The sequence below is a fragment of the Carcharodon carcharias genome, chromosome 5 (assembly GCF_017639515.1).
Source record: "Carcharodon carcharias isolate sCarCar2 chromosome 5, sCarCar2.pri, whole genome shotgun sequence".
NCBI classification, from domain to species: domain Eukaryota; kingdom Metazoa; phylum Chordata; class Chondrichthyes; order Lamniformes; family Lamnidae; genus Carcharodon; species Carcharodon carcharias.
The window spans coordinates 171,662,502-171,806,680 of record NC_054471.1 but is presented as its reverse complement, the minus strand read 5'-3'; the positions used below and the strand labels follow the sequence as shown (position 1 = coordinate 171,806,680).

At 42.0% G+C, this 144,179-nt stretch overlaps 1 protein-coding gene and 1 long non-coding RNA gene across 7 annotated transcripts; one reads left to right on the top strand and one right to left on the bottom strand.

The window, feature by feature from the left end:
• Window positions 1-45,052: 45,052 nt before the first annotated feature.
• LOC121278293 (hippocalcin-like protein 1) lies at window positions 45,053-115,019 on the bottom strand. 5 transcript variants are annotated; one of them, XM_041188572.1, is made up of 6 exons: window positions 114,729-115,019; window positions 108,001-108,180; window positions 54,884-55,282; window positions 52,513-52,618; window positions 50,038-50,102; window positions 45,053-46,154 (listed from the first exon to the last, which is right to left on the bottom strand). In XM_041188572.1, the coding sequence occupies exons 3-6, from the start codon at window positions 55,259-55,261 to the stop codon at window positions 46,128-46,130; spliced, it is 576 nt and encodes a 191-aa protein (XP_041044506.1). In that variant the 5' UTR covers window positions 55,262-55,282; window positions 108,001-108,180; window positions 114,729-115,019; the 3' UTR covers window positions 45,053-46,127. The 5 variants fall into 5 exon arrangements, with proteins under 5 accessions (XP_041044506.1, XP_041044501.1, XP_041044504.1 ...); XM_041188567.1 differs by lacking the exon at window positions 50,038-50,102 and having other exon boundaries at window positions 114,729-115,014; XM_041188570.1 differs by lacking the exons at window positions 50,038-50,102; window positions 108,001-108,180 and adding an exon at window positions 90,013-90,162 and having other exon boundaries at window positions 114,729-115,014.
• A 229-nt stretch (window positions 115,020-115,248) lies between these two features.
• On the top strand, window positions 115,249-137,443 carry LOC121278294. Of its 2 annotated transcripts, XR_005943093.1 has the most exons (3): window positions 115,249-115,703; window positions 115,909-116,277; window positions 136,340-137,443. It is a non-coding gene; the product is annotated as an uncharacterized LOC121278294 (long non-coding RNA). The 2 variants fall into 2 exon arrangements; XR_005943092.1 differs by lacking the exon at window positions 136,340-137,443 and having other exon boundaries at window positions 115,909-117,679.
• Window positions 137,444-144,179: the final 6,736 nt, after the last annotated feature.

Genomic DNA, 144,179 nt, shown 5'->3' with positions numbered 1-144,179 from the left:
AGCTATTGATCCAAAGCCTTTCAGCTTGGTAGGCAGACTTATTCTTCTTAATTCCCAGATTGATGTTTGAAGCCTGCTGAAGCATACACTTGCAATGTAGCATGGATTTGTTCTCCAATGCATGAAACAACTGTGGTCTTACGATCGGTATGATAAAAACTGAAGTAATATAGCAGCTCCAAGAAATTCCTATCTCAAGCCCAATGTTTCAGTCCATGAACATAACCTGTCAGCAGTGGATACTTTCACTGATCCCATCAGCAAACTCTCTTGAGCCATCTATATTGACAACAAAAATTGCCAAAGCAAGTGTAGCCTTCAGCAGACTTCAAACACCAGCCTGGAAATGAAGTGGGGTAAGTCTGCCTACCAATATGAAAGGTTTTGAATCAATTGTCCTCCCCACTCTGCTCTACGCATCTAAGACTTGGACTGTGTACCAGCATCATGCCAAGAAGCTCAACTATTTTCACTTGAGCTGCCTTTGGAAGTTTCTGAAGATCAGGTGACAAGGCAAAAATACCAGGCACTGAGGTGCTCACCCGAGCTAGCATGCCAACCATCAACACCATATTGAGACAGTCACAACTGAGTTGGGCTGGTCATGTAACCAGGATGCTTGACACTCACTGACCAAAGCGAATCTTCGCTGGAGAGCTTGAGTCTGGGGTGTGCCCTTATGGCAGTCAAAGGAAGCGCTCAAGGACACTCTGAAGGCTTCTCTTAGGAATTTTGATATCAACTGAGTCCTGAAGCTCGCTTAGGATCACTGCAACTAAATAGAAAATGATGTGGCATCTTTCGAAAGCAAGTGCATATCTGAAGCAGACAGAAAACACAAGGAGAGGAAATCATGAGCCAGCAACTCATTCATCTGTGATATCCTGTCCTATTTGCAGCAGAACATTCCAGGCATAGATCAGCCTTAGCAGTCAGTTACATACCCAACAGAACCCAACAAAACACCCCAGATGATGAACATGGTTATTTTTGGCTCCAACGATGAATAAGGGAAGAGACTTAAGCACTGAACCTTCCAAGTCAGAGGCAAGAGTGCTGCCAACTAAACCACAGCTGATACTCCAAGATAGGATTGAAATTTGAACGGTGGAGTCTATTAAAACAGTTGGCCTTATACCACATTTTGGGAAGGAGGTGAAGCCATTGGAGAGAGTGCAGAAAAGATTCATGAGATGAGGTTCCAGGGATGAGAAACTTCAGTTATGAAGATTGATTGGAGAAATTGGGCCTGTTTTCCTTGGAGGAAAGAAGGCTGAGAGGAGATTTGATAGAGGTATTCAAAACCATGAGGCATCTGAACAGAGTAGCTGGGAGAAACTGTTCCAAATCATGAAAGGATTAAGAACGAAAGGGTACAGGTTTAAAGTAATTGGCAAAAGAAGCAAAAGCGATATGAGAGAAAACATTTTCATGTAGTGAGTGGGTAATGTCTGGAATGCACTGCCCGAGGGTATGGTGGAGCCAGGTTCAATCAAAGCATTCAAAAGGATATTGGACTGTTATTTGAAAGGAAAGAATGTGCAGAGTTTCAGGGAAAAAGCGGGAAAATGGCACTTAGTAAATTGTTCATTCGGGGAGCTGGTGCAGACATGAAGAGCCATGTGGCTTCCTCCTGTGCTGTAACAATTCTGTGATTCTATGAGTCGAAAGAAGCTAGAGTATGAGAGGGATCTAGCTAGAAATATAAAAATGAGTGTCTACAGGTATTTAAAAAGGAAAAGAATAAGTAGAGTGTTGTTCCTCTAGTGAGTGACAATAGTAATAGTAGATAATAAGGAGATGGCAGATGAAATGAACAAATATTTTGCTTTTGTCTTCACTAAAGAGGATACAAAAACATTCCGGTAATAGCTGTAAATCAGGAAGTGGAAGGGAGAGAGGAACTTGGTGAAATTACAATTACTAGGGAAGGGGCACTAAGCAAACTGATGGAGCTGCGAGCTCACAAGTCTTCTGATCCTGATGGAATACATCCTAGGGTCTTAAAAGGGTGGCAAGAGAGGTTGTAAATGTGTTGGTGTTAAGTTTCGAAAATTTACTAGGTTCTGGAATGGTTCCAACAGACTGGAAAGTAGCAAATATAACCCCTCAATTCAAGAAGAGAGGGAGGCAGAAAACTGGAAATTATAGGCCAGTTAGCTTGACATCTGTCATGGGAGGTTTTAGAATTGATCATTATGGAGTTTATAGCTGAGCACTTAGAAAAACTCATGGTAATCAGGAAGAGTCAACATGGCTTTATGAAAGTGAAATCATGTTTAATCAGTTTATTAGAGTACTCTGAAGGAGTAACCTGTGCTGTAGATAAAGGGGAGTCTGTAGATGTACTGGACTTGGATTTCCAGAAGGCATCTGATAAGGTGCCACATAAAAGGTTATTGTGGAAAATAAAAGCTCATGGTGCAGGGGGTAATGTATTAGCATGGATAGAAGATTGTCTGGCAGGCTAAAAGCAGAGAGTATGCATAAATGGGTCTTTTTCTAATTTGGTAGGATAAGATGAATGGAGTCCTTTACAATTTATACCAATGACATGGATGAGGAGAGCAATTGCATGGTAGCTAAATTTGCAGATGACACAAAGATAGGTAGGAAAGTATGTTGTGAAGAGGGCAGAAGGAGGTTGCAGATAGGTTGAGTGAATGGACAAAAATCTGGCAGATAGAGGGCAGAATCATCCGTGCCGGCTGGTACCAGGCGTGTCCGGTGGTGTGATTAGACAATAGGGCGAGAAGGCCAAAAATTGGTTTCAGGATGTCGTGAAACCAATTTGCGGTCGTCCGCTCAGCCTATTGATGGTGGGCCACATTTCCCACTGCCGGATGTTGGGAACCTCATTGTAATACATCAGCATATCATTGTAAGGCTATCCCGTCAGACTCATGCTCCCCCTGCTGGATTGTCTGCCCATGTCGGCGGGAAAACACACCGGAGCACAATACATCTTGATAAGTGTGATGTGCAGAAGTCGGGACTGCCAGGGCCTTGCTCACATTGCGGACATCCAAGGAGCAGAAGATGCTGGAGCTGGACAGCAGCAGGATCCTGGAGGAACATTCATGGCATGCCAGGTGGATTCTCATGGACATGGCTCCGCCATGAAGAAACTCACAGCTCACAACGGATGATGGCCAAGGGGGTGGGAGAGGAAGGATTAGGATCGACTGGGAGAGGACGAGGTGTCAGGGGTGGTGAGGTTGGGAGGGGGAAATGAAGTTGTTAGGGGGGTGCGGTTGGGAGGGGGGAATGAAGGTGTCGGAGGTGAGTAGGAGAGGGGGGAGGGAGTACGATGAGGAGGGGATCACGGGGCAGAAGATGGCAACTGGGGAGATAGGTGAATGGGGGTATGGAAGGTGTGGGGGAAGAAGTTCGGAGGGGGGAAGGAGTGCGGAGAGAAGAGGGATTCCAGGGGAGGAAGGAGTGTGGAGAGGGGAGGGATTCCAGGGGGAGGAAGGAGTGTGGAGAGGGGAGGGAGTCAGCGGGAAGGTTGGAATGCAGCGGGGAGGGTTTCCCAGGAGAGGAAGGAGTGTGGAGAGGGGAGGGAAGTAAGAGTGGAGGAAGGAATCGGGAAGGGGGAAGGAATAAAGCTGGAGGAAGAAATGAGGGTGTCTGAGAGAGTCAGGAAGGGGGAAGGAGTAAGGCTGGAGGAAGAAACTAGACTGGAGGAAGAGACAAGGCAGAAAGAAGGGGACGGAATTAGGGAAGGGCTAAGGGTAGCGGAAGAAGTGAGGATGTCTGAGGGAGTCAGGAAAGGGGAGGGAGTAAGCGAGGAAGGAGTCCGGGGGTGGGAGGATTAACGGGGGAAGTGGGGGGGGGGGTGCTTCCAGTGGGTAAGGGGTTCTGGGGGGGGAAGGGGTTCAGAGGGGGGAAAAGGGATTCTGGGGGGGAGGGGGAATGTCCAGGAGAATGTGCAAGGGGTGAGGACACAAGCTCGATATGAGCCAGATGGAGATGTGAGGGTGTGTGTGAGGATTAGTCCTTGAGGTGTGAGATCCCTGTGGATGTGTGATGGGTTTATGAGGATGTGAGTTGAGAGTGATGAGAAGAGTGACATACCCTGGTGGAACAGATGAGACCATTCATCCTTTTTTGGCACTGGGTGGGCTCCTCTTTTGCAGGACATTGGCACTGACCACCACTGCCCCTGCCTCCCAAGCTGGATTAGTGAGACTGCTGCCCATCCTGTGGCCAGAGCGGCGGTAGAGGGCATCACGGCGAACCTCCACTGCATCCAAAAGGCGCTGGAGGGACGCATCATTGAACCTGGGGGCTGCAGTCTTTTTGCCTTTCAGGGCCATCCTGTCTTCTTTGTAGCAGTCATGGGCTGAAAGCGCTGGTGGGAAGGTCCACTGGACTTTAAATATGGCGCCAGGTGTGATGATGTGGCGAGGTGATGGCCTGGCGGGCGAGTGAGAATCCAATAGAAACTGCACGTTTTCCGGGAATGCATAATCAGTGTGACGGATTTGGGACAATACAGAGTGAAAAGCCACCATTGCGGTCGGCGGGTAAAATGTCATTTTACCCATCCGCTGCCGCACTTACTGCAAATCTGGGGCGATTCAGCCCAGAGTATAAGGTGAGAAAATGTGAAGCTGTTCACTTTGACAGGATGAATAAAAAAAAGAGTTTTACTTAAACTGAGCACGGCTGCAGAATTCCGAGGTGCACAGGGATCTAGGTGTTCTCCGGTATGAGTCACAAAATGTTAGTCTGCAGGTACAACGAGCAATCAAGAAGGCTAATAGAATGCTCTGCTTCATTAGGAGAGGAGTTGAACATAAAAGTAAGAGTGCTATGCTTCAGTTATACAGAACATTGTTGAGACCACATCTCGAATACTGTGTGCAGTTTTGGTCTCCTACTTTAAGGAAGGATGTAAATGCGTTAGAGGCAGTTCAGAGCAGATTAACTAGATTGATATCTGGAATGATCAAGTTATCTTATGAGGAAAGGTTAGATAGGCTGGGCTTAGAAGAGTTTAGAAGAGTGAGGGGTGACTTGAATGATATATAAGATCCTGAATGGTCTCGACAAGGTAGATGTGGAAAGGATGTTTCCTCTTGTGGGTGAATCCAGAACTAGATTGCACTGTTTTAAAATTAGGGGTCACCCTTTTAGAACAGAGATGAGGCAAATTTTTTTCTCTCAGATGGTCGTGCGACTTTGGAATTCTCTGCCTCAGAAGGCGGTAGAGGCAGGATCATTGAATACTTTGAAGGTGGAGGTACATAAATTCTTCTTAGGCAAGGGAATCAAAGGTTATTGGAATAGATGGGAATATGGAATTCGAAACACAAACAGATCAGACATAATCTTATTGAATGGCAGAATAGGCTTGAGGGACCAAATGGCCTACTCTGCTCCTATTTTGTATGTTCATATGTTCATGCAGGGAAACGATAAATTTCCCAACATAAGAATGTAAAGGTAAATAAAGACAAACAATTCAGGAATTCTCGTAATTGTTATGTTTCATGTTTTCATTCATCCAATTACCCATAAAGCACTGTGGGTGTACCTACACCACATGGACTGCAACGGTTCAAGAAGGCAGCTCACCACCACATTCTCAAGGGCAATTAGGGATGGGCAATAAAGGTTGGCCTAGCCAGCGACACCCACATCCCATAAATGAATTAAAAAATAGGTGTCAGGACCTTCAACCCCATGAGGTAACGGCAGGGCAAACAAATCCTTGCAGGCATTTCACTTTCACTGGAAATGGATGCATTTAGATGGTTGGTGACCACCATGGCAATGGTAACATCTAAATAACTGATTCTGTAACTGGGAACTTGGCTGTTGTGGCCTGGATCCTGCTGAAATCCAGTGGACCATCCCTATTGGTTCTGGAAAAGAATTCCTTTGCAATTTGCAACTATCCCTTTCTGCCATTTCCATGGCTGTGACCTCATTGGAGGCCTCCTTCTACATTAGCTTATTGCCTTTGCTCAAGAGCTTGGCCTGGATTTTATTGTTTTTAGGCCTCCTACAAACGTATCTCTAAGGTTGATTTCTAGGTTCACGCCATGCCCACACTGACGAGAGAGTTTCTTTAATTCAAGAATGTCATCTGCAACAGTCTCACTTGGCAACAACTTCTTTTCGCAGAATGCAACTCTCAGTGCAATCGCATTTTGAGTCATGTCAGAAATTGAGCCCAGAGTCTCATTAATTTTGGAATAGTCACCGCGCGTCATTTGGATTTTCAGTTTGGCTGCGCGCCTGCTGAACAGTCAAAGCCCTATTAAGGCTATTTAGCTAGCAATTAAAATAATTAACAGAGCTGCCCGCCCAACCTTAAGGTTGGCGGGCAGGCAAAGAGCCCAGGCAGCCTTCGTATTTTTCATGGAACCTCATCCACAAGCGGGATGAGATTTCATGAATGATTTAAAATTTTCTCTAAAATTTTTATTGAAATTAATGCATATGTCCCAGCTCATGTGACAGTTTCACATGAGGGGAAATGTCATAAAAAATTTTTCAACACTTTGTTGAACTGTTAAAACTTAAAAAACTCATCTCCCTGAGGCACACAGGTGCCTCAGGGAGATTTCTGCACTCATTAGCGCGCATGCATGAAAGACACACTCTGGACTCAGGGAACCCCTCCCACAACCTGCACAGGGAGCGCACAGTGCTTCTGGGTGCACATCACGCTGGGTGGGCCTTAATTGGCCCGCCCACCTAAAATGGCAGTGTGGACCCTATCAGGGGCGCCAATCGGGTCCGCACCCACCCCCGCACAGCCCCCCTCGACGGTGGGAAAATTCGACCCATAGATTTAACAGACCCTAGCAAAGCACACACCCTGTTCAGTGAAATTCAAAGTGAGTTTTTCCTCAGCTTCGGTTCCTTGTAGGCACCAACTTGAGGCTTTCCACACTTGTGTTAGATCCTAAAAATGTCATCCCTAGCACACAGCCTTCTCTCCTTTATATATATTTTCCCTTTTGAATGTAAATTTCAATTGTTTCACTATGGTCAGAATTTTCCCATCAGTGATTTGGGACCTGGGCCCGCTCGCCGACGGGAAAATGACGCGGAATGACGTAGGGAGGAACCCCCAACTTCATCCCGATTGATTTAAATATTGAGGAAGGTGGGTGGATAGCAAAATCAGCTGTCCGCCCACCAACCTGTCAATGGCCAATTAAGGCTAATTAAGATTATTAAAGACCTGCCTGTCCAACCTTAAGGCTGGTGGGCAGGCCAGGAGCCCCAGCGGGCTTCTGATAATACATGAAACCTCATCCACTGGCGGGATGAGGTTTCATGTCCATTTTTAAAAAGTTTAATAAAGTTTATGCCCTTTTTATTAACGTGTCCCATTTCATGTGACATTGTCACATGAGGGGGACATGTTAATAATTTTTATATTTTTCTATTTTTAATGTCTTTTACGCTGTCAGTGATCTTCCTGAGACATCACTTAGTCTCAGGGTGCATGCGCGAAAGAATGCACTTTGACAGATGGGGAATCCCTCCACCCCCTGCATAGGAAATGCATAGCGCTTCCTATCGGGCAGGCCGCTATTAATTGGCCTGCCCACTCAAAATGGCAGCAGGCCCCGTTTCGGTGGCGTAGTTCGGCTGCCCACCCGCCACAGAGCCGGTGGGGCCCACCCGCCCATCAAGGTAAGAATTCTGGCCTCTGTCTTTGGACTTTGCCTCTCGAATAACAAATATCTATCTTGGTACCAATTTTACCAGTAATCCTTGAGAAAAATAAACACACAGTTTCTTAACTTCTCCTGGCTAGGTGAAACATTTCAGCCCCTTTTTTGAATTCAAGCTACGTTCGTTTATTTAAAAATGCAAATGTTCCTTTTACACTTCACATTCTAAAACTTCACCCATGTTTACCTATTTAGCATCTCAAACTTAGTTTCTCTTCTTACATCAAAGCCTTAAGACCAACGGTCTTTGATTCAATAAAGTCCCATACACAGACACACACAGATACATAGACACAGAACCCACTATTACTCTACTTTACAATAAATTCCAAATAACATTATGAAAATTATTATATCTTTCTGACAAGAATCGTGAATGGTGCTGAACATTGTGCAATCATCAGCGAACATCCACATTTCTGACCTTATAATAGAAGGAAGGTCATCGATGAAGGAGCTAAAGATAGTTGCGCATAAGACACTACCCTGAGGAGCTCCTGCAGTGATGTCCTGGGACTGAGATCATTGACCTCCAACAACCACAACCGTCTTCCTTAGTGCTCTGTATGACTCCAACCAGTGGAGAGTTTTTCCCCTGATTCCCATTGACTCCAGTTTTGCTAGGGCTCCTTGATGCCACACTCGGTCAAATGCGGCCTTGATGCCAAGGGCAGTCACTCTCACTTCACCTCGGGAGTTCAGCTTTTTTGTCCATGTTTGAACCAAGACTGTAATGAGATCAAGAGCTGAGTGGCCTTGGTGGAACTCAAACTGAGCATCAGTGAGAGTTTTTTGCTAAGCAAGTGCTGCTTGATAGCACTGTTGACGAGCAATTCCATTACTTTACTGATGATCAAGGGTAAATCGATAGGGCAGCTCCATCACTGTCATTGGGTCAAAGTCCTGGAACTCCCCTCCTAACAGCACTGTGGGTGTATACCACATGGACTGCAGCGGTTCAAGAAGGCAGCTCAGCACCACCTTCTCAAGGACAACTAGGGATGGGCAATAAATGCTGGCCCAGCCAGCGAAGCCCACATCCTGTAAGTGAATAAAAAAAATTGGCCAGGTTAGATTTGTCCTGCTTTTTGTATACAGGACATACCGGGGCAATTTTCCACATAGCCCGGTAGATGCCAGCGTTGTAGCTGTACTAGAACAGCTTGGCTAGTGGTGCAGCAAGTTCTGGAGCACAAGTCTTCAGTCCTATTGCTGGAATATTGTCAGGGGCCATAGCCTTTGCAATATCCAGTGTCTTCAGCAATTTCTTGATATTAGGTGGAGTGAATTGAATTGGCTGAAAACTGGCATCTGTGATGCTGGGGACCTCTGGAGGAGGCTGAGATGGATCATCCACTCGGCACTTCTGGCTGAAGGTTGCTGCGAATGCTTCAGCCTTGCCTTTTGCACTGATGTGCTGAGTTCCTCCATCATTGAGGATGGGAATATTTGTGGAGCCACATCCTCCAGTGAGTTGTTTAATTGTCCACCGCCATTCACAACTGGATGTGGTAGGACTACAGAGCTTAGATCTGATCCGTTGGTTGTGGAATCCCTTAGCCCTGTCTATCACTTTGCTGCTTATGCTGTTTGGCATGCAAGTAGTCCTGTGTTATAGCTTCACCAGGTTAACACCTCATTTTTAGATATGCCTGGTGCTGCTTCTGGCATGCCCTCCTGCACTCTTCATTGAATCACGGTTGACCCCTTGGCTTGATGGTAATGGTAGAGTGGGAGGTATGCCAGGCCATGAGGTTACAGATTGTGTTCGAGTACAATTTTGCTGCTGCTGATGGCCCACAGCGCCTCATGAAGCCCAGTCTTGACTTGCTAGGTCTGTTCGAAATCTATTCCATCTAGCATGGTGGTAGTGCCACACAACATGATGGAGGGTATGCTCAATGTGAAGACAGGACTTTGGCTCCATAAGGACTGTACGGTGGTCACTCCTGATACTGTCATGGACAGATGCATTTACGGCAGGCAGGTTAGTGAGGATGAGGTCAAGTATGTTTTTCCCTCTTGTTGGTTCCCTCATTACCTGCTACAGACCCAGTCTAGCAGCTGTCATTTAATATTCGGCCAGCTCGGTCAGTAGTGGTACTACCATTACTTGGTGACGGACATTGTAATCCTCCACCCAGAGAACATTCTGCACCCTTGCCACCCTCAGCACTTCCTCCAAGCAGTGTTCAACATGAAGGAGCACTGATTCATCAGCTGAGGGAGAGTGGTATGTGGTACTCAGCAGGAGGTTTCCTTGCCCATGTTTGACCTGATGCCATGAAACTTCATGGGGTCCGGAGTCCGGTCTCGACTGCATGCCACTGTGCCATCACATCTGCTGGGTCTGTTCTGCAAGTGGGACAGGGCATACCCAAGGATGATGAGGGTGGTGTCTGGGACATTTTAAGGTATGACTCCGTGAGGATGACTCTATCAGGCTGTTGCTCGACTAGTTTGTGAGACAGCTCTCCCAATTTTGGCACAAACCCCCAGATGTTAGTAAGGAGGACTTCACAGAATTAACAGGGCTGGGCTTGCCGTTGTCATTATCAGTGCCTAGGCCGATGGTCCATCCGTTTTCATTCCTTTTTATTGACTTTGTAGTGGTTTGATACAATTGAGTGGTTTGCTAGGCCCTTTCAGAGGGCAGTTAAGAGTCAACCACCTTACTGCGGACCTGGAGTCACATGTAGGCCAGACCAAGGCAGATTTCCTTCTCCAAAGGGCATTAATTAACCAGATGGGTTTTTACGATAATTGACAATGGTTTCATGGTCATCATCAGACTTAACTCCAGATTTTTATTGAATTCAAATTCCGCCATCTGCCGTGGTGGGATTCAAACCCAGGTCCCCAGAGCATTACCCTGGGGCTCTGGATTATCAGTCCAGTGACAATGCCACTATGTCACCGCCTAGGCATTCACATGCTGCAGGTCATTTGTAGCATTAAGTTCTGCTTCACCATGGTGCCCAAAAGAACTAAACACTCATCCCATGGTTCAGCAAGGCCTCCCTGGGGATTCTCCTCCATGCTGTCTCGGAAAGGTGGGAGGTCCTCTTTCTCAGGGAGGGGAGCAGGAAGTCTTCCCACCTGACCACACTGGCCTGGGAGGAGGTCACCAGGGAGGTCATTTCCCATGGCACACAAAAAGGGAGCGCCTTGCAGTGTAGGAAAAGAATGAATGATCTGATGTGCTCTGCCAGGGTAAGTGAAACTTCTCCTCACTCCAAACTCACACTCGCATAAGGGCATCAGGCAGTCTAAGGGTTAGAGCCCAAAGCGATGTCACACACGACCAGCAGATGGGACATCAGCACTGAATGTCTGCCAGTCACTTTAAGCTCACCATCTCATGTAAGTTCCTGCACAAATGGCTTAATCTCTTACTGAGGAGGGCTCAGCAGACACAACAGACATGCATGCTTCTGAGCTGTTCTTTCATCTATACTGCTCACAGTCAATCCATCTGTCTTCATGTGGGGTAAAATCTCCTACAACAGAAGTGAAGATGGGCGGGGGGGACCCCAAAGCTGAGGACTCTCTCCTCCCTCAAGGAGCAGGCGGCAGAGCTGGCTGGAGAGGATGGGGATTGTTCCTGTGCAGAAGGCAAGCTTGGCCTCCCCAAAAAGCCAGTGAGGGTGCATCCAGTATACATTGACAACATGCAGACAATGACCGTGAATGACGTATAATGTTGGAGTCCGTCTAGTCAATAACTAATTCTCTCTTCTCTCTATCCCAGCTGCTAGCAAGAAAAGGCAAAGGAAGATGTCCAGCAAGTACCTCAACCCCAGGCCCCAGACCAGCTCAGATCTGCAGGCAGAGCAACCATCAGATGAAAACCCATCACCGCGTTTAGATTCACAACCTGGTGAACACCTCATGAGCACATGTCCACAGCAGACAGAGGCAGTGACAGCGAGCTCTCTGACACTCTGAGGCCCCTGCTGAGACGGAGTATGATGATGAGCCTCTGCAATCAGCCCTGAGCGAAATATTGAAGATGCAGGAACAGGCAGGGGAACATCAGGCAGAGTTGTCAGACATCATCAGCAGACTGGAATGAAGAATGGAGGAGTCCGTCCGCGTTCTGTCTGATGTTGCCTCTGGCATGTGAGTACATCGAAGGCACCATGGAGAGGGTGATGGCTGCCTTGGAGACCCAGCTCCAGCGGTTTCTGCCAGATTTGCTCTTGGACATACACACCATCACTCTTTCATAAATGAGATCAAAAATTGTGCTGCTGACTTATGTCCTTGAGACCAGCTTCCAACCTCCTCTATCACCCACCAAGTTCCCCCATCCTCCTCCATACACACCTCCTCCTAATTCCAACTTCTCCTGTCATTATCCAGCCTCCCCCATTACCCTTAACCCCATCATTATCCATGTGGATTTTCCTGTTCTCCCCTGAACCCTTTAATCTTGATGTCCCCATGCCCTTTTTTGATCTGACACCTCCACTTCTTGAGGCCACATGCAGCCTTACTTTTCGGGACTGTCCCCCCCCACCCCACCCCCTGCACCCGACCCATGAAACCATCTTATACCTGCTCATGACTTTTCAACCACCAACTTACGTGATCCAGATGTCTACCTGACCATTACTGTGCCCTTTGCTTCACAATACCATGCCTCAAACCCCCAGGACCAAATGCTTTAGGTGACTGGCCAAGCCCTGCACACCATGCTGTGTATAACCCTCACTGCCCGGAGAGGCCTTTCCCCACCAAGACTGGGACCAAGACATACATGCTATGCAGAGCCTCCTGACATGGCCGGGACAGTCTCTTTATTATGCCCCCGACTGCGTGGCCTGAGCACCAGCACAATCTCTTCAATATGCCCCTGGCAGTGCGGCCTCAGCTCAAGGACAGAATCTAACTCTTCCTTGGACATTCTTATAACTTTTGCCCCAGGACAGCCTTTCACTACTCCACTCTGTTCCTTGACTACACCATATTTCTGCCTCTGTCTCCCTTTTCTGCTTTCATGTTCTACACAGCCCACCCAATACTGCCTCCCTCTCCCCCCCTCCCCTCTCGTGTTCCACACACACCTCCCACATTCCTCCCTTTGCCTCACCCCTCCCTGCTGGTCTTGCCTCCCATGCCCAGGCTTGGCACAGCTTGTGATACAGGCAACCAATATCTAGCCACAATGTTCTTAAAGGTAAGGGAAAGCAGTATCTACAGATCTTTGATTTGTGAATGAAGTGAAGCTCGCCAGCTATGCACCACTTATATACATTCGGAAAACAGACCATTCTAATTTTCCGCTGGCAGGGCAGTTAATTTAGAGGGGAAGCATAATTTTCGGTGAGTTGGTTTGTTAACGAACATTCATGAGATGCAAGTGAATGCAAATGTAGTTCCCAACATAGATCAGCAGAAAATTCGACCCACCTCTAACCCGCCATCACAGTCAGGAGAATAAAATTCCAAATGAATTTCCCGCTGGTGAGAAATGCAGGAATAGAGGCACCAGTAATACCGAAGGTTTGCAGAAAAGCCTATGGTTGCAGCAGTGCAACAGGTCGAGGTCATGGCAGATCTAAAACTAGTTCAGGATCCTGAAAGTCTTTGAATGCGCACATAATAGATAGGGGAACATCAGTTGATATTGGTGAGTAGGAAGATCAAGAATTGTACTCAATCAGAAATCAAGAAAAACAACACATGGAAGATGAAAGTAAAAGGTCTGAATGTAAAAGCACCCACAGTAATAATAAAAGTCGTAGATTCCCAACTTTCATCGTTGCTACAGCTGCAGCAGTGTCTGTTATCTCAGGAGGAGAGTCCAAGGAATCCCAAAGTCACATTCACTTACACAAAACTGGTGTGAAACTGATTAGTTATTCCAATAACATTATTCCATTCTTAGGTGAAAGTATTGTTAGGGTGGAATACAATGATGCATCCTATTACTTGCCTTTTGGTAGTAGGAGGAGAGAACAAAATCTCCCAGATGGGAAGAAATTGGCTTAAGAAGATACATAAATACATTAAACTGGACTGAGTTACTTACAGTAGAGCTCAGTAAGAGTAACTCTGACACTACCACCTTCTCAAGGACAACTAGGGAAGGACAATAAATGCTGGCCTGGCCAGCAAAGCCCACATCAGTTCATTTCTAGGTGTGAGAATACCACTGCAATTTCTCATCATCAAACTCTTTTTTCCAGCCCTTCATAACATAATTGAGCACTTTATTAAGCACCAGATCCTTGCAAGTTTCTTCATTACTCTTCCTGGCAGACACTGGCATGTCATTTTGTAAGTAAAGTAATTCACAAGTAACTCAGTGGCTGGAAATGAATCAGTCTTCATGGGAATGAATGAATAAAAAAAGAAGTGCTGCTTCAAGGTGTCAACAGTAACATACCTGTGTCATCAAATAGATGGTGAAGGTGCCCACTCAGTGCAGGAGAAGGTTGAGGGGGTTTTGAAAGCAAAGATTTCAGAGAACAAAGAAGAACTTACAACATTCATAGGGATTGTTATGTATTATTCTAAGTTCATCCCCAACTTAGCTAACATATTTGCTCCATTGCATCAACTGCTCAAAGATAGAGTAAATTGGGAGTGTCTGTGGAGTGTCAGAAAGCATTTGAAGAAGTAAAGTAAGTACTGATTAGTGATTCTTTTTGACCCACTATGACCCCAAGAAGCTATTGGTTTAGCGGGCAATGCTTCACCACAGGGGTTAGATGTGGTGTTATTTCACATAATGTAAGATGGTGTGGAGAAGCCCGTAGCACATGCTTCATGTACTTTAATGAAGTCAGAGCAAAACTACTCACAAGCTGAGAAAGAGGCATTAATAATCACATATGGTGTTACTAAGTTCCACTTGTACGGAAGGAAGTTCACTTTGTTACCACCAAGCCCTTACAATCATATTTGGTTCAAAGAAGGGAGTGCCATTCCTAGCAGCAGCACGATTACAGAGATGGGCATTGATTTTGATGGCCCCATCAATACAATATTAAATATTGCACGTCAGCAGATCATGCAAGATCTTTCAAGATTTCCCATGAAGACTGATTCATTTCCGGCCACTGAGTTACTTGTGAATTATTTTACTTACAAAATGACATGCCAGTGTCTGCCAGGAAGATTAGTGAAGAAACTTGCAAGGATCTGGTGCTTAATAAAGTGCTCAATTATGTTATGAAGGGCTGGAAAAAAAGTGTGATGATGAGAAATTGCAGTGGTATTCTCACACCTAGAAATGAACTGAGTATTGATCAAGACTGTCTCCTGTGGAATTTAAGAGTCATTATTCCACCAAGGTTTAAAGCGAGTTTATTAGTGGAATTTCATCAAGAGCACACAGGGATGGTTAGTATGAAAGCAGTAGCAAGAAGCTATTTTTGGTAACCAAACTGGTAAATAGAAATATTGAAATATTGAAGAGTCGGTTAAAAGTTGTGTACTCTGCCTCAGTTGAGAAATGATCCAACCAAGGTTCCTTTCATTCCATGGTCAAACACAAGAAAATCATGGGAACAAGTACATGTTGATTTATTTGAAGTAGGAGGGAAAATGTACATTGTTTTGGTCGATCGTCACAGCAAGTGGAAGACAGTGGAATAGTGGTAATGTAATCCAGATGCCCAGGCTAAATCTCTGGGGACACGTGTTCAAACCCCACCATGGCAACCGGTAGAATTTAAGTCCAATTAATAAATCTGGAATATAAAAATAACTTCAGTAATGGTGACCATGGCAATTATCATTAATTGTTGTAAAAAGCCTCCTGGTTCACTAATGCCCTTTGGAAAGGAAATCTTCCATCCTTACCTGGTCTGGTCTACATGTGACTCCAGACCCACAGCAACGTGTTGCCCTCTGCAATGGCCTAGCAAGCCATTTAGTTCAAGAGCAGTTAGGGATGGACAACAAATGCTGGTCTTGCCAGTAACGCCCACATTCCATGAAACAATTAAGAAAGAACAAGTGGTACATGTTGAGTCTATGCCCAATTCAACAAGAGCCAAAATCAATAGAAGTTTTGAGAAGCTGGTTTGCAATTTTTGGGTTGCCAGAGGTGTTGGGGTCAGATAATGGTCCAGAGGTTACACCAGAAGAGTTTGGAATATTTCTGAGTAAGAATGGAGTCCAGTGCTCTAATGCCACCATATCACCCAGCATTGAATGGTGCTGCAGAAAGAAGTGTACAGATTGTGATGAAGTCTTTGTAGAAATATCTGCTAGGTGACAAGCTAGGCAGTAATTTCCATGTTTCTCTTCAACACAGGCTGGACAATTTTCTGTTCTCTTACAGAATAACCATACAGCCTACAACAGAATGCTCACCTTATTAGTTAATGTTTAAACACACTCACAGGACAAGATTGAATTTGCTTAAGCCTGATGTGAATAGCAAAGCAAAAGAAAAGCAAGACAAAGTGAAGATGAGTCATGATACAAGAGGCATGAAACCTAATTCAGTACTGGTCAGAAGACCATGGTGAAAAACCACTGAGGTGATGCTTTCATGAAGATGTAATGTCTATAATGTTATTGGAAGTTATTTTAAAATAGAATTTAGTGGTGTTTGTGCCAATGTGTGCATGTATGTATATGTAATTGGATTAAAACTAGCTTGTTTAGAGGCTTTGCTGTATAGAAGAGAAGTAGGCTTGAAATGGTAATTAGATAAACATAGGGAAATAGATGGTGAGGTGTAAAGGGGGCAATTTGCATTTTTAAATAGACCATTCAGAAGAGCGGGTGAAATATTATACCTAACCAGGCGAGGCACAGAAACAATGCGCGGAATTTTCCCAGAATTGCACTAAGTGCGGTATTGGTGGGTAAAATGGGGTCCTCCTTGCCGACGAAAATGGCGGGGTTTCATGTTGTATCGTCCTGAGCTTGCCTCATTATTTATTCATTCCCGGGAAACATGCCGTATCCATGGCGGGCGAAGTCTCATTTGCCCACTCAACATCACCCTGCTGTTGCATCATGCCGGCTGCCATCTTTAAAAGGCAGCTGCCAGCAAAGTGCTCATCGGCACTAGTTCACCACCGCTGCCCAGGAATGTTTCCTGTGTCGGCCAGCAAAGGAAAAAAGACTGCAACACCCCACTTCAACGATGGGTCCCTCAAGTGACTGCTGGATGTGGTGGAGGCCCACCGGGGTGTGCTGTACCCCCCACTCTGGCTACAGGATGGGCAGCAAAGCCACAACCCGGCTTGGGAAGGGGTGGCAGCGGTGGTCAGCGCAAATGCCCTGCAGAGGAGGACAGTCACCCAGTGCCACAAAAAGATGAATGATCTCCTCCGTTCTGCCAGTCATAAGTCATTCTTTTCATCAGTCCCAACTCACATGCTTACAAACTCATCACACATCCACAGGGCCCTCACTCACTGACAGTGCAAATGACATCACCATTCACTCTCTCACACACATCATCATTGTCCTCATCCCATCCATGGGACAACTCACCACACACACACAGGCCAGGCATGCTTTTTATCTGGCCCGGCAGGCATCCTGATACACTCTCCCCATCTCTATCCATGCAGGAGAAACTGGCACACAACAGGAGGGAAAGGTCAGGAGGGAAAGACAGGTGGAGAGATGCCTGAGATGAAAGTTCTGACAGAATTCAAAAACAGAGCCATCCAGCTGGCCAGTGATGACCAGGACCAGTCCTGTGCTGACGGTGAGGTCTGTGCTGCTCTACCAAGTGAGGATCCAGTAGTGCAATATCCATCAGACAACCATGCTGTGAGCAATGTGTCCTCTTTCATAGGCCACTGCCATGGACTAATTATCTCTCCTTGCTTTCATAGGCACAGCTGCTAAATATCTGGCAGAGTCCATGACCCAGGGCTTCCAATCAAGTCTCAAAGAAACCTCTGAAGAGGAATCTGAAGGCACCCACCCTTAAGTTCCATCACAGTGCTCACCCACACCCTCCACCAATGCAGAGACATACACCTTGGTGGGATCTAGCTTTAGAGTAGCTTTGGGATCACAATCTGATGAGCACATTGCACTTCCTGATCCACAGCAGGTGGAGGCAGGGACTTCCCAGGTCCCCAGCACTTGGAGGACTGCTGGAGGCCAGAATGTTGCTGAGTCCAAGTCAGATGATGAGTCTCTGGACATGTCACAGTTGCTGGAGCTGCAAAGGCAAGCTCGGGGACATCAGGAAGAGATGTTCGCTGCACTCGTCAGATTGCAAGGCATGAAGGAGTCCATCTGCCTTCAGGTTGAGGTGATAGCGCCAGCATTGCAATGCACCAAGGTCAACACTGGTAGGATGGCGGCCACCATGAAGACCTCGGTCCAAGATGTCACTCCTGCACTGCTGCTTGGGCTCAACTCCTTCGCTAATGCTATAGTTAGTCTCCAACGGTGTGTACGTCAGAGGGGCGCTGGGCAGCTTGATCTCACTCCAGCTGCCCCTTCCGCTTACGGAGTTACGGAGTCAGCCAGGGGCTGCAGGCACCCACCGGGAGGAGGATCAGCAGGTGCACAGTCCGGGGCCATCCACACAGGTGACTCGGCCCATCCGAATCCTCTTTACCTGTGACCTCCACAGATCCAGCTCCACAGGCTGAGAAGGGTGCTACTGTCACACAGCAGGACACCGAAAGCAGGCTGGGGCCTTCCAAGTCTCAGCCCTCCAGAGGACACTTGCCAAAATCATCACAGACAGGGCGTCGCAGTCAGCAGGCTGCCTCCTCCTCAGCTGTGGATATCTGGGGAGCACCAAGATGTAGTGGCAGGGTTAGGAAAGTTAGGTAAAAGTAATTGCACAGCCTGGGCATGGGTGTTGATCAGGCGGAGGCAATGGTTTAGCAGTATTATCACTGGACTAGTAATCCAGAAACCCAGTGTAATCCTCTGGGGACTGGGGTTCGAATCCTGCCATGGTGGAATTTGAATTCTGGAATTAAAAGTCTAATGATGACAATTAAATGATTGTTGTAAAAACCCAATGGTTGTTGTAAAAAATGCCCTTTAGGGAAGGAAATCTGTTGTCCTTACCTGGTCTGGCCTACATCTGACTCCAGATCCCCAGCAATGTGGTTGACTCTGAAAAGGCCTAGCAAGCCACTCAGTTGTACCAAAGTCACAAAAAAGAATGAAACTGGACCGACCACCTGGCATTGACCTAGGTACTGTCGCTGGGTCAAAATCTTGGAACTCCCTCCCTAACAGCACATGAGCTACACCACATGGTTCAAGAAGGCAGCTCACCACCCCTTCTCAAGGGCAACTAGGGATGGGCAATAAATGGCCCAGCCAGCGAAGTTCACATTTAAAAAAACTTGTACATAATGTTCAATATTGTCAATAAACTCCTAAGAATGTCACCCTGCCTGTGGCTCCCTGTTCTGATGAGCAGTGTTTTTGTCACTCAGATGTGAAACCTTTCTGCACAAGATAAAAGGCAGGTGTCTCAGTCTAAGGCCTGTTCTCTGTGCTCTGTGCAGCCTTCAGACCACAGTGATGGTCCAGCCTCATACTCCCTGGAAACATTACTGATGCCTGCACTTCGGCAGTGCTGGTCATTGCTGCCAGAATGTAGTGGGTAGGCGCCACAGAGTTCTGTCATACTCTCTGTGTGCTCTCAGCACCTTTAAGGAGGATCACACCAGCATCTGCAACCAGTGATGCTGTGCACCAGCTCCTGAAGGGCTGAGGTGCTGAAGGCGGACACAGCTTCAGATGTGTCTAAAGTTTCATGGCTGCGTCTCTGAGATGGCCCTGATCATGGAGTGAAAGCGAGCTACCCTTGGCCAGACAGGAGCCAGACATTCTCAGAGGCTATGTGAAGATCAATGGAGTGTCCTCACTGCATGTTGTCATCATCCTCCTGCAATCGAGCAACTATTAGGGCCTCCACTGCATGATAGGTCTCCATGACAGGAGCATTCTCAGAGAGTATCGGCGCTGCCATAAGCCAGACTGGAGTCAAACGTTCACAGCTGCGATGTGAGGATCTACAGGGACACTTTGCTGCATGTTGTCATCATCCTCCACAAATCTGGCAGCTATGAGGGTCTCCCGAGTGCGCCTGCCTCATGTAGCCAGAGTGAGAGCCTCGTCCCCATCGTCATCACAACCGAGGACCCCCCTCACCCTCATCCCTGTCAGTGTCCTCGACATTGGAGGAGACATGCAGCTCCTCCATCTCCTCCTTCGCCAGCTCCTCACCCCAGTGCAGCAGATTGTAAAGGGCGCAGCAAACGATGAAGATGTGTGACACCCTCCTGCAGACTGTATTGCAGGGTTCCACCAGACCGGTCCAGGCACCAGAGCCGCATCTTCAGCATCCTGATGGTTGACTCCACCGAGTTGCGAACTGCTGCATGAGCCTCATTAAAGCATCGCTCAGCTGAAGCCTGAGGCCACCACACGGGTGTCATCAGCCGTGTCCTCTGTGGGTAGCCCTTGTCCCCGAAGGGCCAAATCTGCAGCCTCTGCAGACCTTGGAAGACTGCAGGGATCTGTGGCCAACTGAGGATTTAGGCATCATGTACACTCTCTGGAAACCGTGCACATGCCTGCAGGATGCGTTTCTGGTGGTCGCATACCAGTTGCACGTTCAAAGCCCTTGCGGTTGACGAAGTCCACTGATTGTAGCGATGGAGACCTGAGGACCACATGAGCGCAGTCAATCACTCCATACACCTGTGGGAATCCCGAGATCCAGGAGAATCCAATGGCACTTGCACCCTGCCTGTCCCGGTCCCTGGCGAAATACACCAAGTTGTGTGCCCTGGAGAAGATGGCATCTGTGACCTCATGGATGCATTTATGAGTGGCAGCTTGCGAAATCCTACAGAGGTCACCTGTGGAGCCCTGAAAGGAGCCACTGACATGGAAATTGAATGCCACGGTCATTTCACAGCCAATGGCAGTAGATGCCCTCCATGTCCCCTTGGCGCCAAGTCCTGCAGTTAGTGGCAGATGTGAGCCACCAGATCCCTGGTCATGCACAGTCATCAGTGACACTGCAGGAATGCCAGGCAGCGTCAATACACGTTGGGTGTCGCTAGGCACCAACCAGTCATGGCTTGTTGTCGCTCCTGGGCAATGTGCGTGGGAGCACCTGCTGCCCCTTCTTCTTAAGGTTGCTGCTCCTGCCTTTGTGCAGCCAGGAGCCTCAGTCACTCTCTCTTCAGTCTTCTATGGTCTTTGTAGGCCATCAGGCACACAGCTAGGTCACCAGGGTCCAAGATCCTGACATGGTCCTCCTGCAGCATGAAAGAGAGAGACATGGTTACCTTTCCTGGCCTTGTGTGACCATCCCTTAATGCTTCCCGGAGAGACCTGGTCACCTCTCGGATGGCCAGAGATGAGTGTGCTGCATGGCTGCCCTGTCAACCTTCAACGTGGGGGACACTGGTCCAAACCAGGATTCTGAGATTGCAAGGGGCTGTGAGTGCCTCCAGCATGACTGCTACAAGTCCAGTGTTGGCGAGGAGATTGTACAATGTGTGTAGTCCAACTGCTCAATGGTCCAATAAAGTGGTGACAGACTCAAAGTCCGTGCCAGGGGTGTGGGGAGTTGGGGGTGGAGGGTGTTGGGTAAAGTATGGAGCTCTTTGGTGCCCCTGCATTGCTTGCATGGGCGGGCAGGCTAGGAGCCTGACCCCAATCATATCACTGTGGCGCCTGATCTGTCTCAGTTGCAGAGGCCAGGTCAGTTTATACAGGTGTCCCTAAAGCGTTGCCACTTCCCTGGCTTACCCTGACTCCCACTTTGATTGCCTCTGCACGGGATGCTGTGCCAGGGCAGCACTTGACATCTGTGTGCCCCCCCCCCCCCACCAACAATGGCCACCTTAGAGGCTGGCTAGCACTTGCCCCCGGACACCACCCCACACCTCAGCAGTCACCTGGACACCACTCCCTCAGCAGTCGTCTCGGTGACTGCTCAGCATTTGCCCCTGGACACCCCCCCACCAACAGCAGTCACCTCCAGGGCCAGGCATCAGTTTCCCCCCCAACCCCCACAGCATCCCTGAGGCCTGTAAACAACGGGTAAGCTGTGGAGAACTCTGCTGCTCACTCACCTCAGTTCCCCCAAAGTGAAGGCCACCAAGTGCATGTCTCCTGTGTGCTGTTGTGAAACATGTCGGTGTACTTTCTTGTCAGCATGGATGGGTGATACGTCGGGGTTCCAAGAGCCTGGTGGGATGGCCTTTTAATTATTTGCTGATGTATTACAATTAGCTCCCTGCCGATCGATGGCGGGAAACGCAGCCCACCATCAGTGGGCTGAGCAGATGACCATGACCTGCCCTCACGCCATCGTGAAGCAGGTCCTGCCATATTTTCTGCACTTGCCATCTATCATGCCCACCACCAGCGGGCTGGGAAAATTCCACCCAATTAGTTTATTTTTTTTAAAACTTACTAGCAAAGTGGGTATTATGAAAGGGCTTTATTGTTAGAAGATTTAAAGTTTAAAAAACCTAGAGAGAATGAGAATTTGCATTCAAAGAGGAAAATATGTATAAAGGAAGAGAATGCTGTTGGTAAAAGAAGGAGGGATTCTAAGATCTATAGCCTCCAGCTTGCAAGCCTAAAGTCTGTCTGCAAGGAACCAGTGCTGAAAGAAACTCATTTTGAATGCGACTGTCCAGGTTGTGTTTTGCCGACGGTTTGTTTAAATCCATGTCTTTTACTGTTGCCTTTCCAGGGGTCTAACTGAGAGTCAGAATAATTAGGGATTTTTGTAGCTACTATAGTAGTAATTTTGTTGATATACATATGTGCTTACAATCTTTCTTATATTAATAAATGTTTAATCTAGCTTTATTAAAACCCTCTAGAGACTTGGTGGTCTTATTACTATTGAATTCAGAGCCTGCATTTCGAAACATACAAATTATAAAAATGGATTATGACAGTTGTTTCACGTTTCCCTCTGGGATTTGAATAATTCAGCCTTTACCATCAGCTGTGTCATAATAACTGGGGGCTCGTTGGGGAATTTATTTGGATTCTTTGATTTTTTTGGAATGGTGAATCTTAAGGTTACGAGTATAAGAAGCACTTTGAATTCAGGTGTACATGAGGATTTTTTTTAAGCGGTGAGACTGCAAGATGGCTTTGCTAATTGCTAAGACTTGTCTGGGAGTAGAAGTTATAACTGATTGGGTTACAAAATGTATCCAAGAATAAGTTGACAGATAAATTACAATTGGGGTTACCTGCAGGGGTGAGGAAATCAGACGTAATTGAAGTGATAGCAAAGCATTTGAAATTGGAAGGTATGCCTGAGAGACAGAGTTCTCCAAGGGGTGGTTCATTGGAATAGGCTCAAATTCAGTTGCAAATGAAAGTGATTGAATTGGAAGAAAAGGAAAGAGAAAGGACATTCCAAAGGGAACAGGTAGAAAGGTGGGGGAGAGAAAGAAAACAGGAAAGGGAGTTAGAAATTGTGAAGATAGAGAAGGTGGAAAGAGAAAAAAGGGAGAGAGAATTCCAACCGAAAATATTGGCAGTCAAAAAAGAGATGCCAGGTGGTGAGGAAGGACTTATCTCCAGAATGGAACCCAGTGGGGAGATGTTTAGATTTGTACAACAGCAAGCGATGAAAGTGAAAGCAGACAGGAAGGCTACAGAATTTTATTACTGGAGAGAAAGTGCTAGTTCTGTTATCAGTACTGAGTGACTCATTATAGGCAAAGTTTAGTGGGCCTTACAGGATTGAAAAGAAACTGAGTGAAGTAAGTTATTTAATAAATACTCCAGATAGAAGAAAGGAGCAAAGGGTGTGCCACGTGAATATGCTTAAAAAGTACTTTGACACGGAAGAGGAACAAAAAGAAGTGTTAGTGGTGGTAGATAATGAGAAGAGGTAGAAGTGCAGGACTCTGAAATTGATTTTCCTCTAATCAAATTGCATAATGAGGGGGTACTTGAAAACTTAAACATAATATTGAGCTACCTTCTAGACAAGTGTTAAAATGATTTGGAAAAGCCAATGCAGTCACACAAAGCTATTTGTAGAAATAAGCTGGGGAGGACAGATTTAGCTATAAATGATGGCCAGGATTTTCCCCTCGGCGATTTGGGGTTGGGGCCTGCTTGCCGACATGTAAAATGACGCAGGATGCCGTCTGGGGGAACCTCCGGTGTCATCTCGCCCCATTTAAATTTTCAGGAAGGCGGGGGCACAGCAAAATCAACTGTGCGCCCGCCGACCTATCAATGGCTAATTAAGGCCATTGACAGGCTAATTAAGATTAATAAAGACCTGCCCGTCAAAGCTTAAGGCTGGCGGGCAGGCCAGGAACCCCAGCTGCCTCCAGATTATTCATGAAACTTCATCAACTGTCCGTTTTTTTTAAATTTAATAAATTTTATGTGTTTATTATTAACATTTATCTATTTTTAGACTTTACTTACCTCTCACGAATCTCCCTGAGACAGGACTTGGCCTCAGGGAGCAGTGCGCACTTTGACAGATGGGGTTTCCCTCCACCCCCGCACAGAAAGTGCATGGCCCTTCCTGTTGGGCAGGCTGCTGGGCGGGCCTTAATTGACCCATCCACTCAAAATGGTGGCAGGCCCCATTTCGGTGGCGGGGGTCAGCTATCCGCCCACCACCGAGCTGGTGGGGCCCTCCCCCCATCCGAGGGCAAAATTCTGCCCGATGTCTCTGGAGAAGTTTGATCTTCGATAAGGCAATGTCAGGCAAAGTTATCACAAGTACAGAAAGAAATTGATTTCATACTTCAAAGTGATATCATTGAGTTTAGTTGCAGTAACTGGAGTTTGCCTATTGTACCGGCACTGAAACCAGATGGAACACAAAGGCTGTGTGTGGACTATCGAAAAGTGAATGTGGTGACAAAAGTAGATTCATGTCTTATACCACAGTTGGAGGATTGTATTGCGAAAGTGGGACAATCAAAATTTATCACAAAGATTGACTTGCTAAAAGGATATTGATAAGTACCATTATCGAAGCGAGCAAAGGAGATATTGGTTTTTGTGATGCCAAATGGAGTACATCAGTCTAAAGTCATGCCACTTGGTATGAAGAGTGCACGTTTGACATTTCAAAGACTGACAAACAAAGTAATTGCAGGACAATGCAATTGTGCTGTTTATATTGATGATTTAATAGTTTTCAGTCAGAGGAGCATTTAAAACATCTGGAAGTATTATTTACTTGATTACAAGAAGCTAATTTGGTGATAAACTTGGCTAAAAATGAATTTGCAAAAGCGCAAGTTACGTATCTAGTCCATACCATTGGTCATGGTAAGGTGGCTCCAAGAGATGTGAAAGTCAAAGCTATCATGGATTTCCCAGTGCCTACAACAAAATGAGATGCCTTGAGATTTCTGGGCATGAGTGGGTTTTACCAGAAATTTCTACCAAATTTTAGCAGTGTGGTTGCTCCACTGACTGAACTATTAAAAAAGTACAAGAAGTTTCAATAGACACTGGGGTCTCAGTAAGGCATTGATAGTTTGAAAACTGTATTAACTATGACACAAGTTTTTGCAGTACCCAATTATGCCAAGAAATTTATGTTGGCCATTGATGCAAGTGACATAGGCTTTAGGACCAGACTGTTACAAGAAGATGGCACTGTAATTGAAAAACTGATAGGGTATTTTTCATGGAATTTGAATGTACAACAGAGAAGATATTCAATGATTGAAAAGGAGACATTGGCTTTGATGTTAGCGTTGCAGCATTTTGAAATCTATGTGGCAAACAATTTGTCAGAAACAATTGTTTATACAGACCACAATCCTTGAAGGTTTCTGGACAAATTTTGAGACAAAAGTGCAAGGCTATTCAGGTGGAGTTTATTAATGCAACCATTTAATCTACAGATAATACATGTTGCTGGATGAGAAAATCTGATGGAAAAGATGCGTTATCAAGAGTTTGAAGCTTAAAGGAAAAATGGACATTTTAAAACCTGGACACTGAACTGGAATGATTTCTGCTGATGCCAAGGATTTGTGTATATATATATATATATATATAGTTATGTTGATGCATGCATCTAGTAACGTAATAGTGTAAATATATAATTAAGTATAGGAGATAGTGTAAGATGGGTTAATAAAAATGAAGCCGTCTTTTAGAATTATGATGGTTCATTTTTCAATAAGAAGGGGGGTGTCAAGAAGATATAATAATGTCTATTATGTTATTGGGAATTATTTTAAAAATTGGTCATATATTGGTGAACAATTCAAGGATGTTGTATTTTAACAGCAATTTCAACAATCAGTAAATTGCCACCACATCTTTCATTATTTCAATGTTGTATTAATTTACATGACTCATACTCTGCCACAAGTACTAGCCTTAAAAGATTGTTTCATAGCAAAACCTAAGAACCTTTGATGTTTATGAGGTTGGCTAATGATAAATTATGATATTAAATATATGCCCACATCCTTACATTGAAAATGAATGCATTATTCAATAGTGAATTCTATTTCCGGTACACAAGGAGAATGGAAAGTCTCTATTTGACATCATCTCAACTAGAATTTATTTTATGAACACAAAACTCTACAAATTTTTTTCTACTTTTCCCAATGTTTCATTATATTGCACTGAACAGCTTCTCCTTAGCCACCTTGTGAAGAATATAGGGCCATATTTGGCTTTGTTTGGTAATTTTACTGAAAAAAAAACAGATATATGAGTTAAGAGTTGTGAAACATCAGCTGAAAGAACTAAGCTTATTGGACCATATCTAGCACTGCTCCAAAGATTCCAACCACTCCAAAGATGGATTAACAAAGATTAAAAGATGTCAACTTGGCCCCAGGGTACCATTTTTGACTCTGAATCAGGAGGTCATGGATTCAAATTTCATTCTAGGATTTGAGAACATAACTCACTTTGACATTTCAGTACAGTACTGAAGGAGTGGAGATGTCATCAATATGAGGAGTTACTTTCCTACTTAGGGAGATGCCATACCATTATGAGAGTTCTCCTGGTCTTCCAGCAAGCATTAATTTCCCAACCGCCACACCAAAAGAGATTCCCTCTTCATTTATCCAATCTGATGTGTTCCTAATCTCGCAGTTTACATATTGGCTGCTAAAGCGACAGTGACTATATTTCAGAAGTAACTCATTAGCGTGAAGCTTTTTGGGGCATGCGGAGGCTATGAAAGGCACTGTATAAACGTAACTTCTGTTTACCATTTACTTATGCAGCTGAGGAAAATATTCAAGAAATTAAATATTTAAATCCAGGTCAGATCTTGTGCTAACACACTTAAAGAGAAACACTTCAAAGTATAACAGTAACAAAAGTGAATAACATGGAGACGCTTTATACCTAAAAGTACATTCACAGCAATCATTATTACCTCATGTTGTAGTGGCAGAAGCAGCTTGGGACTTCAGATTCCCTAGGATGTGCATGGCTCACAGCACACATTATCCTATGCAATGGTTCAAGCTAAAAAAAGGCAGCTACTAGGGCAAGATAAATAAAAAGTTCACAAGTACGCATGGACTCAGTCTGGAGATTGTAGCTGAGTTGTGTCAACTGGTCCAAGAAGTCTTACAGACTTAGTTGATCAGTGAAGGTCGCTTTTGTCCTCAATTTTTATAAGTGATTTTCCAAAATCAGGCAAGGTTTTCAGAGTCCAGGTAAGGCAGGCCATAATCAAAGTTTAACCAGTGAATTTTGAACTAATTTACATCAAGTTTTACAGCACAGAAATAGGCTATTCAGTTAAGCAGGTCTATACTGGTGTTAATGTTCCATCTCATCCCATGTTACTTTGTCTCACTTCTACTCCATTCTCCTTTGTGTACTTATTTAGCTTCCCCTTAAAAGCATCAATGTTGATAGCCTCAATGACTCCATGTGATGCTATTTTTAGACATTTTAATAATGTGAGAAATAATTGCTGGCATATGGTTAGGAAATGTGAATATAAATAGCATAAAACTAAGTACAAATATTCTAACACCACTAAAGGGGCAGACCTATTAGCAATGATCAACAGCTTATATGGAATTAAGGACAGCTCAACTTGCACTTATTTTTGTACCTTTGCTTCAATTGTTTTGTCCTTAAAAATTGGTTTGAGTTCTTTGAAAATAACTAAACCATCTATATGTTTATGTTCTATATTTTACAGTACCGTATATGCCTTGTCAGATAGTTACAAACAAGTACAGATATAATTGCAGGGGAATGGGGAAATAGCAGGGAAGTGATACTAACAGTCAGATTATCCTTAGAAAGAGCTACTACAGATTGGATGAGACAAATGGCCTCCTTCTATGCTTTACCAATCAATAATTCCAAATTCAAGAATGTGCAGGATGATTATATGTAAGGAAACCATAAATCCAGGATTTTTTAGAAAAAATATATTAGCTAAGCTAATGCTTGCTTTTGAATTTTGCAGCTTTTAAGAGGTATTCCTGTTTGATCTGTACTGTGAGTATAAGAAACATACTGTTCACTTCTATCTGTGTTCCATTAAAATTGTGAAACCTTCCCTTTCCTTTTCATAAGAACTCACAGGCTGCTAGTAATGAAATATAATTTTTATATTCATCTGCCCCTTCAGCTTAACATCAAATTGCATTTGTTTCTATTGATTAGCCTTTAGCCTTAATAGTCCTTTTCAAGCAATGTTTCTTTTGGCACATTAGACCAAAACTTAAAGGCTCTGAAATCACTCCAAGGATCATCAGGGAAAGAATGCTAATGCTTTTTTTTTATATTTTAGCAGAGGCACTAACTTGTTTCTTTTCTCAAGGGGTTAATGTCTCCATTAAGATAGCAGATAAAGGGTATTGGTCAAATGCATTAGCATCTGTGTGCAAATGAGCCCTGGTATAATTTCAGAGTCTAAGTTGTGGTAAAAATAGGAGAAAAGTCCATGACTGGCCTTTTCTTTATCTGCTTACATACATCTAGCCTTCTGTATTCAAAAACAGAGGCCATGGTGTTCGTCAATAATCAAAACTGATTAATAACTTGAAAGTTGGTATTGCAGGGTGTTGGTTACAGATCGGTAGATCTGCAGAAGTTTTCATAGTCATACGTAGGTTAACTGTAAGCCTTTATTGACTCTTAGAACGATTTACAAATGTACAGTAAAGGGTACAGTCTTGGAACTGCCTTCATGCTTGCTGGTACACATGGCTCTGTCCAACAATCATCTGACCCTGGGTGCAGGTCATGTGCTCTCTTACCTCACTGAATGGGTGTTACTGTGCTCAGACTGTCAGAATCACAGAGGTTTAATGGCACAGGAGGTGGCCATTCAGCCCATCATGTCTGCCCCAGCTGTCCAAATGAGCATTATGACTTAGTGCCATTGTCCTGCCTCTTCCCCATACCTCTGCACATAGATGATTATTTGAATAGAAACAAATGCCTCCTTGAATGCCTCAATTGAACCTGCCTCCATCAAACCTCCAGGCAGTGCATTCTAGACCTGAACCATTCATTGTGTGAAGAAGATTTTTCTCAAGTCACATTTGCAAAGTGCCACATTAACCCTATATGTGCCAGACCCTTATACTACAGCTCCCCCAAGTCTTTAATGTATTTTAAGTGGTCATAGTTTACCTCATGTTTTACATTGATATTACTACCATTAATTTACATTGTCATTACTACATTATCACTATCCTACCTCTCCTTTCAGGTCCTTGAAATGGGAGGTTCAAGTGGTCTGCAGGCCTTATAACCCCAATATCTTGTATACACTACTGTAGGAGGAGTGGGAGGCTCTGTTGCTGCTGGTCCTCTGTAGGTTTGGAGGTTGTTATGGCATCTGGTATGTTTTCATTGTGGTTCAACACAAAGGAATGGAAGAAAACACTCATTTGGTTTTGGCTGTTGTGCTGGCTGGTAATTGCTACCCTAACTCATTTCTTGCAGGGTGGATGAACATTGTGCTCGTTCCCTTGTTGCTCTTCTTGCTTCTTCATTCATTGTGTGGGTCATCATGCTGTATATGGAAGTTTACGTTTCAAAAATGGAACCCTCGTTCCCAACTGTTTCACAATTTTACCCACATTTGTGAGTATTTTCTTCTTTTCTTCGTTTCTTGAGCTCAGCAACTACTCTGAGTTTTTTGTTTGTCTTTGTTTCAGTGTTATCCGTGGAACTCTTGTACAAGATTGATAACTTCATGTGGGCATTCAGTTCTGTTCGGAATCTTTCTTTCATGTTCACTGACTGCTCCTTGGACTCTTTCAATTTGCTCATTAGATCGTTAATCTGTTTTGTAAAATTTCTTTTATCTGCTTTCAAAGTCTGGAACTGCTCTATGTTAAATATGTTAGTCTTTACATTGTTCAGATTGGACCATAGTTCAAGAAGTTAATCAGTTTTGGTTATCAATTCTGCTTCCAAGCAACTGCTCTGACGCATCAGCAATTCTTTCTCCTGTTCCAGGCATGCCGCACAATGCTTACCAGAGACTTCTCCATGCTCGAAGTTCATCAAGTTTTAATTGACTATCTATCTTGGTTGAATGTGCTTCTACCAGTTCATCATTTAAGTATTCGGAGTCTTCTTTCAAGTGTTCTGCTTACTATGAGCGACATTCTAGTGCCCTCAAGTTCTTGTTTTCCCTTTACAGACTTGTACATGAAAGTTGGTTCCTCACGCTGATCAGATTTTCTTTAGCAAAGTATAATTCCTCTGCACCGTCCTTAAAGCTCACATTCTGTAACTGCACTTCTGCCAATTGTTTCTGAGGCTCATGCTCTTTTGTGAGTAGCTATACTTGCTCTTGCCATTCTAGGTTCTTAATTTTCATCTTTTCATGTATAACTTTGGAAATATAATGTTTTCCAAAATTTTCTTTCAAATGTCCAGCCTTTTTCTTCAGCTCTGTTGTCCTCCTTCCTTGTACTCCTTCGCTTTGTCCTAGAATATAAACATTCCAGAGACTTCTCTGCCAACTGCTTTGTTAGCTCCTTTAGAGTGACACTAAATTCACTTTGCTTCACTTCTGAATTTTCCAGAGGAACAAACTTTGAGTTGAGGGATCCCTGTAACATGTGAATGTCCTGCAACTGGTTTTGCTTTTCCTTCTAAAGCGCTGTTGTATCATCTTGCAATTCAACAGAGTCTCCGACTTTGTTCTGTTATGCAAAGCAGTTTTCATTTCTTTGTGCTGCTGAAGGGTTATGTACTCCTTTGCATTTGATCTTGAAGGACAATCAACTGTTCTTTCAAATGACTATTTCCTTGTTGATCTCTTGCTAATTTATACTGCACATCAGTGCATTGCTTTGTCACTACTGATAGTTCCAAAACTATTTTTTTAAACTAATATTTAACTTTTTTAACTCATGTTTTTCCAGGGGCATGTATTGGTTCTTCAAAGAGTCTTTCAAAGCTGCACCTTCTTGGAGTATCTTTTCTGCCTGCTGTTGTGCCTGGCTGTAATTCTGGTTGAGTTTCCCCAACACCTGCTTTGATTTTCCAACAATGGAACTCAGTGTTATTTCTTCATGATATCTTTGTGATGCCTCAGAAGTTTGTTTATTCAGATCTCAAACAGTTTGGTTCATTGAAGACTTTAGTTTATCATGTATTTTCAACGGTATGTATTCAGCTTGAATTTTGTGTTTCAAATCTTCCAATTCAACTTTGAAACAAACATTTTCAGATCTTACTTCTGCTATTTCTTGCTCTGCCTGCAGAGGAACTTTGTCCTTGTCGTTCACTGGCATCTTCTCACTCTGCACTGCCACTTGTTTCAGTTTGGTTATGGTGTATGGATTTCCATAAATATATATTTTTGGGACTTCTGGAAAGTTCTCTGCCTCTTTGGCGCCATCACATGGTTTGCTTGGGTATCATCTTTTTCTCTTTTGTTGTTTTACTGAGGGTTTTCTATCCCACTTATTAAGCAACTCTGCAACTCCACAACTTGAAGATGAAAATACTCATCAAAAACTTTTAATATTTCATTGAAGCTGGTTAAGGATTCATCAATGCACTGCATTAGGATTACTTAATCATCAAGTTCACCAAAACAGTTTAAAATGTATTACCCTGGACTTATTCAGATTTTGTACTTAGACTTGTTGTGCTCCCTTCTCCAGGACACCCAATTTTTCATTAGGTTTGGTCCTGGGATGATGCAAATTGATCTGGGAGTGAGGAACTCTGATCCATGGTATATATTTTTTTTAAATTTACACACTGTTTTAAAAGCTTTTTGAATTTCAAGATGCCTTCACAGTTCTCTTGGATACAAAGGAATTTCCCATGCTTGCCAGTTTTAACAGGCTCTGCTGCAATGCCAATCACACACAGCTTGAAAACATTTTCAACAATGGCTGCTTGGAGTGGCTGCCTACAGAGTGATCTTGCTCAGCGTTTATGTTTAAAGTCACAAACTTGTCAAATTCTGGCTTTTGCTTGCCTTTCGCTGGGTTTACAAAGCAGCGAATCTCCTGGACTATTAAATTAATTATTTATAATCTTTCGGATCAAGTTCGGATGCCACTTTCAGGAATCAACTTGGGAATTGGGCTTTAGTGACTTACAATTAACCTGCATATGACTACGACTCTGCCTTCAGACCTACCGAACTGTAACCAACACCCTACAACACGGTGGCAGATTGTGGAAAGACCCCAAACCTCATAGAAAATGAAAAGAAAAAACTAAAATGCTGGAAGACTGAAAAAATTCAGATTTTCTCAAACCGCATTTCTGAAAGAAAATTTTGAAGATTTCGCAGGACTTGCTGTAGCCTGGAATTTTAAGATTTAGCTCACCCTTGCTAGGTCTGCTAACTCTGTGCTTTGGGACCCGAAACTGGACTTCCAAAGGAGATGTAATGGAGTCTTCTGCTGCAATGCGGAATTTTAAATCGCTGCTTTTAGCTTTCACTCATTTCTTTGGAGCTTTTCCTTGGCGATTCTTTCTCTGCAATGGTGCTTCTCGAGCTTCTTTTTAGGTCAGATGGCTTTGCTGAATTTTTTCAGTCTTCCAGCATTTTAGTTTTTTCTTTTCATTTTCTATGAGGTTTGGGGTCTTTCCACAATCTGCCACCGTGTTGTAGGGTGTTGGTTACAGTTCGGTAGGTCTGAAGGCAGCGTCGTAGTCATATGCAGGTTAATTGTAAGTCTTTATTGACTGTTAGAACTATTTACAAATATGCAGTAAGGGGTACAGGCTAGGAGCTGTCTCCATGCTTGCTGGTGCACACAGCTCCATGGTGTGGATAATGTGCTCTCTTACATCACTGTACTCAGTCCCACATTAACCCTATATGCGCTAGACCCTTTTTCTAGGGCGAGCACTTTGGTAATCATTTTATAGTTCCACTAACATTGTACCAAAGGCTGAGTCAAAATTTATCATAGTGGTGGTGGCTTTCAGAGGGCTAAAGTTTGCAGTTTCGAGAAGAGATTCAAGATAATTAAATACACAACTAGAGAATAAAAAATTTCTTAAAAAGACCAATAGAAAAAAATGTGGCAAGAAAGTATACCTGCATGGGGAAAAAGGAAAACTATCACAAGAGAAGTGTGAACATTACATTTTTTTTCCTTTTCAATTATTCTAAAGGCCATACAGAGATATTTAAAAACATAGGAGGGAAATGACAATAGTTGGACTTGAACAAAAGTCAGTTGAGAATTCTGTCCAGCAGTAAAATACTAATTTTTCAACGAGGTTCTCCAGCTGCAGAATGTTGTACACTTTTATCATCAATAATCATTATCACAATGACTCCCCCCACCGAATGCTGGACCCTCAAATATCGACCATAGTTCATTGGTACTATTTACCAACAATACAACACTTTGTGATTCACACTTAGTTGCTTACTAAAATTATGACCTCAGTCTCCATATGACTTGTGCTACTTGGAAACAAATACAGTCTACTGATGATAATTTTCTGTGCTAAAAAGAGAATCAGCCATTAATTTGAATTAAACAATGAAAATAACACAGCAAAGTGGGAATTCAATGCTATAAAAATTGAATTTCCAGATCAGTTGAATTAAGCAACTTAAATTAAAGAGGATTATACTGATTATCACAAGGCCTAGCTCTTCAAATTGGGTACAGTATGTGAATGTAAGTGCAGGTTCAACTAAGTGTTTCTGTTTGTAATGCTGTTTTATGTTCGTGTATGGTGCTCACATTCATCACACATGTGGAAACATCAAACACTGAACATTAGCAAGCATTTTTGGCATTGCTTTGACAAAAACACAGAACAGCCAGCAGGTGGCGAATATGATAGATAATACCAGTGATAAGTTCACATCTCCTTCGTTGTGGCAGCTACTAATCAATAAAGTTACAGCATTAAGAATCAGCCTGGACACACACACACATGTTTTGATTGGATTTTGCTTAATTTTGAGTCTGATTAAAATCTATTTGATATAAAGTTTGGGAAAAATAAATATAACAATAGGATTTGTGTTAAAAACAAAAAAACTGCGGATGCTGGAAATCCAAAACAAAAACAGAATTACCTGGAAAAACTCAGCAGGTCTGGCAGCATCGGCGGAGAAGAAAAGAGTTGATGTTTCGAGTCCTCATGACCCTTCAACAGAACTTGAGTTCAAGTCCAAGAAAGAGTTGAAATATAAGCTGGTTTAAGGTGTGTGGGGGGGGGGCGGAGAGAGAGAGAGAGAGAGAGAGAGAGGTGGAGGGGGTTGGTTTGGTTGTAAGGACAAACAAGCACTGATAGAAGCAGATAATCAAAAGATGTCAACAACAATAGAACAAAAGAACACATAGTTGGTGATATTATCTAAACGAATGTGCTAATTAAGAATGGATGGTAGGGCACTCAAGGTATAGCTCTAGTGGGGGTGGGGAAAACATAAAAGATTTTAAAATATTTAAAAATAATGGAAATAGGTGGGAAAAGAAAAATCTATATAATTTATTGGAAAAAAAAGGAAGGGGGAAACAGAAAGGGGGTGGGGATGGGGGAGGGAGCTCAAGACCTAAAGTTGTTGAATTCAATATTCAGTCCGGAAGGCTGTAAAGTGCCTAGTCGGAAGATGAGGTGTTGTTCCTCCAGTTTGCGTTGGGCTTCACTGGAACAATGCAGCAAGCCAAGGACAGACATGTGGGCAAGAGAGCAGGGTGGAGTGTTAAAATGGCAAGCGACAGGGAGGTTTGGGTCATTCTTGCAGACAGACCGCAGGTGTTCTGCAAAGCGGTCGCCCAGTTTACATTTGGTCTCTCCAATGTAGAGGAGACCACATTGGGAGCAACGAATGCAGTAGACTAAGTTGGGGGAAATGCAAGTGAAATGCTGCTTCACTTGAAAGGAGTGTTTGGGCCCTTGGACGGTGAGGAGAGAGGAAGTGAAGGGGCAGATGTTGCATCTTTTGCGTGGGCATGGAGTGGTGCCATAGGAGGGGGTTGGGGAGTAGGGGGTGATGGAGGAGTGGACCAGGGTGTCTCGGAGTGAGCGATCCCTACAGAATGCCGATAAGGGGGGTGAAGGGAAGATGTGTTTGGTGGTGGCATCATGCTGGAGTTGGCGGAAATGGCGGAGGATGAATGTGGAGGCTGGTGGGGTGATAAGTGAGGACAAGGGGGACCCTATCATGTTTCTGGGAGGGAGGAGAAGGCGTGAGGGTGGATCCCTCCCAGAAACATGATAGGGTCCCCCTTGTCCTCACTTATCACCCCACCAGCCTCCGCATTCAAAGGATCATCCTCCGCCATTTCCGCCAACTCCAGCATGATGCCACCACCAAACACATCTTCCCTTCACCCCCCACTATTGGCATTCCGTAGGGATCGCTCCCTCCGGGACACCCTGGTCCACTCCTCCATCACCCCCTACTCCTCAACCCCCTCCTATGGCACCACTCCATGCCCACGCAAAAGATGCAACACTTGCCCCTTCACTTCCTCTCTCCTCACCGTCCAAGGGCCCAAACACTCCTTTCAAGTGAAGCAGCCTTTCACTTGCATTTCCCCCAACTTAGTCTTCTGCATTCGTTGCTCCCAATGTGGTCTCCTCTACATTGGAGAGACCAAACGTAAACTGGGCGACCACTTTGCAGAACACCTGCAGTCTGTCCGCAAGAATGACCCAAACCTCCCTGTCGCTTGCCATTTTAACACTCCACCCTGCTCTCTTGCCCACATGTCTGTCCTTGGCTTGCTGCATTGTTCCAGTGAAGCCCAACGCAAACTGGAGGAACAACACCTCATCTTCCGACTAGGGACTTTACAGCCTTCCGGACTGAATATTGAATTCAACAACTTTAGGTCTTGAGCTCCCTCCCCCATCCCCACCCCCTTTCTGTTTCCCCCTTCATTTTTTTTCCAATAAATTATATAGATTTTTCTTTTCCCACCTATTTCCATTATTTTTAAATATTTTAAAATCTTTTATGCTTTCCCCACCCCCACTAGAGCTATACCTTGAGTGCCCTACCATCCAATCTTAATTAGCACATTCGTTTAGATAATATCACCAACTTTAACACCTATGTGTTCTTTTGTTCTATTGTTGTTGACATCTTTTGATTATCTGCTTCTATCAGTGCTTGTTTGTCCTTACAACCAAACCAACCCCCTCCACCTCTCTCTCTCTCTCTCTGCACCCACCTGCCCCCCCCCCCCCCCCCACCAAACACCTTAAACCAGCTTATATTTCAACTCTTTCTTGGACTTGAACTCAAGTTCTGTCGAAGGGTCATGAGGACTCGAAACGTCAACTCTTTTCTTCTCCGCCGATGCTGCCAGACCTGCTGAGTTTTTCCAGGTAATTCTGTTTTTTTTTGGATTTGTGTTCCTGAGTTGGTTTCTAGGCCGTTTGAGTCTTGAAATAAGTAACTTCATGTCCTGAAATGAGGTCAAATGTTGCAGGCATGTTCAGGAAGTCTTTAGTTTTAAAACGTGTTGATTGACAAAAGGGAAACCACAATTAGAAGATTGAACCCTGCAAAACACAGGAAACCCTTAGACTCAATTTTAATAGATGCAATTATTATATATATATTTGTATATAATCGGCAAGTACAAAGGGGCTTGTTTTGCTTCATTGATTTTAGTAGTGATATTTTGATGCATCTAATGTTCTTTGCACAACCCGTGCCATTTGAACAAATTTACAAATTGATCAATGTTTATGTAAATACATATCACTAACTTAGCAATGATAGAAAAGCAGGTATTGTAAATTAGGCAAATTCTTATGGATAACCCTAGGCACAATTCTTTAAGAAAATTTTATGCAATGTAACTTCTTTGGAGTTATGAAATGAAACATATGGTTTCATTTAACCCGTTCAAAACTTCTGCATGGAAGATGAAAGATAGATTAGTTTGAGTTTAAACTTTGGGTAAGTTATTTGGCAGCCTGGATTCCATTAGGTGTATATTTGAATATTCTGTCTGAGAAACATCAATTCCTTTATATCTATGCCTCCCCTCACAGAGGCGTTTAATTAGAGAGATCATCAGTGTTGGCTAAATAATGAGGACCACAATTAAGTGTTTGAGAAACAAAAATCTCAATTTCAGCAATTAGCTATTATTGTACACACCAAGTCTAATGGAGGAAACATTTCTATTTAATTGAACAGCTTTGTCACCATATATCTGCACATGAATGTTTAATATACCATTAATCATTTGCTACCTAGCTGGCATAAGTATTTTCAAATACATTTAAATTGCTCCATTTGGAGAAGAAAAGATTTTACACTGTAGCTTGTTTTGTACATGCTTTCCTCAAGAGTGCACCATACAAATTTATTTAAAAAGAAACACAAATATTCTATGGAAGACAACATGGATACATTAGGTTCCTTCTCCTACTCCCTTCTAATTTTTCATCTTCTCCACTGAGAACAGAAACCTTGTACTACTTTCCCCAAGTATACAACAGCCAGTTATTTGAAAGTGTATGCTTTGTTTGTGTAGATTATGAGATAGGTTTATGGCATCTTTGAATTTATGAACTTATCAGCCAAGGTAATCTTCTTCATTTGATAATCTATCAAAGTATTACCACAAGTAAAGATGGATTGTCATGGTTATGTTATCAGTTTACAGCATGGAGGGTTCTAAACAAGTTCGGTCCTGAAGTGAAACAGTAACATTGCAAAGCAGGAAATACTACTCATCAGGCAAGGAGTTGTTTGACAATATGATGAATCACCTGAAGATTAACATTCAAAAGAACCCAATGATTTTCTGGAACAAAAACAAAACATTCCCTTTATCCCAATGATTTTCTGGACTGATATACATCCATTCATATTTATAAACCCTCAAAGGAGATACATATTAATATACTACACTCAGATTCACATCCAGAAGCATTAAATACTGGATAAATTGAGGAACAATTTCCTAGGACAAATACAAATCTAAATTTAGTAGTGACCACCACACAGTTTTTGAAGAATCATAATTTCCTCCAGCTAAACATTTCTCCCTTCTAAGGGACAGCTTATTAAATAGAGGCTCAACTGGAGGAACAAATGATTATCTCAGAGGTTAACTAATGCTTAAGTCTGGATTTTCCTACCTCTCTCTCTCACTTTCCAGGTAGTATTGTAATAGAAGAATGCCAAAAATTGGCAGAAACATCTGCTAACATACAGCAACGTATCTGCCCTACCATCAGCTACAAGGTCACATGAAATTATCATACAGAATTGGGCTATTGGAACAGTAATTGCCAGGTATAACCTTGACTTATGGAGATAGAGTGTCATGGATTCATCATCGGCTGTCCCTCGATTCGAGGATGACAGCTACTCAAGGTCACAAATTTATGCAGAAGTTCTTCATGTGTCTGAAGAGGCTGATTCTTGACCCACAGATCTTTAGGTACATGGGGCAAGATGCCTCATGAGGTAGTGGGATCTAAAGCACAGAATTTGCTCCTTTTCTTCACTTCTCTGCAGCCGCTCTGCCTCATTATTAAGACGCCGTGACTCAGAGGTGATGCAGCTTGATGGACAAGTTGTTGCGATTTTATAAGAGCATAAGAAATTGGAGCATCTGTAGGCCATTCAGACCATCAAGCCTGCTCTACCATTCAGTAAGATCATGGCTGATTTGATTGTGGGCTTAACTGGAGAGAATGAGTATTGTTTGCTAATCTGGTGCAGAGTGGGCAATGACACTGCAGTCATTTGCAAACTGTACATCATGTATATCTATTGTGGTCAGTTTAGTTTCGGCACGGAGGCGACTCATGTCAGTGGAAAACTCTTTAACCTCAGAGTGCAGTTGATCTTTAATGAGGTGAATAACCACCATTAGACAGACCCAACAGTATTGGCAAATCACCACACTACAAACCAAAAGCCTTAGTTGTGATTTAAATAGTTGAAATTTCTCTCAAAGCCAACAGATTGAATCCAAAATGTTCCAACGTTACCAAACACCCTTCTACAACTGAAGAAAATAACACAGACATTTCTGTGCAATAATGGGGGAATGCTGCTCAGTTGGAGAAGCTTTACTTTGGATAAATGCAGGAGCCAGAGAGCACAAGACTGAGAGAGAACAATGCCAGAGACCCAGTTAAAAGTGGGAGCGGGAAGTTTGTGAAATTCAGAGATAGTGCGTTCAAACTGGTAGTCAACATTGGAGACAGCTGGGAATGCTGACGTCATGAAGGAGTGCAATCTAGACCATGGCACCTGATGGGCAAGGGCCTGCACAGGAGTGAACAGCAAAGAGTAGAAATGCAGTCATTATAGGAGATTCCAGAATTAGGGGGACAGATAGTTCTTTCTGTAACCGTCGTAGTGAGTCCTGCATGCTGTGTTGCCTCCCTGGTGCCAGGGTAAAGGGGATCACAGAGAGGGTGCATGATATTCTGCGAGTGGGATGGAGCCATAGTTGTGATAAGTCAGTCCCATTGACAGAGAGCAAGTATTGAGGTCCTGAGGTCAGACTTTAGAGGTAGGGAAGAATTTAAGAAGTAGGACCTTGAAGGTAGTAATTTCTGGATTACTCCCATTGTCACACACTAACAAGAGTAGAAATAGGAAGAATCAATGGAGTGGCTTGAGCAGGAGAGTGTGCTTCAGTTTACTGTGGCGTTAGCACCAATGCTGGGACTGGAAACAGCTATTCAAAAGGGATAGATTGCAGTTCAACAGGACTATTGGTGAGAGACAGCATGGTTTGTGAAGGGAAGGTGGTGTCTCACTAACTTGATCGAGTTTTTCGAGGAAGTGACAAAGATGATCGACGATGGAAGGGCAGTGGATGTTATATACATGGATTTCAGTAAGGTCTTTGACAAGGTCCCTCATGGCAGACTGGTACAGAAGGTAGAGTCGCATGGAATCAGAGATGAACTGGCAGGATGGATACAGAATTGGCTTGGTCATAGAAGACAGAGGGTAGCAGTTTATTAAGGAAAAAGATGCTGATAAAATATTGGTGGAAGCGGAGACAATAGAGGTAATGGAAAAGGTGAAAGTTGATAGGAAGGATTGGCTACACTTAGAGTGGGTAAGCCATCTGGTCCAGAAGATTTGTAACCCAGGTAGCTAAGGCAACTGGGAGTGGGGATCATGAAAGGGCCTGCCGTAACCTTCCATTCTTCCCTAGATAAAGGGGAGGTACCAGAGGATCAACACCCTTGGTCAAGAAAGGGTGCAACAACATTCCTAGTAACTTCAGGTTGGTCAGTTTAATATCAGTGGTGGGTAAGGTTTTAGAAATAATCAGGAGGAAGGTAGTTAGTGATGTGCCGTGAGTGTCAGGACTAAGTGCACAGGTTTTGATGTTTTTAAAGTACTTGGATAATGGAACACAGTAAAATTTCAAAATTTGCTGATGATACCAAACTTGAAGGTGTAACAAACAGTGAAGATGATGTAAATCGACTGCAAGAGGACATGGATAGGTTAACAGATGGGAAGACAAGTGGTAGATGTAATCAATAGGGAGAAGTGTGAGGTGATATATTTTGGCAGAAGTAATAGGAAGAAATTCTAAAAGAGTGCACAGAGACATTAGGGGCGAGGTCCACGTACATAGATCTGTGAAGGCTTACTTGTCATGTTGAGAAAGTTAGCAAAGCATATGTGATATTGAGCTTTGGATAAAGATATTGTGATTAATGTTTATGCTTCTTTGTAAAAAGACATTTTAGTTAAAAAGAATTGTTATATAAGGCCTGCCAGTAGTGTGTGCTAAATCCTGGATGTATTGCCCTCTGGTGGAGAATAAGGAATAAAGGAACCTTCTGTTTTTCATAAAGGAAGTTGGAGTTCAGAAGCAGATAAACAAAAAACAGAATTACCTGGAAAAACTCAGCAGGTCTGGCAGCATCGGCAGAGAAGAAAAGAGTTGAACTGTTCTGTTGAAGGGTCATGAGGACTCGAAACATCAACTCTTTTCTTCTCCGCCGATGCTGCCAGACCTGCTGAGTTTTTCCAGGTAATTCTGTTTTTGTTTTGGATTTCCAGCATCCGCAGTTTTTTTGTTTTTATTTCAGAAGCAGATAGCTGTATATGTATTCTTAATTGTTAAGTGACAAAACACTTCAAATGGCCATCACAGATATATCATTACTACTCACTTTTGCTTGTGTTCCATGACATCTTTGTCATTTAATCTCTCCCTAACCTTCTACTTTGCTCCACCTACCCCTCCCCCACTTTTTCAACAGCATAAAACCTATCGCATATCTACCTCTCCCCAGTTCCGAAGAGGAGTCATATTGGACTAGAAACGTTAACCGTATTTCTCACCACAAATGCTGCCAGACCTGCTGAGTTTTTCCAGCATCTACAGCATTTGGTTTTTATTCAGATGTAGAGGTATTGAGCACAAAAGCAGAGAATGTTGTCTTGAAACTTGATAAAGCTCTGGTTTAGGCTACAACCAGGTGTACTGTATCCAGTTCTGGTCACAATATTTCAAGAAGGATGTGAGGGCCCTTGAGGGGGCGTAAAAGGAGATTTACCAAAACAGTTTGAGGGATGGGGAATTTACAAGGTTAGGCTGGAGAAGCTGGGTTTGTTCTCCTTAGAGCAAAAGGGGATTGAAGGGAGATTTGATAGATGTGCACAAAATTATGACAGGTTTATGTAAATTAGACAAAAAAAAAAGCTGTTCCATTAGCTGACGGTGAAGGACTTGGGAGCACAGATGTAAGGTTTGGTTTAAGAGATCTGGGGAGAGGGGGGTATGGGCAGATTTGGGGGTACAGGTAGGGTGGTGGAACCAGAAATGATGAATGATTCTGAAAAGAAATGGATGGGCACTTGAAGGAAATAAATTTTCAGGGCTACATGGATAGAGTTGGAGAATAGGACCGACTGGATTGCTCTAGAGAGCCAGAATGGACTTGATAGGCTGAATGGCCTCCTTGTGCTGTAATGACTCTATCCACACCACCCAGTCAGGCAATGAGTTGGAAGCTAGGCAGGACCCAAGGCAAGACTTAAAAATCTATTCACTCAGCAAGTAGAACTTGGTTAAACCACACACATGCGAACAGTCTGTTTAGGAAAAATACTGCAAACAGAACTCATGACCAAAATTACAGCAACTAAAAGTATTACTAATTCAGCAAAAAAGCGAGTGGAAGATAATTGCATAATACAAACTGGTTGTTTCAACAAAATGCAGTAGGTATATACAAATTATGTGCACAAAAATCACCAGTAGTTACTTATAGCCATGTGATCTTCAGGTGGAATTGGTGAGGGGGAAAAAGAAAATTCACCCAATTGTCTTCATCCTTACCAGGAATAATAATGTCACTGGTCCTTCATTTCATGGCTGTCTGTGGGACCTTGCACTGTATAAACTGATTATGTTTGCCACTGTGATTGCACTTTAAACATGTACAAACGCTTGAGGGCATTTCGGACAGGCTTTATATAAAGAACCCCCAGACAGAGCTCACAAGTAAATGTTAAAAAAAGACGTATGGAATACAGTGAGCTCAGAACCAGGAAAAGATCGCAACCTGGCTGAAGTGATCAGGAAATGCTGGCAAAACTGTTTCTCTTCAAAGATGCTGCCTTGACCAGAGTAATGGTTTCATGATGGTGACCCACTGTCAGAACTGGGAAAATGTTACAGATTCATAGGTTTTAAGTACAGGATCAGGGAAAGGGGAGGGAGAGGGAAGAACAAAAAGCTTTTCTTTGGATCCTCTGGCACCTCCCCTGTATATGGTGGTAGGCATGAATGATTAAATTAAAAATGGTGGAGCAAGACAAAAAGGGACGCAATGGGACAAATGCAGGAAGAAAACACCAGTCTTGAGCTAGTGTAACAGAAATAGAATTATCATCAGTACTATTGTCTGAAAAACAAATGGGAGTTGTTGTTATCATCTGAAATCGTACTAAGTTCAGAAGGCTGTAAAATGCCTTATTAAAAGATTAGCTTGTGTAAACCAAACATTGTGTTGTGTCCAGTCAGATCAATGAACAGCATATACAGTATCTGCACAATAGTTCTCCCCTCAGAAGTGAAGCCTATAGCCCAGATCTTCCAGTCTCCAGATAGTCAGAGACCGGAGGTAAGCCAAAAGATATGCACGAGACCCCTCAGGAGTCCCGACGTAAGCACATCCCCAAAACTTATGCAGGAAGTTTAAACTTCCAATTGCCAGTTTTACCCTGCCTGGATTGCTCACTGATTGGCCAGAACCATGTACTCCTGGTTTGCCCTATGCTTACCCTGGTTTTTACATAAAACCAGCGAAACTCAATAAATCAGCTGGAGTGTCAAAGCACTCCAGAACCTATAGCAATGCTCACCCCCTACCCCAACAGTGCTCACCCCCTCCCACATCACCTTCTGGAATTTCTGGCCCCTGTCCGACTGAGGTCAAAAGAACCGGCACTGCAAGGGAATGAGGGTGGTGGAAGGGGTTGAGCATCTGTGTGAGATAAGCTGGGGTGAGGGGGGCCTGAACATTGTCAGGAGAGTGGGGTGGAGGGGAGGGAAAACTAGCACCAGTCAGGTAAAGCTATGCAGTTTCAGAGGTTGACAGCTCCAGCCAATCTTAAACTCAGGAGCTTTTCCCTCAGTTTTGGCCTGTTCGTTTGAAAATTTGCAAGTAAGTTGATTTAGAAATGCCAGACACAGGATATTTAACAACAGATATTGAAAACTAGATTTTCTACTGTGAAACAGAGCTGGAAACAGCAAAATTAACACAAGCTTTGGGCTATTTAAACTCTTACTTCCCAGAATATGGCAATCAGCACCCTTAAAAAGGGGGCATGGTTTGGCCTCTCATGCACTACATCAAGACCTGTCTGATTTTCAATGGTGGAGGCTCCTGGGAGTGGCCAACATCGGAAGTCTGGTCTTAATAAATGCTGGTAGGTAAGTGTCTATTCTTTCCTGTGACTAGCATCAGAACAGTTCCTACCAACGTTAATCAGAAGATTTAGGCCTTTGAGCTGAATGGGAAGCATTACTGCAGAAATATATCAACAGCGCCAACATTCAACGCAGAAGGGAATGGTACATCATTCATTAAATAAAACATGAGAATTTAATTTTCTCTTCTCGATCTTTACTGCCAATTCAAAACCAAAGGTATGTAGATTGTATGATAGATATTAAACTCAGATGCCAGGCCAGGAGTGTGGTTAGAAAGTACATTACATTACCTTTCACAATCCGAAATCACAGGATCTCCAGGGTAAGGTACCATAAGAATCTTATAAAGATAGAATTTATAGATCAGTCTTACAGTTGCTTTGAAATGTATACATTGAAGGCTTTGTGGACTCAAGACATCAGTGTTGATACTTGAACCAGCATTCAGAACATGAGAAACTCTACTTTTTAAAAACACAAGAACCTTTTAGGTTACAGGACTATCATAAATGTTTGTTTTTCTGCTGAGTAGAGAATTGGTAGACTCGGAGTTCACGTACAGGTCTGGACGATAAGATCTGCTCCTTCAAGGGATCTGCAAAATCCCATCGACAGTGATGAGAGCTTATTTAATGTGGCTAATATACATACAGGGTTGAGTCATTTTAAAACTCTTGATACTTCTTGATCCGAAAATGAAAAATGGCGCACATCGCAGAATAATTGATAAACAGAACAAATTGGTGTTTCATCATGCATTGGAGAATCATCACATAAAGATCCTAACAATTCAACTTATAGGAAACCTTTCTTGGTATTAGTTTTAAAAACAATGCAGCTGAGAGCAAGGTGACTAACACTGTCGATTATAATCAATGCTTGCATAGCGAGATTTTTTTGAAAAAAATCTGCTTTACAAGGTAAGCATTTGTTTGTGCCCGCTGAACTGGTAACATTTTTTGGAAGATGAAGATTTAATTTACATAGCAATATTGAAATTGATTTTATAAATAAACACAAGGTGACTGACAAGAAAAGGTAGACTTTATTTTGCTACACGTCCCAGCAGTAGGCGGATGTCTAGTAACACTTGAGATACACAAGGTTCGAACTACTGACAGCTGAAAATACAGAAACATTGCAAAAAAAATGTTGCAATACATCAGTAACAGCAAATAATTTCAGATAATTTGTCTTTTGCTCCAATAATCCCTACTGCATTAAAATTAACATTTAATTCTGCCAACATGAATTCAAAGTTTTGCCTTCGTCACACAATCCTAAAAACAGATTTTCCTTGATTTATAATAAAAAAAATCAACTTAAATTTGTGATCAATATATATCTTACATAATAAGCAAATATTAAATGTTCCGATGATCACTGGCATTTGTCTTGCTCACTCGTGACTGAACAAAATATCAGTATGAATATGTGTATCAAACCAGCTTTGAAATGAAATACAGGGAAAGCTAAACAGCATTATAATATATAGACCTGCCTTCAATATCAAACTACATTCCACCATAAACAATTGTTAAAATGCCCATGTTTTTCAAGTGCAAGCAATTTTCTTACAGAATAGAAGCACAGAAGCTACAGGCGCTTTCATGATGAGCTTTTTAGCCGTCAGCTACATTCATTGTTAATTCAACATCTGGCTATGATCTAGGCTCAAATAAACATTTCCATAGTCATTCACTGAATATTTACAACCCCCCCCCCACCTTAACTAATAATTGATTGAAGCTAAACATTAGATACTTTAACTGCATTCAAAAAAAACAAGACAACTGCCATGTAAACATAACCTTAAACTTTGTGTATATCTGTTGAAATGCTCCATTGCTGCATTTATAGTAACTGCAAAAGAACAGAATGCCAGCCACTTTAACGCATGATACAGTAAAATCTGGCAACTGAATCTGTCCACCAAACCATTAGGAATGAGTGAAAGGCATCTGCTGCAAGCTAAGCTTGAATGACAAGCCAGTGGTTCTTTATTACTGTCCCGACAAATTTTTCTTAAATCAGAACTGACTGGCACTGCTTGGATCACACTGTAGTAGTCGAACAATGGAAGGATCGCTCTTGGCACCTTTTATAAATTCTTCAAGAGAGAGTTTACCTAGAAATAAAATTTTAAAAAGTGGGTCATGGTCATCTCACACAACATACAACATGGACTTCATCCACCCATCCACCTTTCCAGCACGAAGTTTAAAATTCTGTCAATTGAAAACAAACACCAAGTACAATTAAAAATGAACCTTTTTCTTTATTAAAGGTAGATATGGGTGGAGAAAAATTAGACTTCTTAAGCAAAGTATAGTTCAACTCAATGTCAATTCAACTGCATATTTGCTAATTGGAATTTTATCACAATTGTTTGATGCATGTAAACAAGGTTTAGTGCAGCTGGACGGATAGAGAATGTCTTAGCCCTAATTTATAATTAGTTGCAGTATACAATTAAGCATTTTGCACAAGGAAATACAAACTAATTTTGTAACCTGCACTATTCCATTTTGGCAATATTACAAGATGTCAACTGCTTGTTATTGTAGGCAGATGGCTTTGGGTTGTTGGCATCTGTTGATGGAACTGTAACAAACTGGCACATTTGAAATGATTGCACACAGTTGTACCATGGGGCAAGAAAGCCAGCCATCTCTGATGATCCATTATCTAAACAGTGAGAGAAGTGCTATGCTCTCAAAGAAAGAGTCAAAACAGTGGCCAGGCATAATTTTATCCTCAAATAATGTAACTCAGGTGTCAAAAACCTCTGCAAATTGGAACAATCATCTTCACCGATGGACTGAACTATCTATATACTGAATGGACAGAAGGCGGATGGTGCTTTACCAACATTAACTAAGTTTGCTATTATATTCATGGAATTGAAAATCTCTGAACCAGAAGGTAGGCTGACACTCTGGAGCAGTCATGAGGGGTTGCTTCATTGATAAAAGGTGCCATCTTATGGATGAAAGGTTAAACCAAGCCACATCTGTCCTCAGGTGAGCGCAAAAAGATCCCAGGCCATTATTTTGAAGAGCAACACGGGAGACTTCCCTGATGTCCTGACTAATATTTATCCTGCAATCGACATCACTATAATAGGTTGTCTAGTCACAATTACATTGCTGTTAATGGGATCTTGCACTACAAAACTGGCCTTTCCTACATTACATAAGCGACTACAGTTCAAAAAGCATTTCACTGGTTGCAAAGTACTTGGGAATGTGGGAGGTCCTAAAAGATGTCATAAAAATGCAATGCTTGTTTCCTTTTCTAGATTTCCAGCACAACTTCGTTACAGGTATTCTGCATTATAAACTTAATCCCAACTATAAACTTAAGTTGATTGGCACTGGCAGTCATGTTCAACCTTCCTTCCCTTCCTTGTTTAGTTACATTTTATATGCCTGGTGTTTATCTATATAAAAATCTCAGATCTGTTTGATATCCTGCTACCTACGCCCATCATTGTTCACATTAATCTGTGCGCATACATGGCCACAAAATGATAAGCACACAAAAAACTGACTGCGCACAATGAAATTTTAAAGACAATATTGTCCATTACAATAAACTTCTGTGGCCATACCTAATGGTAACTGCCTATGCAACTCACTGTAATTAAGTCCCCCTGACAATGAAGGCACTGAAGTACCAATTCACTTATAACAAGTTTGCATTGTTTTTCCTTTATAAATATGGACATAGGAATTTAAATTACAAGCGTAAGGACAGAATGTAGGATCTTAAAATTAAGGGTGAATTACATCTGGTCACGCCAATCCAATTATTCACTGTCACATATCCCTGCTTCACCTAGGAATACACTTGGGGCTGAATCTTCGGCTCGGTGAGCGCAGGTGGGGCCCACTCGCCAAGGGGTAAAATGACACGAGGCGACGTTGGGCGTGTGTCCAGACGTCACTGTGCGACATTTAGATTTTCAGTTTGACAGCTCGGCTGTGCGCCTGCCGAAGGCCTGTTAAGGCCATTAATGAACTAATTAAGCCTATAGAGAAAGCTGCCCGTTCAACATTAAGGTTGGGGGGCAGGCGAAGAGCCCAGGCGGCCTTCACATTTTTCACAGAGCCTCATCCACGGGAGGGATGAGGTTTCATGAATGATTTAAAATTTTCAGAAAAATTATTAAAATTAATGGACATGTCCCAGCTCATGTGACAGTTTCACATGAGGGGACATGTCATAAACATTTTTAACAACACTATTAGTCTGTTTAACTTAAAACTAATCTCCCTGAGGCACAGAGGCGCCTCAGGGAGATTTCTGCGCTCTTTCATGCGCATGTGTGAAAGAGCGCACTCCTGACTCAGGCAACCCCCACACCCCAGCCTGCACAGGGAGTGATCAAAGCTTCATTGGGCAGGCCTTAATTGGCAGCACCCAGCCATGCCCGCCTCCATGCAATCCAACCCCCCCCCCCACCCCGCCCCCCCACCCCCCGCCCCACCCCACCCCACCCCCCGACGAGAAAATTCCCCACTTGGTCTTGGGCTGCCCACGTGCAATGAACAGGAGATTCACTAGTATGGTTAAAAATCTTACTGTACAATTGCTGTCAGCTTTTTATCCTGTTTAAGTTCTAATATTTAAACAGTATTAATAAAATAAACCAATGTGATGCCATAGGCAGGAAAGTAAAATTACAGCACGACAAGTTTACATAGGGCAGGATTTTGCCCTTGGTAGGGGGCATTCGGGAAGCCTACCACCGCCTGCGATCGGCTGCGCACTGCAGTTTCACACAGGCGGGCCAATTAAGGCCCACCCTGCGAGAGGGATTGAACACTTCCTGTGTGGGCGAGGGGTGGGTGGGGGTGGAGTGTGGGGAGGGGGGAGAGCCAGACCTAGTGTGCAGTTCGTGCATGCGTGAGAAAGAGTGCTTCAATCGCCGAGGCCCGGAGCTGTCTCGGGGAGGTGAAGCACTGTCTAAAAAAAAACGAAGATAATAAAAATTTAATAAAACATGTTCCCTCATATGACTCTGTCAAATGAGCTGGGACATGTTTTTAATTCAAAAATAAAGTTTCTATTTAATGTTTACTTGCTTTAGGAAACTTCATCCCGCTCGTGAATGAGGTTTCCTAAAAAACGTGAAGGCTGCATGGCCTTTTCACCTGCCCTGCCAACCGTAAGGTTGGACAGGCAGCATAAATTTGAATATAATTAGACTGTTAATGGCCTTAATTGGCCTTTTAATTATTAGCGGGTGCATAGCCAACTCTGGTGCACGCCTGCTAACTGAAATATCACGAGACTGTGCAATGATGTTGAGACGCACGCCTGAAGTCATCACGCAACATTCAACACTCGGGTGTGTCAGGCATGAACCCACACGTCGAGCGTAATATTCTGCCCATCGATATTTATAGTGGAAGCTACCCGTGACAATTAGAGTAGAAATAAAAACATGACTTTAAAATAGGGCTGAAGTTAAGTTTCTGCACCCTGGTCCAATCATGTCTATATTTGGTCGCTACTCTAGGTGCTTAATCACACAAAAAAAAATATCAAACAGCGTAGTATTACTCATTTTAGAAATATTCAATGTTGTTATTTGATATTTCCCCCATCACCCTCTACCCTCCTCCTTTACCTGCTGTGCAGTTTGGAGGCAAGAATGCTTGTATGTGACAAAACCAAGTATAATTTTTATAACAAATACAAAAAAAAATGGCCTGTGGAATTGGGTTTTAGCCAATCCAGAATAATGAAAATTGGTAGTTGTGCAAACAGTTGAATTTAATCTGCAATGTCAAACTGGAAAGGGCCATTACTGATGGGTTTGTAGATTACAGGACTGCAAGAGAAAGTATAGACTTCAGACAAATATGAATGGTAGACTTGCAAAAAAAAAAATTGGAGTTAACATAAATTCTCCTATTGTTAAAATTATTTTCTGAACATGCTATAGTTTGTGAATCATCATTTCAATTAGGAATGTAAAAGGAACATTTGGACTATACCACCTGAATTTCTGGCTCCATCTCATGTCCGAAGTTTTTTCCTCCTTTTGGAAATCTCCAGTTTCTTTCTGAATGATTTAACAAATTATGCACCGTTTTTGTATGAATTTATAGAATAAACTGGCAAGTGTAAAATTGTTTCCCAATTCCATATAGTCTTACATTCTTATTTCTTCAGTCCTAGTTTCACAGTAGTTTAAGAACTGTTGTCACAGCTTTATGTGACCAAGAATCATCCCAACTATCCCCCAAAATCCATCAACAGTTTTTGCAATAATTTCTGCCAACAAATCAAATATAATCTCATTAATGACAGCATCAATATTAGCATCATGGATTAAACTGCAATTTTACAATTGCATTCTTTTACAATAGTTACTTTTTCCAGATAAAGTATTTATTAACTAATGAACAATCCCACTCAAATCCTTCCTCTATTCACACTTCCTGTTAAATTTGCTATATAAGTCCAAATTGTGACAGAAAGGTGGCCCAAGGCGCTTCATAGAAACATAATCAGACAAAATGACAAGCTAAGTTGAAGGATGGGACATTAGAAAGGATGACCAAAGGCATCAAAAAGAAAAGGTGGGTTTTCAGGAGGGGCTTAAAGGAGGAGAGGGAAAAGAATGCTGGAAAGTTTAGGAGGGTGAATTCCAGGAGCATAGTGCTTAGTTGGCTGACAGCATAGCCACCAAATGAGGTAAGGAAACGGTACTTGCACCAGAGTCAGCAGAGGTGACTATGTCTTCCCAATGTTCAGTTGGAGGAAATAGTGGCTCATCCTGGACTGGATGTCAGATAAAATGCAGAAGCTTTAAGAGGGTTAGAGCTAGAAGTCACCAGAGTCATAGAACTGTTGCAGCACATTCGGCCTGTTGTGTTGGCGCAGGCACTGCGTAGGAGCAATTTACTAGGTAAATTGCTCTTAATGCCACTCCCCCGCCTCCTCCCCATAGTCCTACTTATTCCACCCTTTCCATGTAACAATCTATTTCCCTCTTGAATGCCTTGATTGAACATGCCTCTACCACACTCAGATAGTGCATTCCAGATCTAACCACACTCGCTGTGTGAAAGTTTTTCCTCATGTCACCATTGTTTCTTTTGGCAATTATCTAAAATCTGTGCCCTCTTGTGCTCAAACCTTCTGTCAATGGGAACAATTTTTCCCTATCTACTCTGTCCATGCCCTGCATACATGCGAAGGCTGATACTATGTCTTGAATGATGCCACCATGAGTCAACATGTAGATGAGGGACAGGAGGGGACTAAAGATAGATCCTGGGGCACTCTAGAAGTGATAGTGCAGGGTGGGAAGAAAATCCAGGGTTCTAATTGGATAGATAAGAACAGAACACATGTGAAAGCACTCCCATTGAGATAGGCAACAGAGGAGATGCTTTGGAGAAGAATAGTGTTACCGATTGTTAAAGGCTGCAGAAAGGTTGAGGATAACAAAGCAGGATAATATACCAGAGGATATCCTTTGTGACTTTTAACATAATGTGAGGTTGCGGTAGAAAATTACTGACTGACTTGCATTAGACAGACTGAATACACAAACATGTGATAGATGTTCAACCTTATCTGGAATACTGTTCACTGCATTAGATGTATGTTACACAACAAGACAGAGAATAATGCTGATGATTCAAGATGATAACAGGCCTCAGGATTCAGTGACTTAGCAAGTTATGGGGAAAGTTTGATTATTCATTCATGGGATGCAAGCATAGCTAGCAAGGTCAGCATTCATTGGTCATACCCTTGTGCCCTCAAGGTTGTAGCGGTGAAGCCACCTTCTTGAACCACTGTAGCCCAACTGGTGTAAATATACGCACAGTGATGTTAGGGAATGAGTTCCAGGATTTTGACCCAGTGACCGTGAAGGAGCATTGATATGGTTCCAAGTCAGGATGGTGTGCAACTTGGGAGGGGAACCTGAAGGTGGTGGCGTTTCTATGCGTCTGCTGCCCTTGTTCTTCAGTGGTAGAGGTCGCAGGTTTGAAAGTTGCTGCCATGCATTTTGTAGATGATATGCACTGCTGCCACACTGCTCCAATGGGAGAGGGAGTGAATGCTTTAGGTGGTGAATGGGGTGCCAATCAAGCAGGTTGATTTGTCCTAGATGGTATCAAGCTTCGAGTGCTGTTGAAACGGCATTCAGCCAGATAAGTACACTCCTGACTCGTGCTTTGACATCCCAAACAACATTCTCATGTGACTAATGCTAAAGAGCTCCAACTTCTCATTTCTACCTTCCTTCCAACTAATAAACTAATTTGTCTTATGATTTATTTAGGGCTTTGCCTTTCTCCTTTTTCAAAGATAGTGAAACCACACGGTCCATTTCTCGCAGTGAACGTTCCTCTCCTATTACCAATATAAGCATTCACCCTTTTAACAACTGGGCTCATACTGCAAGGAAACTAGACTCTTGCTTACACATCTGATACATTTCCTTTGTCACATACCATCGTTGTTTGTGTCCATCTGTCTGAAAATCTTGTCTGTCCGTTTTTCTGGTGTAGATTCGTCTTCTGGCATCTTCATCACAGATGATACCATTTTATAAATTGCCTGACACCAAAAACACAGGAACAGTTAGTTTATTTCATATATAGTGTCAAGGAATTGACAATACTTCAAGACCTTTAAATGTTTAAAATGTCAAGCTGAGGACTCAACATTCAAACACTGAGTGGGGCTCGTAAACTTGAGACATCACCTATCTTTTACCAAAGAAAAATATCAAGCTTTACTGAAGTGTCAAAATCTGAACTTTCCAATACAATTTAAAGGGTTCATTTCATTATGACAAAATATAGTAATGTACAATTATTGTACTTTTTCCAATCTTTTCTAAACAGGGCTTTTTAAAATTCAATTAAATAAGATTTGCACATAAATATTGAATAGGGAGTGCAGAAGCATGCTGCACACCTCTTTGCAGGATATTAATACTCAAGACTTTATTTTCCCAAATCTCTAGGCATCTGGAAACTTTGTTGTGCTCAACAAGGAGGTTGATTTAAAACCTTCAGGAAAAAACAATAGGAATAGATGGGAACACTCGGAATATGGTACTGCAAAGTTCCATTTGTCCTCCCAGTATGTCAAGGATACACCAATACCTTTCCAAACACTCATCCTCAAGAGTAGAATATTGCAAGCATTTGCAAGACAGTTTAATGAAAACAGATTGTGGTGAAGTGCCTCATTGATTTGCTTCCCACTGAAGCACTTGGGAGCTTAGTGATTGCTTGAACCATTCTGTTAAATTCTTCAGGTTAGCAAAGAGTTGTTGGCATACCAAATGAGATTGACTAAAGGCTATAGAATCCATGTTTAACACTTAGTAAATAACCAAACCAAAAAGTGTTATCCAGATTTGATTTCTGATGAAAGTTCAATTCTTGAATTTTGGAGATTATAGTTTATAAATTACTGTTTATATTTTAATGCTAAGCACACTTACTTCCTTTGCACAAAAATCCTGCTATTACCCCCAAGATGGGTGGAGAGCAGAAAAATTGTAAACTTGCCCCCTGACATTTTATATTAAAAATGAGGAGCTCAACTCAAAATGAAGGCCACCATACTGTTACCTCTGCCAGCACTTCATGACCTCTTCCCAATCCTGACCCCACATATTCTCTTCCCACCCTCATCAAGCTCACTGAAGTCCAATTAAACCATCCTACCTTCTAACAATTTTGCTTTATTTCCTCAACCCCAGGCTCACCAACTTATCCTCAGCTCCTTCAAAATTAACATGAATCCCCAACTCAAAAACACCCCCACTCTCTCCTTACTACATCTTATTGACAAGGTTTTCTTTCTATCCAAGTTGTTAGAAAGAGCTATACTTTCTAAACTATGAGGCCATGTTTCCTTTCCTCAAACACATTCCAATCAGACTTCTGCTCTGCCTTCACTGACAGAGCACTGGTCAATATTTTCTAACATCCGATGTGATTGATGCTACCTTTCTTTTCCACATCTTATCTATCTTCGTATTTGCCATCTCCACAATTCACTTCTATGGCACTATTCTCATGGTTTCACTCATACCCTTGGCCCCTTCCATAAAATACATGCTATCCCTTGATGACATTTTATAATGTAAAGGGATAGCTTCAAGGGGACAACGTAGACATCTGATATCAGCTCTCCATTTCTACCAACTCTAAGTCACTGCTACCTTTTTCATTTCCTGGTGGAATATTAAGCCAAAAAGCAGCAACAATAGTTAAAATCAAAGTCTCCTCCTCCAACCTGCACCTACATATCTTTGTCCTAAATTTCAAAATCTTGGCTGCCCTCAGGCTAAGTTTGGAGCCAGGGATTTTGACACCCTGTTTGAATCTAAACTGAGCTTCATCACATACCTGATTTGTTACCGAGACGCCCATCTTTCAGAATACAGCATGGTTCAATCGTACTTCTCTGCTCCCAAACTCCAATTCATTTTTTGTCATAATGACATTCAAGTTCCTCAATGCCTCCCTCACCTGTCTTCATTCCCTTGCAACTCCAAGACTTTTCCAAATGCCTATGCCCTTCCCTCACTCCTGCCTCCACTAGATTTTTGTATCTAATGAATTGACTAATCTGTATTTTCACTTTCAAATATTCTATCAGTACAATTTTTAAAAAATCTGCCTAGGTCAACAAAGCCACAGCTGCTTGCAGATAAATAGACTGGATCATCCAATCTGTGCAGAGTTGAAATTTTGGGTTTAAGGAACGTGGGGGTGGGGGAGAGAGAGGCTTGGTGTCGGGGAACACAAAATAAAAAGTTACTATACAAGCAAATTTAACAATGTTTACCAAATGGCATACCTGCACAATCTCTAGCATTTCACTTCGGCTAATGTACCCATTACCATCCAGGTCATACATGCTAAATGCCCACTTCAATTTCTGTTCGAGCTTCCCTCGGGATGTGACACTAAGTGCAATTATAAATTCTCTGAAGTCAATAGTTCCATCAGCATTTGTATCAAAGGTACGGAACACGTGCTCTGCAAACTTTGAAGCATCTCCATATGGAAAAAAGTTTGCATAGATTTTCTTGAACTCTTCTACAGTTAAGTGTCCACTAGGACAATCTTTAAGGAAACCTTTGTACCACTCTTGAAGCTCATGATCTGTGAATTCTGTATTTTCTCGCAGGTCTTGAAGCACTTCTGGACGAAGTTTACTGTTCTGCTTTCCCATCCTCTTGGTTTTGTTTCAAACCTACATAAAACAGGAAAGAGAGTTTGTGTGTGTTACTGCAGAATAAACAAATTATAGTAGCTCATAGCTAAGATGCCTTGGTCATTGTGTCCACTACCCAAGAATCTCAATGAGATTAGGCAAATAGTGTAGGGCAAACAGAGAAAGGAACAAACATAGTTTGTACTCAAAAGTTCAAGCTGTCTGACAAAGGCAATAGCTCCATTTGCCATATGTAAGTATCTAATGAAAGGGACGTGGGGTAAGAGAAGGAAAGAGGTGTGAGAGAAAAAGCATTATGTAAGGGGGAGTATGCAATCAGGCTTCTACAAACACTGTTTAATCCATCATAAAATAGTGGAAATGTTCAGCAGATCTGGCAGCATCTATGGAGAAAGAAAGAGTTAACAGCCCAGTTTTGCAGTTGTAATGACAGCCGAACTGCCAGCATCCATTGCCAATATAATTAAAACTGACAGCATCTTCTAGAATCCACGTGTGTGGTTAAACACAGAAATCAGAAGTTACTGTCAGTGATTCCTTGCTCAACCAAAGAATACACTGTTGAAGTCACTGCAAATAGAAATCTTTGGAAATCATTTCAACTGACATGGACTTCCACTTTAAGCTTTAATCACATTGTAAAAGATCCCCATAAAATGTAATGCCTCGTTGAATGAGGTGTAGCTGAGTTTTTAAACTGTGTATGATTAGAATTACTAATGAATAATGCATCTGGTATAGAACAAACAATTTCATATTTGTGAAATTTCAAAAATTTCTCCATTATGATAAATTTTATATTTGAAAAATTTCCACAAGTTTTTAAGTCGGTCTATGATATTTTAGTTCCCAAGTGCATGTCCTAATCTTTATTTCACACTGTATAATGATTAAAAAGTGAATGATAATCAGTTCATTTCACTTCCTTGTTTGCTGCCTGAGAATTCTTCAGTCTGATTGGCTGCTTACCCTGCTTGATGTTGTCACTGTTACTGGATCCCTATAATTGGTGTCAGAATCAAATTAACATCAGGAAAGGTGAAATTGATGCCACAGAGATTGCTAGATCATTATGGGCAACTTCATTTGCAGTGACAAGTGCTGTCATTTAGTCACTGACTGAAAAACCTGGGATAATATTTCAGGTTGATCTTTTGTTAGAACTGGAAATGTGACAAGTGTAATGGGTTTTAAAAGCACGTTAATGGGAAACAATTATGGGTCTAGAGGTGGTGTGAATAAACAAAATCATTACCAACACCTGTTGTGAAGAGGAGTCATATTGGACTCAAAATGTTAACTGTTTTTCTCTCCCAGATGCTGCCAGATCTGAGTTTTTCCAGAACTTGTTTTTATTTCAGATTTCCAACATCCACAGTATTTTGCTTTCATCATTACCAACAGCTGCTATCCGAAAAGAATGGGAGCAGTGACTATGATCTGAAATGTTTGAACTCAATGTTAAACACTTTACAACCTTCCAGACTTAAGTCGAAAGATGAGATGCAGTCCCCAGAACTTCTGTTGAGCTTCATTGGAACAGAGTAGACCAGCTAATACAGCTGAATAACCTTATATCTCAAGAGAACAACCAGAGTAGCAGGTCCCATGTTACCTGATTAGTTGCTTGGTATAGTGAAGTAGATTCCAACTGACTGGCCACTTACAAATTTCCAAGCTCTGAAAAAATATGTTCTTCAAAAAAAAAAGCAACCATCCAGTTCAAGACACGTACTTAAGAATTCTGCTGGATAGGATTCAAGAGTAACTTTTCCTCCAAACTTACTATCTGCAAATTGGGAAGATTGTTACAATTCATTTTAATTGAGAAATTTGAGATGAATAAACTCTCAGTGTAGTATTGAAAAATATTAGACTAGTAGTCTGCCAATGACAATTATATAGTAATTTCATCATCAACGATCAATGTTCCATAGCATTGATACATAAATTGACAATAATACAATTTCATCCTCCCCTGCACTGCAACAGAAGTTAAAGCCATAATTAAAGCAGGAAAGTTATTAAAACATTATATAATATCTCTAGTTTGATTGCACATAAGTATTGTGGTTACTACTCCCACGCTTTCAAAATTCCAGAGATTATGTAATTCCTTCAGCCAATTATCTTGAAGGATGTAAGAGTGGCTGCACTAACCATCTCCCAAAGGAAAATAGTAAATGCTGAAAATTGGCAAGACTGGATCTTAATATTGTACAAATTTAAACAGAACTACCTATTTAAGCCCTAGTTAGATCAAATGTGCAGACCTATGCGCAGTTTTGGGCATCGCATCATTGCACACTGCACCACAGCAATATTTGCCTTGGAAGAAACAGTGCAGATTCACCAGAATATTACCAGAGTTCCAAGGATGAGATTGTGGAGGGGAGTTTACGTAAACAAGGCTTACACTCCTGGAATATAGAAGATCAAGGGCAATTTGAAAGGAATTTTTTATGATTTTGAAAGGAATTGATCAGGTAGGTAGGAGCATTTTTTTCCCCACAGGGTGGGGGTGCTTAAATCAGAGCCAGGTCATTCAGAAGAGAAGTTAGAAGACACATCTTCAAGCAAGGGTGATAGAAACGTGGAACACTTTTCCACAAAGAGCATAAGCTAGCTCAATTAATTTCAAACCCAAGATCTATAGATTTTTTTGCTAGCCAAGAGCATTGAGCGATATGAAGCAAAGGTGGGTGGTTGAAGTTAGGATAGAAATTAACCATGATCTCAATGAATGACATGACATGCTCTTGGAGCTGAATGGCCAGAGAGATCTGCATAGGAGTCACTCCTCATCTCAGACCTCTTGATTACACATGTGTAGTGCATTTTTGAAAGGATGGGCAAAGTAAGCAACTATTGGGAGGAATGATGGCTCAGGAAATGCACCCCATGCCATTTTGTTCATTTACAAATGAAACACATGTAAAATTCAGACTGGCTTTATGTCCTACAGGTGCTTAGACTGCATTTCTTGAGAAAGTGAGAAGCTTTCAGATGATGGATGATAGCAGATTTAAGTATTCTTTACAGCTCGAGAAGGAAAGTACTCAAAAAGTGTATATATAAATTAATAGAGAACATTAATAGAGATTAGGCCACAGTTAGAGTACTCTGTGCAGATTTGGTAACCCTTTATAGACAAATGGCTTTAAAAGTCAGGGTGCATACAAGCATAGCCTCACCATTATTGGGCACTCCAGGTGGAGAAGTTCTTAGGGATGGACAATAATTGCTGGTCTTGACAGCAACACTTCCATCCCATGAATGGATAAGAATTGTACTTGTTAGATAACCAAATGCTACCAGTTCCACAGTTTTCATCCACAGGTTGAGATTTGAAAATTAGGTTACATAATTTTGAGATTATACACAGTTCAAATGGCACAGCAATCTTAGTATTGCAGAAATGTTACAGTTTTGCAACATCAACTAACCATCTGCCTTAAGATGTCAAGACACCATAACTGCTCAACTGTAAAACCAACCACAAAATGGTGTATAAACCACAACATTTCATCTTTGTACTGGATGGCTAAACATTGGTCTAAAATCTCTCTTGAAAAGTCCTGCTCATACCTGCTGTACCCTCATGCACCCCAACTCAACCGCTTAATTCAACTTTGAGCTTTTATGGAGAAATTTTACATTTACCGATGAAGCAGCAGTCTTTTCCCCCCCCCCACAAATTGTCAAATTCTGACAAGCAACCCTGTGGCGACATCTTTGCAAATCCACAAACATTAAATATATTAAAGCAAATAAGGAGGAAGCAAGCCAAGAGAAGCCAAGCTGAGATGCAAATTATTTCCATGGAGGAGGATGCAAGGAGGAAATAAGAGTGTGCAAAAGGCTGGAAAAGTAAACATGAAGCAGTGATCTTGTTGAAACAATCTTCAAATGGCACAACATACCCAGGATAAGGCTATCATCGATTTGAAGATCATGTTGTGAATACTTGAGAAATATTTAGAACTGCAGGTGCAGGAGGTTCTCAATCCCCCATTTGAAGGAGGACTAAGAACTGCCAAGTGCAGAAGTCATAGAAATAGTTTAATCCTCTCTCCTAGTTCAAATCCCCTGCTGAGTTGATTGAAGACAATCAGACTATGTCAAAATTAGAGACCTCCACAGTCCACGCAACCAAGAATGGGAATCAACAACACATTGACTGAATAGAGCCTACAACTTACTAAGTGAGTAATATACAAAAGTAACTTTGAAGATTTCTTTTTAACATTTGAAAAAAACTTTAAATCCCAAAAGGCAAACAGCAATGCTTAAAACTGTATGAAAACTGAAAATTAAATCAGTGTTGATATTGAATTTCGAGTTGCTTTTGAGCTTGGTGTAACATATTAAATAAAATTTTCAGCACTGATGCTGCTTTATGTAGGTCAGGGATTTAGATATGATTGGTTGCAATCTTACCCAAGTATATTAGAGATCTCGGTCTGCAGACAAAAATCACAAACTAATTGTTCAAGCCATCACTTGCTTTTAATGTATATTATTTAGATTTTGGTGTTAATGGTGATGTGTACAATTATTTCATATTTGGCCCCGTGAGAATCCATGGTGCAAAGGCAAGTGGATCACAAAGACAATCTTTGACCATAATCTTTCATGCATTACAAACCAAAGGTGTTTACAAAAAAATGTGTTTGAATGTAGCTTTTATAATCTTAACCTTCCTTCCTGCTAATGTAAGGTCAGAAGTAGAGGTATTCTCTGATGATTAGTGTTCAGCAGCATTCACAGCTCCTCAAATACTGTGAACACATGCAGCAAGACCTGGACAACCTTCAGGCTTGGGCTGAAGTGGCAAGTAACATTCATGCCACACACATGCCAGGCAATGACCAACTCCAACTAAAGAGAATCTATCACCCCATGATATTCAACAAAATTACCATCACTGAATTCTCCAACATCAAACATCCTGAGGGCTACCAATGACCAGAAACTGACCAGACATATAAATATTGTAGCTACATGAGCAAGTCAGAGATTCAGAATTCTGTGCCTGGCCACCATTTTCAAGACAGAAATCAGGAGTGTGATGAAATACTCTATTTGCCTGGATGAGTGCAGCTCCAACAACAATCAAGAAGCTGGACACTATCCAGGCCAAAGCAGCCCACTTGCTGGTACCCCATGCACCAGCTTAAACATTCATGCATGGATGGGAATTCAAGCACAAAAATCAAGATTGATGCTCCAGTGTAGCTCTGAGGAAATGCTGCAGTGTCAGTGTCAGAGGTACAGTTTTTAAGATGAGACATTAAACTGAGGTCCCCAGCTGCCTGCTCAGGTGGATGCACAAGATCTTGCAGCACTATTTTGAGGAAGAGGAGGGGAGTTATCCCAGTGTCCTGGCCAATATATATTCCTCAAACCAACATCACAAAGAGAGATTTGTATCATTATCATATTGTGGGAGCTTACTGTGTGCAAATAGGCTGCCACATTTGCTGTGTTACAACAGTGACTACACTACAAAAGTACTTAAAGATAAAAATAAAAATACCTGGAAAAACTCAGCAGGTCTGGCAGCATCTGTGGAGAGGAAGACAGTTAACATTTTGAGTCCGTATGACTCTTCAACAGAACTAAGAAAAAATAGAGAAGAGGTGAAATATAAGCTGGTTTAAGGGGTGGGGGGGCGGTGGTGGTGGGACAGGTAGAACTGGATAGAGGGCCAGTGATAGGTGGAGATAGCCAAAAGATGTCATTGACAGAAGGACAAAGAGGTGTTGAAGGTGGTGATATTATCTAAGGAATGTGCTAATTAAGGGTAGAAAGCAAGACAAGCAAAGTACAGATAGCCCTAGTGGGGGTGGGGTGGGGTGGGGGGAAGGTAAGGGATCGAAATAGACTAAAAGGTAGAGATAAAACAATGGATGGAAATACATTTAAAAATAATGGAAATAAGTGGGAAAAGAAAAATCTATATAAATTATTGGAAAAAAAAGGGGATCTGAAACGGGGTGGGGATGGAAGAGAGAGTTCATGATCTAAAATTGTTGAACTCAATATTCAGTCCGGAAGGCTGTAAAGTGCCTAGTCACAAGATGAGGTGCTGTTCCTCCAGTTTGCGTTGAGCTTCACGGGAACAATGCAGCAGGCCAAGGACAGACATGTAGGCATGACAGTAGGGTGGTGTGTTGAAATGGCAAGTGAAGCTCAACGCAAACTTATTGTTAAATGTATTTCCATCCATTGTTTTATCTCTATCTTTTAGCCTATTCCTAACCCTTACCTTCACCCCATGCCGCCCCCACTAGGGCTATCTGTACCTTGCTTGTCTTGCTTTCTACCCTTAATTAGCACATTCCTTAGATAATATCACCACCTTCAACACCTCTTTGTCCTTTTGTCTATGACATCTTTTGGCTATCTCCACCTATCACTGGCCCTCTATCCAGCTCTACCTGTCCCACACCGCCCCCACCCTCGCCTTAAAGCAGCTTATATTTCACCTTTCTATTTTTACTTAGTTCTGTTGAAGAGTCATACGGACTCGAAACATTAATTGTGTTCCTCTCCGCCGATGCTGCCAGACCTGCTGCGCTTTTCCAGGTATTTTTATTTTTATTTTTGTTTTGGATTTCCAGATCTTGCAGTTTTTTGCTTTTATCTACAAAAGTACTTCATTGGCTATAAAGAGCCTAGAGACACCTGGTGGCCATGAAAAATGCTATATAGTATAAGTCTTTCTTTCTGCTGGTGTCACCAAAAGTGTGGCTTTGTATTCTAAGACAATGTAAGGAAGTTAAGTGCATCCTGTCATTCCAGACAGTATTAACAAAAAAAATTCCACACATGGCTAGTAAGAGAACATGTTTTTTGAAAATGAACTTTATTGTATTTTAAACCAAAACAAATTAAGCCCTGTGGATTTACATACTGGAAGCATACATAACAAAAGTCAATATTTTCCCCGCTCTCAACATCTGTTAAAAAATCTATGCTGGATTTAAATTTACTATAGTCAAAAGTTGCCCAGGATAAGTAGGCACACACTCAGCTAGGTCCTGAACTCAAGGTAGAGTGACACACAGTACAAAATGCATTGTTGATCACATGTGCTTGATTAATTATATAATAATGGGAAAATCAAGAGTAGCAAACATGTCCCCAGCAATAATCCCAGTAGTTTTACAAGCTGCTCTTGCAACAGAGCATGCAAATAAGGCAGGGCTTTTTTTTTTGGTGCAAGTTATATCTTATTTCAGCTTCTGCTATTTCACTTGGGGTCGCCACAGTACTGGTTGATCAGCCTTCTTCACCTCTGCCTGCCCATCACCCATTCCTTTTCCAGTCCTGCTGTGTTCAAGTCTCTCACCATTGCATCTTTGCATTCGGCCTTAGGCCTTCCGCCTCTTCTTCTTGGCAGTCCCATCTCTGTCACCCACCTCACCATGTTTCCTTTCCCTCTCCGCAACAGATGATCATACCATTTCAAGCTACTATTGGCTACTTTTCCATCAATGCTCCCACATCATATTTCTCTCAATATACTTATCTTTTTTTCCAAATTTGCAAGTGAAAGTTTAAGCAAGTGTGCAGAATATTTCAAACAAGCAAAAAAAAATCTTTAAAAATTAGATCCAATTCAGGGAGCTTTGAGTGTGAACATTAATCAGTTCAATCAAGGCATATTCCAGGAGCAGCAAATGCTGGAAAATGAATGAAAATGAAGAATCACTGCCTATTACATTTTTTAACTAGTGCAATTACTTTTATAGAATATCTGTACTTGCTGCAACGATAGTAGAAAATGTCTGTACTTTTTAAATGAAGCTTTAGAAACGGGCTTGTTTATAATACACACTTAATGTAGGAAGCCTCAAGGTTCATAAGTGTAATCAAGCCAAAAATTGATAGAGACAAAAGGAGGGGAAATTAGGATTGGTGACCAAGTGGCTAAAAAGGTAAGTTTTAGGGAAGGGGCTCTTCAAAAAAGGAGAAACATAGAGGGACTTAGGGAGGAAATGTCAGAACTGAATGAAAGCTGGCTTTACTTGGTTGTGCAATAAAAACAGATTGCTTTTATATATACACTGCCTTTCATGCCCCTCCCCCACCACCTCCACCAAGATGTCTCAAAGTGCTTTACAGCCAACAAAGTACATTTGAAGTGTATTCAACTGTTGCAATGTCGAAAATGCGGCAGCCAATGTGTGCACAGCAAACACCCACAACCAGCAATGCAACAATGACCAGATAAAAACAGAATTAGCAGATCTGGCAGCATCGGTGGTGAAGAAAAGAGTTGACGTTTCGAGTCCTCATGACCCTTCAACAGAACTGAGTGAATCTTAGGAAAGGGGTGAAATATAAGCTGGTTTAAGGTGGTGGGGGGTGGGGGGAGAAGTGGGGGGGGTGGTGGTGTGGTGTGGTTGTAGGGACAAGCAAGCAGTAATAGGAGCAGATAATCAAAAGATGTCTCAGACAAAAGAACACAGAGATGTTGAAGGTAGTGATATTATCTAAACAAATGTGCTAATCAAGAATGGATGGTAGGGCACTCAAGGTACAGCTCTAGTGGGGGTGGGGTGGAAAGACTAGCAGGGCATAAAAGATTTAAAAATAATGGAAATAGGTGGGAAAATAAAAATCTATATAAATTATTGGAAAAAACAAAAGGAAGGGGGAAGAAACAGAAAGGGGGTGGGGATGGAGAAAGGAGTTCAAGATCTAAAGTTGTTGAATTCAATATTCAGTCCGGAAGGCTGTAAAGTGCCTAGTCGGAAGATGAGGTGCTGTTCCTCCAGTTTGCATTGGGCTTCACTGGAACAATGCAGCAAGCCAAGGACAGACATGTGGGCAAGAGAGCAGGGTGGAGTGTTAAAATGGCAAGCGACAGGGAGGTTTGGGTCATTCTTGCGGACAGACCGCAGGTGTTCTGCAAAGCGGTCGCCCAGTTTGCATTTGGTCTCTCCAATGTAGAGGAGACTGCATTGGGAGCAACGAGTGCAGTAGACTAGGTTGGGGGAAATGCAAGTGAAAGGCTGCTTCACTTGAAAGGAGTGTTTGGGCCCTTGGACGGTGAGGAGAGAGGAAGAAGGGGCAGGTGTTGCATCTTTTGCGTATGCATGGGGAAGTGCCGTAGTTGGAGGTTGAGGAGTAGGGGGTGATGGAGGAGTGGACCAGGATGTCCCAGAGGGAATGGTCCCTAAGGAATGCCGCCGGGGGGGTTAAGGGAAGATGTGTTTGGTGGTGGCATCATGCTGGAGTTGGTGAAAATGGCAGAGGATGATCCTTTGAACGCGGAGGCTGGTGGGTGATAAGTGAGGACAAGGGGGACCCTATCATGTTTCTGGGAGGGAGGAGAAAGCGTGAGGGCAGATGCGCAGGAGATGGGCCGGACACGGTTGAGGGCCCTGTCAACGACCGTGGGTGGAAAACCTCGGTTAAGGAAGAAGGAGGACATGTCAGAGGAACTGTTTTTGAAGGTAGCATCATCAGAACAGATGCGACGGAGACGAAGGAACTGAGAGAATGGGATGGAGTCCTTACAGGAAGCGGGGTGTGAGGAGCTGTAGTTGAGGTAGCTGTGGGAGTCAGTAGGCTTGTAATGGAAAATGTAATGACCAGATAATCTGTTTTGTCATGTTGAATGAGGGATAAACATTGACCCGGACACTGGGGATAACTTCCCTGCTCGTCAAGATATTGCCCAGGGATCTTCTACATCCCCTGAGAGAACAGACAGTGCCTCAGTTTAATATCTCATCTGAAAGATAGCGCCTCTAACTGTGTAGCACTCCCTTAGTACTATGCTGGAGCGTCAGCTTCAGTGTGTCAGTCATGGTTCAGGTGAAGTGCATCTTCAAGATATCCTTGAGTGTTCTTGTGTTTGCATGACTGGCAAGTAACTAATACACAAAATTGCTTAGGGAATATACAGCGGCAGCTGGTCAGAAATAATGTAACAACAAGCATGTTGTTTGATATGCAGGTCAGCTAGAATGCTGTGGTTAAGGGGGTAATTGAAATTAGTCATCTCAAAGGACTCATCAGAAATTAATAGTTGTTCTTGTGGTCAAGTGGCAAAAGCAAAACGAACTACTGACTAGGAAACTGTATTTCACACTTTATCCAGCCAAGTACAGTCAACTGATTGATATCAATGTTTTACAACAATAACTTTCACATGTACTCATGACAGCACACAGCTCTACTTCACCACCTCCTCTTTCAACTCCTCCACCATTGCTAAATTATCAGACATCCAGTACAGGATGAGCAGAAGTTTCTTCCAATTAAACATTGGGAATACTTGAGCCGTTGTTTTAGGTCTGAGATTAAGCCAGTCTTTATCAACCTTGGGGTCACATTTGATTCTGATGGGAGCTTCTGACTTCCTATTCTTGCCATCACCAAGGCTGCCTACTTCCGCCTCCATAACATCACTTGACTTTGCCCTGTATCAGTTCATCTGCTGTTAAAACCCTCATCCGTGCCTTCATTACCTCTAAGCTCCTCTATTCCAATGTACTCCTGGTTAGTCATCCACATTCTACCCTTCATAAACTTGAGGTCACCTAAAACCTTGCTGCCTGTGTCTTAACTCAAAGCAAGTCCTGTTTCTCCATTACCCTTGTGCTCACAGACCTACATTGGCTCCTGCTTAAGCAACATTTTGGGGTGAATTTTTCAGTTGGCGGGCGGGCTGCTCGGGAGTGGGCGCAGGCGGGTGCAGAGCTGATCTCTGCCCACCACCATTTTACGTGGATGGCCCAGCGTAATGCACGACCGGTAGCGCTCAGCAATACCTGTGCAGGCTGGGGTGGGGGCAGGGAGAGTCGGGGCCTGCCAGCAATCTCCCTGAGGCACGGAGTTTCCTCAGGGAGATTAAGTTGATAAAGAAAAAAAAATTGTTGTTACAAATAAAGTAAAAAGTTATTTAAACATGTTCCCTCATGTGACAGTGTCACATGAGCTGGGACATGTTTCTGAATGTGGAAAAATGAATTGAATTATTTTATAAAACCTTCAGGAAACCTCATCCCACCCATGGATGATGTTTGCTGGAAAACGTGAAGGCTGCTTGGGCTTTTGACCTGCCGCCAACCTTAAGGTTGGACAGGCTGCTTTGTTAATTAGCTTCATTACTTTATTGGCCTTAATAGGCCACTGACAGTTTGGCGGGAGCGCGGCCGACACTGGCGCGCGGCCGCCAAACGAAAGATCAAAATGACGCACGACGACATTGGGATACATGCCCGATGTCATCTTGTGTCATTTAATGGGTCAGTGTACCAGGCCCACCCCCGCACGCCGACAGCGATAATCTGGCCCTTGATTTTATCTCATCCTTGTTTTCAAATCCCTCCACAGCCTTGCCCCTCCCCATTTCTAATCTCCTCCAACCCCACATTCCTCAGAAATATCTGAACTCCTTTAATTATGGCCTCCTGAGCATTCGCAATTAAAATTGCTCCAACATTGGCGGCCATGCCTTCAGTTGCCTAGACCCCAAGCTGTGGAATACCCTTCCTACTTCTGCTAGTACTAGTCCCGACAGCTCTCCACCTCTCTAAGTCATTTTTTTTCTTCAAGACACTTTAAAACGTTCCTCATTGAACAAACTTCTGGTCATCTGACCTAATATCTCCTTGGGCAGGATTTTACCGTCCGCGAGCAGGGGCAGGGCCTGCTCGCCGACACGGAAAATGACACGGGATGATGTCGGGTGGAACTCCCAACGTCATCCCGCCCCACTTAAATTTTCAGGAAGGTGGGAGCACAGCAAAATCAGCTCTGCGCCTGCCAACCTGTCAATGGCCAATTGACGCCATTGACAGGATCAATTAAGCAATTAAAGGACCTTAAGGTTGGCGGGCAGGCCAGGAGCCCCAGCGGTAACTGAAAAAAACATGAAACCTCATCCACCGGTGGGATGAGGCTTCATGTAGGGTTTTAAAAATTTGTCACGTGGGGGGGGCATGTAAGGGAATTTTTTTTTTCTATTTTTAATATTGTTGAAAGTAGAGCTGATCTCCCCGAGGCAGCACTTAGCCTCAGGGGGATGAGTACGCTCTTTTGTGCGCATGTGCAAAAGTGCGCACTCTCAATTCTAGGGATTCCCCCACACCCCGCCAGGGAGCACATAGCGCTTCCCTGTGGACGTCATGCTGGGAGGGCCTTAATTGGCAAGCCCATGTAAAATAGCGCCGTGCCTCCGATCGGAAGCGCGCCCGCACGCACCAGACCATCAACATCCCTCACGACAGGGGGGAAATTCTGCCCCTTATGTGGCTCTAAAAAAAATAAATACTTGCATTTATATAGTGCTTTGCATGACCACTAGATGTCATAAAGCATTTCACAGCCAATGAAGTATTTCTTGAATTGCAGTGACTATTGTAATGCAGGAAACACAACAGCCAATAACGTGCACATCAAGCCCCACAAACAGCAACATGATAATGGCCAGCTAATTTGTTTTTGTTTTGACTGAGTGATTGATATTGGCTAGGATACCAGGAATAATCCCCTTACTCTTCTTCAAAATAGTGCCAAGGGATCTTTTACACCCACCAGAGCAGGCAGTTTAATGTCTCATCTGAAAGACAGCACCTCTGACAGTGCAGCACTCCCTCGGGTCAGCTTGATTTCGGGCTCAACGCCTGGAGTGGGACTTGAACCTGGAACTGAGAGATTCAGAGGTGTGAATGTTATCAACTAACATGAAAAAACATTCCTAGGTCCTGCTTGGTTTACGATTCAGACAAAAGTAAATGCTAATGCAAAGGAAGAAGGATTGACCAAAAGCTGTGTCAAAATATTGGGTTTCCAGAAGGTCCCAAAAGGAAAAACGGGGGTGTTTAAATGAGGGAAGTCCAGGGCTTGGGGCCCCAGGCAGCTGAAGGTGCTGCTGGCAAATTGTAGACCATAGCAAGAGGAGGTTATAGAAATAGAAAGGGACAAGGTCCAGAGAGACAGAGCTGAGATATCATGCAATCGTATTAAGTTTCATGCTGTGTTTTTCTACCTGGGTGTAATTATCTAACGTAAATAACTTTGACATTAGTTTTAAGCCTGGACAGAAGGCTCCGAATGGTATTTCTACTTTTTCAAAGCACACTCACTTGAGACAGTGATTTCAAGTGGTTTCTGGGAAGTTACTCTATAAAGGGACAATCTTCAGCTCTGTGACAGTGCCTTTATGGTACACAGAGGGGTACAACTTCAGCTCAACAGGAGATACTGTTTGCTTATAGAAATCCCAACCACTTTAAAATGGGTAATCTTAAATTGAATTATCACAAAATAATGGAAACCAGCAGTGGTTTGGCTTGCAGTATATTTAAAATCCTTCAACTTGTTGCAGGGACATTTGCAGAAGATGAATGTTTGACAGATTAGCAATGCACAAAAACTTTTTAAAAATCATAGAGTTCGTTTGATTAGTATCAATATGGAGGAGTGAGATAAAGCTGCTTTAAATTTATATAAGTCCTGGCTGGGTTATCATGGGATTTGAAAAAGTGTAAAAAATATTTTTAATCTTTAAATTGGACTAACAAACATACAGCTAGTGATAACACATTTCTACTGCAAAAAAAAATATATTTTCTCTTCATCATTACTTCATATGTCTAAACAAGTATTGCACAGAGGGTTGAAAGATGTTAAACGACAATAAACTAGTAATAAACGCAATTGCGTTAAATTCATTCATGCTCATTCAAATGTATAGGAGGAACAAAAATAATCTATTCATTACTTTTGCCTTTCTTCTGATGAGTGGATTCAAGAACGTTTTGCTCCATTTTGTTGAACCTAAAATTATATTTCATCCAGGGCATTGAAATGCACAGGTCAACACTGGATGAATGACCAAAAAGATCAATTTTTTGTTGTACGGGTTGTAGGAGGAATGTTGGGAGCTCTCAGATTGCATTGTGCGAATAGTAACATGTCTCCACTTAAACTGCTTCAGTAGGTCACCTGAAGGGCAGCATTTAAAGCAACACACTGCTCCTCCGGAGCCAGCTTAATTATGCGTTTGAGTCTCAAAAATTGACTTGAACCTACAACCTTTAGACTGACAATGGCTTATCAACTGAGCCATGTAGGCAAGAATAAATTTCAAATGCATGGTCATGTCTAAACAACAACAAAAAAATCATTGTCTGAGGGAGGAGGGGAAAAAATAGAAATTTCCCAGAGCAGTCTAAAAATAAAAGGATGTGAAGGCATTAGAGGGGGTGCAGAAAAGATTCAGGAGAATGGTTCCAGGGAAGGGGAACTTCAAACACATGGATAGGTTAGAGAAGCTGGGGCTGTTCTTGGAAGAGAGAAGATTTGATTCAGGTATTCAAAATCACAAGGAATCTGGACAGATTGGATAGGGAGAAATTGTTCCCATTGGCAGAAGGAGAGAGAACCAGAGGACACTGATTTAAGATGATTGGCAAAGCATGAGGAAAAGCCTTTTAAAAAAAAATGCAGCAAGTGGTTAGGATCTGGAATGCATTGCCTTAGTGTGACTGAAGCAGATTCAGTTGAAGCCTTCAAAAGAGATTCGGATAATTAAATGCAGAGATACTATGGGGAAAAGGCAAGTTAGTTGCTGTTGCGGAGCCAGCACAGACACGATGGGCCGAACGATCATCTTCTGTGCTGCAACGATCCTATGATGAAACCACATTTACATACTTACAGCCCCTTCAGAAATTTCTAAAAAACAATCACCGCAAAAAGGTTTTTTTTTCCTGCATTGCAGATGATTAAGTTATGACAATTTGCTGCACTTGTATAGAATAAAGCAGTTACACATCAACATAGACTTCTGAACCCTTAACGTTGAGACGTTTGGTTGCTTCATTTTTGCTAATTTTTCTTCGGTTGATATGAGTAGGGCTCGAACCACAATTATTTTAAACTCAGAGGCAAGAGTGCTGCTGCCTCAGTCAAGTTGACATGAATGCACACGAACATACAAATTAAACTGGCAGGGAAGACTAGTTTATCCATCAAGCGTGCCCCACATTCATGATGTTTGAAGCATCCTGGCTAAAACACTCCTGTCCTCTAACTACCCTTTAGTTCCAAAGTATTGGCATTGCAATGCCATGGATCAAAACCCACAGGGGAAGTTTGAAAAGTTGTTCAAACTCATTTCATACAGGACCCTCAGTTAGCAGGGATGAGAAACTTTTACCTCAACCATCTGCTGTGGATTTCAACCAGTATTATAGACATGAAAAGGAAATGTGCAAACACGTCCACTCTCTGCTCATTTCCAATTAACGAAACAATTTGAGTGCAGTCAATTGCCATTGACTCTAGCCCAACAAAAATAATTTATGACTCAGCACAAATGTAAACTATTCCATGAGTTAATTAGAAGGTAATGTAGGTTAACAGCTTTTCCAGTACAGTCACTGGTTGCCACATTTAGAGTCAAAAGGAAACTGTTAGGGGTCAATGGGGAAAGAAATGCAAATATTGCAATTTACTATGAATTTTTAATGAATGCTTTGAACCACATTATGCTCTAAATCAAATGAGATGAATCAGCCTTTTAGTCTGTCACATATTCAAGGGTTCTTAGAAGTTCAGTATTATGAGGGTTGATTATGGTTCTGGACTACTGGAGCATACATTAATCCCTAACAATTGAGAAGCAGTAACCTGGCAGCTTTCCAGGAACTATGTTACTGAAACTTCCATTTGTGTTACTCATCTTGAAAAGGCACACGCTAGTGGGATTTAGATTTTTTTTAAAAAAGCCTTTTCTTATCTAGAAGGCATTGCAAAACATTTTAATGTTGGAAATCAAATATTAAAAACAGAAAACGTTGAAACATCTATTGGTCCCCTGAATACAATAGATGTTCAGGGTCTCAACACCACCCCCCCCCATCTCATATACAGAATAACTTCTCAACAGTCCATTCGGATCCTCCACATGAAAGATGTCACTATGGGAAGCAGCTTAGATTGTAAACATGCCCATCTTTTTCAATTCAGATCCTACTCCAAATCCTTCCTTTACTCTAGCGGCGATCATCACTACTAATATTTATTTGCCCTACTGCTCAGATCTTGAAAATGAATTTGTCATACTCCTTCCACTAATTCCTTGCCTGAATATGGTCAGGGGTTTAAGACATTACACAACATATATCCCCATGGCTAATTTCTAACATTTTAAATGTCTGTCTGTGACCCTGAACAAAAGGGGCTATTTGGCAGTATCAAAAAACTTTGCGCCTCATTATCTCGGAAGAGACCCTAATGACACCTCTGCGGGCTGCAGAGATCATATTCAAAGGGAATTATACAGAGGACATCTACATTTCATAAGACAGGCCTGACCAACTGATGCCAATTTATCTGCTAGGACAAAGGGCCCTGCAACCTCTCTTTAATACTTAGTGGATGCAACATCAGCAATCTCAGGGAGCCAGACAAAGGAATACACACATTTTGTTAAAGCCAAAATGGAGAGACAAAGCTCAGTCTGCCATCTCCCTACCAGCAGCACAGAAAAGGGGCTCCATCCAGGTTCAAAAGCCCAACCCTATCTACACTTTCTACTGGAACCTTCTGCACCATCACCTACAGGATTGATTCATCTCTGCATGCCTACCCCATCATGGAAGTCAACTCCACCGGAAAAATGAATTATCCAGCATCAGTTCAACCTGATGTCTGTGAAAGAATACACCATTGGACTTTTGATTCTGGACTCCGGATGCACGTGAAACAATAATTCTTTTCTGTGGTCTTTGCCCTGTAAATCTTTCTCTATCTCTCTTCTTACTGTATGAGTGCATCAAAACCAAGGGGTTGGGAAATACGGCACCGCATATAAAGGGTGAAGCAAATCAAAAATATTTGTTTACAGAGGGTGGTGAAAGGAGAAATCAGGATTGTTTAAATTAACCCCTCTCCTGTCTGTAACAATATCATGTCAGTGACCACACAAAGTGCTTCACTGGTTGTAAAGCATTTTGGATGCCTTGAGGTCATGAAAGATGCAATATAAATTCAAGTCTTTCTTTCTTCTGATCCAACCCTAAATCTGCTCTTGCATAATTTCTTATCCTTGGCAATCTATTTCAAGTTTACCAACACCTACAACCAGTTGGAATATGCTTCTTTGTAATGATTCATTTGCTTCAGTGAATTTGCTAATATTTGGAATATATAAATAATTCGTAACACTGAAGAGGAAGCAGAGACCCTCAATCACCAGTGTTCTCAAAGTTTGAGATAGAGATTTATAGATATATCAAAATAAAACGCCCTTCCAACCAAAACTAATGTAGACAACAAATAGACTTGAACAGGAATACGAAATAAGCCAGATATGGGAAATAGTTTAGAGAACTGAATATGTTCTGTAGGAAAAAAACAGATGATATGACAAAGTATTTATGATATGCAAGAGTGGATGAGAAAAAAAGACATGATATGCATTAAAAAAAATGCTTGGACGAAGCAGAATGGGATGGTGACATTGCCAAACTTTCAAATGGCAGTCAGCCAATCCCAAATAATCATTATGGCCAGGATTTTTCAGCCACCAGGTGCCCCTGACACTGTCACACGACGTTTCACGATGTTTAGTTCGGTGGGTGCGTGCTGGAGTTGGCTGCACACCCGCCGATATTTAAAAGCCCTATTAAGGCCATTAAGGAAGCAATTAAGGTCAACTTTACGCTGCCTGTCCAACCTTACGGGTGGCAGGCAGATGAAAAGGCCAAGCGGCCTTTACGCTTTTTAGGGAATCTCATCCACGAGCAGGATGAGGTTTCCTAAAGCTTTAATGAATTAATATGGTCCATCTTATGTGACACAGTCACAGGAGGGGACATGTTTAATTACATTTTTAATCCATTTATTTATTTATTTATTTCAAAAGCGCTTCGAACTCCAAGGCTGCTCCATGCCTCGGGGAGATTGAAGCACTCTTTTGTGCAAGCGCTGGCCCCGACTCTCCCTCCTCCCCCTGTCCGCACAGGTAGCGCTCTCAGCACTACCGCTCATGTCTTACGCTGGGCAGGCCTTAATTAGCCCTCCTGCGTAAAATGGTGGTGCAGAGCTGATCGCAGACAGCAGCCGGCTCTGCGACTGCCCTCCGCCTGCTCTCGCTGAGCACGCCTGAAGCAGGAAAAATTCTGGCCTACATATGTAAAATAAAAATAAAAAAACCACACGCTTTTCTAATCAGGAATGAGAAGGACTTGCTTAGTCTCATGAATAGGTTGTGATGGTGGGATTAAGGCAGACAAGGATGATTTGAGTAAAAGGTTAGAAAAATGGGCCTTTTGAAAATGCATGGAGGTTGAAAACGGTGGATGCCGAGCTTTCTAAAGTCTAATCGAACTTTCTGGCAAAGCAGTTCTTAACTATACCAATTTTTTGAGTCACATTTCAAAATTAATTTCCCCTACAACACAAGGTTTTTAAATACCATAATTGTTGGGTCCTTGGTCACTAGTTTAGTTGGACTAATGGATCTGAGTTCCTTGCTTGTTTTGGGATGACCAAGTTGGTACCATAGACATAGAAGATCAGCAGACAGTTCTTATGTAGAACGCATTTTATTTATTTACAAAGGAACTCAGCAATTATACTTGTGTACTTGTAACTAAAACCCTGTCTCTACATTACAGACACTTACTCAAGACTACTCACTACTGACTAAGATAGCCTGTGCTGCTCATTCATTGGATATTAAGATCATGTGATCTATTACACATCAGACTACCACAGTAACATTGTTATCCCCATGCATAATCTTAAAAAAAAACTTTATCTTCATTACACAGCTGTTGTAAACATTTGGTTCAGTCTACACTTAGCACTAAACTCACTAAGGTTTTATCATTTTGAAGTTGTGTTTCATGTCGATATATTTCAAATGTCATCTGCAGATATGTTGTGTGAAGGTCATGCTAGAAGTTTGTTCGATCATTTCAGAAAAATTAAAATGCCTCAAACACAACTTATTCAATTATAATTTCTGAACTGTCCCCTATGCACTTTTTTGGAGCAGTTGTGAAATTCAAACATTGAAAATACACACGGATGTATTGAAAATAGAAAACCTTCAGCTTTTTGTTGTGCTTTGTTCAACAAGTAGAAACCAGATGTCCATTTACAGTTCCAGAAACTCTGGCCGGAGTTTAATTGAGCCCGTGGGAATGGCCACAGCGAGCAGGGAGATGGTCGTGAGAACCTGCAACAGATTCCTGACATCGGGAAAACATGTCACCAATTAAGTTGGGGGCAGGAAGGGCCTGATGCAGGAATCCCACCTGCCAGCAGGACCCACCTGCCAGCAGGAGGATGTCAATTAGGCCCATTAATGAGCCACTTGACACCAATTATTTGAGCCTACTGGAATTCAGTGGTGGCTCAGAGATTTAATTGGTGTCAAGTAGCTGTCTTGTGCCTTCCAAAGGGTGCTCAGCAAACCCTGTCCAGTTTGTCTGTGGGCCTCCTAGGGGGAGGTCCCCTGTTGTGATTCACTCAGTGCTCAGGAGGAGCCCAGCATTGGGAAAGGTGTCAGCTGCAGAAAGCCATCCGACTGCCCTGGCCTCTGACTGCCCAAACCCCAGACCTCTCTCCTCAACCCCATAAGAACGCACAAACACATTTGGCCACTCGAGTCTGCTCCGCCATTTGACAAGATCATACCTGATCTGACTGGGGTGTCAGTCTAACCCTAACACTGCCCACCCCCTCCCTGCAGCTCTTGGGTTGGGTTAGGTGGGCAGGGTGGGGGGCAAAAAGAGATTTTTGGCTTGGGATTCTAAACCTGTATAAGGCCCGTGCCTAATGGGTACCCATTGTGTGAACAAAACCCTGGACTGCATTCTCTGATATAAAATCATATCAATACAGCCCTAATTTTCAGCTAATGCAAAATTCCCCTTGAACATTACTGAGCTATAAAAATAGGTGAAATCTTGTTCTCAGCCAAAAAGCACATAGTATTAACCTGGGGTGAAATACAGCATCATATGCAATACAAGTTTTTATTAAAAACTGCTAGATAATAAACCATCACAATAAACCCACTCTGAATTAATGCTGACCCAATACTAATATTGATAGTCTTAAAAGTTAGTTAGAAGTCATCCTTATTTTCTAACTGAATATTGCAAGCACTACAAGTTCTGAAGAAGCTGATTCAGCTGTGCAGAGCAACTAGGTGAAGTCTTCCTGGACAACAAATACCACTTATGCTAATCCTAATTTCAGCTACATAATGTGAGTTAGAGATATTACTTATTTGAACACAGTTGTGAAAGGCAAATGCTAAGTGAACGCCATGTTGTAAACATATTTGCTTTCTATAAAAGGACAGAATTCTAACAGTAGTAAAGCATCTCTAACAATCATTATCTGAAAACTACAGTGCCCGATTAGTTTAGTTTAATTAAAATGGTTTGAGAATTCGTTAGTTCCTGGTTTGACAGTGCTTCTCCTTGATACATTTCTGCAAAGTCCTCATTTTAGAGATATGGAATTAGCTCTACTTCTAAAAAGAAAAAAGATCTTGAAACAAAATTAATTTATTGGATTCAATGGTAAGCTACAAAATTAGAGACATTTGATGGATTCATTCTATATTTTGGGCAGAGCTGCCTTCACAGATATGGAAAAGATACTCTGAAGCAACAAATGATACATATTCACTATTTTACTGCTTTTTGAAGCTAAATACCAAACATACGCTGCTCCCACTTTTGCGGGAAATAAAAGACAGTATCCATTTATAATGCAGCACTCCAAGGTATCCAAGCTGTGTAGGGAGAATTGGAGAGAAAAAAGGTTTCTGGTGGAAACAGAAGTTGCCATTTAGGTATAATTTCGGCATAATTTCCTGTTCATTTACCCAGTTTTAACTATTATATCAAAGCGGCAAAGCAGAGGTGGAAATCAGAAATAACTTGCTTTAAAAACATTGAGTGGATTCTAATCCATGTTGGAAAGTACCGTCGCTGAAAATAAAATAAAGAAACAAATAAACAAACGAAACCACCAAATCCATTTTCATCACTGCAACAGGTCATGGACCTGTGAATGTTATGGTTTACCAATAGGTCCGTAAAAATAAGTTACCTTCTTCCAGTGCACTCAAGAAGATGACCGCTCAAAGTAAAATTTCCAAGAGGTATTCATGAAAGTGCATTGTGTTACGAAAAGGCGATTACAGCCACGAGTTACTTGTGTGCATATAGAACTTTTTAAAAGCACACAAGTCTTCCTTAAAGAAATACAAGGAAGGAAAAGATGGCTGATAGTGTAAAGTGACCACTTTCTGGAAAATCCCTATATGATTACACTGACAGACCGGTCCTGAGAACATGGAATGTTGCACCTGAAAAGGCGTCATGGCCTTTTAAGCAGAGACACTTGAAGGGAGATAGGAAAGATGCAAAAGACTGAATTTCAATCTCCTGTGGTTGCAAAGACAAAGACTAATTACCATGAATCAGCAGTCATCTAAAGTCCATCTCCTGGCGATTTATATCTCAGAATGTGCAAATGGTCTGAGATGAAAAGAACAGAGACTCTGGGTGCAAGTCAGTTGTTTCTCTTTCAGAATACACAGGGAAAAGTCAATTAAAAAGCTGGTGTGTTGGTGTGTGATGGGTGACAACAAGATGACCAACTTGTTACCCTGTTGCCACCTACACCTTATGGACAAGCCCAAGGCTGATGCGAATATCTCTTTTTAAGATTTATTTGCACTCAACTTCTCATTTCTGATCTGTGTATGTGTGTGTTGCATTTTTATTGTTTTTCTTGGGTTTTTAGTAACTAACCATCTCACTCTTAGACTCAAGAAAACCTAGTTAAATTGGATCCCTCTAAAACAAATACTGGGAAAAGGTATCCACTGAGGAAGGGATCCCTTTTATATTAACCTTGTTGCGACCAACCGAGGGGGTTGAATAAAGAAGAGGAGCCCGCTCATTCCTCCTCACCCAGGAGCACAACAAAATTAATCCCGTCCGGGAAGTTAACAAAATTGGGGTACCTCAACTGGGGACCGGTCATAACAATCCTAAGGAATGAATGTGTTGGACCCTCATGCTGGATGGATTCAATCATGCGGGCTGTTTGATTTGGTTCTCTGTTTAATAATAAAGATGTTCTCAGCTTACACCACTGAACGCCTCAAGGAGCAAGGCTAAAAAGAGGAGGGGGGGTGCAGCGAAGGGCTTGAAGGGTGGAAGCGATATAATTTTATTCTGAGCTTTACTGTAAACCATGAGGCCTAACCGCTTCCAAAGTGAGAAAATAAAATGTTTCTACTTAAATATGCAATGTACTGATTTAAGCCAGAAGACGGCCACAGTTTAGTTGGGGTGAAATTATTAAATTTCACACACTTCTTTATTATTCGGATTGGCTTGTAAATTCCTCAACCGCTGTAGCTTTGCACGAGTTACATAATGAAAACAGTTGCAAAATACCCAACAAATTTCTGCAGATTTACAATCTACATCTTTACATCCTAAAAGGGAACATCTGTTCTTCTCAAAGAAGCAATAAATCCAAAGACTTCCATAGTGCTCACTGGTCAGGAAACGGAATTTACACATCATCTTTATTTTTCATGTTCACTGAAAGTTGATTGGTAAAAACCGATGTAACTATCCTGAAAAAAAGAAAAATGTAGCTGGTATAAAATGATGAGACCCTACCTGAAGACAATTTTAACTGGTTACTAAAGTCATACTTATAACTTGTCCACTGAAGGGTACATAAACACTGCATAATTTACTCCTGACCAGTGATTATGGAAAGCCTCTTTCTCTCTTCTCACTCCATTTCCCCAAAGTGAACAACAGGCAATTGCTTACTCTAAAAATACAATGTAACATTATGTCTTCATTGCAGTAAACCTGCAACGTATAGAAAAAAAATGGAAATCATCTTTCAGAAAGGACGTAGAGGAAGATTATACATTTAAAAGGCTGTGGAAAAGTTACGCAGATTTAATAGAATGGGCATAGTCTCAAGTTCAAATTCAATTCAACTTCTAAATTTCTGGGTCATTACTTTGAAATGGCAAATTGTCCTCAAATAAAACACAGACATGATGGGCCAAATGGCCCCTTCCCAGGCTGCATCATTCTATAATTAGATAGATTGGTCCTTTATAGGTCAGTTTTTGTGCTTAAGAGAAGAGAACTTTTCCACTTTGGGGATCCTGTATCTAAAATGCATAACAAAAACAGAATTACCTGGAAAAACTCAGCAGGTCTGGCAGCATCGGCGGAGAAGAAAATGCTTGACTTCAGAAAAAGGTCTTTAAAGCTGACTTTTAGCCCAATATTTAAGAACATTGTTCCATGTCCAAAACAAAATCAACACATACCAGATACTTAAAAGCCATTTAGCACTGATCACTGATATAATGAAGATCACTACAGGCTTTGAGATACAGCAGCCTCAAGTTTTTGCACAGTGCAAAAGCGTAAACAGGATTGTCCAGTCCTTTTTCTTCATGCAAGTATTCAATTTGGACAGAATTTGGTGCACAATTTCAAGTTTGATAAAATGAAGACTACTTACTTCATCATAAATTGCAAAACACAGTTTGCTCCAGTAGCCTTGCCAGAATACACAAAGAGACAGTCATAATGATGATTAAAAAGCTGCAAGTGCATTTAAAGTTCAAATCGAGATTTATGAAGGAAGTGCAATTAACTGCTTAAATCGCTTCATTGCATTTTTCAAATTGCTGTAACGAAACAGGGACAGAGTCCTCAGCTCTGTCTTGTGGCATATTCTTTGTTTTGAATTCTGCCTGGGTGACCATCTCAAATCACCCAGCCTGAGCTTCTACAGCTCAATATAGATTTTTTTTGTTGTCTGCTTCACAACTCAAAAATTACTGCTCTGCAGTTAATTAAAAATTTGGAAAAGTCTAAGTAGTAAATATATGAATTATGACAGGGCCCTCAAGCTGTTGAATTAATCTGATATTTGAGAAGATTACTGCAATATTCAAGTCTGATTCAATGCACAAATGAATACTCATTCACTATTCAACTCAAGTGCTGCATTATGGAACACCTCCATCAGTGTTCTGAATGAACATCAATAAGGGAATAAGAAACCCAAGGTTGGTTCTTCTACATGTTAAGTGAGTTACCTCTCAATGCTGTGACCCATAATCCTCAAACTATTCCCACTTCCATGATCTCATCAGAACTCTTTAAACCAACATTTCAAGATGGACAGAAAAGGGCAGTGAAATTCTAACCTTGTGGGGGTTTAAATAAAAAGACCACAAATTATTATACACAATTAACAGCGTTCAGGCAGACATCAACCCAAAGATGCAAAATCATGCACCCTGGTTTAAATATTTACATAAACCTCAATTAAACCTCTGTCTTGCTTTTTCAATTAAATGAACAGAACAAGTGATGGCGGAATGAATCACAACAGTGCACTAGTTTAATCCTTACAGCAGAGGCCCCTCAGTAAGATTCACCCAGTATTAGAATTGTGATCATTGCAAGTCCATAATACACAATTTAACTATTCACTGTTGACAGTTGGGACATGTTCAGTAATGCGCTACGTTAGTTTTAAATTAGTAAATGACCTTACTAATTTCAAATTAACTAAAATTTCAGATTAAGTAAATGGGCAAAATTGGACCTTGTTTCACTTATTTTTCAGGTGCACAAATAGTTCAATTTCTGGGGCTACGACATGTGCCCCAGGGGCAAGTGAAATAGGTCTGGCTGCATATTGGCTCAGTGATGTTCAGGAATCCCTGGTGGCCACCTTAAACAGGCATTAGCTTGTACAATATACTAATGAAGGACCTAATGCCCAATTAAGGAATGACACAGTCCTGAATTTGTCAGAAACAGAGTGGAGAAAGTGCTGAGTAGCTTCTGTTCGGTTTTACCAGCTCCTTCTGCAGCTTAAACAGAGGCCCTTAAAAATGTCAAATGAAAGCTAACAGGAAATGCTGAAATACTCAACAGGTCTGGCAACATCAGTGGACAGAGGGAAAAAAAAGTGTTACGACCCAGACTTTTGCTCCCAAGGCAGGTAGCATGAGTCAGGAAATTTCCCAGAAATTCCCCTTAATGGTGGGATCAATGCTCTGGGAATGCAAGATGGAATTGGACCCTTGAACCTTCCACCCCCAGATACAGATTGGAGGCAGCCACGGTGAGCTGTTTAAAAGGCCCACTTAGGACCTAGGTTTTCTGGGACTTGGTCCCAGTTGTTTCATTAAGTTTTAGGCCCTCTAGCTCTCAACCCTCATACCCCCTCAGCCTCCCACTCACTCCCCCATAGAATCCTCAAACCTCCATATCAACTTAATGCCAATTTACAGCATGCACCCACTCCTTTCTGGCCTTTCATACTCCATGCCAACTGACCCATTATCCATCATAGAGGCAGACCTCAGGAGCCATGTTGAGATGAAATAAAAAAGGTCTAAATATTTATTTCAGCCTTCTCTATAATAAAAGATAACTCCCATTCATCAAAGCCCATTCAAAACATTTCTTTCTCTCAAGTACATAATCTCTTATAAAAAGAAAAAGACTTGTATTCGTAACGCCACAAAGACAGCTAATTCTTAAATAACCTATGAATTTAGCATCCCCTATTGAGATGAAAGGTTGCAGAAAACAGCCTAGCATTAATAGTGATATAACGTCCTTAGGGTAATGCCAACAAACAGCTGTTGTAAATGCTAGACCAGATTTCTCACTGACACAGGCTTTTAAAGGGACAAGAATTTAAATAATTTGACAACTCAAGTTCTTTTTTAACCTCTGATTGATACAGCACTGAGTTTAAATAGACTGATGAATTCAGGTTTCCTGCATGTGAATCACATCCTTCCCCTTTTTCCCCTACCAGTGAAAATGGGATCCATTGGAAATGTGGGCAGGTCTTCTGGATCTGAGTCCCACCCACTATTTTTAATGGTCTATGGATTTCCATGACTCATCAAGAATCTAGGCCATCGTCTCAGGATGATGAGCTTTCATCAGAACTGAAAAAGGTGCAACACCATCCAGGCCTGTGATGGGTAGAAAACATGAAAAAATTAAAATGACCAAAGTGATAATGGTACAATCCAATGGGCAGGGGGGTAATGGGACCAACTAATAAAACAAGGAGAGTCCAGAGAAGTAAATGAAATAATCATTACAAACAGATGCTGTCTAAAAAATGGGGAGAGTGGGTACAATCTGGGAAATCTGGAATTACTGAACACAATGTAAAAGTGTCAAACCAAACATGGTGCTGTTACTCAATATGGAGGGCACCATATCAGGAGCAGAAAGTACAAGTAAATTGGTGTTTCACCTGAAGTAGTCGTGTTTGGGACCCTGGATGGTAGGAAGCAGAAAGGGCAAAGGGCGTGTGCTGCATCTCCTGTGCTTGCACAGGAAAGGTGTTGTGGGAAGGGAAGGGGCTTTTGGGAATGGTCAAGTGGACCAGAGTATCACATTCCCTTTGGAATGTTGATGGGTCGGAGAGTGGGGGTGGGGGGGGCGGGGGGAGATGTGGTTAGTACTGGCATCATGCTGGAGGTGGTGGAAATGGCAGAGAATGATCCGTTGAATGTGGAGGTGAGTGGATGGTGAAGACAAAGGGAACCCTGTTGTGGTTCTGGGAAAGAGGGGTAGGGGCGGGAGCAAAAGTGTGGGTAGTGGCCTTGTCAACCATTATAGAAGAGACAGCAGTAAAAAGAAAGGAATCTTGGTTGCGGATTGACATTATCAGAGTCCATACAGGAAACATGGTGGGATGAAGTGTAGCCAAAGTAGCTGTGGGAGCCAGTGGGCTTATTTATGAATATTGGTTAAAATAAACCACTGAAGATAAAAAAAATGTTCTTTGTCTTTGAAGTCAACTTAATGTGGAACAATGGAAGTGCACTAAATGGTTCCACTTCACCTTTATGGAATGCTGCAAGGGTTGCCAACTCTGGCTGGACATAGTGTGGGTGATGTTGGTGAATTGATGCCACAGTAAGCTGGCAGTGTGGCACAAGTTGGTTCTATGGGATGGTGAGAGGGGAAAACAGATCCCTTGGAGAAGGCTTCCTATTGTGAACATCACATTGTACAGAGAGTGAGAAATATACCCCTTTTATACAGAGCTGACTTGAGAATTCAACATTGTCCGATTACAGCAGTTTAGTGTAAACTAGCAATAAAGCAGGATTGCAATAAATCGTCCTGAGGTTCATCTTGTTTTTCAAGTTTCCACTTTAGGGTAAATAAATACTTTCAATTCCCCCACCCCCACTGGGGCTATCTGTACCTTGCTTGTTCTGCTTTCTACCCTTAATTAGCACATTCCTCAGATAATATCACCACCTTCAACACCTCTTTGTCCTTTTGTCTGTGACATCTTTTGGTTATCTCCACCTATCACTGGCCCTCTATCCAGCTCTACCCCACCACCCCCCCCCAACCCCCAGCCCCTAAACCAGCTTATATTTCACCTCTTTTCTATTTTTACTTAGTTCTGTTGAAGGGTCATTTGGACTTGAAACGTTAACTGTGCTCCTCTTCCCAGATGCTGCCAGACCTGCTGAGTTTTTCCAGGTATTTTTGTTTTTGTTTTGGATTTCCAGCATCTGCAGTTTTTTGCTTTTATCTCTTTTGCTTTCAATTCCTGCCTGGATTAAAATCCCATGAAGGTCAATATTTACCTCCCGTCAAAATAAAATCCCTTTAGGATCAGCTTGCCCAAAAAGACAAAAGAGAAAGAAACTCATTTCACTGGCACTGCATATTTACATCGATTCCCCGGGGACAAACACTCACTGAAATCAGTGAAGACACTCCTCAACACCGTGTATCCCCAGGGAATTGATATAAATCTGCAGCGCCGACAGTACAGGTTTCTCCCCCAAAATCGGACTCCTTTTCCTCCAACTCAAAAACAAAATCCCACCAGGTTCAACTTCTATCCCACCTCCGTCCTGGGATTGCCTCCACTAACTCAGAGTCCCAGCCTCAAAAGGCCAATTTGTTGTGAGCTGCAGGCAGTGAGCAGGGGGCTGGGTGGAGGTGTGGGGGAGGGGGGTGGGAGGTTGGTGGGGGGGGGGGTTGTGGAAATGCCCCCAAATCAGTACCAATTCTCAAGCACCACCTGTGGCTTAGCACCCAGCTCCACTCTATGGGGATTACGGGGGTCAGAGACTGAGGAGCCTCCAAACCCCGCACCAGCTTAAGAAAGAAACAAACTATTGAAAAACACTGTAAACTTTCCTCAGTGAATCCTGTTTAGCCTTGTGGCCATTTTTTCACATTGTTAAAACCAGGACACCCGACAGGGCACTTACCAATGCTATTAGGCTAGCTTTCTTCTAGCTAGAATGTAAGCAGCAGCACTCCTTCTACCAAATTACTTTTGCTTGGAAAAAAGCTTCAAAGTTTCTAGGCTTTTAGGAATTTAATGTAAATTTTTCTAATCCATTGCAGCAGGCAGCGACACTCTCTTACCTCAAGTCTCAGAGCACCCAGCATACACAAAGCTTTCTAGGCTGGCTTAGTTGGCATGGGATGAATTTTCCAGACAGTTAGGTTCAATTGCCCTTGCAGCAGCCTCGCTCCTAGTTTTACCTCCTACTGCAGGTCAAGGCTCAGCTCCAGCTGGAAAACGGAGCGCAGTGACATTTGTGAATGCAGTACACACGTGCATTAGTTTACGCTTTATGTCATTACACTGCGAATACAATCAGATCACGGTTTTCAATGAATGATGACTGGCCAGAGTTTAAGAATTATGAGCACTTTTTGCTTGAAATGTAGTTTTAAAATCTCCCAGATTGCTTTTAATAGGCGTCAGGAGATTGGAGGCAAATCCGGTAGACTCCTGCCCGTTCTGGGAGGGTTAACAAGCTGAGCTGCTGCCTCTGATGTTTGCCTTCCCATGGACTGCTGCTAGCATCACAGGCCAATTCTAATTGATCTAGATGGAAAGTAGTGAACTGCCTTAGGAAACCCAACAGATGCTTGTAGCTCATCAAAATCACTCAGACCAGCCGTGAGATACCTGCTGCATATTCAATCATTTTGGGCCTGAAATTGAATCTAAACATAATTGCTCCCCCCAATGACTTTCGTCGACACCTTATACAGCCACTTCAATACCGCACTGTGCACGTAATATGCACTAATTTTAACACGTAATAACAAAGGACTCTTTTGATGGGTTTTAGCTAAATATTGAAGATATTAAGCAGTACTTTAATTATTTTGAGTTTGTGAATTTAAATACATTCACCTGTGCTGTAATTTTCCAAAATAAGTGGATGTGCCAGGAAAGCTGGCGTAAATCCAAGAAATTTGCAGTTGTAATTGCCTTAACAGTAGGGAAGGTGGGAGGGCCACAGCTCTCAAATCAATTTTGTACTGTATTAGCAGAGTTGCACAAAGGTCCTAGGAAATTATGGTGTTGCATGAATAATGATTTCTCCAGCTTGCATAGGACAGATAGAGCTGGATAGAGGGCCAGTGATAGGTGGAGATTGCCAAAAGATGTCATGGAAAAAAGGACAAAGAGGTGTTGACAGGATGGTGTAAATGTATTTCCATCCATTGTTTTATTTCTAGCTTTTAGCCTATTTTGATCCCTTCCCCCCACCCCACCCCGACTAGGGCTATCTGTACCTTGCTCGTCCTGCTTTCTACCTTTAATATCACCAATTAGCACATTTCTTAGCTAATATCACCATTGTCAACACCTCTTTGTCCTGTTGTCTATGACATCTTCTGGCAATCTCCACCTATCACTGGCCCTCTATCCAGCTCTACCTGTCCCACGCCACCTTAAACTAACTTATATTTCACCTCTCTTCTTAGTTTTGTTAGTTCTGTTGAAGAGTCATATGGACTGGAAACGTTAACTGTATCCCTCTCCGCAGATGCTGTCAGACCTGCTGAGTTTTTCCAGATATTTTTATTTTTGTTCTTGTTTTGGATTTCCAGCATCCACAGTATTTTGCTTTAATATTATGGAGAGTATGTACTCACCAAATTGACAAACTATGAATCAGATCGATTACATTGCAGGAGCAAAATGACGGAGATACGGTCTAAAGAATTGTAAGACGTACCCAGGAGCTGACTGTGACACTGACCATAATTTGCTATTAATGATACCAAAGATCAGAGTGAGCAAAAGGATAAAACAAGTTTTAACGACGCGACTGAATTTTAACAAGTTTAAGGATGGTAAGGCAAAACAGTATGCAACGGAAACCATCAACAGGTTCAAAGCTTTACAAATGGTGGCTGATGAGAGAACACCAGAAGCCACGAAAGTGGTTCTCCTGTATGTAATAAAGGAAATGGTGCAATTTGTGCAACCTATGAGATTGAAAGGATGGATATCTGAAGACATTTTTCTGGACTGAATTCAAGAGAGAGGCAAAGAGCAAAAGAATGTGGATTGTTACAAAGGTTTCAAGGCAGAAATTCAAAGAAAACTAAGTGGATAAAGAGAAACAGCTAAATGACATGTGTGTTGAATTAGAAGTGGAGAAGAAAGGCAACATGGAAACCTTTTCCAAACAGTTTGATCAACTACACAAAAGTTTCAACCTTCTCTGCATTGCATTCAGTCAGCTTCTGGCAAGAATGAAACAGAAGCAAAGAAAATTGCTGCATAATGGCGCAAATATTGAGTATCTTTACAAGGATGGTGGTGAATTCGAATTTAGAGGCCCTCCCCCACCCCACCCCACCCCAACCTCCCCACTTCAAGCTGAGGTACAGTGAGCCATTCGTCTGACGACCAACTGTAGGCCATGTGCCCAGACAATATACTGGCCAAATTACTTAATATGGTAGTGGGCAAGATGCAGAACATGTGTGGCACGGTGGGAGATGGGCAATTGGCCTGAAGACTGGAATGATGCCGAAGAAAGGTGACCTGAGACAGTGCACAAATTATAGAACAATTGCTTCGATATTCCACACTAGTGAAATCTTGCTCAGGATCATCCTGGAATGAATCCTGAAAAATACGGAGCGAGATTGCTGATGGGCAAGCTGGATTTCGACATGGAAGAGGAATCAGAGATCAAGTCACTAATCTTAGAATCATAATGCACAAAGTTCAAGAACATCCACAGCCAATGTATAGGAGCTTCATTGATTTTGAGAAGGAATCCAATTCGGTCTCACTTGAGAAACTCAGGTCAACAATGTTAGACATGGGATACTCACCACTTTTAAATTAACTTGCTAGTCAAGGTTTATCATAGGCAATGAGCTATGGTCAGAATTGCTGGCACCCCTCAGAATGGTTCAGTCAAAAAGGGTGTTAGACATGGGTGTGTTCTCACCATATTTATTCAACATACCAGTAGGAATGGTTGAAAGAGACGCTTGATGAATACAAAGGTGAGATACCAATTGGCAGGTGGTAAATTTCTAATCTTCGATATGCTGATGACATTATTCTGCTTACTAATTCAGGGAAGGAGCTACAGATGTTGGTGGATTGTCTTGACCAAGTTCACCAGAAATACAGTCTCCTGATCAATGTTGACAAGATAAAGGTGATGGGGATGGTGGAAAGACCTGCAGGATTCTGATTAACAGAGTTTAACGTGAACTTTTCCACTATCTTGGGTCACTCATCAGGCAAGATGCAGTGTCTACCAAAGAAATTTGGGTGAGACTTAAAGTTTATGAGTTGTGAACTCAGTTACGAGTTAAGGAGTAGCCACAGCATCTCGATTATAACCAAAATTAGTCTTCTGAAAGGCTGGTGACAATGTATGGCTGTGAAAGCTGGACCATCAAGATGAGTGACAAGGTTCAAATAAGAGTATTTGGAATGAAAGGACTCAGACAGATATCACATGCATCATGGACATATGTGGATAAATGACTGGGTGCTCGGGAAAGCTGGTGTTAAGAAGAATTTTGAGACAGTGATGTCAAGGAAGCTCACATATTTTGGACACGATGCAAACAGGAGGAGAGTGTTTGGAAGAAGAGGTAATGCAAGGCAAATCACCTGAAAAATATGCACAAGACTGACCCAAGATGGCATGGATGGATAATACCAGGACGTGGACTGGCCGTTCTATGGGATAGGCAGTGAGGAAAGTAGAGAACAGAAATCAGTGGAGAAAGATTGTTCATAGTGCAGTCAACCCTCGGAATGAGGACAAAAGAAAGACAAGAGTGTGCCATTTTCTTTCAACAAAAAAATGAAATGAAATGAGTTATCACTGTAGTTCAAGTCATTTAGCACTTGTTTAGAGTTCAAATTTTAAATCCAATCACAGCTACAGGAATATTTGCAATTGCAGAGGAAAGTCTTCTGAAAAACACATCACAAAATCCACTCATCACTCACCTAGAACATTTCAATGGAGCAACCTCCAAGAGTCGTCTTTGAAATGTGCCTCTAATATGTTCATCTTACATCAACAGTTTGAATGAACTGAAGTTATTTTCCCTACGCATCTTCTAGTTCAAACCAAAATCTTTGGATATAAAAGTCCTTTTTATGTTTCATTGGTGATGTCAAAACATATACAACTCAAGTAACATTACCTTTTATTTTGTCTGCCATGCATCAACTGTCCATTTTAATATTCTAATATTGATATATACTTAGGTAACGTTAATTTAGCTAAGCAATATTGGTATGTGGTCTGTATACACATTAAACCATATTTGTCAACAAGTCGTGGCAAAAATATAATGTAGCCAACAATTTCATGGCCAGGATTTCCCGGTCGGTGAGCGGGGCCTGCTCGCCGACGCATAAAATGATGTGGGATAATGTCGGGCGGACCTCCCAACGTCACCCCGCATCATTTCAATTTTCAGGTCGGTGGGGGGCTCAGCCGAATCAGCTGTGCACCTGCCAACCTGTCAATGGCCAATTGAAGTCATTGACAAACTCATTAACGTAATTAGTGGACCTGCCCGTTCAACCTTAAGGTTGGCGGGAAAGCCGAGAACCCTGGCAGGCATTGGAAAAAGTATGAAACCTCATCCACAGGCGGGGTGAGGTTTCATGCAGGTTTTTAAAAACTTAATAAAAGTGTAACTAAAAGTGATGGACATGTCCTAACTCATGTGACAGTGTCAAATGAGGGGACGTGTCAGGGAATTTTTTTTCTGTTTTTAATTTTTTTTATTGTGGAGTCGATCTCCCTGAGCCAGCACTTAGCCTCAGGGAACAAAAACAGAATTACCTGGAAAAACTCAGCAGGTCTGTTTTTGTTTTGGATTTCCAGCATCCGCAGTTTTTTTGTTTTTATCTTAGCCTCAGGGAGATGAGTGTGTTCTTTCACGCACATGCGGGGAAGAGCACACACTTGGCTCAGGGAATCTCTCTCCACCCGCCTGCACAGGGAGCGCATAGCGCTTCCTTGGGACGTCACACTGGGTGGGCCTTAATTGGCTCGCCTGCATAAAATGCCCCCAATCTGGGGTGCCGATCAGAGCACGCCTCCATGCGCCCGCTCCTGAACTTCCACAATGGGGAGGAAATTCTGCTCCATGTGTACATATCTCATATTTACCTGCATATATTGTAGGAACCCAAGAGGAAGCACTTTCATAAGTAGCCTGCTTTCTCCATCTCAACCCCACCTCCTGCACTGTCCACACCCAATACCACCAGCAACCCCCCCCTCCTACAACTCCCTCCCTTGCTCTCTCAACAAAAAAGTGAAGCAAAAGGGCACAACATTTTAGCCTAGTTTTTCTTCACCATGCTGATCCCATATTCCAATCTTTCACTCTTCAAGGAGACACTCGAAGCCACACAGCTCATGGTAAAATTTTAGAAATTAGGATTATGCTAAATCCAGATATAAAAAAGTTAGGAGTAGATGGCCAAATAAAATTCAATACTTCATCTGTACTGTATGTTTTCTGATCAAACTATTTTCTTGGGAGTTGCACCCTGTCTCCACGGGTACAGGGAGATGGATTTTAAAAAACTGGAATCCTGCTTTGAAAGACTTCTATGAAAAACATTCTCCCCTCCACTTCCCCCACCCACACAATGAATGATCTAAGGCATCTAATATACTTACAATTTGTTAAAATGTTAAGACTTTTTTTGACCCGCACTGATGTGCACTAGCATAACTCAGATGTGAACCCTGACTAATGCATTCTACACATGCCATGTGAATGCCAGCTGGCTATTTTACTACAGGCAGAGATGGGGGGGCAGGGGGCGGAATGCAGGTTGGTGAGATGGGCACATCTCAACCATGTTTAAATCCTTAAATAAAAATAATAACTGGGAATACTCAGTAGGTCAGGTAACATTTGAGAGAGAAAAACAGGATTACTGGATTGGATTTAAGGGGTGCCAGGGGCCCATTAAAGAGGCCCGTCTCCCCCTTTGCCCACCACTAGTTCACATAATGAAAGCTGCTGGGCTGGGCACTTGGCACAGGCCTCCCCTGCTGCTGGTCAGATCCCAGCAGTGGTGGGATGAGGCCCCTAAGTGGGCATTAATTGACCACTTAAAGGCCTCATTTGGCCCATGGGCAGGCGGGTTGCCCAATACCCCTCTCACCTCTATTAAAATTGCAGCAGAGGTGGGCAGATAGGCAGCAGGCATGGTGCCCGTTGCATTTTACAGGCCCCCAGCTGCAAACCTGTCCATGGGGGTTTTGGGGGAGGTGGGGGGGCAGGTGGGGATGGGCAGCTGTAAAATCCAGTCCAATGATTCTGATCCATTACCTTTTGTCAAATCTGTTCAAACCTGCTAAGTATTTCCAGCATTTTCTGTTTTGAATTTCAGGTTTCCAGCATCTGCAGTATTCTGTTTTCTTTAAAAAAAATTCTGGATCATATCTAAGCTTCCTTCAGCAGGGGCCATTGGATAGAAACCTGGAGGAAGAATAGCAGATTATAGTCGCTTCCCAAGCCCAAACAATTACAATGCTTTCACAGGTGCCTAAGCACTGTTTGGAAGTGAATCCAACTATGTTTAAAAAGCAGTTGACTGACAGGGACCGAAGCAGAGAGAGGGTTTAAAAAAAAGAAACACCTATAAGTTAGATTGAGATTGTGTTAAAATTGTACTTGCCTTCCAATCAACTGGAATTATTCACAAAACATAAAAAGTGCTAAGAGGCAGACTGTAGTCCTGGCTATAAGAATGAACGCACATCCATGTGTACAAAATATCACTGAAGACATTCTTCTGTATCTCACCTATCTCGCCTCCCCACTGTCAGGCTACTGTCAATTACTCCCCACCGCAAAGCCCATCCCAATTAAGTGACACAGCCTGTCCATCTTTGAAGAGAAAGCTTACCTTTTCTACTTCTTCCAGACACAATAATCACTGTTGATCAGGTCTGTGACCATGAACATCTCAGACAGGGTAGTAACTTTTAAGAGAAGATCATAAGAAATAAGAAGTTGGCCATTTGGCCCCTCAAACCTGTTCTGCCATTCAGTAAGATCATAGCTGATCAATTTGTGGCCTCAACCACACTTTTGCTGCCTCCTATCCCACCCCATAACCTTCGACTCCCTTGTCAATCAAAAATCTGTCTAACTCAGCTTTGAATATATTCAATGACCCAGCCTCCACTGATCTCAGGAGAATTCCAAAGATGAGTGACCCTTGGAGAAGAAATTCCTCCTCATTCGGTCTTAAATGGGAGAATCTTTATTTTTATATCTTCTCAGCATCTACCCTATCAAGCCCCCTCAGAATCTGTTTCAATGAGATCACCTCTCATTCTTCTAAGCTCCATAAAGTACAAGCCCAACCTGCTCAACTATGTTAGGACAAAACCTTCATTGTAGGCATCAGCCAGATGAGCCATTTTGAACTGTTTGCAATGCAATTATATACTTCCTTAAGGAGACCAAAAACATACACAGTACTCCAAATGGGGCCTTCATTAAGGCCCTGTACAGCTATAGCAACACTTGCTTACTGTTATATTCCATTCACCTTGCTATGAAGGCCAACATCCCATTTTCCCTTCTACTCACTTACTGTACCTGCATGCTAATTTTATGATTCATGTACCATGACACCCAAGTCCCTCTGTACTGAGTTCTGCAGCCTCTCTCCACTTAAAAAACATTCTGCTTCTCTATTGTGTGTGTCAAAGTGGACAAGCTTACATTTGTTCACATTATGCACCATCTGCCAAATTTTTGCCCACTCATTTATCCATATGCCTTTTGCCAACTCCTAATGTCCTTTTCACAGCTTGTTCTCCTACCCATGTGTCATCAGTAGATTGACAAACTCCACAGAAATTGTGGGGGGGAGGGGCAGTGCTCCAAGATGCCTACCACCGCAATGGAGCCAACCAGGTTGGAGTGGAGGCTCGCCACCCACATCACCAAATATTGGGAATACTGAATGGGGACAGGAATCCTGGCATCGGGTCCCACCCACCATTTTTATATGGTTCTTGAGTCCTTATGACTCTGCAAAAATCTGTCCCTTACTGACTGTTTTTATATTTCTAGCCAGCTTCCTCTCACTTAATTTCACCCTTTTTTTTTGCCCTTTTTTTAAAGTAATTCTTTGCTGGTTTCCAAACTTTGACCAATCTTCTGACCTACCACTATTCTTTGCGATATTGTACACATTTTCTTTCAGTCTGATGCTTGCAGTAGTTCCGATTGTCCATGAGGAAAGACAAGTTTTAATTTCCTGATCTTGAAGTGCTACCATTTATTGCAGAACTTGTAACAAAGCTTTCTTTCCACTTGTGGCCAGCCAGGGGAAACAATCCCACCGTATTAATCCCTTCAGAGACCTGGAGAGAAGAAATAAATCGGCAGCCCAGATACCCCTTCCATCACTGACCTCAGTTGGAGTGAAATCTATTTGGATCTAAGGCACCTTCAACACAGTCAGACTTATCCTCATTATGATGTAAAAGCAGTTGGAATGGGAAGTGGAGGCAATGTATGCAGGTGCTGGCAGTTGATAGAAACAGAAATGGCACACAGAAAATGGCACCGACTCCAGAGGCAGCTAGTTTTGCACGTAACCAAGACACATTTTGCAAAGGACCTGAATTTTCTGGCAAAGGACACATTTTGCAGGAATTCTGGGAAAACTACCATTTCTCAGCTTGCTGCATGTCTAGGAAACCAGAAATTGTGATGCAATTCTCAACAGGCAAAAATAGGGAGGAATGGAAGTAGGACGATTAGCAAAGTAAAAACAGCCTTTAGCCTTTTTTGTTGAATGAAAAGCTTAAAGCATTATGTAAATCTGAGTGATGTCAGTGAATGGGTGTTAATCAATTGTAGTACTTCACAATCTAGTTGACAAATGCACATGGAAAGCCTCAAAATAGCAGATAAAAGCAAAATACTACGGATGCTGGAAATCTAGAACAAAAACGAAAATACATGGAAAAACTCAGCAGAGCTGACAGCATCTGCGGAGAGGAGTATAGTTGACGTTTCGAGTCCATATGACTCTTCATCAGAACTAAGGAAATGGAGAAATGAGGTGAAATATAAGCTGGTCAAGGGGGGTGGGACAGGTGGAGCTGGATAGGGGGCCAGTGATAGGTGAAGGCAAAGAAGAGATTGCCAAAGATGTCATAGACAAAAGAACAAAGGGGTGTTGACAGTGGTGATATTATCAAAGGAATGTGCTAATGGGGACATTAAGGGTAGCAAGCAGGACAAGCTAGTAGCAAATGGCCCTAGTGGGGGTGGGGTGGGGGGAAGGGATCGAAATGGGCTAAAAGGTGGAGATAAAACAATAGATCGAAATAAATTTAAAAATAGGTGGGAAAAAATATATATATATTTTTTAAAATTATAAATAATTGGAAAAAGGGGGATCGGAAAGGGGGTGGGGATGGAGGAGACAGTTCACAATCTGAAGTTGTTGAACTCAATATTAAGTCCGGAAGGCTGTAAAGTGCCTAGTCAGAAGATGAGGTGCTGTTCCTCCAGTTTGCGTTGAGCTTCACTGAAACATTGCAGCAGGCCAAGGACGGACATGTGGGCATGAGAGCAGGGTGGTGTGTTGAAATGGCAAGCGACAGGAAGGTCTGGGTTATGCTTGCAGACAGACCAAAGGTGTTTCGCAAAGTGGTCACCCAGTCTGCAACACTTGAAAGGAGTGTTTGGGCCCTTGGACAGTGAGGAAGGGGGGAAGCAAAGGGGTAGGTGTTGCACCTTCTGTGGTTGCATGGGAAGGTGCCGTGGGAGGGGGTTGAGGTATAGAGGTGATGGAGGAGTGGACCAGGGTGTCCCGGAGGGAACAATCCCTGCAGAAAGCGACCGGGGGAGTGAAGGGAAGATGTGTTTGGTTGTGGCATCATGCTGGAGTTGGCGGAAATGGCGGAGGATGATCCTTTAAATGCAAGGCTGGTGGGGTGATAAGTGACAACAAGGGGGACCCTGTCATGGTTCTGGGAGGGAGAGGAAGGTGTGAGGGCAGATGCGCGGGAGATGGGCCGGACATGGTCGAGGGCCCTGTCAACCACCGTGGGTGGAAAACCTCATTTAAGGAAGAAGGAATACATGTCAGAGGAACTGTTTTGGAAAGTGGCATCATCAGATGCGACGGAGGCAAAGGAACTGAGAATGGGATGGAGTCCTTACAGGAAGCGGGGTGTGAGGAGCTGTAGTTGAGTTAGCTGTGGGAGTTGGTAGGCTTGTAATGAATATTCGTGGACAGTATCACCAGAAATTGAGACAGAGAGGTCAAGGGAGGGAAGGGAAGTGTCAGTGATGGACCATCTGAAAATGATGGACGGGTGGAAATTGGAAGCAAAATTAATAAATTTTTCCAGGTCCAGACGATAGCATGAAGTGGCACTGAAGCAGTCATCGATGTACCGGAGAAAGAGCAGTGGGAGGGGGCTGGAGTAGGACTGGAACAAGGAATGTTCCACATACCCCATAAAGAGACAGGCATTACTGGGGCCCATGTGGATACCCATAGCCAGGTAAAGGGTCAGGTGTTACACCACCTGCGATTGCATGGGAAGGTGCTGTGAGAAGGGGATGAAGAGTTGGGGGTCATGGCGGAGTGGACCAGGGTGTCCTGGAGGGAACAGCCCCTATGGAATGCTGACAGGGGAAGTGAGGGGGGAGATGTTTGGCGGTGGAAAAGGACTCTGGAGGAAACGGTTGAAGAATTTTATGAGAGTGAAGTGTTCTCTACTTCATTCAGGTCTAAAATGGAGTTTCCAACAAATTAAATTCACAAGAGTAAGAGTTGTGACTTAGACTACTCCAGATATTTGAAATCTAGTATGCCAGTATAAACTTGAATTTATATAACATCTTTAATGTAGGACAATGTCTCAAGGTGCTTCACAGGAACATTAAGCAAAATGATGCTGAGACACAGATGATAGGTGACCAAAAGCTTGGTCAAAGAGGCAGGTTTTAAGAAGAGTTTTAAAGGTGGAAAGAATAAGAGTGGCCTCACTGAGACAATATGATTGTGCATGTGCACATGTTAGGAAGGTGAAGGAATATAAGCACCTTCTTTGTGGTGGCAAAATGTGAGCAGGGGCAAAACTGATATTACTCCAGACAAAATAGTTCTGACTGCGTCAACTATAACCTTAGGATCTTGGCCAACAAACAATATTCGCTGGGGAGATGTGCAAAGCACTTACATTGGATGTCTGGTGTTTTCTGGGTTTGATGCAGTGCAGCTACAAATATTTGCCAAACTGAAGCGATGTTTAGAGGCCTATTATAGAGCACGATGAGCAAGAAATTTAAAAAACTGGAGTTAAATGCAACAGGAAGCTTGATTGTCAAAAGTTTATTGGTCAAATCTGCTCCTTTGACACATCTTGACAAAAAATTTGCACATTTATTGCGATACATCAAAAATAGGTCAGCTAACATTTTAAAGAACGACTTGTATTATATAAAAGACATCCCAAAGCACTTTACAGCCAAATAAAGAGTTTGAAATGTTGTAATGTCAAAGCTAGCAGCTATTTTGTACACAGCAACATGATAATGACCAGAATGCCTGGTCAGCAAGTAGCTTTCTGATCCCCAGCTTGAGCCCATGAATACACTACTGAAAGAGGCATCACATAGCTGGAGATCAGAAAGCTACTTGCTGACCAGGCAATTTTTATTTTCTTTCATGGATGTGGTGTTGCTGGCTAGGCAAATTGCCCTCAAGGTGGTCGTGGTGAGCCACTGTAGTCCATTTGGTGTAGGTACATCCACTGTTAAGGTGGGAGTTCCAGGATTTTGACCCAGCAACAGTGAAGGAACAGAGATAAAGTTCCAAGTCAGAGTGATGCATGACTTGGAGGGGAACTTGCAGGTGGCGTTCTCATGAATCCGCTGTCCTTGTCCTTCTGGGTGGTAGATGTCAGGGTTTGGAAGGTGCTGTCGAAAGGACCCTTTGTGAATTGCTGCAATGCATCTCTTTCATGGTACACACTGCTGCTACTGTATGTTGGTGGTGGAGGGAGTGAATGTTTAAAGTGGCAGATGACATGCCAATCAAGTAGGCAGTTTTGTCCTGGTTGGCATTGAGAGGTCATTGAGGGAGGGCTGGGAGCCCAAAATTTACAGTATGGAAGGAGGCCATTTGGCTCATCGCATCTGTGCCAGCCAGCAAGTAGTCATCTAGCCCAATTCCACTTTACAACTCTTGGTATGTAGCCATGTAGGGGTACAGCATTTCAAGTGCCCGTCCAAGTACTTGTTAAATGTGAGTGTTTCTGCCTCTACAACCCTTTCAGGCAATGAGTTCCAGACCCCCACCACCCTTTGGGCAAAAACATTTCCCCTCAAAATTCTTTCCAAATCTCTTATCCTAAATCTCTGCCCCCTAGTCATAGGCCTGTCAACCAAGGAGATTAGGGCCATCTTACCCACCATATCTAGACCCTTCATAAAATTTACACACTTCAATTAGGTAACCCCTGAGCCTCCTTTGGTCCAAAGAAAATGACCCTGTATTCAATCTGTATTCCTAAATAAAGTTCTCAATTCCTGGCAACATGCTCCTAAATCTCCTCTGTACTCTCTCTAGTGCAATCACATCTTTCCTATAGTGAAGTAACTTAGAACTTCATGCAGTACTCCAGCTGTGGCCTAACTAACGTTTTATACAGATCTAGCATAACCTTCCTGCTCTTATATCCCACATTTCTCAGCTAATAGAGGCAAGTATCCCTTCTTGACCACCTTAACTGCCTTCAGGATCTGTGGACATGCACTCCCAAGATCCATTTGTTCCTCCACACTTCCCAATATTCTACCACTTATTGGGTATTCCATTGCTTTGTTATTCTTCCCCAAATGCATTAACTTGCATTTCTACATATAGTGCTCTTCATAGCTTTGCTATGTTCCAAAACATTTTACATACTTTGAAGTTGTAATGCAGGAAAACACTGTAGTCAATTTGTACACAGCCAGATCCCACAAACAGCATGTTGTATTGGCCAGGTGTTTTTATTTTCTAATGCTATTGTTTGAGGGATAAATATTTTGTTGTGAGTGGCTTCAATACTTCCTGAAGCAGCTGATTTTCACCTGCTTCAAAGCACTACAAGTCCCCAGAAATCAGCTCAGAATTTGGAGAACTTCTGAAGAAGTGTCTTAACAAGTTATTGGCATTTTTAAATGGGGACACTATTTTTATGCTCAAAGGTTCATTTATATGGGTGGGGGGTGGGGGGGGGGGTGTGGAGAGGTGGTGGTGCTGGAGAGGACAAAAATAAACATGCTGTCGAAGCTTTTTATCTTGTATTCATCAGGACAAATGCAAGAATGCTAAACTTCAAACAATCACAGCAATTTAACCACAGGATAAAAGTGTTGATTGGCCAATAAACTGAGTGGCCAAAGCATTACCATGGAGAAATCAATGGGGAACCAAATGCTCCACAGGCTCCTGGGTAATTTAATTAAAAAGGCACAAGGCTTGAAGATATTTCTTTCAAATGCAGAGAACAGGCCCCTGCTTATTAATGTGCGTTGCTTCCAACAAGCATATTTGAGCCATATTACGAGCTTGATTATCTTAAATTGCTGTTAGTGTAGCTATTAGCACAGTCAGGATTGTTCAGCAATCATGGAATCACATCTAACAGTTTTGTAAGCATGAGCTGGTTGAGTACAGTCTGTACTCTGCCCATTATAAACAGCTGGAGGAACAGGTTTGATTTAATCAGCCAATCTCTGGGCCTGTGGCCTTCATACGAATCAAACATGTCCCTCCAGCTGTTCATCGTAGGCCGAGTATGGACTGTACTTGGCCAGTTGTGCTTGCAAAACCCAAAACAAAATGTTTACTGTTAGATGTATTACATGATTGTAATCAATTGATTCAGCACTTGCTGAACAATCCTGAGTGCACTAATAGCTACACCAACAATCCAATTTAAGATAATTGGTCAAGCTTGTAATGTGGCTCATTTACACTTGCCATAAGTGACTTACATTCATACACAGCGACCCATTCTCTGCAAACAAAAGGAATATGCTCAAAGCCTTGTGCCTTTTTTGAATTACCCAACAGCTTGGGGAGCCTATAGTCTCCATTGCTTTCTCCATTGCAATGCCTCAGCCAGAGTAGTCTTGCCAACAAATCAGCACCCCTAATTGTTATGATCATTTGAAATTTGGCATTCTTGCAGTCATCAGGACAAATGCAAGATGTAAAGCGTCGGCAACATCTCTCTTTTCAGCAATAAAAAAAGATAGATTGTGAAAAGAACAAAAATTCAGACCCATTGCTCACACACAAGAATTCTTTTAAAACTCCCTGAACCGTTAGACAACTTAAAAACTCACACAGCACTGTTAATGTAAAAAGTCCCAAGGTGTTTCTCACAAGTGTCATAAAGCAAAATTTGACAGCAAACCACATGAGAAGTAGAGGGACGAAGATATTTAGGGAGGGAATTCCAGAGTTTAGGACCTTGGCAATAAAAATCATAACTATTCCTGAATAAGCAGAAGGGGTGCTCAAGAGTCCAGAATTAGAGAAGTGCTGATACTGAAGGCTTGAGCGGCTGGAGGAGGAGATAACACATGCCCATTGAATGTAGTTCAAAAATGTTATAGCTCAGATTTGATAGAAGCACTAAAAATCAGGTACCAATTAACTAAATTAAAATTTATCTGCATGGTTCTGGGACTAAATATCTGCAGAAGATGACATTCTCTCTTTCTCATTCCTGAAGATTCTGCATCGACAGTCTGCATTCCCACTGAAACCCAACAACGATTGCATTTCCCAAGGACCTATCATAAAAGCACATATGCAAAAATAATATTTATAAAATCATTACCATTACCATTTGTACATAGGTCACAATTCTTGCTCAATGTGAAATTTTATTACTGAAATAGTTCAAAAACAATGATCTGGGGGTAGCTGGTGGCATAGTGGTAATGTCACAGGACTAGTAATTCAGACCTTGTCTCATGCTCCAGGAACACAAGTTCCTATCCCACCATGGCAGCTGGTGAAATTTAAATTCAATTAATAAACATGAAATATAAAGCTAGTCTCAGTAATGGTGCCACAACATTATAATCGATTGTCATAAAAACCCATCTAGCTCCTTTAATATTCTTAAAGGAAATTTGCTGGCCTTACCTGGTCTGGCCTACATGTGACTCCAGACCCACAGCAATGTGATTGACTCTCAACTGCCCTTTGAAATGGCTTAACAAGCCACTCAGTTCAAGGGCAATTAAGGAAGGGCAAAAAAATGCTGGCCTTGCCAGCAACACCCACAACCCAGGAAAGAATAATGAGCATATCTCTCATTTCTTCAGTTGGTTTTTGTCTGTTCGTCAGGAATTTAAGGCAAAAAAAGATTTGTAGGTTACAATCTATTTCTGTAGAAACAGAAATAGTTGGGGTAGTCAAAGCATCACTTTTTTCAGCCAACATACTTTCACTAAATGATAAGGCATTAGGCAGAATGAGCTATTTTTAGACTGATGAAAGTCCCAGACTAAGGACAATGCAAGTCAGCACTGCCAAATGAAAAGCACAAGAATGTCAACTAAGTAAATATGCATTCATGCAAACTTTTCCCTGCACTGAATTATTTATATCCCTAGTAATGTACACAAAACTTCTACTTCAGTCAATCCAAGTTGAAGCATTACACCATTCAAAAGTAGTTTCATTTGCTCTGTGCAGTACAAGCCAATAATAGAACATTAAAAAAGGAAACCCATCTGAAAAATGACTGCTTAGAAACTGATAAGTAATAAACTGAAATGTCTGAGCCAACATTTTCCATTCTCTTTTAGATGTGGTTTTTATTATGCTCCACCTGAAAGTTCAGAAATGAAGTAGCTAATTGACATGCAGATGAATCTCAATGCACATGTACAGTGATTTTCAATAGCAGAGCTCTTCCAGAATCAAGCAATGAAAATCTGAATGCTTTCTCTCCTTCTGCTACATTTCCCTTCCCCACCCATGCCCCCCACACACTGACCCCCCCTCCGCCTTTTCCCTGACTAATTCTCACCCTGACCTGAAGACATATACCCAATGCCAAGATATTCTCAGATGTGCCAGTTGGCCTCTACTACCTCAATCGAAGGGCCAGTATTGAAGATAAAACTCAGCAGAGGATCCTGACAGATGTTTATTTATTGCAGGGAGCATAAATCATTTGATTCATTCACAGATGTGGGCATCTCTAGTGGGGACAACATTTTCTTGTCCATCTTCCTGCTCTCGAGAAGGTAGTGGTGAGATACTTTGTTGAACCATTGCAGTCCATGTGAAGATGCTCCCATAGGGCTGTTGAGTTCAAAGCAATGTTCCCCCTAAGCTGTGCAGTAATCGGGAATGTGCAGTGGAGGGGGCCAACAGGCTGCACACAAACAGCTCATTCATAGCTGTGCAGCAACCTTAAAAGGGACCACAGACTGTAACATGCTGCTTGTGCACAGCAAAGGGACATTAGCAGAAACAGTGGTAGGGAGTCAAAATCCACTGATGCACTTGCAAGGCATGAATTTCTGTCAACACTTTTTGCATGATACATACTAGGTAGCCACTGTCTCCATCCACTTAGGAGGCCAATCAGCCAGCTGTTTAGATCAATTGAATATTGGCAAGTTTCACCAAATATCAGAATATTGACTCATTCATTCTTACATCTAAATCAAACAAAATAAATGCCCTGAATACAGGTTTCAAAGCCCAAGAACAACAATCATTTCATGGAGCTAGTGGGGTTCAAATGTTACTTTCTTAAAAATCATATACAAACAAAAATCACATGACATTTGGCAAGATAGAACATCAAATATTTCAATGCATTCTGCCCTGCAAACTATATCAGTGTGGTTACATTTATGCTGTTATATATTATTTAGGAATTCCTTTCACTTTATTTTTTTTTTAAAACACTGAATTGTATTGCAGTACTTGTTGACTCCGTTTGGGTTATGGAAATGCAATGGTATACTGACCAACTGGCTTGCTATGGTCATGATTGCCATGAGGCACTCTGCCTCTGGGGGCAGACATCTTAAGGTCAGTTCAATAAAGGCTCTCACTGAGTACACTGAAGTAGTACATCTGTCCTTATACATGAAACATGGCATACAGAAGTGAAGAAAAATAGATTTTTGAACACGCAAAAGAAGCAGAGAAGACACCAAGAACACAAAAGTACAAATCTGCAAAAAAGCTGAAGGAGAAGGATAAAAGACAAGCACAGGCTGCAAGTGAAATTACTGGCTGCAGAGAAAAAGGACAAAGGGAACACAGACAGAGGCTGAAAGTAAATTACCCAGTGAGTGAAAAGGGCTGCAGCAAATTTTCCAATCCCATTTCCAGTAGCATTAAAAATGATGCATGGCAAAACTGGCAGTTTTCCATTCAGAATGGCAGAACTACGACATTGCAACAGACTTAGCGAACAAGCCTGAACCAATAAGGAGTAGCCCCAATGTTAACACTGCTGGGGAGGGACTGCTACAAAGTGTATACCACCCGAAATCTAAGACGAGCAAAGAAAAAAGATAACAGATTTTGGAAGCCAATTTTGAACCCAGAATGAATGTTACATATGAATGGCATGTATTCAACACTAGAGTTCAGGGTGAAAATGTGACCATTAAATGGCACATCATGACAGTAGCAGAGCTAGCAGAATCATGTGAATTTGGACAGCTAAGAGATGATCTGATTAAAGATAGATTTGACTTAGGCATGAGAGATCCCATAGGTGAAAGCAAGTCTGCTGAAAGAGGAGAAACTGGTGTTAAGGAAGCGACAGATGTCTGTCAAAATGCGGAAGTTGTGAAACAATAGCTAGGGCATATGTACGACAGGGCAGACCAGGAGAAACATTATTCTGAGAGATAGTCCAAGCCAAAAGAACTGGGCAATCACCGACAAAGAGGAGGATGCAAATACTGTGGAGGACTGCATGCACAGGAGAAGAAGAATTGCCCAGCATGGGGAAAGCTGTGTTTTAACTGTAGGAAGCAAAATCATTTTGCACACAAGTGTTTCATTAGAAAGAAGCAAAATAAACCTCGACAGCTGGCCACTGGAGAGATATCAGCAGATGAGTCTGATGAAGAACTATTCACGATACAACAGGTTGGTTCAGTCAAGTCTATAGGAGAAAAATGGTTTGTGACTGTTACCATGATGACCTCAGAGGGAAAGTATCAAGCAAATAAGTGGTGTCAGATAGACACAGGTGTGTCAAGCAAAATAGTGACCTTCACAGATGTGTGTGAAGTGGCTCAACATGGCGATCTGAAAATGAAGCCCTCGAGAGTAAGGCTGAGGCTATATGATGGCACGCTACTCACATCGAGAGGACAATTTAGTTTGACAACCCAATGCAATGGCAAGGAGGAAGATAGAGTTCCAGATCATAAATGCGATGCAACAGCCACTCATCTCATCTGGAGCAAGTCTAAAGCTTGGGCTGGTAACACTGAACACCCTGGAGACGGGGGGAGGCGATCTTCAAGTAAACTACAAGATGGTTGCCAACCACATCAGTGCAATGAAATGCACAAGCCAAAAGTAAATGTTCTACAGGAAAATGTTCACATCAGGCCTGAACTGGAAGAGTTGAAGAGCAAGATTCCAGCCAAGTCTATACTTTTGCAAAAGCATGATAAACTGAAGTCTTCAATGAACCAATCTGTGCAAGATCTGAACAAACATTTTGGGGATAACACAAAGGTACCAAGAGGAAAGCATGAACCACAATTCAACAGATGGCATCTCAAAGCAGGAGTTGAAAAAAACTCAACCGAATCTACAGATGCAACAGCAGGCAGATATGCTCAACTAATGAAGCTGCTCCTTCACAGCAGCCAGCCGGTCATGGAGAAGGGATCTCACCAGCTGTAGAGTACATAACTACCATCAATCCCAGAGGTCCACGAGTCCTCAACAGCAGCATTGGAACACCAGTCACCAAGGCAACAAGGGCCACGAGAATGACATTCCCCAGACAAGGAACATCACCCAGTTGATCAGCCAATGTCAATATGCACGCATTCCATTACGAGACCTGCAAAGTTTAAAGAGTGTGTGTGAAAATGCATGTGCAGAGGCAGACTAGTAGACCAAATAGTTCTCAATGCATGAGAACAGTTGGTATATTGTGTGTAGCTTGAGCAGCTTAGTCACAGGATTGTCCACGCAAATGTGTCCTTTGTTCGCTGGGGAAAAAAATGTTTTCTTTTTACAATGAAAGGGGGATATTGTATATTTTTTAGATGAAAAGATGTTTAGATGTTTGAGTTTTGGAAATGCAATGCAGTACTGACCAACTGGTTTGCCATAGTCTCGCGACTCTGCCATGAGGTGCTCTGCCTCTGGGGGCAGACATCTTAAGGTCAGTTCAATAAAGCCTCTCACGGAGTACACTGAAGTAGTACATCTGCCCTGGTATATGAAACAGACTCTTTCAGCTCCATAACTACCAAAAAATCTAGCACTTACATTGCGCCATGTATTTTTTTTTAAATCACTTATAATACAGAGAACAGTTAGATGGTGTCAGGTGGGATCAAACAACCAAGGGTGCAAATTCCATGCCAGTTTATCAAATTCTTTTGACACTTCCTACAAGAAACTTTGGCGGCTTTCACAGGTACAAAAGTAGCCAAGATTGTGCACTGGTGTGCACAAAACTAGTGTTCTATGACATTAAACCTTATATCCTGAAAAGCAGCTAGTGGCTTTCAATGTTAATCCAAACCTTATAGCAGTTTAAAGACTTTATGCCAGGAAATGATTCCCTTATTGATCACAGTAAAGTGCATTTAACCTAGGATTGTCAACTCTGGCTGGACATTCTTTGCAGGTTCCATTACATGACCTTACAGTTGCAGTCACCTCACTAACAAAAAGGTATTAGAAAATAATTTTATGCCCCTGCAATTTCTTTCCCATGTTACTTGCAGTGGTGCACAGGAGATAATCTGTTAATTCCTGGGGAATCCCAGAACAGCCCTGGAGGGTGGGCAACCCTAATGTTCGTCAAGGTAAGGAATGTCAGTGCTGGGGTACAAAATGCTTTTTTCCACCCCCTCCACCCCCACCAATTCAGGCAGTGTCAGCATTACATTCAGTTCAGTTATAACCTGCCTACATTTAAAACCAGGCATCTTTTCCTCAAGTTCTCAAGTTTTTCTCAAGTTCTGTCGAAGGGTCATGAGGACTCGAAACGTCAACTCTTTTCTTCTCCGCTGATGCTGCCAGACCTGCTGAGTTTTTCCAGGTAATTCTATTTTTGTTTTTGTTCATCTTTTCCTCAACCTTGCCTTACTCAAACTTAAATTTCCTACAGCCACCATCCTTATAGCTTAAACAAATCTAACACATTCATGGAGAGTTTTGTGCTGCAGGCCCAAGTCTACTAGAAACAGGTTGACTACCCAAGGTCATTTCACTCGAGACCCTTTCAAGCAGAGAGAAGCTTCACCCCCACCAGGTTGGGATGCAATGAATTGCAGAACCCAGGTGACAAAGGTCAGTCAGCCATAAACCCATTATGCCACTTAGTTTCTTTCCCCTACCTTTTTTAGTTTTAACAAAATAACCTAGAAATGCTGCTGGACTTGACATGATTGTTAAACTAAGTAATACAAATGAGGAATACTGCAAATCTGAAGTAGGACAAAAATGTGAATCTGAACTGTGAATATGTATGCTGAGAATTAATGTTTATGTAAACCATCACAATTGATAGCTCTGTAAAAGCAATTTTAGAGTCTGTGAAGCAAGCTACGGTATCTGTCAGAAGAGGGCAGTGAAAAAAGGAAGGGACAAATAGGTCAAGATATCAAACATATGGCTTTTCCAATTAGTGAAGCCTATGAACAGACACCTAGGGCACTGGCATCAGCAGTACTCTTTTTTGCAGGTGCCAGTAGTTTATGCAAGTTCATGGTTCGATCATGAACTGCCTCCCCACATGTAGTTATAGACTCAGACGTCCACAGCACAGAAGGCGGCCATTCGGCCCATCATGTCCACACTAGTCAACAAAGATCTGACTACACTAATCCCATTTTCCAGCACTTGGCCCATAGCCCTGGAGGCAATGGCAACACAAGTGAATATCTAAATATTGCTTAAATGTTACGAAGTTTCTGACTCAACCAACCTTTCAGGCAGTGAGTTCCAGGCTCCCACCACCCTCTGGGTGAAAAAAGTTTCTCCTCAACTAGCCTTCTGCCACTTACCTTAAATCTATGCCCCCTGGTTATTGGAAAAACTGCCTTCCTATCCACCCTATCTATGCCCCTCAATCTTATACACTTCTATCAGGCCCTCTCAACCTTCGCTGCTCCAAGAAAAACAACCCCAGCCTATCCAATCTTTCCTCATAGCTCAGACCCTCCAGCCCAGGCAGCATCCTAGTAAATCTTCTCTGCACTCTCTCCAGTGCAATCACATCCTTCCTATAACGTGGTGACCAGAACTGAACGCAGTACTCCAGTTGTGGCCTAACCAGCGTTCCAGCATAACCTCCCTTCTCTTGTATTCCAAGTCTCGGCTAATAAAGACAAGTATCCCATATGCCTTTTTAACCACCTTATCTTCCTGCCCTGTTACTTTCAGGGATCTATGGATATGCACACCAAGATCCCTCTGATCTTCAGTACTTTCCAGGGTCCTACCATTCATGGTGTAATCTCTTGCCTCATTAGCCCTCCTCAAGTGCATTACCTCACTTTTCTGGGTTGAATCCCATTTGCCACTGCTCTGCCTACCTGACCAGTCCATTGATATCTTCCTCACTTTTTATCACCCTACCAATTTTCGTGTCATCCACGGACTTCTTGATCATACGCCCTACATTTAAGTCCAAATCATTTATGTACACCACAAACAGTAAGGGCCCCAGCACCGAGCTCTGCGAAACCCTACTGGAAACAGACTTCCTGTCACAGAAACATCCCTCTACATCATCCTCTGCTTCCTGCCTCTTAGCCAGTTTTGGATCCAAAGTGCCACTTTGCCTAACACTATCTGACACATTCATGGATCTCCCAATGCCTTTGTATCAACCAGGTTTTCCATTTAAATGTGAATGATCATTGACAAACCAAGTTTGCCAGGTTCATGAGCTTTTTACACATTTGCAAAGGGAAGCAGCCACAGGATTTGCAACCTAGGCTCTACTGTTCTAACATTTGACTGTCAAACTTCAAGAATGGGTTTGCATGACAAACACTGAATGGAAAACGTGAAGGTTGCCAAATCACAGTGCCCTGGAGAGGAAGGGGGAAACATTGCAAAATCATGGAGCAACAAGATTCCCCTCTGCTGTTGAAACTTTATGCAGGCAGAAGCCTCACAGTACATTCCTCCAAAAGGATCTAGTGAAGCTCGGAGGGACAGCAACAATAACTCTGCTTCAGGCATCAGTGTCAGGTGGCCGAGTGTCGTTCGCACACCTTTCTAACCATTGCTGTTTCTTAAAAACTTGTTCACTTGTTCAGAAAGTGAATAAAATGTCTTTGGGATCCTGCACGTTGTCACAACTAATTTCAAATATAAAAACAGCAAAGTTTTACTGTTACACAGATTAATCAGACTTCATTTGAAGAACTATGTTCAGTTTTGAATTCATCACCTTAAAGATAGATACATTGTGTTTCAAGGTGGAAAATTCACTAAGTAAATAAACTTGGCACTTTGAAATTTCTCTCAGTCCATAAATTTACAAATGATGTTTGAGTGCATTTTGCATCTTTTATAAATGTCTAATATTTGGGATGGTCATGAGCTGTCTGTCCTTTACAATTTCTGTAGGACCAGGTTTCACTGTAGTAGCTAATAAATTTTAATAGCCTAGTGAATTAAATAGCTGGGAGTGTGAACTGATGTATATGGTTGAAATTCATTTACTGTCCATGTAACAACCATATGCACTCACATCTGAGGAATTCCAGCTAAACCTCCATTCTCCTCCTGTCCCCACCAAAAAGCAAAATCCAGAGTTAACATCCACTATTTCTATCCAGAAAATTGCTTACCTTCAAACTGCTGTCCACAAATGCATGTTGTTTATTCTCTCAATTGCAGTAGTTTGATTGCCCTATTGCTCAGTTCATCTCATGCTGTAATATTTAAAAATGTCAACTCGTTGCCAACTTCAGTCCCAGCTCCCACTGTCAATGTAAAAATTAATCTCCCTACACCGATCTCACTGGTTGTATCCAATATTAAAAACAGCAAGAGTCTGGATTGAAGTCAGAATAGGAAGTTCTTATTTAAATCACATGGCACTGAATAAACAGAGCGGAGCAACAGATGAGAAAGTACTTGTACAGACCTGCTGGCACTGCCTGTGGAGAATTTGCTTAACTCTCAAGGGAAATCCATGGAAGGATGTGACCCAACTAAAAATATGACCCATGTGTAAGATAATCGCACCCATGTCCTCCTCACCACACCCCCACAAGAGATGTATACAGTAACTAATGCAACAGAACTATAATATTAAATGGCCTTGCACTATTCACAAAAACATTGAATTCCACCCACTCCCTCTAATGAAAGCTTTTTTAATTGGATTCTCAAGTACAATCATATTTTGCAAAGGTACACCTCCATTTTAAGGAAGGCCCTATCATGTATAGTGGTTTCATAAAAATTATATACATTTGATTATACACCACTTGCAGGTGATATCCAAGTATCTAGTTATGACTGCACTGCACTGGGAGCAAGGCAGGTTTGGGGTTGAGGCAGTTTGTTTAGGCTTGAGAGTTAGTTGTGTTTTGGGTAGGGCGAAAAGGTGGCAACCCTGCTTACTTCCACCGATAGTGAAACGGGAAAGAGTGTTTGCATTGAATGAATCATGTGATTGTTCCCATCAACTCAGTTTAAATCAGACTAATTAACTGAAAATGATAAGTAGTCATGTTTGTCACAAAAACAAATTGCTATAAAGATGGTATTGAAAAGTATAACTGAATTATCCCGTCTTTTCTCTTTACAGATGTGCTGTCCTTTTTCTGTAACTAACAAAGATAGCCATAAAGGCAAAAAATTGTCTTTTCATCTATTATATAGCTTCAAGTCACAGCCAATCAAGGGAACCAAACCTACACAAAGTTAAATGGGAATGAGCTGTTCAAAAATCACAAGCTTAATTTAAACAATGTAATTGATTATGCAAAACACCTCTATTAGTACCAAATTAGCAGGTAATGAACTATATCTAACCATAAATAACAAATACTTACGGCCTTCTACCTTCAGATATACTTATGTCACAAACCAATCCCCAGCCCAGAGGATGGATAGCTGGCCATCTTCCAGCACTTCAGCCAGTTTCCAGAAAGCATCTAGGAGCAACTGCTGTAACTGGTCCTGTTCTTGGCTCAGTGTCTTTTGTTGATGGTATGGCCAAGACTGGGATCTCGCTTGATAGGAATTCAAAGACACAAGCCTATATTTCAGTACTACTGCAAAGCACATTGACATATCAATGTTTTACACCACACATTTCAGCAATACAAAAATAGTTTTATCATAAGAACTAGGTGCAGGAGTAGGCAATTCAGCCCCTCAAGCCTGCCCCACCATTAAATATGATCACGGCTGATCTCATTTCGGCCTCAACTCCAATTTCCCGCCCTCTCCCCATAACCCTTCAACCCACTACTAATTAAAAATCTGTCTATCTCCTCCTTAAATTTATTCAACGTCCTGGCAACCATTGCACTCTGAGGTAGTGAATTCCACAGATTCACGACCCTTTGAGAAAAGTAATTCCTCCTCATCTCTGATTTAAATCTATCACCCCTTAGCCTAAAACTATGGCTTCTCATTCTAAAATGCTCCACAAGGGGAAGCATCTGCTCCACGTCTACTTTGTCTAATCCCTTTTATCAACAACTTTCTAATCTCCAAAATGAAAACTATGATAGTTTTAGCAACATTGTACACAAACTGTTAAGATCCTTTTCCAACATCTAAATTGCCATCCGTATAGCTGGGTAGATTTTCAGCTTGTTGGCCTAGTGCAGTGTTCTTCATTGCAAGGCCCTCCAGCCAGTGGCAGCTCCCACTGACACTAAGTGCAGCTCCCCGGCTCCATCCATTTTCAGTAACTGCTTTATCCTGAGAGAGTTGCAGTGAGCCAGAGTCCAACCCAGAATTATATTCCTATTTATTTTATTTATAAACATTAAAAAATGTGTACTGAGCCCATCAAAAGTCAGTCTTCTTTAAATGTCATGTTGACCACATGATACAACGTGTGCCAATAAGTATATCTAAGCATGGTGTGTGGTATAGTAAGATATATATTACCATAACAACTAAGAGCATTCAACTTGGATGCTGGAAATCTGAAACAAAAACGAAAAATGCTGGAAAAACTCAGCAGGTCTAGCAGCATCTGTGGAGAGAGAAAAAGAGAGTTAACATTTCTAATCCATATGACCCTTCTTCAGAGCTCTGAAGAGTCATATGGACTTGAAACATTAGCTCTGTTTCTCTCTCCACAGGTGCTGCTAGACCTGAGTTTTTCCAGCATTTTCGGTTTTTGTTTCAGTATTCAACTGTTGGTGTGAATTCTTTTGGCCCAAGTAGGTTACTGGAGTAGTAAGCAATAATAATTTAGTAGTCGATGTGTCTCTCATAGTTCAGGTATTTTTTGCTAAAGTGGCCCTTGCTTGAAAAATAATGAAGACAACTGGCCTAGTGCAAAGGAAACAGGAAATTAAAATTGGGTAGTTTCTTCATTAGACAGCTGCTGGCTTTATGCCAGGATGGCAAGTTGAAAACACTCATTTCCAATATTGGAGAAGTATTGGTTACTAAACAGACAAGCAAAATAAAAATAAATGTTAGGAAGGGGTTAAAATGTTAGCCCCATCTCCAATTTAAACAAATTTCTAAACTAATTAGAATGGTAATGTTTCTTTTTTCCATTTTGTTACTGGAAACATTCCCCACCTACAGAAGTTCTAACAAAGCTGGATTTGCTGTGGAAGTGCACAATTTTAAAACCGTCTGGACAGGCTGTGAATTTAAGTTGCGTTTGCATAAATTGTCAATAAATGTGCATTTATAGTTTGTCACTTATCTTGCATGATTTCCTTTAAAAAGTATTGTGACTGAACGTTGATTTACATCACCAAATTTATATTTCGAAGAAAACGATATATCCTGAAGGTATTATGCCTCATGGATTTTTCCCCCCACTCCTTCAGGACTTGGAAGTTGAAAATTCTGTTTCAAAACTCAATCCCACAAGCCACTGCAATTCCAGCACATGACCCAAAAACCTCAGGTGCGATTTCCAAAGTAAATCAAAAGATCTATTTCTTGTATCTAGCCCATTAGGCTGGGCAATTTATTTTTACTAAAAATTTAGGTCGGACACCAGTATTGAGGACAAAATATATTTTGGATACAGACAATTGTAGTCTATCAGTGAGAAATATATGCACGTTACTTTCAACAGAAGCGGGGTGTCACTTTGTACAGAAGATTTTGTTTTTATTGTTCAGCACTTAATTTATAATTTATCATTTAAGCATTATGTTGAATGGTACAGTTGCAGATACCAGTGATATTGGATGTGATTTCCTACATGGAAGCTTTGGATTTCCACTGTGTCAGATACCTCCTCACATGGGAAAACAAGGTAAAACGCCACCACCAGTGTATAATAGTCAGAACAGCTGGCTGACTCAGAGCAATGTTAGTGAGCTACTCAGGATAATTTGGCTATAAATTCTCTCTGATGTGGAGAAACTACAAATAAAGGAGAAATTATATATACAAAATTAGATTTGTTGTATAATGGATCACCAGATGCAATAGGATTTATTATCCTTTGGGACTCAAACTTGGCCAACCTAATCATATAACAGAGTGCATTGCAAAGTTGTTATTTTTTCAAAGAAAAAAGTAATGCTGTAATTTAGTACCTTTAAAAAATTCTTCAATTCTCAAATGCTACAAGTAATGACTCCAGGAATCCAAATGGCATTAGCTTAACCTCAATTGACTATATGAAAATTGAATGTTTGCAAACTCTACTTTGAGTCCAGTTCTAAAAATGCAACGATCGTCCACTTGGGTGCACAATTTAGGAAAAGATTTGAATTTTTTTTTAAGTGTAAGTTAATAGTTTGGGCATGGATTTTAGGGGTGATAACCAGAAAGCAAATAAAGGATTTGGTATTACATAGTTGAATGATAACAGCTTTGAGATTAAAACCTGCTTCTTAGCCCAAATCTAATTTTTGTGGTTTAAACCTTCATTGAAAGGCTCAAAACCATTTTTGGATCTGGATGTAAATTCTTCATGCACTCTGGTTTTGAGATGAATTACCCCTAAAATCCTGTATCCAAACATTTAATTGCTACCGTAAAACTCAAATTTGTGTACACTTTGATACACAATTTAGGTGATCCTATTCATTAAGATTGCCAGCTCTACAATTTGAGCGCAATTATTCAATTTTCATACACACAACTGAGGACAAACAAGTAACATTACTGAAGCCACCAGTTGCAGAATTTTTCAACTGAGGATTTTAAAAATGGGATATGAATAAAAACATTATAAATTTATACCTTGAAAAGGTCACCAACTTTGTAATACTCTCAGAATTAAACAATTAGGCTGGCCGAGTTAAGTCCACAAGGATAGCAAATCCTATTACATCTAGAGATCCATTATATAACCATAGTCTAATTTTGCAGTTACTTACTGCACCATCATTCATAATAAAAGCTATTTACAGAAGGTTTGAGTCATGATTTTCACATGAATACTGTATTACAAAATGAGCATCGGGTTGCTACACATTTTAAATATTCAGACCAAGGTGATTAAATAGAAGACATTCCATATAATTGTAAAAAGGGACTCTTACAGGCTATTAAAAACTATGGAATACACTCATTTTCAAATAATGTAAAACATTGTCACTGACTTAAAAGATAAATTGACTTGGAAATAAAATGGATGGACAAGGATCTTGCTTGCATTATGGTGGGTAAGAACCTTCTCTACATGAGTTCAGGTGCTAAATCACACTTAGCAGAAGGATCAAAATGTAATTAATGCAGTTTGATTTATGAAGTCTCTCTCCCTCAATGTAAACATCCAATTATACTTTGAAAGTATTTTATAGATAGAAAACTAAAACGTTTTCTTTCTAGAACTTATAATTTTTTGATAGAAGATATTTTCCCTTTAATAACTGAAATCTGTAAGCATATAATTTCATTTTTTTTTTTAATTCTTTCACAGGATGTGGGTGTTGCTGGTTAGGCCAGCATTTATATTACCCATCCCTAATTGCCCTTCAGAAGGTGGTGGTGAGCCTCTGTGAATTGCTGCAGTCCATGTAGTGTAGGTACACCCAGTGCTTTTTAGGAGGGAGTTTCAGGATTTTGATGCAACGACAGTTTTATATGTTTTACAATTTATTTCCAAATGATTTATTGTAAGCTTAGCAGGTAACTGGAGGACAGAGTCAGGATCTCAAGTCATTCATTTTATCACATCAGTTAAAACAATGATGATTGCTTAGGCCTGTCTGAAGTATAATTTTGAAGAATTGTTTAAATTCTATTTTAATAAATTCTCTTGTTCGGTCTCTTCACCTCCAATCATAATTGCGCAGTCATACAATCGCCAATCAAGGGAGCTGGGTCTCAATGTCGCTTTTCAAAAAAAATACTGTATAACTAAAAGATAGAAACGATGTGTCAAAAGCATGAACAAGCTTTGTTCACCCCCGCCCCCCCCCCCCTTTTTTTGCTGTAAATCTCAATATCATAGTGTTTTACTCCAAACAGCCTAATGGAGAATAGATTATACCACTTTAAAATGTGACAGGAGAGAAAAGAAACTTAGGGTGCAGTGGGAAAATCATTCATTCAATTTTGTAACCTTGATTCCATGAATTTGAACTAAATTTAAGTCCTCTTTGTAAAAGGTCTAACAGAAATTGTGCCAATCTTAGCATTTCTCATTCTATTCATCAACTATGAGGCAAGAGTAGCTGGTACAGTAAATAGGTAAATTCAGTTGTCCAAAAGAAGCTGCAGTCCGGAGGCTGTGATTTAGATCAGTATAAGGTTCGTGCAGGGTTGTTAAAGCTTTAATTTGTCCTATGATATAACTGACCTTGGAGTGCTTAGATGACCAGACATAGGGCATTCCCCCCCCCACCATTCTCATCTTAACAGGCATAAACAGGAATTATGTTTCCAAGAATTCCAGACTATCCTGGGATTTGAACCTAGCTGGAAAGCTGGTCTTTTACTATTCATCTAATGCCATCACACATTACACTACAGGTGTCACACAATCAAACTAAATCACACAGCAATTAAGTGCAGTCTCCATTCACTTAATTTGACATCCAGCATGCAAAGTGGGTATGGCTGGTGAAATCCCCTCATGTCGAATCCCATAAAACCTAGTCACCACAGAGGATTAACAGCCCTATAAACAGGTATAAAAATAGCCAAAGAATGACATTCACATTTACATGGCCTGTCAAGACTATTAATAAATCTGCAAATCCTTCCTTAAAATGTGTAGTTGTTAAGTAAAGGAGTGCGTTCAGTAAGCTAGTACTGTAAAGGATGCTCACAAGTAGGCATTCATTACCTGGAAGAAGAGCTCCCCACCACAAACAAGTTTTGAGCACTTAAAATGAAGCCAAATGTTTGAAAGTAATATTACTTCAGGAGCTCAGTGTACCCTGCACTGGTTAACAGCACTGGAAGTGGATGGACACCTTGAAAACATTATTTGAATCACAGGCTCATGTGTCTGAAAATGTGTCTCTTTGAATGTTTTAATAATTTAAGCAAAGGCCACCAACAAGTTCTCTCAACCTCACTACTGGATCTAATGCCGGATTTGGACTCCTGGATGTACAATGAGGAAACAAACAAAGGCCTTGAACTAATGCTTCATAATAATGTACTTCTGTCATAGGCCCACTACACTCAGCAAGCTTTGTCAGGATTACTCATCTCACCCATGGATTACTGCATGTCATCTTGTAGAACCAACAGGTATAAAGTATTTTTAAACATGTTAATGATATTTTAACAGTTTTAAAGCACAGCGGCTTTATGCATCTCTAAAATAGATTTTCCTTTAATATTAATATCATTGAGTCTTATATCTGACAAGTACAATTACGTGACCACCATTTAGGATAAGTTATCTTAAAGTAAAATCAGGGTATTGTTTTTCTTAACATCAGGAGAAAGTGTTGACCTTACTGTACACGATACTGTTTCAAACAAACGTGTGCGTCTATAGTGGATCATTGCGAAGTAGACGTTTCGCTAACATCCAATAAAGCTGGAAAGACGTACATTAAGAAGCTCACATTCCAAAAATGCAAATAAGCATGCCACTGTTAAAAAGAGACGGGTAATACCGCTGTCAGCGAGCGAGAGGAGGATTTCATTTAAAGAGGAATTTAAAACACGCTCGTCCAACCCAAATACCCATCTCCCAAACAATTGCGAGCTACACTGTACTAACAAACTGATGCCTGCAGAGCCAGTTGTTTAGAAAACAAAATTACGCCTAGGGGAGGGGGACGTGGAACGTCAATCCATGCTTCCAGCAACGGTGAAGCCTTTAAACATTCGCTTCGTCCCTTGCAAAACAAAACAAGTTTGCAAAGAAAAAAAAACTTTGACGACGCTATTTTTTTGATGTTGCAATTCGTCTATAGTCCAAAATGACCTGAATGGAAGGAGTGAGGAGGGTGGAGATGAAAGCTTGTTTAGAGCAGGGAATCGCGACACATTCTGCACTTTATCCTAGCAGCTCCTTCTCCTGCAGCCCGCGGAGTCACTGGAACAATGACAGGTCACAGAAGTTGCTGTACTGTTGCTGCTCGCACTTCAACCCTGCTCCTCTCCCTCAAACACACACGTACGTATACACACACACACAAAGACTCACCAACTACCCCAGAGGGTTCCTTTCGAGTACCTTTTTTCCTCACTTTTACTTTGTAGGTCCGGTGATCAGCGCTTGGTTTCAAAATAAGGTATTTTTTTTTTAATAATCAAAAAAAGTCCAGCCCAAATATAAAACAACAAAATGATTTTAGTCAATCACGTTGCGATGGGGGAAATTAAAAGCCGGCAATGAATTCGAGTGAGGAAGCATCAGTGGGTTCCAGGCAGGCTTGTCCACCCCTTCGTCTCTTTCCATTTCAGGCAAAAGATGAAGAGCCGCCGCGCGGCTACCATGTAACTATTTCCACGGGCCAGCCCACCTGCACAAAAGGGGGGTGTGGAGAAAATCCTCCACATACTACCATCCGCCACCCTTTCATCATAACGCAATCCTCCCACACCCAGATGCTGTGTTGCAGTCGTTCATCACCTTTTGTTAAAGGAGAGAAAATGCCCTCTATTCTCATGTCAAAAATGAAAGCACATGAGCAATCCAACTCCCACCACCCCCCCTCCTCCTCTTTAGCTTTTACTTAGCACATTCCGATGTGCCTGTGGTTCTCGGAGTGACAGGAAGTGAAGACAGGCCCAGAACTGATCCTTAAATCTACACCAGTTTAAGGATTGATTCATAGCCGCAATTGTCTAAATTGACGGCTCCATGTCTTTCTTAGCAGATAATCCATTTAACCGGGTCAGGTGACGAAGAAGGTTAAATATTTGTTTCAACACAGAATCCACATCTTAGAAGCCACAATTTCTTTATTATTAACATCCTTTCTTCCTGCCGTTCTCCTCTGATTGTTAGAGGAGCGGCTGTTTAACGGTATAACACCAGAAGTTTTCTCTTATCCTATTTTTGGACAAGGTAATTGGATTTTAAATGCTTAAGAGTACAACCTACAGAGGACGTAGTTGCGCAATTTGCCGACAGGATATGTGCATCGGTACGTTTAGGCTGTATATAACATAGCAGGTAATTTCTAAAATATCAAATATTATCGGTACAAAAATAAATGTTTCACTATTTAATATCTAAAGTGAGATGACATTTCTCGCAACTGCAAAAGTTAAGATTTGCTAATGTAACAATCGAACAGTTTTATACGCCAGAAACGTCCTAATAAAATATTTTTCGAGTACCTATTTGTAGTAAACCGAAACTTTTTTTTATCTTTCAGCTAGTTGCTTGCCCATCTACTATCAATACGGACTGCTAATACAAAAGCTACAAATGGTTTCTTCTAAAACAATTTATACATTTTGGATGACCAACACTCTGCTTTGGAGTTAGTGCTGTCGTTAATACTTAGATATTATCTGACCGGGGAAAAAAAATTATGTCACTGAATTCCTATTAGGGAAGGTTATGCTTGCCTTGGAAAGAGTACTATGAAAGTGCCCTAGAATGAATCGTGGATGAGAAGATTATCCTAGGAGCAGAGATTACGTAGAATAAGTCTGTATTGTCTGTCGAAGGGTCATGAGGACTCGAAACGTCAACTCTTTTCTTCTCCGCCGATGCTGCCAGACCTGCTGAGTTTTTCCAGGTAATTCTGTTTTTGTTTTGGATTTCCAGCATCCGCAGTTTTTTTGTTTTTTTTTGTCTGGAGTTTAGGTGATCTCGATGGAAGAAATGCCGGGGAGAGGGCTTGATAGGATGAATGATGCAACTGTATTTTCCTGATGGGAGACTGTAAACTAGAGGTCTTAGATTTAGGATAAAAGGTCTGCCATTAAGGACTAAGATGAAAATTCTCTTCATTCAGAGAGTTGTGGTCGCTCAGTTGTTGAGTTTTTTCAAAGCTGAGACTGATAGATTTTAAGGGAACCAAGGGACATGGGGATAGAGCAGGAAAGTGGAGTGCAGGTTGAAGATTAGTCACAATCTTATTGAAGGATGGAGCTAAATTGATGGCCAAATGGTCTACTCCTCCCATTTCTGATGTAACATTGGAGAATGTATCTGATCTCTCATACTGGTCAATGGTAGTGGGCCAAATGCAAAGACTAATATATTTCTAGAAAGGTATGACATTATACCATTAAGCATAACCATTGGGTTGATGGAGAGTAAGGGGAAAGTTTTCCCTACCATGGGTTATGTCCCCATTTCTATTGCTTTGATATACCTCACCCCAGAACTTTTTGCCTCTGCATTATAGTTCCATTTTTGTGAAAATGTAAAACATTTGACTCAAAAACAGAAGTATCATTCAGGGGTTCTGATGAAAGGTCAAGTAAGGCTGGTTAGCTCTGATGGTTAAAGCATAGTGCTTAATAATGCCGCTGTATCGGCAGAGGTAGTTTTTGGGGCCTGCCTCTTCTACTTGCCCATTGTGATATCATGGAATGACTGCTAGAGATAGAGAAGTGTGGAGAGCCATGGTTAGCAATCCTTGGACTACCAAGGAAGCTACATGAAGAAAGAGAGAGATGGATGGTCGTTGACCTGAAACAGTAACTCTTGTTTCAATCTCCATGGATGCTGCCTAACCTGTTGAGAGTTTGCAGCATTTTCTGTTTTTATATTTCAGATTTCCAGTGTTTGTCATATTTTACTTAGCTTGAAGAGTATAGTTCAGGAGTCAGATTGGCATTCTCACTCCTAAGTGTGTTTGACCAAAGAAGTGAAACTGTCCTCACTGGGTGGTTTCACATGCTTGCCACTCCAAGCCAACCCCAATTTACCTTGCTTCTGGAATACAACACCATGTTGAATTTTGTAGCTGGTAGTCAAACAAGCAAAATCCATTGTTGGGATGGTGTTTTTGAATAACTCACTTCCTTTGATGTAAACTGTCACTTCATTCCACTGTACTATGAATCATGTTTTGTTGATGAGTTTGCTGTGTACATGAACTTCCATGTGTGCAGACTTCATTATAAATTCACCTCTGTGGAGGGATAACTTTGATCAATCCAATAAAACTGATCAGTGTTGGACCCATATTTGTAATATGACAGTGCCCTTATTTGTAATTTATCAATGTCCAAATTCACAGCCCACATAAACACCATTCTTTTGAATTAAAATGTAACCTTCTTGATTTGTGTCACCCTTAATAGTGATTTAATGGAAGTATTCAAAATTATGAGAGATTTTGATTGAGTAGATAAGGAGACACTTTCCACTGGCAAAAGGGTCGATAACCAAAGGGCACAGATTTATGATAATTGGCAAAAGAATCAAAAGGGAGATGAGGAGATCTTTTTACACAGCAAGTTGTTATCATCTGGAATATATTTTGTCCGAAAGGCTGATGGAAGTAGATTCAATAATAAATTCAAAAGAGTATAGGATTTAAATACTTGAAAACAAAAGACTTACTGGGCTATGGGGAAGAGCAGGAAGTGGGACTAATTGGATAGCTGTTTCAAAGGCCCAAAGGTCCTTCGTGCTGTAAAATTCTATTATTTTATTCTGTTAATAACTATAGGCAAAAGTTTAAATGTACTGATGTAGCTGAGGCCTGATTTTGTAATGCTTCATAAGTAGCATAGACCCTTGTGGGTTGTGAAATCGGGCAGGCAGTTTCCAGCATCTGCTGTAATATTGCCCCTGAGCTGCATGGCTATGCAGCAGCCTGAAAAGTTCTGTGTGGGCCGTGCAGAAATTGGCCCCTTTAGTTATTGCGCATGCTTAGCTACACAAAAAGAATTTAAAGGGCCCACACACTTAAATGAATTGACCACGCACTACAAAAAAAGAGGGTATGTTGATCTCCTGTGGCATGTGCTAGATTTTGCGACAAAGGAAATGCCCAGTTTTGAGGAGACTGCTCTGAAGTATGAGCCATGTTATCCTTGCTAAGTTAACTTAAACAGTTCCCACATGGGGTTTCACATTTGCTGGCTCCTCACCCATAGCTTGATTATATATGTGTGTGTGTCTGAGTCTTTGTAATGCCTTGCCTATAAAAGTAGACTTCTTAAAGCTGAGTTTCGAGTGTTGCTTGCAAAACACAATTTTCTCCCCTTGCAAGTTTATCGTGCATTTTCCTCTTTGCACTGATTCTTTCACATTTGTTTTGCATTATGAGACTTTTATGATTGCAGTTTGGATTTGCTCGTAAAAGGAATTTTATTAGGAGTCTCCGTTGCATGGCACAATGTAGGTGAAGATAATGATTTTGTGAGAGGTCAGGTGCAAGCTCAGTTGCACCTGAGGTTTTATATATGCTCCACCCTTACCCAAAAACCTATGTTTACAAATCCGGTGTTAACTGTATCAGAAAGAAGTAGGATAAATATCCAATTCATAAAGAAATTTAAAGTATTTTGGGTTAAATATAGACAAAGATAATCAAGTATAGATAGAACAAGACAGTAGCTGTGGTGACCCACAAAGGAGAGTTATTTTTGGAAAGTAATCCCTCTCACTGTCTGCTGAAGATTTAAATTCTTTGCCAGACTACACTCCACAAGTACTAGTGAAGATGATGTTATTCTTGATCAAAGGGACCATCAGAACTGCTCCTGTCCTCACACCATGTACACACACACACAAATACACATTAGCAGAGATTACTGGATAGCAATCAGAAACACAAACACTTGCTGATTGTTTCTCTCCCTATTACAGGGAGACTGAGGACAAATGTAATGCTACTCCACTTCAGTTTAGCTAACTCATTATTGGTCAAACCTGGAATCTCCCTGCATTTGTATAGTCCAGTTGTTTACTGGGCAAGCTCTTGTGGTTAGTTTTTTTTTGCCCATTGGGTAGGAGCCCAGGCTGTGACTTAAATTTTCTGGCGATCCCTGCACTTGTGCCAAGAAGGAGCTGTCCTTTTCCAATAAAACCTGTTGAAGGAGCTGTCCTTTTCCAATAAAACCTGTTGAACATCTTTCTGATACCCCAGCTGCACCATAACCTGCCAGAGGTGTCAGGGGATGGGGGCTGAATTTGCTGGTGCCATGACTCAGTCAAAGGCTGCTGACTGCCCTGATGGGTTAACAGAATTTAGTGGTGTAGGGACATGGGTATTGTGGCTATTCTATAAAATATAGGAAGGACTCCATCTACCTAGAATTACAGTATATTCAAAACATAAGTTATTTATCACATTCATGATCAAAAATATGGTTAAAATTGATAGTAGAACAATTTTCTTTTAATTGTCAACAATGGGTTAAATAACAGAAAAAAATGCATGATTCTTCTGCCCCCTGCTTGCTTTATGACCACACCATGATACAATAACATAAAAGCAAAAAACTGGAAATCCAAAACAAAAATACCTGAAAAAACTCAGCGGGTTGACAGCATCTGCGGAGAGGAATACAGTTAACGTTTCAAGTCCATATGACTCTTCAACAGAACATATACAGTGACAGTTTGTTATTTTGAATAGGCAACGTGAGATCCTGAGTAGACACATCACTTAAATCACTGCAATATCCATTTTCATTCTTTTCTGCAATTTTCTCCACTTCCCACAAACAGCAGTTCATGGAGAGGCTTGGTCTCATGAGTGCTGGCTTCCTTCTTGCACCTCACTCAAGTGGCCGTACTCTGTGTGGGAGCCTGGATGGAGAATTCTTTCATTATTTCATGTCACCCATCACAACTGAGGCCAGGGTTAACCTCACCTGCAATGCATGGAAAATTAAAGGGACCTGGGAGTCCTGATTGATAATAAATTGGAACTTTTGCAACAATGCTCAGTGGTAGCGAGTACACCAAATCGGATAAAAGTAAAATACTGCAGCTGCTGGAAATCTGAAACAAAAACAGAAAATTGCTGGAAAAACTCAGCAGGTCTAGCAGCATCTGTGGAGCGAGGGACAGAGTTAACATTTTGAATCTGTATGATCCTTCTTCACACTTCCCAGCACCCCCCACCCCCATCCTCCATTTACTGTTTTTGTTAAAGCAAATCAGATGTTGAGATGCATTAAGATGTTAATATTGAGTGGCAGTCATGAGGTAATCTTGTCACTTTATAAATTATTAGCGTGACCACTTAAAATACCATGTATAGTTCTGACCGCTGCAGTACTGAAAGTATATTATAGCTATTGAAAGGATACAGAAGCAGTGATTGTGAGAAGCAATTATGCAAATTGGGAATTTTTTAACTAAACACCATAAGATAATATGAGTGTTGGTTCTAAAGAGACTAGCTAATGTACAGCAAGTCAAGTTGTTCCACCTTGTCCGAAATGGTGGAACCTAAGGACACATCCTGTGTGCGAGAGGTGAACAGGTTAAGTTCAAAACAAATCTGTGGAAACATGGAGGGGAATTTTAATCCCCCAAAATAGGAGCCTTTGAGCTGAGTGAGATGTGAAAATTTTAAAAATCTTAAACTTGAACCCACCCACATCTAGCTTTAATGGAGGTTGGCAACCAACCCAGTCCCAGAGGCGAATTGCTCATTTCAATAGAGTTGCATGCCTCAAATCTCATCTCTTTTCCATTTTGAACGTTGGCCATTCTGGAAACTCAGCAGCCAGAGGGAGGCAAGGACAGTGCATGGAAGAGGTAAGTTGTTTTCCAGCACTAGCTGTGGACCAGAATGATTAGGAATGTTTCCTACAGGCCCAAAGCAAACCTGCTTCCCTACCCGTGATCGCATTCCCCAAGGTACTTCACCCCACCCCACATTTCTGCCTCTGATCTCTGCCCAACCCACCATGATCAACTCCCGACGCTTGATGCCATTCTACACCCACCTCCTCATCCACTTGCCATCTCTACTCCAGCAATAGGAAACTTACTTGCTCCTGGCCTGTGGCCTCTTCTGCAGTATTCACCATCTGACAGGGAATCAAAACTATTAATCAGGGCTGGCTTCCGTTGCTGATCCTGCTTTTTGGGTAAGGGTGGAGCATATGTAAAACCTCAGATGCAACTGAACTTGCACCTGACCTCTCATGAAATCATTATCTTCACCTACATTGTGTCATGCAATGGAGCCTCCCAATAAAATTCCTTTTACGAGCAAATCCAAACTGCAATCATAACTTAAAAGTCTCATAATGCAAAACAAATGTGAAAGAATCAATGCAAAGAGGAAAATGCACGATAAACTTGCAAGGGGAGAAAATTGTGTTTTGCAAGCAACACTCGAAACTCAGCTTTAAGAAAATAAAGGGCAGAGGGTTTCCACAGCGTTCAAGAATGCACAAATTTCCAGGTTTTCCAACCAGAATGCCTTCCTCCCCACTCTCTGACCTTTTAAATCATACTCTAGTAAAGATTGAGGTCATTATTTCAGTGAGCAAATGGTAAAACTATGCAAGAGGCTCCATAGGGAAACAGTGAACACAGATGGCATTAATCAATTCAATGCTAGTTTGTTCAATTTCTTTAAGAAAATAATATTTTGGGATACAATATTGAGATGTGACACCGTAAGAGTACAATACTTGAATGAACAGGTGACTTTGACCTATGGTTTCCAAAGTTTTCTATAGCTGAGGGTTTTCTTGACTCATGTCTGGGTCTGTTGCAAACTAAATGAAAGAGATCAATTGTCCTGATTGGTCTGAATTCCATTATCATTGTATCATGCAACTACCAGTCTACTCGTAGACCATGATCATGTTTTGCCTATCATTTTTGCCTATGTCTAAACTATATTTCCTGGGAATTAGAAATTTCAGTCACTATGAAAAAAATGATAAAAAGTTTTCATAAAGTATTTTTCAACATTTTGAGAACAAAAAAGAACTTGCAGTTTATAATGACTTTCACATTCTCATTACATCCCAAAGCATGTTGCAGCCAATGAATCACTTGCAGTCCTTTGTGCAGTGAAACGTGACAAACAATAAGATAAAAGTGACAGTTTAATCTGGTTTTGTGGATGTTGATTGAGGGATAAAAGCAGGAAAGCATACTCAGAGGCATTGATGCTGCTGTTCAAATAGTAACGTAGATCCGATACGTTCACCTGAAGTGGGAGATGGGAGGTTTAGCATCCTATATGAAAGACAGCATTTCCAACAATGTAGCACTCCATCAGGAGTGAAGTGACATGTCAGTTTATGTGCTCAATTGGAGCACAAATATTGGAAGAAGCCTACACTGAGAACCAGTTAGAAGACACGCCTGGCCCTATTTGTAGACAGAATCTTAAAGCAAGCTCTCATCATGAGCCCTTCACTTGAATGCCCATTGTGCTCAAAGCATAAACAATTATGTCCAAACTTGCTCAATAAAGTAGACCAAAACACTATTCTTACAATAAGCCATTTTTATTCTCCTTAATACAATGTATTATCACAACACTTCCCCTCCGTGTGAGGGTATATAGTGTTTGTATTCCAGTACCTAATCTATTGTTCCCTGTAAAGGCAACTTGCAGACTCCTACTATGAGCTCAAATGAACTGGCAGTTTGTATCTCTGGAGTTCTGAGATACTGTCACTGGTTTTCCTTATACCTCACCCTTTCAATCAGCTGAACTCCTTGTCTTCAGATCTCTGATTTCTGCTTGGCTGCTCTCCAGCCTGATGAACTATTTTGGCAGCTGGTCTCCCATCCTTGGTGGTAAGGCTATAAAATGATCAGCATGTGCGTTCAATTGCTCGAGTCTTTTGCACTTCTGATCAAGTGACCAGATTCTTAAACTCTGGCACTATTAAACAAAAATAGTTTCCTTAACATTAAATGGAAAGTACCTTCATACCATGTTACACCTTTGCTTTCTAACCACATATGCTGGCGTCCTTTAGTGTTCACAGAACAGGTACGGGCAGTTTTAATTGGTAGTAACAAATATGAAATTATAATGTGTAACTCCGTAAAATAAAAGCAGAAAATGCTGAAAATACTCTGCAGGTCTGACAGCCAGTGTGGAGAGAGAAACAGAATTAATGTTTTGAGTCGAGTATGACCCTTCTTCAGAACCAGGGTAGAAATGTGGTGTCTGTTTACGCATAAAACCTGAGGATCTTCTTATCGTGTCCACAGACAGTCTATACATGGCCCAGCCAGAACTGGACACATTTTTGCACCTTGTTGTTGAATTCAGCAAGATCTGCAATAGTGCAGGGTTCCTCTAGCGATAGACATTGCAGGAGATGTTGCATAGTCTGTGGCTCAGTTCCACATTTACAAGTTGTCGGGCAGGTTGTATATCCCCATTTGCTTAGTGACACCTTTTGAACGACCTACACCAGTCCTAAATCTGTTAAGGCACTTCCAGGTTGCCCAGTTGCAATTAGCTCCTGGGGGAAGGCTTTCATCTGGTAGAATTTCCACCACGCACAGCAAGTAGTGTATAACCTGAGGATAAAAGAACAAAAGGGAAAGTCAGGGATGGTTTAGAGATTGGGAGAGATCAAATGAAAAAGATGTAATGGAACAAAAGGCAAAGGGCGTGGTAATCTTTGTAGCAAAGAAACAGAGTGAGTTTTGTCCTTCCTTCCCCTTTTTCACCCTATCAAAGGCATAAAACCAATTTAGGTGAGTCATATTTGATTTGAAACACTAAGTTTCTATCTCCACAGATGCTGCCAGGCCTGCAGAGTATTTCCAGTATTTTCAGATTTTTATTTCAGATTTCCAGCATCTGCAGTATTTTGTTTTAATTATTATAGAATCATTGATTAGTTAAAGCATAGAAGGACGCCATTCAGCCCATCGTGTCCATGCCGGCTCTCTAAGAACTACCCAGTTTGTCCCACTTGCCTGTCTTTTGCCCATAATCCTGCAATTTTTTTTCTCTTCAGATAATTATCCAATTCTTTTTTGAAAGCAACTATATGTAAGTTTGTGTCCATATTCTAAATCACTTTGCGCCTTTAACAGAGATTGAGTAGAAACATAGTGCATGAACAGGGGTATTTATGTGCAAAAATTTATTTGTAAAACACTGGAAACTAATGCTACCAAGTGAATAAGGTGAATTTATAGTATGCACACACCACTGCTTTTGCAACCCAATGTTCATTCTCAACCTTGTGGGTTCTAATTTTATGTCCTATGGTCTCTAGAGATTAACAAGTGGCTGGTAACTTTGAAACACCTGTATGTCTGGTGATGCAGAAGGTCATCCATCTCTAGACATTGCCAAATCTGATATGTCAGCACCAGGCGCAGGGGTTTCTTGAGATACTGTCACCTCTACATCCAGGAAGGCAGAAGTATGTTCCACAAGCTTCTTCTGGGTTATGTATTTGCACAGGATTGCTTCCAATCAGAGTGATATCTGGCGAACTCTACATAATACCCTGGATTACACTGTACTGGAGCATGTTCTCATCTGGAGCATATCATCTACTGGAGAAAGATTGGTGCATTCTAATGAGTTGCCTCAATCCCTCCTGTAAGGCAATCTGCAGTGTTGCTCTTACCAAGCCAAAGCTCTCAAAACATTTACAACTTTCACCATTTTGCCACTAAAAATTTCCACAGCTGACCTTATTCACTAAAGCAGCTACATGACAAGTCGACAGACTTGGCTGCACTGTCAACCTCAGGCTGGAAAAGCATTCCTCAGCTGCCTTACCATGCCATTCAATCTGTTCAGTTTGTAGCCACAGTCCTATTAACATCCTGAACTTGAACACCGTATTCCCAATGGAACCAAATGAGGCATGTGCATCATGATCCAGTATCCTCTACTCGAGGGGATCTGCTAAGAAATGCCTCAAAAAGATTCAGAGCAATTTTGCCTTCTCTGAACATCTTTGTGCATCGCTCAGGATTTGCATGGTAACAGTCACTCACCAATAGTGAATATACCTCCCTATGCTGTTCAATTGGTGACTTCCTGCCGTTAAAATGTCTGGAGGTTTAATGTTCCTCCTTCTCATCTTACTCTTTATCTTGAGAAATGGCAGTAGCTGGACCTGTGGTCCTGTCAACTGAGACATGGTTATCTTAAAATCAGTCATGGCGGTATGTTATGTGTGAAAGTCTCTCCTTTATTGCCAAGATACAGTGATAGAGCAGGTGCACAGATTAAGTTTTATATCTGTATGGGTGAGTCAGGGATAATAGTTTCACATTTGAGGACAACAGGTTCTATTTATCCTCAGCTGTGTGAAGTCGTACATAGAACATTCCAATTTATTCAGATCATTTCAAATGTAGGATATAAATGACAGTCAGTGTACATATTTATTTTTCACAAAAATGTTTCCCATTCTTTCACTGGGTAGGCCAGCTCATCTCTAACTGCCTTAAACTGAGTGGCTTTCAGAGGGCAGTTACATTGCTGTGCACCTATTGTCACATGTAGGCCAGGTCAGGTAAGGATGCTAGAATTCCTTCCCTAAAGGACATTTATGAACCAGATGGGGTATTTCCTTGATAGTTTCATGGACACCATTACTGAGATTAGTGTTCAATTTCTGATTTATTAATTGGATTGAATTTTCTACCAGCTGCCATGGTGGGGTTTAAACCTACATCCCCAGAGCATGACCCTGGATTACTAGTCCAATAACATTACCACATACCACCATCTCCTCTAAGAGCCACTGACTTTAATGGACAGTGTATGCTCCCCTTACTAACATGCATTTATAATAATAGTTTGAGTTTTCTCCACATTTGGGGTCTACTCTATAACCCATTTGCCTTCTGTGCCATTCAGATGGCCAAGTTGTCACCCCCTAATTTTCAATGGCTGGCCGCTTGTTTTTCAGGAAAGAAGCAGATGGCTGTTCACCTGAAAACACTAGTAGATAGTTCCTAACTGATGGGGTTGGAGGGAGGTGGTAGCTGGAAGAATTGGCAGTCCTGGTGGCCATTTCATGACCGGGGAGGGTGAAAGAATCTGAAGTTAAGCTGTGGACTCTCTAACTAGCCAGGGAACAAAAGGTCAAGGACATATAGTCTTAATTCCATTTTCAGTTGATCAATTGAGGGAGACTGATGGGTGAGGCAAGTCCTCCCTCTGGTTCAACTGGTCAGAAATGGCAGATATTTAATACAATAGCGACACCGTGTAAACTCTATTTTCCATGTTATAAGGAGTAATGAAGTACTGAAGTTAAGCTAATTGCACACAAAAAATTGCATTTGGGAGTGGCTAGTGGTGGTTGTGAACCCCTCATGTGCAGACCTGAATATTGTAATTTTGGTGTTTATCAGAGATAAGTCAAGATTGGGCAGATCCCAGAATTATCTTTAACACCAAAGTGCTGAAAATTGCTGCCAGAAGAAAATTGGGAGGATTTTACATGAAGAAATGTAAGATATTAGACCTGAAAACAGGGATATTAATACTACTAACATGGAAATCGTACCTGCTGCAGGGATGTTGAGCTGGCATAATTACCAGTAACAAGGGCTCCATTCAGAAATAAATGGTCTTCATTTAAAGTCTGGAAGGCAAGTTTGCTGACATCATCTTCAGTTAGTTTCATTGAGCTACAACACTGTTCTGCAGCGTTTTCCAAATTTGCCTTTGGAGGGTTGATTTCAATTAGTTTTAAGGATTTTTAGACCTCCAGAACTTTGGATAACTGCTGTGGAATGCTTTCAGTAGGAAATTTTTTTTATTGCATTCCTAAGTGGTCAGTCCTGGACCACAAGTTACATACAAAGACATAGCTATTACTGAATATTCTACATGCAGCTACTAATAGCCAATTGATCATACTGGGTTGTTTTTTAGCCAAGGGGATGCAGGCTTTGCAGATGGACCATAATTTTAATGCTCTGTATTTGTCATTGACGTTTTATTTAAAAAATCATCCATTTAGTAAATGCACTTGTGATCTGAAACACGACCTCCTCCCTATCTACGTGTTTAATTCTTGATGGATATCAAGTTAGACAGTGTGCCTTGATGACTTCTAAAGGTCAGTTCAATAAGTTTCTGACAGTCTGAAATTATTTTTTGCTGTATCAGTCTGTGTCACAAAATAACACCGGATTTGGCATTAGTCAACCTTTTGGAGAATGACAATCCAATGGTGAGCTGCAGCTCACCTTTTTCAGGTGCCTGATTAGCATGAGTTGATATGCAAACCTGCTTTGCCATGAAATAGAAATTTTACATCCCCTTTCTCCCATATCAATTGGTCAGGTCTTCTGGCGGAGGTACCAGGCAGAGAAAAGGAGTAAGAGATTTTCCCCAGAGGAGACAGAGAATTGGAAGGCATGTCATTCCCGGCTAGTCTTATATATTGCATAGTGAAAGAATGTTTTGCCTAAAGGATTGTGAGCAGTTTGCATCCTTATGCTGTTGGCTAGATAATGGGACATTTTAAAGGGAGATTTTAAAAAGGGATTAAAATAATGAGAATTATTTTTCGATTGATTCTTTTTTTCCATAGATCTCCAAGGATTCTTTCTGCACAATATTTCTTATTCATTATGTTTGCCTGGAATTTAAATTAGAGTCTGGTGGAGAAAGAAGTAAGGGCTATATTTGTTATTAGGCGATTTTTGCTTCATGGCAAAAGTACTTTTTAAAAAAACACATTACTGAGGCAGTAAAACACTTAAATAAATAAATCTAGAATTTCTGTTTATTTAAACATGTTATTCATTTAACAGTTAATAATTTAAGAAAGAAGCCTATTTTTGGAAAAAATAGGATTTTTAAAAATTCATTCATGGGATGTGGGTGTTGCTGGCTAGGCCAGCATTTATTGTCCATCCCTAATTGCCCTTGAGAAGGTGATGGTGAGCTGCCCTCTTGTACCTCTGCAGTCCATATTGTGTAGGTACACCCACTGTACTGTTAGGGAGCAAGTCCCAGGATTTTGACCCAGTGACAGTGAAGGAACAGCAATATATTTTATTTCCAAGTCAAGGTGGTGTGTGGCTTGGAGGGGAGCTTCCAGGTGGTGGTGTTTCCATGCCGCCCTTAGTCTTCTAGATGGTAGCAATCGTAGGTTTGGAAGGTGCTGTGTAAGGAGTCTTCGTGAGTTCCTGCGGTGCATCATGTAGATGGTACACACTGCTGCCACTGTGTGTTGGTGGTGGAGGGACTGAATGTTTGTGGATGTGGTGCCAATCAAGCTGGTTGCTTTGTCCTGGCTGGTGTCAAGCTTCTTGAGTGTTGTTGGAGCTGCACTCATCCAAGCAAGTGGGGAGTATTCCATCACACTCCTGACTTGTGCCTTGTAGATGGTGGACAGGCTTTGCAGAGTCAGGAGGCGAGTTACTCACCGCAGGATTCTTAGCTTCTGACCTGTTCTTGTAGCCATAGCATTTATATGGCTAGTCCAGTTCAGTTTCTGGTCAATGATAACCCTCATGATGTTGAGATTACGGGGGATTCAGTGATGGTAATACCATTGAATGTCATGAAACAATGGTTAGATTCTCCCTTGGTGGAGATGGTCATTGCCCGGCACTTGTGTGGCACGAATGTTACCTACCATGTGTCAGCCCAAGCCTGGACATTGTCCAAGTCTTGCTGCATTTGGACATGAACTGCTTCAGTATCTGAGGAGTCATGAATGGGGCTGAACATTGTGCAATCATCAGCAAACATCCCCATTTCTGACCTTATGATGGAAGGAAGCTTATTGATGAAGTAACTGAAGATGGTTGGGCTAAGGACACTACCCTGCGGAACTCCTGCAGTGATGTCCTGGAACTGAGATGATTGACCTCCAACAACCACAACCATCTTCCTTTGTCCTAGGTATGACTCCAACCAGCAGAGAGTTTCTCCCCCCAACCCCCCAATTCCCATTGACTCCAGTTTTGCTAGGGCTCATTGATGCTGCACTCGGGCAAATGTTGCCTTGATGTCAAGGGCAGTTAATCTCACCTCACCTCAGGAGTTCAGCACTTTTGTCCATGTTTGAACCAAAGCTGCAATGAGGTCAGGAGCTGAGTGACCTAGTGGAACCCAAACTGAGCATCAGTGAGCAGGTTATTTCTAAACAAGTACCACTTGATAGCACTGTTGATGACCCTTTCCATAACTTTATTGATGATGGAGAGTAGACTGATGGGGCAGTAATTGGCCAGGTTGGATTTGTCCAGGACATACAGGACATGTGAACAGGACATACCTGGGCAATTTTTCACAAAGTCGGGTGGTTGCTAGTGTTTTACTGTATTGGAACAACTTGGCTAGGGGCTGGAGTACAAGTCTTCAGTACTATTGCCAGAATATTGTCAAGGCTCAGAGCCTTTGCAGCATCTGGTGCCTTCAGCCATTTCTTGATATCATGTGGAGTGAATCGAATTGGTTGAAGACTGGCATCTGTGAAGCTGGGGACCTCCAGAGGAGGTCAAGATGGATCATCCACTTGGCACTTGTGGCTGAAGATTGTTGCAAATGCTTCAGCCTAAGCATAGATATATTATTTTAAACATTTTATTCTTTTACCTCTTGTTAATTTATGTAGTTTGAATGGATTTCTTTTTCTCTTGTATACATTTGTTGAGAAGGTTGTTTTGCCCTGACATAAGCATTTTTCGCAAAGTGCAGGATCTGAAATTTCTGTCAGGCCAGACAGCCACCTCACCATTCCTGCATAAGGTTTCCATTTTAGCAGTATTAATATCCCTGTTTTCAGGCCCATTATCTTGAATTTCTTTATCTGAAAGACTCCCAGCTTTTCACTGGCAGCAATATTCACCACTTTGGTGTTAAAGATCTGCCCAATCTCGATTTGCCAAAGTTACAATTTTCAGGTCTGTGCTAGCTATGTGTGCGGCTTCACCTCCACTGGTAACACCCATTAGCAATTAATTTACTTTTACAGTCCAATTTTGGAGTGGACCTTAAACCTACCCAAGTAGAGAGACCCAGATCCCATCCCGAATTGTTGGTATGGTGTTAATTATGTACATCGGGTAGGTCCATCACTTCGCATCAATAAAGGTAATTCAGTGGTGTAAACAATAGGCCGCTGGCTATAATGCCTGCGTGATGCTGCATCATTCCACAAATGCATGAAAGACCCTGGAAAGATCTAAACAAGGCGTAAAATTTCTGATTACCTGTTCCTCAAGGAACTACAGTTTTTGAAGATAATTGATTCTGAATTGATCAATTACCTTAACCTACAGAGATTTGGGCTCTTGCTTGGGGCTTTCATGAGACTCTCACTATATATTAGCTGGTGTGAACTCTGGTGAGACCAGCCACGGATGAAAATGACAGAATTCCAAGAGTAAACTGGGACAGCCCCTAGACCTACTCCTTTGATGTGGAAAAGGTGGATGGAAATCTTTCTTTCTCCCCCACCACCAGAAGTTAAATGGCCTTATTTATTGGGATGAAATGCCAGTGGAACAGATTTGGCCTCAAATTCCTAACCCCCCACCCCCACCCTCACCACCCCAGCAGTAAAGTATATTCCAGGAATTTCAGCCTCATGATGTCTGAAATGTCTCACCCGAAAAATGTGACATCTGGGAATGTGATGTGCCAGATGCCCTTAAATACTTTTATACAAATAGATTTTTTGAAAATGCTTACTTTCTCTGAATATTCTTTTAATAGGAACTATTTTAACTGGAGCGATGCCATACTTTAAAAGTTTTGCATTATATATGCATTAGGCTTATATAGAGTTGTTTGGTCACACTAACAATTATATTATGTATATATAGCTAAGTGCACTTAATGGAATGTAATCTTATAGGAATTAAGTTCTAATTATCCCTGGAGTTAGATGGCTCTTTTATGCCCTTCAATCTGAGCTGATTGACAGTATGATGTAATCCTGTCCTTTGCTTTGTAATGAAACATTTTTGAGAAACTAACTGAGACAATGTATGAGCATAAATAAAACACTCTGCTGCGGGATATAAGAGGCTTTTGGTTTGGATGCACAGATGAACAGATAATGTTCTGAGTAAAAGGAGTACCAGCTATGGAGCCAAACAAACAATGGAAAGTACTAAATGTGTACCACACAAGTATAGTGTCAATCAAACAGAAAATAAAATGCTGCAGAGCATGAAATACTTGTTGGTCTACAATACGGTGCCAAATAAGCACCAGGCAGCATGCAATGGAAGCAAATGGTCAGATGCCAAGAGAAAGCCAGGGCACAAGTGACTAAAGGACAAATCACAGAGCGGAATTTGGCCATCAGTGAGACTCACTCCCACAGATGATCTCTCATGCACGGGATTCCCAGCCTGCCAGTAATTACTATCGGATAATTTCAGATGAATAAATCACGATTGTTAGGGTTGATTTCCCAGATGATCTGCTGCCAGTGCCTAAGTCTTAGGACACTTATGGCTAGCATATAAGAAAGACTTTTAATTGCACCACTTTGAGTTGGATTTACACTGTTACCTCAGAGATGAATGCACAGTATTTTGTACTACTTAGTTTTTCTTTTTTCCCCAATGTTTCATTTAAAAAAAAATACTTTTTAATTGTAATTTATTGTACAACTTGGGAGCACATTTGAAAAATCAACAGCTAAAATTAAACATTGTGGTTTATGGCGGCTGTGGTAATGAAAGCAGATAGCTTGTCATGTAAAACATTTTCTTTCTTTGTTAACATAGCCAAGGTAGCATGTGAAATAGTACATGTACCCGGCAACAGTCATTGCCCTCACAAAGTTACAATGTGACCTCTATGCAGTGGTCTTTGATCCTCAGCAGTTTGTTGGCACATGTACAATAAACAAGATGATGCTGCATCTGGATAGGATTAAGTTTGTAAATGATCAGATGATTTTAACACAGTTAAAGCTCAGGATGGTTAACCCTGTTGATGCCTTGATGGTCATCCTAAAGGAGACTATGTGAGCTGAGCATTGACAAAAAAGAGAAGAGGGGTGAAATACCTTTGCCCTGATGTTTTGGGCGTAGGGGACCGTAATTTGCGATGTGCCTGTGGCCATTGGAAACAAGGTGGGTAAGACACAAAATTCGTCTACTCTCTTCATTTCCATGATTATAGCGTGGCCACAAGTCACTCCCACGTAGCCCTGGTCTCCATTTCAGTGCAAGTGTCCTCCCCTCATGCCGAGAAATATTGATCACAAACCACGTAGCCTTCATGTAGCCTTCCTTTTTAAAGATGTGGGGTGGAACTTAATGCTGGCTGAGGAAACGGGGAAAGTGCCGGAGGGTGGGGCACTGAATGAGGTGGGAAGTGAAGTTTGAAACTCCCGATGTCAGGATAAAAGCGTTGAATTCTCCTGGTGGCGGTTGGAAGTGGGACAGCCGTGCTGGCAGTACACAGCGTGAAACTAATTGTAATAAATTTGCAATGTTTTAACAAGTTGTTAAAACACAAGTTTTTTCAATTACATACTATCTTCACAATTAAGTTGGAGGCACATGGGAAACATAGTCTTCACTTTCATGAGCAGTTACAGCTGGGGTGGAACAGGCGAAGGTCTTTGAGGTTGAAGCTGAGCAAGTGGGAGATGGTGGCGTAGAGGTAATGTCACTGGACTAGTAATCCAGAGGCCTGGGCTAATGGTCTGGAGACCCAGGTTCAAATCCTACCACAGCAGCTGGTGGAATTTGAATTCAATTAGCAACATCTGAAATTGAAAACTAGTCTCAGTGATAGTTTCATGGTTACTATCATCGATTGTCGTAAAAATCCACCTGTTTCACTAATGCCCTTTAGGGAAGGAAATCTGCCATCCCTTAACTTATCTGGCCTATATGTGACCCTAGATCCACAGCAATGTAGTTTATACTTGACCGCCCTCTGAAATGGCCTAGCAAGGGACTCAGTTGAAGGGCAATTAGGGATGGGGAAATAAATGCTGGATTTGCCAGTGACAGCCACATCCCATGAAAGAATAAATAAAAAAAAAATTGGAACTGTCTGTTGGAATACCTGGAAGGTTTGCTGGAAGAGGGAGAGGAGGCTGAGAAACTTTGTGGAGCAAGTGAAGGGTGGCTCAAGGAGGGTCAAGAGGGATAGTTTGAGGGACATTGAAAGTAAGATTAGGATGTGGTCAAAGAAGTGGTTCCAGAAGACCAGGGTGATGGACATTTGTCCATAAGCTCAAGGTTCTGTTTGGGGCCAGGTCATCAGTGGAGGACAGACTTTTACCTGGCAGCACCTGTTCACTTTCTGATCCAAAATGGGTCTCATCCATCCAATGATCCTGGAGGCTTGGGCAGAACAGGAGCAGCACAGAGGAAGAATGGCATTGAGTCAGGTACAATGGTGGCCAGAAAATCAACATGGGGTGGCATCAGATACTGACAGTGGTCAGGGCAGAGGCAACCTGGGGCCAGTATATTGATGAGCAATAATTCACCATAGAGTCCACCTCACACACCATAAGACTGAGAGGCAATACTAAAGACAACTGAGGGAGGCAGTCACTGACCAGTGTGCTCTCCTTCACTATTACCTACAGTTCCTTTGAGAGAGAGAAATCCAATGTCAGTAGCATTAAAAGTCACTGTGGCATTGAACTTCTATGCCAGCGGCTCCTTCCAGGGCTCCATGGGTGACATATGGCGTCTCACAGGCTGCATCACCAATGGGTTATTTGAAAGGGATGGAGACTTTGTGCACTTCAGATCGGATCAAGAGAACCAGGCCGTAAGATCAGTGAGCTTCGGTGTCATCGTGAATTGCCCACAGGTATAGGGGTTATCAACTGCAACAAGTGGTGATCAGAGCTCCCTCAGACCAGACTGCAAAACAGAAAAGAGTTCCATTCAGTAAATGTGCAATTGGTCTGCAACCATTGGAAATGGATTCTCCAGATGTGCGCTTGGTTCCCAAGGAGCTCTCATGATACATTCAGCCTTCGCAACTTCCAGGTGCCACAGCTATTCAAGGCCCCCGCACGCCTGAATTGTGGGTGACAGGGACTCTCCCCTCAAAACCTGGCTGCTATCAGAAACCCTGGAACCCCAGCTGAGGAGCAGTAATGCTTACCATGGTTTCACAAGTGCCACAATAGAGCAAACCAGTGGAATGCTGAAAACTAGGTTCTGCCACCTGGACCCCTCCAACTGAGCACTACAACATGCGGTGGAAAGGGTGTCAATGGTTATAGTCTGTGCCCTGCAAAACCTCACACAACAGAGGCAGGGGCCCTTGCCAGTTAATCATAGAGGAGCCACACTCCTCATCAGACAAGGATTATCAGGAGAATGCATTGGGCCAAAAAGGCCTGATGTTAGGGCCTCTGGATCAAAGCTAAAGCCATGGAGAGGCGCGAGAGGGAGGTCCATGACTCCCTCCTCCTGAATAGGTTTCGGTAAGCATGATGCCTTTGAAAAACAATCAGCTCTAGGCCTTACGCCCATGTGACCCCAGAATCTCCGCCTGACCCCAATCACCAATGAACGCAGACAAGCCACTCCATCCTTGCCACCCCATTCACTGAGTTGTCCGTACTTGCACTTCACCCCATACATGATTGCCATTTACCTTGAAAGTGGTTGCCCTGCTAACCAGGCGCCACCAACAAAACGATCAACAACACAGGAATAAATTGAGCAAAAATATTCAATAACTCAAACATATTCTGCAGTCTAAAGCTGTAACCCCCATGCCACGCTGGTGTGGCGGCTACAAGCTCTTACATTTACATTTATAATAGCTATGACATGGTGCAACCCTGACACCTGAAATGGAGGCAGGCTGCTGAGCGTGATGTCCTGTTACTGGAGATTATCTTGGTGCCCAACTTCTAGGTGCTCAAAGTCCAAACTCCACTGGAGTTTAGAAGAGTGAGGGGTGATTTGATTGAAGTATACAAGATCCTGACCTGCCTTGACAAGGTGGACATGGAAAGGATGTTTCCTCTTGCGGGTGAATCCAGAACTAGGAGGCACTGTTTTAAAATTAGGGGTTGCCCTTTTAGGATAGAGATGAGGGGAAATTGTTTCTCTCAGACGGTTGTGCGACTCTGGAATTCTCTGCCTCAGAAGGTGGTGGAGGCGGGGTCATTGAATATTTTTAAGGCAGATGTAGATAGATTCTTGTTAGGCAAGGGAATCAAAGGTTATCAGGGTTAGATGGGAACATGGAAATCGAAACACAAGATTATCAGCCATGATCTTATTGAATGGTGGAGCAGGCTCAAGGGGCTAAATGGTCTACTCCTGTTCCTATTTCATATGTTCTTAAAGCATAAAGGGCCCCAGCATACTAAGGGGCATCTGCACAGATGCAGGTGCATCCTTTAGGACCTAACCTACTGGAGACACTGGGGTCACTGGCAGAGGGGATGCGGAGCACCTGCTGGCCCTTGGAGCACCCTGAGAGGAAACCCCTGAAATGGCTGGCTGGTTCCTCCTCCTTATTGGTGCTTGCTGGCACCTCCCTGATTACCTGAGGAGGGGGAGGGGCACATGGAGCGAGATCCAAACAACTTGTCTCTTCGTGCCTGACCACCGCTACATATGCAAGTCCGAGCGCATATCCAGCAGCCGCTGACTGGTCTGCTGAACCTGGCTCACCATGACGATTGCTAATGTCTTAACAGAGGAAGCCAAGTACTGACCCACCTGACACATGGCAGAAATCATGGCCTGAATGGTCTCCTCCATCATCTGTGCATGTCTACTCAATGCCTCTGGCAGCTCTGCTAGATGTTCCCCAGACTGTCTCTACATCTCTATTGGGTTTCATGTAGCTGTGACCAGAGGTCTGTCATTGGCCTGGGGCTTAGCATGGGCCTGGTCTCCAATAGTCCTCTGGCAATCAGGGCCCTTGACTGTCTCAGCCTCTATCAGCTGCTCTGACATATTTGTGATGTTTTCACCAGATTGTGACCCCAGCTCCAACCGCAATTGCAAAACCAGTGAGGTGACCGTATCTGTGCTGGTGAAGGGTGCAGGGGAAAGATGTGAAGGTGCACCCTCTGAAGCTTCAACGCCCTGCTCCTCAGAGATGGACCGCATTCTCATGATCGATGGAGAAGACCATCCCTCCAGAATGCAAGGACTGAACAGAGAGAACCGTGTTCCCTTTTTTAACAATCCCTCTCCCCATCCCTCTATGATGTGTGTTTCCTTTTTGCCTAGTGGTTGGCACCCTCACTCTCTTCTCCCTGCAGCCCTACCTCACCATCTGTGATTGCCCAGCTTCTCTACACTCCGACCAACTCCACTGCAGGCATAGCATCCTTATGTCGGGCATCCCTCCACCAATCTTTGCCCTTCCTTTGGATTTTCTCCTGAAGACAGAGGGGGAGAATGTGTTTCATTTTAATGGACACCTAATCTCCTTATCACTGTGCATCCCTCTGACAGATAATGGGGCCTCCCAAGTAACCCATCACACCACCACTCTCATGCCAATTGCACAACAATGGAAGTATGAGCCTGAAAATTCAGGCCACCATACTTTCAGGCCTCATGAAGCATCTGCTGCTGAGGCTTACACTGCATTCTACTGCCTGCTCGCACCCTCCCTTCACTGAAACACACTGCTTGTTGTCTTCTGATCTGACGCCACTGTTCTACTCACCCTGGGGGTGCGGTGTAGGTCGATGATCCTTTTCCCACATCGAGCCCATGTAAACCTGTGGGCACCCATGGCTGTTAACTTCCAGTGTAATCTCTGTCCAGGCCTCTTTGGCTGGGCTGGAGGGTCTCCAGATGCTGCCGGCAGGTGTTATAGAGTTGATCTTCAGACAACTTTTCTGAGTGGAAACATTTAACTTAATTTAACTTTTATTAAGACAGCAGCAGCAACTACACATGCGTCAAACTCCAGAACTAAATAAGAAATCTCTTGTAGAGATTCCCCACGCTGTTAACACACTGGTTTACACAGATCATGTGATCTTACAACACAGAATTATTCTTAAAGCTACAGTCCTACATTTCCCAAAACTATAATTACTACATTCCTCCCCCTTTTAACTTTTCTGTACATTTTGTATTTACAAGGATATTTATCTCATGATATTACAATATTTACACAGGTCATGAAATTACAAGTTCAGTCTTTCAGGTGGTTTCATGATCTGTGTGGCATGTTGTAGCTCCACGATTTCAGATTCTATAGTAGGAAACACATTCTCTGGAACCATATTAACATCAGGTACCTCATTAGGCACACTAAGTTCAGTGTCTTCCACTCCGACAGAGACATCGGGCATGTCTATCCTTGGTTGAGCAACTTTAAAAGGAACTACAGGTTCAGTAATGGTTACAGGTGGAACATCATTTTGTTGGGGTATCTGCCTTTTTCTTAAATGATTCACATGCTTAGAGGTGACCCAGCCCTCCACTTCCACATGATACAACAATGGTCTGGGTCAGTGCTTATCTTACCAGGTAACCACTTTGGTCCTCTACCAAAGTTCTTTACATATACTGCTTCTCCAGCAGTAAATTGTCACTCACGACTATGCAAATCGCTTTCTGGTTCCCTTGACTTTTCTCTACCTCCCCCTCCAAATTGGGAAGTATTAGGCTTAGTCTTATCCAAATAAAGTGCTTCATCAGTAATTCTGCAGGTGTTGCTCCTGTCATAGCGTGGAGAGTTGTTCTGTAGTGAAATAAAAAACAAGCAAGTTTGGTCTCCAATGAATCATCTGTTAACTTTTTCATTCCTGCCTTAAAAGTTTGTACTGCTCTTTCCGCCAGTCCGCTTGATGATGGATGGTACGGTGCAGTCTTCACGTGGTTGATACCATTGAGGCTGATAAATTGTTGGAGCTCGGCGCTCGTGAATGCAGCACCATTGTCTGAGGCAATTACCTCTGGTAATCTGTGGATGGCAAAGCTCTAGCATAGTTTTTCTATGGTAGCGCTTGATGTTGGCAACTTTACCTCCATAAACATCTAACCACTTGGAATAAGCATCCATAATCAGTAGAAACATAGTTCCAAGGAAAGGACCAACATAGTCAATGTGCAATCGCACCCAGGGTCTACCAGGCCACTCCTGCTAGTTTGGCATATAGGTCTTCAGTCTTGGGAATCAGGTCCCTGTCCAGTTTGGTTGCTCTGTTGACTGTTAGTTTATGGTCACCATGGATCCAGGTGGCCTGGTCTGGTTTAAGGACAGAGACTATGGGTGCTGTCTACTCTGAGAACTAAACCGCTTTTATGACATGCAGCATTTCTAATTGGTTCAACTCAGCGTCAACCATCTCTCTCAGGGCGTATGGCACCTGTCTTGCTTTCAAGAAGTGAGGGGTTGTTTCTGGGTCTAAGTAAACCTTGGCCTATAGGCCTTGGATTTTTCCCAGTTCATCCTTAAAGATGGTGTCATTTTTTTTTTAGCAGCTCAGGTAGTCCTCTTGCTCACAACTCAAAGATTTCAGACCAGCTTAATTTAATCTATTTCAAACAATCGTTCTCTAGAAGGCTTGGCCCTTCACCTCCTACCAATGGCACTGATGGCTGTGCTGATTGGCACCTATAGTGAACAGTTGCTCTGGTGATACCATAAGACCACAAGACGTAGGAGCAGAAGTAGGCCATTCAGCCCATCAAGTCTGCTCCGCCATTCAATGAGATCATGGCTGATCTGATAATTCTCAACTTCACTTTCCTGCCTTTTCCCCATAACCCTTGATGCCCTTACTGATTAAAAATCTGTCTATCTCAGCCTTGAAAATACTTAACGACCCAGCCGCTACAGCTCTCTGCAATAAAGAATTTCACAGATTGACTACCCTCTGAGAGGAGAAATTCCTCCTCACCTCTGTTTTAAATGGGCGCCCCCTTACTCCAAGATTATGCCCTCTGGTCCTAGACTCTCCCATAAGGGGAAACCACCTCTCAGCACCTACCCTGTCAAGCTCCCTAAGAATCTTACATGTTTCAATAAAGTCACCTCTCATTCTTCTAAATTCCAATGAGTATTGGCCCAACCTACTCAACCTCTTCTCATAAGAAAATCCCTTCATACCCAGGATCAACTTAGTGAACCTTCTCTGGACTGCCTCCAATACCAGTATATCTTTCCATTGATAAGGGAACCAAAACTGTTCGCAGTGTTCTAGGTGTGGTCTAACTAGTGCCTTATATAGTTTCAGCAAGACTTCCCTATTTTTATACTCTATTTCCTTTGAAATAAAGGCCAACATTCCATTTGTCTTCCCTATTACCTATTGAACTTGTATGGTAGCTTTTTTGGGATTCATGCCCAAGGACTCCCAAATCCCTCTGCGCTGCAGCTTTCTGCAGTCTTTCTCCATTTAAATAATATTCAGCTCCTCTATTCATCCTGCCAAAGTGCATAACCTAACATCTTCCCACATTATATTCCATCTGCCAAGCTTTTGCCCACTCGCTTAATCTGTCCACATCCCTCTGTAGACACCTTGGGCAGAATTTTTCATATGGTGGGCGGGCTGGGCAGGAGCGGGCAGGGGCAGGCATGGAGCCAATTTTATGTGGATGGGCCAATTAAGGCCCATCCAGCATGAATCGCAGCTCCCGAGATCAGCGATAAGGGGTGGGCGGCGGTGGGAGGCCAATGTCTGCTGGGTCCACTGGCGACCTGGCGGCCTATTCAAAAATGGCGAAGGCAGCCATCCTAAGGCTGCTACTGATTTCGGTCAGGAGCTACACGATGGAGAACGTCTTCAGAGAGCAGGCCAGGTGGGAGGGCAGGCCAGCTGGGCATTTGGCCCTGAGGTTCTCCAATGAGTGACCTCGAGGTAGCGCGGTAGTGAATGAAAGTCACTGCATGCCTGAACAGAGCGTCTGTCACCAGCTTGACACAACTGTGGACAGCTGATTGGGAAATTCCACAAAGGTCACCCACCAACCCCTGGAAAGAGCTGGAGGCATAGAAGTTAAGGGCAACTGTGAACTTCAGCACCACTGGCTTGGTGTGTCCACCCAGTTAGAGCTGATCTCAGGGCCAATCATCTGACAGATGGAGGTTACTATCTCCCTTGAGAGACGGACCCTCCTTCGGCATTGCACCTCAGACATATTGAGGTAGCTGCATTGCCACCTGTAAACCGTGGCAGCAGGATGGTGGCGTCTTCTGCGGCCCCTTCCGCCTTGGATTCCTGTTCACCCTGTGCCCCTTGTGCCTGCGCCTGTCCTCCCAAAGGTGGCTCCCCTGGAGGCTGAATATGGACTCTTGGCCTCCTCCCACTTCTGGCCCTCTCTTCCTCCTCAGAGGAGGTGCCTCCAGCAGAGACCACAATCCCCGACCCCAGGATAAGGGAAAGCTGCCTGATACTCGGAAGGCCCCAAGTGTTATGATTCCTCCAGAGTCCCGAACCGAAGTGTTATTTCTATGAAAGCAACTCTGATGTGAAATGAAGTTGTCCTGTTCACACAAGCAAGTAGCAGTAAGTAATAAACTGAAGTTCTACCAATTCGCACTAGTGAGCCCACTCACCCTTCTTATCCCGTCCATGGATGAGGTTTTTAAAAATGGGGCCTACCCGCCTGCCTGTTGCGTCCATGCAACGCACCGAAAATCGCACGGGCTGCAATAAATCATATTCAGTTGCTGCCCCAAGGGCCTTTAACTGGCCTGTTAATTAATGGTGGGCACGCCTCGGAACACAGAAATATCGTGATGGCGCGCAGTGATGTCGGGATGCACACCTGACATCATCGCGCATCATTTTACGCGTCGGTGTGTTGTGCCCTCCCCTGCATGCCAACTGAAAAATTCTGCCCCTTATGTCATCCTCACCACTTGCCTTCCCACCTATTTTTGTGTTAATTGCAAACTTGGCGATAGTACATTCACTTCCCTTGTCCAGGTCATTAATATATACTGTAAATAACTGAGGCCCCAGCACTGATCCCTGTGGCACTCCACTGGTTACAGCTTCCATCCCGAAAATGCCCACCAGTCCCAACTCTGTCTTCTATTAGTTAGCCAATTCTCTATCCATGCTAATATAGTGGTCTCAACACCACGGGCTCTTACCTTATTAAGTAGACTTATGTGTAGTATCTTATCGAATGCCTTTTAGAAATTCAAATATATTACAGCTACTGGTTCCCCTTTATCTATCCTGCTTGTTACCTCCTCAAAGAATTCTAATAAATTTGTTAGACATGATTTCCCCTTCATGAAGCCATGCTGACTCTGCTTGATTAGATTATGTATTTTTAAATGCTCTGCTATTACATCAGCATTTTCTCAACGACAAATGTTAAGCTAACTGGCCTATAGCTATCTGGTTTTTTTTGTCTCGCTCCCTTTTTGAATAAGGGTGTTACATTTCCTTCCCCCCTCCTTTTGCCCTGTGATTATTTAGTATTTTTGGAATACTATTAGTATCTTCTACCGTGAAGACAGAAGCAAAGTATTTATTTAACTCCTCTGCCTTTTCCTGGTTCCACATTGTTATTTCCCAGCCTCATTCTCTAAGGGGCCCAAGTTCACTTTGGCCTCTCTTCCTTTTTATATATTTAAATAATCTCTTACTGTCCGTTTTTATATTATTTGCTAGTTTACCCTTAAAGCTTATTTTCTCCCTCTTCATTATTCTTTGGGCGTCTTTTTTGTATTTTAAAACTTTCCCAATCCTCTGGCTTACCACTAATCTCTGCCACATTGTATGCTTTTTCTTTCAATTTGATACTGTCCTTAGCTCCCTTTGTCAATCATGGTTGGTTTATCCTCTTCCTTGAATCCTCCTTCCTCACTGGGATAAATCTTTGAGAGTCATGAACTATTTTCTTAAATGTCTGCCATTGTTCATCAACTGTCTTTTCTGATAAAGTGCTTTCCCAGTCCAGTCCAGCCAACTCTGCCCTCATTCCTTTGTAAGTACCCTTATTTAAGTTTAGTACAGTTGTTTCCAACCCAAGATTCTCACTCTCAAACTGAATGCTAACTTCTACCATATTATGGTCACTTTTCCCTAGAGTTCCCTTTACTCTGAGATCATTTATTAAACCTGCCTCATTACGCATTACCAGATCCAAAATAGCCTGATCCTTGGTTTGATTCACAACATATTGTTCTAAGAAACTGTCCCAAATATACTCTGAATTCTTGCTCTGCCAATTTGATTTTCCCAGTCTACATGAAGATTAAAGTCACCCATGATTAATGTACTGCCTTTTTTACATGACCTCATTATTTCCTTATTTATTCTCTGTCCTACAGTATAGCTACTGTCAAGGGGCCCATAGACTGTTCCCAGCAGTGTCTTTTCCCCTTGTTATTTCTTACCTCCACCCATATGGATTCTACATCTTCTGATCCAAGACCGTTTCTTGCTATCGTACTTATTCCATCTTGTACTAACACCTTTTACTTGGATTTCTTCACCTGTGTACATTTTCAACTTGGCAGATGTTTGTTCCAAATTTAATTGTTGATCACCTTTATTTAAATATCTGCAAGTGTGTTCTCCTAGTACAGTGGTATAGAAGCTCTTGGGTCTACTTCCATTTTTCATGGTTTACAATTCACTTGCACTCTAACAAATATTGGCCATGTCTCCCTAACTTCCATGTTGAATAATGAATAAATGTCACAATTGGTTGTCTCTGGTTCTTCTACACTATAGACTTCATTGGATTACGTTTGTTGTTTGGAAGCCTGTTTAAATCTCGCTTTGCACTGTCTTACGTGTCCACTTCTGTGACAAAAATAACATTTTACTTTTTAAAATTGTCAATCGCTAGAAGACTGTTTCCACATCGATGAAAGTTATTTTAGGATTTCGTTTCTAAGCTGTTTCCTCTCACTTTTCAGTTAGCACAGGCCATTTCCCACTTCGCGGCGGAGTCCCGGCTTTTTGCACTACTGTTCCCGCCCAACCAGGAGAACGGCGCCATTTTGCGCCCCTTGAATTGCTTGTGAATCCCTTTATAGCACTTTCCATTGCCAGTGCTATTTCTAATGCTTTCTTAAAATCAAGATTCACTTCAGCCAGCAATCTTCATTGAATAGTGTCTTCCTGCATGCCACATACTAAATGATCTCTAAGCATGTCATTCAGCATTTCACCGATATCACAATATTCTGTTAGTTATTTTAATTTTGTCATGTGGGTAGAAATTTTCTCCTCTGGGGCTTTATTCTGTGAATTAAACCTAAACCTCTGCATTGTGACCGAGGGCTTGGGTTGAAAATGTCCCTTTAATAATGTCTACTAATTCACTAAAAGTCTTTCAATCTGGGGCACTGGGGGTCATCAAGATTTGAATTAAACTGCAGGTCTTGCTCCCACAAATACTCAGGAGAATCACTCTCCTCTTTTCCTCCCTCATGATTTTGTTTACTTGAAAGAAGAACATAAGACATTCTATATACTGAGACTAATCATCTGTGGCTGGCAGAAAGGGATCGATTTTGCCAAACTGTGGCATTTTGTATGAGTATATCTTTTCTTTTAATGAATTTAGGTACTAACAATTGCTGGGTGGGGTACAGCACTGAATCTGATTTATCTTTGTCGCCAGTTTGTTATAGAGTTGATCTTCAGACAACTTTTCTTAGTGGAAACATTTAACTTTATTTACAAGATAGCAGTAGCAACTACACATGTGCATCAAACTCCATAACTAAAGAAGAATTCTCTTGTAGAGGTTCCCCAAACTGTTAACACATTGGTTTACACAGATCATGTGATCTTACAACACAGGATTATTCTTAAAGCTACAGTCCCACATTTCCCAAAAGTATAATTATTACAGTGGGGAAGAGTA

What these genes read in the sequence shown, in the direction of transcription:
- LOC121278293 (XM_041188568.1), bottom strand. Translation starts at nt 55,261, where the DNA reads ATGGGAAAGCAGAACAGTAAACTTCGTCCAGAAGTGCTTCAAGACCTG. An exon ending in AAATGCTAGAGATTGTGCAG is followed by an intron (nt 52,619 to 54,883) that starts GTATGCCATTTG and finishes TTTTGGTGTCAG; the next exon opens with GCAATTTATAAAATGGTATC. An exon ending in GATGGACACAAACAACGATG is followed by an intron (nt 46,155 to 52,512) that starts GTATGTGACAAA and finishes TTTTATTTCTAG; the next exon opens with GTAAACTCTCTCTTGAAGAA.